Source organism: Cinclus cinclus, chromosome 3 (assembly GCF_963662255.1).
Source record: "Cinclus cinclus chromosome 3, bCinCin1.1, whole genome shotgun sequence".
Lineage (NCBI taxonomy): Eukaryota > Metazoa > Chordata > Aves > Passeriformes > Cinclidae > Cinclus > Cinclus cinclus.
In genome coordinates, this window is record NC_085048.1 from 112,644,517 (window position 1) to 112,788,329 (window position 143,813).

Sequence of the window (143,813 nt, forward strand, 5' to 3'; positions counted from 1 at the left end):
TCAGCTATCTATTCTTCTTGTTGTTGTTATTGATATTATTATTATTATATTTAAGTTTGCTTCCATTATTAAACTGTTCTTATGTCGACCCACTAGGGTTTTTTATTTTCTTTCTGATTCTTCTCCCCATCCCTCTGAGAGGGTGCAGGCAGTAAGCAAGTGTCTGCATGGGGCTTTGTTGCCAGCTGGGGTTAAACCATTACATTCCCAACGCTGAGAGATGTCAGTTTGGGCTGAACAGCTCATTCCTCCTGAGCCAGATTTGTGGCACTGTGTCATAGCTCCTCTACAGGACATCTTTTAACAAGATCACAATTAATGGGATCTGATTTCCAAAGGGCAATCCCCTTAGAGTTTTGGTCTCTACCAAATAGAAACTATTTATAAGTAGACCCCTTAGAAAAGGCTGGGACTTAGCATGCATTTTATTCCTTAAGAACTTGCAGTTCTGGAACTGAGGGATATGCATTCCCACAGAGCTGTAGCCTATTACCTCTAATTTGTCCACAGCATTTCTAAATATTCCTGAAAAAGCAGCACCATTGTTTTGAACCAAGAGGTGCTAAGATGTTGTGATCTCAGTAAGCAAGGTACTCAAACTTTGTAGGTTATCACCTAAAATACCTTTTATTACAGCTAATATGACAAAAACAAGAGCATGGATAATCTTACCTGAGTCAGGTGGGACCAATGAGCTGTACCTTATTCAATGGGTTTCCAAGTACACCATCCTGATGGACATCCATAGAAAGGTTTCCCCACTTCGGTGTTTTGAGCTTTGACAGGATTTTCTCAAATCCTACGCATCAGTCCTACTACCAAACAAAAAGGATTTTCACACAAGAACATGTGGCTGCACAAGAAACATGGAGGTATAATTGTTTGATGATTGCAACCACCAGCAGAGAGGAGGGAGGGTTTTCCTCCTCACCACTACCAAATGTTAAGGGATTCCTTTCACAGCGTAGGGGCTTTGTCATTCCTGCCCCAAAGTATTTAGCTCAGTCCATGTATCACACCAGAAGGAAGATGCTGAGCCCCTGGCTCTGACATCCATGCCCCTGAGCTGTCCCTTTCAGACAAACCAGCAGCTGGCTCCTTTTGACCGTAATAAACCTGTATTCCACAGAGCCCTGAACAAGAGCCTGTTCTGCCAGCCACACGGTCAGCAGTCAACCCTGGAGTGCCTGGGGGGGTCACACACTCCATCTCAAAATATGGATGGACATCTTCTGGCATGGATTTGCTTCATCTCCACCTGGTTTGGAGAGCATGGACATGCCTTTCATCTGCTGTCCCTTCTACACTGCTAGACTCAGACTTCAAACAGAGGAGGAGAAGGAAGCTGATGAAGCCCTGCACTTTTGACACCATATCAGAAGTACCACAAGGCCTTTTTCATGTGAGAAATGAGGTGACACCAGCTTTTCATGACTCATCCTGACACCTAGATTGTGTTTTCATGCTCTGAGTAGCTTCAAATGAAACCACCATTAAGCATTATTCTGTTGAATTCAAGAAAAGCTTGGAACCGTGTGGTGAAATACCAAATTGTCAGTGACAAATAGCAATGGTAAGCCCACCACAATATTCCAAAGGGGAGATGTGAAGGAGCAGGATTCTGTCTGCAGTAAACGAACAGAAAGTAATGATCACTGAATACAAAGAACAGAATCAAGAAGATGATGAGGTGGTTATAATGCAAATCACATGGCTTTGTTAATAGAGAAAAGCAATGGCAAAGGAAAGTGCTGACAACTGAGCTTAAATTTGAGACTGTAGCTCAAATGGAATGGATAAGATTTAATTTTTTTAAATTATTGCAGCATCCAATTTTTCTTACTTAGACCACCAAAGAAGTCGGCAGGTTTTTGGAAGCATATATCTTCTATTGAGACACTTCAATTAAAAAGCTGCTTCATTTCCAAAAACATTCCACAGGTCAAAGCACCCACTGAAAGAGAAAATGAATCAAGTGTTTCTTTGAGTAAAATCCAAAGTCAACAAGACTGTCTCTGAAAGTCCAAGGGAGTGACAAGACTGAATGAGATATAGGATATATTAAGCTCCTTTTGGATGTTTCTAAATTCAGAGGCTTTTGAATGGAATCTTTATAAACCTGTATAAAACTTGAGGTAAAGGCCAAATGCAGACTTCAGATCTGGATCAGAGATAGTGAAATAAGGAATTTTAAATAAGACCACTAGAGTTCTATCTGGTACAGCTAAGAAACATTTATAGTTTAATATAGAAGATATGAGCTCTACATTAAAAATTTATTTACCATCAGGCCAAGAAAGCATTTTTCACAAATTATTTGTTGTTTTGGTTTGAAAGATGGAGCAAGCAGCGCTGGGGAAATTGAGGGGTCACTGCCCACTCCACACTCCATCCAACCATGGTTTGCAGCCTCTTCTTATACTATGATCTCTCACTGTAATCAATAATTTTTGGGTTTTTTGCCATCATAACTTTGCCAGGTAAGCGGGGTGGTCAAATAAACATCCATAAAGTCTCTGGGAGATATTCAATCTCAGATAACCTGCAAAAGTTGGCAACTCTGGTCTTTGTAGATAGGCAACAAGGATCAAATGAAGGCAGGAAATCTGATTTTGCAAAATCTATTGGAAAGCCTGATTTTAGAAACTTATTTAGAAAACATAACATTCATAACAGGGGGATTTAAACAGAATGATTTAATAATATATTTTCCTCTATCTAGTGTCCATGCTTCACTTCAGACCTTAGTATTCTGGTTTACACAAACCCCAGTACTTTTCTGATGAACACGAATCTTTTATCAATTACCACACCAGGATTTCCCTTGAGGCACCCTGGTGCATGTGAAGGGTCCTTTGCTCGGTGAGGTTGGGTGTTGATAAGGTCCCAGCACAGCGGCCGCTCTTACGGCAGAGCTCCACTAATGGCAGAAGGTAGAACCCTGCAGTGGTGCTGAGCTTTCCCCACAGCAACTGCAGCCTCCTTCCCCTTCCAATGCCGAGGGAGCAAGAAGGAATGCCCCCTACCAGCTGCCCCAGCCACTTTTTTGCCCAGCCCAATTCTTTGGTATCTCTGCCCCTCCAAGAGAAATCCTCAGATAAGAGGAGTGCAGCCAAGTGCCCTCCTCCCCTAAGCTTGGCAATTTCTTTTGTCTCTCCTAAGTCCCTTAGGAGGCTGTTATTTTCTCCTAGCAGCACATATTGGGAAAAGTTCCCTGAGAGAAAGAAACAAAAGGAAGATTCCTAAACCCCAACATTTGTGTATATGTAACACAGCCCAGGAACAGATAAGACAATAATCCTGAGATTTCTTAACATTTACCTTGAGCCTTCTGCTCAAGAGAAGGGTTTGTGCTAACAGACATTTCCTCTAAGGTAGGCTGATTAAAAAAAAAACCAAAAAAAACCAAACACACAAAGCCTAGAAGATACATCCAGAAAACCCAAAGGAATAGTTAATAATTAAACAAAAAGCTGAATGTTTAAAGACTGAAACGTTTTTCTTGTGGTCATTCATGTCATGCACTGTGGCATCAAGACTCATGCACACTTCCTGGGCTGGTCCTTGCTTCCTACCCTGCCCCAAATACTGTTATTTTTGCTTCTCTAGAGAGGGTGACAAGTGACAGTCAGAAGATCAGCTTCCTAGAGCTATTTCTGTGTATTTCATACATTGTTGTTGAGGGCAGGGGGGCTTCTTACAAAATGCCATGCTAAGATGAAGCGAGCAAAATAAATGCCATTTTTTTACACAATCACAAAAGGATGAACAAAGATGAAGGAAGTGGGAAATAGACACTGTCAGAGAATTATAAAGTAGAGGAAAAAAACCCAGACAAGTAAAAACAAAGGAACTTCTACTTGGAAAAGAGCTGCTGATTGCCACTTCATCACCTTGCACCTGAAGTGAGCTCTGAGCTGCTCAGCTAAATCTTGTGTCCTTAAGCTGTGGGAGCCACCTGAATGGCCTTGTCCACAGAAACCTGTGCTGCTCTGAAAGGAAAAGACCTTTCGGACCAAAGTGCCACCTCTGCTGTTCCAGTAGTTCTCACAGCCATCTTGGCAGGGTCACTGTGGTTGTTGTTGACAATCTGCTATATGTTTCCTTCACGTGCTTCATGCCTTTTCTCGAGCCCTTTCCAGGGATATTTCCACATCCCAGGTTACCACTGGAGCAGTTGAGTAGAGCAGCATTCCTTCGGTGTGCCAAATATTTTTGCCAAACTCTATCCAAAATCCACTTTCCTCTTGTGCCACAAGGCACATTTCCATATATTAAAATATATATATATACACCTAATTTTCTGCAGGCAAATGTAGTGTTCATTGACATCAGTTAGAGGCTCTCAGACTGAGTAAAGCCCCTGAGCCAAATGGTGGAAATACAGAGCAAAAATACACATGGTTGTAATCCATGTGTGCCTGCACCATCTGTTTGCTTGTTTCCCCCTGAAAACCCCAAGTCTGGTGCTTTGTCCCACTTCACTCCCTGATTTATATTAGCAACCTTAGGAAAACCCCACCTGTACATGATGCAAAGCTTAGGTAAGATTTATTACCTCACTGAGAGTGTAATGTAGGTAGCAATTAGGAAAAATTAGACAGCTAGTGAGTTTGCTGTTTTGAAACAAAGAGCGAGAGCCCTCACGTCTGTCCCCAGGCTAAATGCTGGGCTTAGAACTTCATTATTTCCAAGTATCCAAATACGTACTTTACCCTGCAATTGTTTATGCATCATTCAGCCTCCAAATAATCTCCCTGTTCAACTTGTGAGTACACTAATGATCAAAACAAATAAACAGGAATGTGAATCTTTGTCATGGTTTGATGCTGGCCAAATGCCAGGCACCCACAAAAGTCACTCACTTACCCTCCCCTGCCACAGCTAGGCAGAGGAAAGAGAAAAATTAACAAAGGGTTCATGAATTAACAGCAAAACAGGGTCAGCCTAGAGGTACAAAGTGCGTTTATTACTAACAAAATCAGAGTATAATGAGAAGCAAAAGAAGCCCTTAAAACACCTTTCCTTCCCCCAGCTCCTCCCTCATTCCCACTGACAATGCAGTGAGACATGGCGTGGGGGTTTTAGTCAGTTCATCACTGGGATTTTCTTCTGCTGCTCCAGAAGAGGAATCCTTCCCCTGTGAGACCATGGGGTCCTTCCCACAGCAGACAGTTCTCCATGAACTTCCCTGGCGTGGCTCCACTCTCATGAGCAGCAGCCAAACTGCACCTGCTGCAAACGTGAGTCCCTCCCACGGGCACACAGCCCTCCCAAAACTGATGGGACTTGGGGCTCTCTTTTCCAGGGGGTGCAGCCCTCCAGGGACAGGCTGCTCCAGCCTGGAAGCAGGGACCCTCTCCCTCCCCCTGGGTCTCCCACTGGATCACAGCCTCCTCCAGGCATCCACCTGTTCTGGCATGGGCAGCTTCCCATGGGCTGGATCTCTGCATCCTCCATGGATCTCCATGGGCTGCAGGGTCACAGCTGTATCACCATGGTCTCACCACAGACTGCAGAGTAATCTCTGCCTGGGGCAGCTCCTCCCCTCCTTCTCCACTGACCTTGGTGTCTCCATGTTTTCCCCCTCACATGTTCTCACCTCCTCCTCTTCTCTGATTAGAAAAAAGAAAACCCTGTGATCCCCAGTTGCTTTGATTTTCTTCTTAAATATGTTATCACAGAGGCATTACCAACATCTCTGATTGGCCCAGGCTTGGCCAGCAGCATGTCCATCTTCACATCCATCAGGGATTGGCTCTGCTGGACATGGTGGAAGCTTCTCGCAGCTTCTCACAGGAGCCACCTCTGTGGTCCCCCTGCTACCAAAAACCAGGCTCTACAAAATCTATGTAGTATTTTCCATTATAGTTTTCAATAGCAACTTCTCTTTCTCAGCCTGAATTTCACAGTGGTAACACTGGTCCCAGGAAATGCCTTGTGATGCTGTATAGAATGTTGTGACACCACTGGGGAATCATCAATTAATGTTATTAACCTTGTCATCTGCAGAAATTGTACACCCGAATCATATGTACACACTTGCTGCATATACCCCATGGCTTTAAAGACCCTAGACAGCTGCACTAGTCCTTGCTGCAGTGGGGCAGGGCACTAGGACAGTCACTGGGGCTCTAGACCCACCCCTGAACTTCCACTCTGCCCAAGGACAGCTCCCAGCACCACTGGTTTTGTTCTCTATCCAGTGACTCCCAGTTAACAGCTACAAAGAGCTGCCTTGCACAGCAGGTGTAAATTACACTGTTCTACAATGCTACTGGTGTTTTCTGAGAAACAGCTTGATACATACAGCACAGTTCCTTGGGGCACAGGAGATGAAATACTGCTGCACAGAAGCCCACACCAAGCTGGAGTAATCAAGGTTCTGATGCCAGCTTGCCTTGAGTCAATGGGGAGAGACAGTTCTGCAGCAGATGAAGTTTTGGCCTAAAGGAATATAAATATCTGGATATCATACTGCTTGATTAGGTCACTAGATAACTTCATGTGAGACAGCTGAACAAAGTCTTAAAGAGATCATGAACAATGCAAAGCTCCCTTAAGTGTAGCAGCTTTTCTTTGGGGGCATTTAAAGTTTTTGTGGCCCATTTTAGGAATCATTTTAACATGGCTCTGATGCACAGAGTTTCCTTTACCTCTCTCTCCATACTTACTATATTTACTTTTTTTGTGATAGAATTTAACAGGTGGACTGGATCTCATTTCCTCATTGTTCATCTGGTTGCACTCTTTCAGGACATTAAAAATATCTTTGTGTATTTTCAAATAATAGGCTGGCTGTTCAAAACAAAGCCATGTGAAGTATTTGTTGTGAAATTCTTAATGCTCTCTGCTGTCTGCAGACATTAGGGACTTTCTGATCTTCTTCAAGTTTTCTTGAAAGAATACCACAGTCATGGCTTATTTACTCTGAACATATTTTGCATTCACAGGTTTCTTTCCTTATCTTTTTTTTTCCTGAGCTAAGTGCCCACTAGCTCACAAGAGCCCAGCCTTGTGAATGTGCATCGGGGACACACAGTCTAAGTTTTCTGCAAACCTCTTACACTCTTCATGACCTTTGACAGCCTCTGATGGTCTCATCTGCTGGGGATTATGTAATGTGTCCCACTATGCACCTTGGAAAATGTCAGCTAAGTGAATAAGTCTGGAGGTGAAGAAGACAAGGTGATGTGCCACACCTTTCCTTCTGGAGAACTGGAAAGCAAAAGAACGACTCCTTCAGGTGTGAAAGCTTTAAAGCAGTGAGGAGGCAGCATTAGCAAAGGACACCAAGTCTTTAAGGATTCACTGCTGGTTTTCCTGCTCTGAATAATTCCCTGAGAGGGTAAAGAAAGCTGTCAGGGGTCCTCTGATTTACGGCTATTCACTGTGAGTTCTCCTGCTGGAGCTGCTGCAGCTGCAGTCCAAAAGACAATAGCCGGAGAGAGACACACAGAGAAAGGTTCCTGGGAAAGCACATCACCCTCCTTCCTCCCCCTCCTTTCCGGGGGGGGTTGTATTTTTCTTCTGTGGCACATCAGGTGCAGGCTGCTGCTGCTCAGCACGGACAAAACCCCAAGAACAAGGGCAGACCGGGGTATGTGTGTTCCCTGCTCAGGCTTGCTAAGGAAGCCACTCTGCCAGTTGCATGCATTCAGGGGGTTTAAGGCAGAGGAACCCCAAAAGCACTGTGTTCTATCGTCTCCAGATCATGCTGCCTCTTTAAAATCAGAAGTGCACGGACAGCTTCAAGGTGCCTCCCACTGAGCAAAGGCTTTAGATGCAGGCACAGAGGCAGAGGAGCCATCCTCCCCTGAGCAGAGGGCTAACCTAATGGGAGAGAAAGGAGCGCTCAGCAGAGTCCTTGGGCTATTTCCAGGGATCCTTCCTCCCCTCCAGTAACAGCAGCACGTGCAGACAAGAAACCTGGCGACTCTCCACAGGGTGCCTGAGACCTCCAAGAAGATGAGTACAACTGCAGGTACCCTTTGCTGATAGTGTTATGTCAGTTTGTGGATGTTTGTGTTGTCTGTATTTATTTTATAGCTCTTCTGGTGTTTAGCAGCAAAATCTGACTCAGATACTGCCCCTTGCTTTGGCCAACAGATTTTGCATCCAAATGTTTCTTTAGCACTCCTCTTAAATGAATTCTTACCTTTCCAGGCAGCTGTGGAGATGTCTCCTAAAGCAGTCCCTTGTCAGAACTGTTTCTTTTCAGGCTTTGGCTTTCTGTTATTCTGTTCTGCAATGCTCACTTTGAAAAACAATGTGGTGGCCAAAGTTGTAAAAGAGAGTTTCTGACAGATATTTGTTAAGTGTTGGTACATCAGGGTCCGAGAAAAGAAGGGAAAGAAGGGAGCAATAGCTTCATTGGGCAGATTATCCTTTGTAGCCGTGACTGCTATTGTTCAGCAGGGTTAGACACCCTGAGGACTATACTGCTTGAGGGCAGAAAAAGAAGTAATGCTCCCTGATCCTCTGCTGGGATGAGGTGAGACTGCCCTGACAGCTAGGTGTCTGGTGTGAAATTTCCTAGATGGACCATGGGAAGAAGATACAAGAGGATGCTCTCTCAGCATTTTAACACAGAGAGGCAAAAATAAGATGAGATTGTTTTTTCCCCCTCTGTGTGAGAAAAAAAAAAAAATTAAATATTTGGTACAACTGGCAGTACAAAGAGAGGAGCCTGGTTCTTCCCAGCATCAAAAATGCAAGGCACTCTGTCTTGCTTACAGAAGATTTTCCCTTTCACCTTTCACTCTCTGTGGAAACACTTCCCCCGTGAATGGCAGATTTGCCTTCGCAGCTAAACTCTACAAGCTGGTTCATGGGACAAAATTCTTGTCTCTGCAAATTGGCAGAGCTTCACCTGTTTGACAAAGCGATAATGGATTATGCTGGCAGAAAATTTTGTCCTGTACTCAATTAATGGCTGCCAAAAGGGAAGTGATGGATTTAGTATTTTCTTGGGTCTTTGCAACAGTTCCTTCATTAAGAAATGTATTTAGAAGCAAGGACATCAGTTCTTTTCATTATCCTCTACCACATCGCCCTGAAACAACCAGAATAAAGTATAAACTTTGTCCGAAAGGCACACCAAATGCTTTACAGCACACTGAGTTGTCATTTTAGTGTATCTTACCTTGCACAAAGATGACAGCACCAGGGACTTGTGGGCCGGTGAAGGTTTAAACTAGATTTTACATTCCTCCTATACTGTCATTTCACTGCCTGATGAAAATTTCATTGCTAGCAAATAAAACTGCTGCTGTAACAAACAGTGCAGGAAGCAATTGTTTTATGAGAACAGAAGTGTCCCTTCACAGGGTATTTCTTCCTTCTGTTCACATGCAGCAGCAGATCTGTGGGGCAATAACTTGGCTACTGCTTTCCTTCAAGATCAGTACTTTTGCTGTCATTTCATTTCAGGAAACATTCTCCTCTTTTTGTTCCTACAGAAGGAGATAAGTGAGGCTGTTGTCCTATAATCTTCTGGGGACAAAGACAAGGTTACTCACTGCTCAAAAGGAAGTTTTGGGTGAGGTCTCTCGCCTGCCACTCTTGTGCCCTGCCACACTGGGCTAACACAACACTGAGGGCCAGCCAAACTGCACATGCCAAAAGAAGTCAGATATGGCCACAGAGCAAACTGAACGCAACCTAAACGCTACCACCCGCCTCAACTTTGCTGCAATCTACAACATCCGTGATGGGGATTTCACCTCTTTGCAAAACTTCTCTTTCCCTTTCAATTTCACTTACAGCGATTATGACCTACCACTGGACAGTGAAGATGACGTGACCGAAAGCAGCACCTTCTTCACAGCCAAGATAGTGATCGGGGTTGCTCTGGTTGGCATCATGCTGGTCTGTGGCATCGGCAATTTCGTCTTCATTGCTGCTCTCGCCCGCTACAAGAAGCTGCGAAACCTGACCAACCTGCTGATTGCCAACCTGGCCATCTCAGACTTCATCGTGGCCATCGTGTGCTGCCCCTTTGAGATGGACTACTACGTGGTGCAGCAGCTGTCCTGGGAGCATGGCCATGTCCTCTGTGCCTCAGTCAACTACCTGAGAACCGCCTCCCTCTACGTTTCCACCAATGCTCTCCTGGCTATAGCTATTGACAGGTAAGTGGGATGCTATGACAGCACAAAGATGTGGCCACAGCTTCCGAGGTTCTAAACTATGTCCTCAAGTGCCACATCCATACTTTCTGTGAACTGTTCCCTGGGCAGCTTGTTTTGATGCCGAACCACACTTGCAGTGAAGAATTTTTTTCCAATTGCGTTGCAGTCCTGAGAGACTGCCTGCCTTTTACTCCAGGAATTTTAACAATTTAATTTAATTGTATCCTTTCTCAAGGCTCTTCTCTCAGCCTCATGCACCATGAACTCTGAGACCAAGGACCAAGACTCTGAGGATCAGACTTGTGCTGACATAAGTCTGACATGACTGACTCACAGCAAGAGACCTGCTCAGTAAACTCCTTGCAGAAAGGCCAGGATCACAAGACCTCTTTCATGTGCAAACACTATACACATCTCTGTAGACCCTTTGCACATTCATAGGTGATTCCCACCCCTCCTTCCTCTTCTTTCCTCCAGTTTCTCTCATGTGCCATTTCAGACTTTAGTATAGCATTGCACAGTTTTCAGTCCCTGAGGGAAAAGTCAGCTCAGGAGTAGTTAGCCTTGCTGAAGGTTGTACAGATACAGCTTGTGTATGGCTGATTCAGCTGCTCCTGACACCAACTCAAGCTGAAGTCTGTGAAAAGACTCTGGAGAAGTTCAGAGATGTTTTGCCTGGTGTGGGCAAGGGGATGATCAGCTCCTACAAAACAAGTCCTTAACAAGCATCTAACAGAATATCCTTTCAACAGCAGCTGAGGACTGGGGGTAAAGCTTGTAAACACTACCATGTATGCATTACCATTTTCTATCAGTTTTTCAGCTTCTACAAAGTTTTCTTGGAAGGCTCTGCTAGTGCATCCCAGGTTGATGAAGTAATATGGGTCATGGTGCCCTTATGTCTGCTAAGAAATCAGATTTATTGCATATCTTCCCACCCATCTTTAAAAACACGCCTGGCAAAGATTAATCACCAGAGCTTGTTGTAAGAACACGCTGTTTTGATTTCATTGCTTTTCTTTTTTCTTTCTTTTTTCAAGCTATTGACTTGGTAAACAGAGAGAAATCTCATTGTTTAACAACAACCCATTCCATGTTAATTATGTCATATGGATTGTTGCCTTCTGTTTCTAAAAAGAACAGGCTCCTAAGAAAACTCTTCCCATGTTTAGATCATTTTAAAGGCATTAGCTGTGTAAAGAGAGTTAAGTCTGTCCCACTGAGGATTTCCTTCAGGCAGGGCTCTCTTTCTTCTTCCTCCATGTCTATTCACATGAAAAAATAGGAATTTCACGTTTTTAAGGCCACATCTACACTAGAAAAAATACATCTGAAGAGGAAGAGCATGTGATAAGGGTCCAGTGTCCACGCGGCAAATATTTAGCTGGGTGTTCGGGACCAAATACCCATGGGCACTTATGCACACTTTTGGAGCACATCTTCCAGGACGGTTTCATCTGAATTCAGTTCATGAACTGCAGGAACACTCCACAGTAGCAGCCCAAGTGTGGTAAGCTATGACAATCAGGAAATCCACCACAAAAGCTTCCTCCTGACTCTGTTGGACAGACTGATCCCATCTAGCCAAATGTTCTGCTGAGCAGATATGAATATTTATGAATACATACACATACATCATGCCACAACATACTTCTCCAGGACCTGATCTAAAAATGTTAACCTATCTGCTCCACAATGAGGCTGACTCATTCTGCTGTCCCCTGACACCTACCCTGCACTATTAAGAACCATGAGCAGTTTATCTGCTTCCAAGATCTGGCTGATGAAAAGTGCTGCTGACTTTTCATTTTACTTTAGAATGAATATATCTTATGGATGCTATTCTATGTATTGATATATACTGATGGAATAGACTCAAAAGGAATGAGAAATTCCACTTTTTGAAACAATACTTAGGGTTAAATATGGTTGTGCTAAGACCTCTGATAAAAATCTCCTCCTAACAGGAATACCACAACCTTGTAGCTTTACACTCCTAAGCAGTGCAAACACCTAATTCAAGTTTTCTGCTTTGCCATATTACTTAATATTGTATATTTAAGATGAATTAGCAATAGTCACCTCCAGAACACACACAAAAAAGCTTTGCATGGGCAGAAAATAGATACACACTCCTCTAGAGTGTGTATATATAAAATAGATTCACGTTCTGTTGATGGCTTAAAATCGTGTTCACTTGTAACATACATTAGCATTGCCTTCAGGTCTTTGCACCCCACGAAATAACCACAGAAATAAGAAAAACACTGTGATGTATATTTCACCTCTTCATAAAAAGAGCTATTTAAGTAGCTCTCTAGGGAAAATTTTCCTGATTCTACATGTCTGCATTTTTCAAACTCTTGCTTCTGTTTAAAGGGAAAAGTTGTGATACAAAATTGTAACTCCACTCCAGGCTGCTACTTAACAAAATGTTCTTACAGATGATTATGTCCTTACAGACAAATATATTCAGGCTCTCCTCTCAGGAATGACAGCCACTTCCTCCTGCCCAGTTCTGTTTGCTTTTATTTTGAAGTGTGTTCTGATCAACAGTGTTTTCAGACTTCATTTTGAATATATTTTTCTGTTCTAGGTATCTGGCCATTGTTCACCCTCTGAAACCACGCATGAATTATCAAACAGCAACCTTCCTCATTGCCTTGGTCTGGATCGTCTCCATACTTGTAGCTATTCCATCTGCATACTTTGCTACTGAAACCGTGTTGTTTATAGTGAAAAATCAGAAGAAATTTTTCTGTGGCCAAATTTGGCCAGTTGACCAACAGATATATTACAAGTCATACTTTCTCTTCATCTTTGGCATTGAATTTGTAGCACCTGTGATTACAATGACCTTGTGTTATGCCAGGATCTCTCAGGAGCTTTGGTTTAAAACTGTCCCAGGATTCCAGACGGAACAAATCAGAAAGAGGCTTCGGTGCAGAAGGAAAACTGTTATGGTACTAATGTGCATCCTGACTGCCTATGTTCTCTGCTGGGCACCTTTCTATGGCTTCACAATTGTCCGGGACTTCTTCCCCACCCTCCTGGTGAAAGAGAAACATTATCTTACTGCCTTTTACATAGTTAGGTGCATCGCCATGAGTAACAGCGTGATAAACACCATGTGTTTTGTAACCGTGAAAAACAACACCATGAAGTACTTCAAGAAGATCATGCTGCTCAGATGGAGGTCAGCGTATAAGGGAAGCAAATCTAGCACAGATTTGGACCTGAGAACAAGTGCAGTGCCAATCACAGAGGAAGTAGACTGCATAAAACTACAATAAATTTTCTGAGGTTCCAATCTCACCTCTTTTAGAGGGGGTAAAGAGGAAATAATACCTTCTCAGAAACTTCTTCCTTGTTTGTGGGAATACTCATCACCGGTGAGAGCCCTCAAAGAAGCAGCCTACTTTGCATTCCTACCAGAACTCTTCTCACTGGTCTGCTGGATAATCCTTAAGATTGAACAGATGCTGTGCTTCCGTTCACACATCTGTCAATTTGGGATGTACACACTCATTTTAGAGTTGTTTAATAAGAACAAAGAAGCCTATGAGTGCATTAGAGCGTATTACAATGATGGAAAAGTTGAGTGCTGATCCTAGCAATGATGCTTCTTTGTTTCTTAAGAGAAACCACTTAATCCCTTTGAGTTTATGACTTGTACATTTAAGCTATTTGGTGTCCTTTTCTTTCTGCTCAGAAGACAAAGGATGCCAAAAAAGACCATTTTGCTTCCTGTCACTCTTTAACCTCTCAGTTTACCCCTCCTTAAAGCTTCTTGAAGTCCACAGACCACCAGCTTTCTCGTGTCATTGGACAATATGCACAGCATGCTCTTATGAAAAGCACATGCTCTGAAAGCTAAAATATGCTAAAATATGCTTCCCAGTCAAGTGAAAACCTCAAGTCTCTTCTTGTTACAACTTGTTTAAGAATGCTTTATTGATATTCCACTCTTTAGTTTTATGGAGAGTGTTACTCTGTCTGTTACGTATTTGGAAATGCCACAGATACATATGAAAAGGATCTCTTTCCTCACCTCCAGGAACCCTATGGCCAGCTTCTGCTGCCTTGAGATGCCGAGTTCCTCACAGAATCAATCGCAAAATTGTAGAATTTGGGAATAACATGTCCACATTGTCTAGCCTACTCTGCACACGTTGGCCAGGATTGTGTACAGCTAGGCTTTGACTGACTCCAGGGAATGCTGACAGTCACCCTGGATCACCAGTGTCAGTGGTCAGCAGCTCTCACTCAGTGAAAATCTGTTATCCTATATTCAGATGGAATTTCATGTATTTTGCCTTGCTTGTTAGTGGGATCTATATAAAACTACAGCACGGTGGTGGGAAAAATCCAGCCAGACCTCTTACCAAGTACGTGCACCTTCATGATAAAGGGTAAGCGAAGCCAAAATACCAAGGAGAACCCGAGATGATCCATCTTTCTGGAAGCAAGGCAGGCTTAGGCTTCAGTGAGCCAGCCTCTAGTTGAGTTGAGTAGCTTATTTTCTGCTCAGATATGAGGCAACAACTCTAGATGAATTCTGCATTTCCTTCTGCAGTGCTACTGTTCTGATTTAGTGCAACTCCAGTTTGAATGTTTCTTAACTGGTAATCGTGACAAAGCAGGTGACAGTAATACCTACTCATTTCAACTACATGTAAGATATCATGGATTTCTGTGTATGGAAATAATATCTTTTCTGTCGTCATGATAAATGCTTCCTGTTTTAAAGTATGTGGTTGTGTGCACTTTTGCAGTAAATGGTTTTGGTAAATAACTTGTCTATTTGTGAATTTAAAGTGAGAAGCAAATCCTGCAAATAAAACATGGCCTCAGTATCAGCATTCTGAATTATTTTTTGTCTTTTTCCCTTAGCCATCACTTTTTTACATTCAATAATGTGAATGATCCCATTCCTGCTGAAGAAAAAATGATCAATTAAATTTAAGGGCAAAAGGATATTCAAATGCATTAAAATGTTCAAAGCCTTCCATCATTAGCTGCTCTTAAATATATGTTGAAGAGTATTTCATCATTTGCTGTTAGCCAAGAAAAAGACTGAAATCATCCTTCAAAATGTCAGTTTTGAAGAACAGGGGTAAGTACTAAATCCATTTGTTTTCTGGCCTGCCACAGAAATTTAAAGGACCAGAAAGTCGAAGTATTTCACTATCAGAAGGCTTAATCTTAGTCTAATCTCACCTGAAATCTCATGGCTCCTTCTGAAACTGTGCTCCCACATTTATCTCCTGAAACCTGCCCTATTTGTTGGGGATTAGCTGGCATTGCTACTTGTTACTAGAGTGTGTTGATACTCTTTCCACCTATTTTCCCTACATGGCTTCGGTGCAACAAAGTCAACTGACAACTGCCACATTACAGAAATCCATCTAAGGCTGAGTTAATAAAAAAACCACAAAAAACTTAAACTTCCACCGAGAAATATAGTACTAAACAAAATCTGGGGCAAAGAATTGCTTTAAAACTCTGGAAATCACTCAGAGTTCAAAGAGAGCTCTTGTGGTCTGGCCTAACCACTGTTCTGATCCCTGTGCCTGCCAAGGGTATCAAAGCAGCATCCTCCACAGCCTCTAGTGAGGGTTTAGGTTTTTGGGACTGCTGTATTTTTGACATTCTGAGGTCCTCCTAGCAGCAAAGCAGTGCTGCTGCCTGAAACTCTGGATAGGGCAGGAGAAGTCACTCTTTGCCCCCAGCTGCATTTGTTGTGAGCAGCATCCACAGAGAGAAGGGGATTCCCACTGAGGAAGGGTGACAGTTCTGCTCCCTGATCCAAGCACGAAGCAGGCACATTAGTCTTAGCCTGTGTCAGCACCGACTCCAAACAGCCCTAAAACAGGGCACTTTCAGAGACAGTGTTTGCTCCCAAACTGAGTTCCAGCAAGCAGAGGCCCAGGGCCTTGCATGGGGACAAAAAGTCACTTTAACACTACTGTGACTGCTCCTGAAGTGTGCAGGCAGTGGGAGCAGACCATGACCCAAATGGCTCCCTCAGGTAGGGATGAGCAGGCAGGGCAGGTCTGAGGGAGAGGATCAGACCCCACATTCCCTAGGGCTTAGGTGAGCTGTGCGGGGAAGAAAAGAACAAAAAGGCTTTTTTTGTACCCACACAACTTATTAAAGGACAACATTTAGAGTGGCACTGAGAAAACAAAGGCTGTGTAATTAAAGCAATTGTCCCTCTACAAAAGGGGGATGAACTGCAAGATCCCAGGCCAGCTACATCAAAATAGCCAGCACAGAAAATTTCCCTGAAGACTGACTGACTCATTCAGGAGCTAGGACTTTGCTGTGATCCTTCTTTGAGCATCTCCTGTGGCAACAGCACCTCCAGCTGCTGCCTCTGCAGCACAGCATCACCACGAGCTGCATCAGCTCACGTCTAACACTTTGGGAGTGGCGTCCTGCAGCTATTCCCAGGATTCCCATGACTCCAACTAGTAGCAACAGATGCTTCAGCTTTTGACAGCTGGCTACCGAGGAACTTATCCAATGTGTGTCGTGTTTGCATTCTCTCTCTCCCTGTGTCGGCTGGGCTGTGGTGCAAGCTGGGTGCTTGAGTTGTCCCCTTCCTGAATCCTCTGTATCAACTGTGCAGAAAAACACACACCACTGAGCAGAAAAAAAGCAGAATCGGGGCAAGACAGACACTTGTCCCTCAGAATCACATAGATCTTGCTCTGTTATCATACACTGGATCATACACTGATAGGATCCTATAGACTGCACCGTAACACACGTTGCCAGGAAAAGCCTTAAATCACAGACTCAATTAGGTTGGAAAAGACCTCTGAGATCCTTGAGTCCAGCCTTTGGCCAAACACCACCATATCAACTAGACCATGGCACTGAGTAGCAGTCTTTCCTTAAACACCCCAGAGACAGTGACTCCACCACCTCCATTCCAGTGTCTAACTACCCTTTCTGTGAAGGAAATTCCTCTCAATGTCCTGAACCTGAACCTCCCCTGGTGCAGCTTAAGACTATGTTCTCTTGTCCTATTCCCTGGGAGAAGAGACTAATTCCCACCTGGCTACAACCTCCTTTCAGGTAATTGTAGAGAGGGATAACATCACCCCTGAGCCCCATCTTCTCCTGGCTAAACACACCCAGCTCCCTCAGCTGTTCCTCATCAAAACCACTGGCGAGGCAGGATTTCCTGCAGCTTCAAAACTGACCTTTCTAACACCAACCAGAACAAAAGAATGTGGAACAAATCCCAGTATAAAAAACACCAAATAATCACAGATAGTAAGAAACACCACTGGGCACAAAGTTGCTCCAAGTGTAAAGTCACCTTCTTCAAAACCAAGGCTAAGTGACAGAAGAGAAAACACTGAGATGATATCACTTCCTGGAAAAAGGCATCCCTGAACTAAAAAGCAACATCAAAATTCCATGAAAACTCTACCTGCTCATCTGCGGATCCCAGAAGAAAAAACGTGGAAGGTAACTCATGTAAAGCAATCACAGGAAGCAGGCCAAGGCAAAGCAATAGATCTGGGCACACAGCACTCTGAAAGAGCCAGGATGGCTCTGTGAAGTGCTCCAAGATATGCCAGGCACTGTAGAAATAAAGAAAAAAGCCACAGGGTGAAATGCCCCCAAGACAGGCAGAAGCTTCTGAAAAAGCCAAATGGAAAAACACTCCAAAAAACACCAAAAAAGGTGTGAAGAACCCTTCCAGGGCCATGTGGTGACACTTGGTGAAAAATACCAAGTGAGGAGGAAACTAGAAGAGTCAGTAAGCAATACCCAGTCAAGGACTCCTCTGTCAGGCTGGGATTAGCAACTCCAATAAGAGTTAGGCAGCAGTGTGGTGAAGGAATCCAAGATAATTCGATCTAAGATTCCAAAAAGAGCTGGGCCTCATGGCAAAGGGATCCTCAGGGTCAACAAGAAGGGCTCCTGAGAGATGGCACTGTGAAGAACTGTGGGGCTGCACCGTGAATGACTCCTGAGGGCTGACAAGGGAAAGAGGCTCCTAAGGGCTGGCATGGGGAAGACCTTCTGTAGAGCAGCATTAAAGGGCTCCTGTGGTGTGGCAAAGAACTGGCTCCTCCACAAGAACACAAGGCAACAAAACCCTGCAATGGATATAATGCAAAACACAGTACAATGCTGTATCATATCCTACAACAGCTACATAAGAAACCATGACGCAGTGCAGTACACTCTCTGCAATATATTCACAATATGTAAACTACAATAAACATGAATGACAGCACACAGCACATGTAGCACCAGAATGAAAGAATGAGAGGGACGTGTCTCTACAAACTGTGGGTCTGCTTGCAGATAAAGCCACATATTGATAGGTGACAGAAGCAATAGAAGGAACCATAAATTCCAGAGGAATTCCACTAATTGACACAGACTGTTGGTCACCCAAGACCTCACTAAATTCCTGGGCTTAGAGAAAAAGAACAGATATACAAAGAAAAAGGGGGTCTGTATCAGGTGATTCGGGAAGTCTGTACTTCTCAAGTACGTCAGCCAAGGGGGAAAGAGAGGAAAATGCAGTCGGGAAATTCAGTCCTCCAGAAATTTGAGAGACCCCATGGGAAATGCCCCATGGCCTCTCCCTTTTATCTGAATAAAGTTACAGGATTCCTCTGTCTCCTTTTTGGACATAAACCTCTGGTATTGTGCATTAATTTTCCTAACAACAAAATACAGTAAATACCACATGGTACAGTACACACTGTAATACACAACCCACTTCTTAGCCTTTGAAGAAACCTGCTACTCACACAAGGTTCTCTGTGGCCAAGATACAAGGTGTCTCCCAAAACAATCTCCTCAGCCCCTTCAAATGACCTGGAGAGTTCCTATTTCACTCAGGAGCTGTATCTGTGCTCCCCTGGTCACTCCCACCTCCCTGGGCAGGTGACACACAAGCACCACAAGCACCACAAATCCCATGGCAGCTTTTGCCCAATGCCAGATGCCAGCACAAGGCTCAGACGTGGCACTGTACCCAAGAGACAGGTGAAAATCCCTCCATTCTACTGAGTGAATTCAGCTCATGGGAATGCCCTCCCTTGGCAGAGGGAAGGGGACCTGAAAGGGACCAATCTGACTTTTCCTCATGTCTCAACATATGGTATACATGGGGTGAAAAATTACTATAGGGGTTGTTACACATGCTGGGAACCTTAACACAGACTGTGTGTTAAGGAGGCAGAAAATGGAGGTGTCAGGAAAATTAATCCACAGTGTCAGAAGTTCATGTTCTAAAAGGAGAGAGAGGGCTCCTGCAACTTCATTCAAAAAAAAGAGAGGCGATGGGACATTTCCTATGGGGGTCTCTCAAACTGCTGGAGGACTCAGCCTCCTTTTTATCCTTATTTCCCTGCTGCATTTCTCTCCCTCTTTCCCTCTTGGCTGAGGTACTTGAGAGGTACAGACTTCCTGAATTGCCTTATACAAGACCCCCTTTTTTCTTTGTATCTGTGTTCTTTTTCTCTAAGCCCAGGAATTTAGTAAGGTCTTGGGTGAACAACAGTCTGTCAGTTAGTGGAATGCCTCTGGAATTTACGGTTCCTTCCATTGCTTCTTTCACCTATCAGTATGGGGCTTTATCTGCAAGCAGGCCCACAGTTTGCTTGTAAAGACACATCCCTCTCATTCCTTTCAGAGGAAAGCTCTGTCTGTGGCAGGACTTTGCCCGACGGCCGATCAGGAACCTCAGGCTCTACAGCACCATCTTGCAAACCATAGCCTGGAGCACACCTCTCCTGTGCCCCAGAGGGAAGTGGCTTCTCCCGTGCCAACACTTTGGCACGAGGCTGGCTCCCTTCTCCTCCTCTTCCTCCAGAGAGCGCCGCTCCAGCCTGTGGCAGCTGCGTGCACCTGCTTGTGGAGGTGCCTCCTGGCCAGGGCTTGCTGACACAGTTCCTCTTTGACACAGGCCAGCTCCAGACAGGTCTTGGCTCTCTTGCCTGCTTAGCCATGAGGGCAGCTTCCCCTGAGGCCAGCAGCTTCCTTCACAGGGCAATTTCCCTGCCCAAGGCAGCCCTAGCATGAAGGGAGCAGATCTCAGGTCTGCTGAGAGAGCTGAGCCTTCACACAGCTCAATGCAGCAGTGGCAAGGCCCAGGCAATGCTTGGTTTTTCCTTGGCAGTTTTTCCTCTAAGAGGAGCCTCTTCACAAGACAAACACACAAGCTTAGTCAAAAACCAAGGCATTGGTGTTGTAGAGGGCACATCCACAAAGTCCTCCTGAAAAGTCCATAAAACCAGCTGGAGAATATCTGGATGCCTCCTTGAAGCCATACAAGAATGTTCCCCTGCTGGACTTCAGGACTTTGACCAAAAAAGGTGTCAAATTCACAGTCATCTGTCCCAAAATAGAGTAAAACCTTTTAACTTGCTTTCTAGGAAGCTCAGGGGAGTGAGGAACACACTGAAGGCAAGATCTTCCAACAATGTCTTTAAAAATCACAGACACAGTTACACACTTTTCCCACTGTATGTTACAAGTTTAATTATGCAAAAATATAGTCATCAAGACTTTGCTGAGAATTGCACACAATTCCAGTGATGTACACAGAACGAGGTACTGTTGTAATTAGAGCAAATAACACTATAATTGTTGTTGAGCCAATTAAGTGGCTCAATACACTGAGATCCTGTTCTCAAGTGATTTAGACAATCTGTATTTAACTACTATACCTGAACAGAACCACAAAATCAACACCTGGGAAAGATGGCGGCAGAATAATGAAGTTTAAAACTTCACTAACTCAACAATAGAAATGGCTTAGGCATTCCTACCACCAATATTTCTTTCAAGCACAGGAAGATGAAGTTTTAACAACATTTAAACCTGTATTTCAAAATATGAGATACCAATGGCTTTTCAAGGGAAAAAAAAAAAAAGAGAGAGAAAAAAAGAAAAAACAACCAAAAATTTTCAGGGCTCTATCCTCTGGGTCCACAACTTAATAAAACAAACAACATACCAGCCCCAAAATAATATATATGGATAAGAAAGACATTGCAGAATTCCCTCACCTCCATTATTACCTCCCTGTAGTGCCTACGTCATGAAGAAAAAAAAAAATCAAACAATTCCTCTCCTTTGTGCAACCATGTTTTAACACAACTACACTAGACATTCATAAGGCTGTTCTGAGCAGCTATTTTTTGATCCTAACAAATCTACACGTTTCTTGCACAGGTGTCTCAGCATCTTCGTTATCCTTTTCTTCTGAACTCGGTTCCCAGTCTGAATCTTCATCAGTAGGTTCGCACTCCTCCTCCTCGTCATCTGTAAAGCTGTCATTGAGGTCATATTCCTTTGCTTTACCAACATTGACACCATCTGTTTCCACAGCCCTTTTTCCTGTAGGGACAAAAATGTCATGTATTCATGACTAATAAATGGAGAGCTCAAGATCCCTCCCAGAGCCCACACAGTTAAGCATCCCTCCTCAAAAGAAAGGATCACCTAAACAACACATCTATCTTCTACTTAAGCCACTAAATACTGCTAGATGCCTACTCTGACCCTAGATTTTCTGCCTCCATCCATCCATCCATCCATCCATCCATCCATCCATCCATCCATCCATCCATCACAGTCTTAGGAAGCTGATATGACTTAATTCCTACTCACTTCTTTCCTGAGCTTCACATGACAGAAGGAAATCTTCTAGATCACTCACCTCCTATGTTCTCCACTTGCCTTCATGCTGTATGGTCTGTGTTTCCCTTCTGAAGGTCATTTCCTTCAGAAATGCATTTTGGCAGATGTGTTTGAGCCTCACTCTCAACATCTGTGACACCTCTTTTCTTAGATGTCCAAAATTCCTAATTAGCCATGGCCTGTTAATATTCCAATCATGTTTTATTCCGTCCTTAAGTCACATATCTGAGTAAAATCATGTTCATTCCTCTTCCTCCCATGCTCCCATTTTTTCATTCTTACCTTATCTAGAAATAACCATTTAATTATGTCAGTTTAGCTAACTTATCTGTTGAGCAGCTGTCACCAGCTTTCATATGAAATGATGAATACGTATATTTTTCTTTAGCTACAGACCACAGCCCAGATCCTAACTCTTTAAATTAACCATAAGCACTTCTCAGCAAACTCTTGAAACCTCAGGTAAGAGCTCCAGGTACAAACACCACCACCAGTACCTCACGTAGCCAGACTACAGCCACTATCAGTCACACTTTTCTATGAGTGGGAATGCTCCTGTTCCAGAATTACCTTCCTTTATATACTTGCTGGCTTATTGTTTAACAGACTTCAGAGGAAATTAATCATGCCATAATTGGGAGGACACGTTCATTTCAGGATGTTTCCTCCCAATTTGTCTCAAACCAAGACACCATGTTAGCTCATAACCAGCAGAATTTCTAAACAGAATCACAGACTATAGTCCTTGCAGAATTAATTATGTCTTACAGGGGAGGGGCCAAAATGAAGATGCTGAATAAAGTAAGAACAAAATGCCCCTTCTCACACTGAGGTTATGAGAGTAGTAAGCCCAAAAGCTGCTTATCAAAGAAAAGCCTTTTGTCACTTTCACAGCACTGTGAGTGGTATTTTACAACAGAAACAGGAATTCTGGAAAATACTGACAACTTTCGTATTCTTCCTGTAAGTACAGGAAGCGCATACTATGTTCTCCCTCCCCATACATCAATGCTTTGATTTTAGCAGTGAGTGATGCACTTCCTTTTATGCCTTCCCTCTCCACTTCTTTCCACAGTAGTTTAATTCAGCCCAACAGCCCCTAAAGCTGATGATTAAGTTCAATTTTGCCTTTTCTCTAGTACATATCTATAAAGATGACCTTGAAACTTTCTATGGAAGTATCTCTTTGATGTGGGGGAAAAAAAGCTTCCTGACTGCTCCTTCCAAAATGTTCTATTTTGAAGTGAGCTGATCAGCTTGCTAGAAAACCTACACAAAAGTGTGTAGGAGAATCCTGTCTATTCCATAGTTACAGGGTGTTATTTATCTCAGTAGCAACAACCTAGAGAAGTCACTCAGTAGTGACATTTTAATGACAGCATAATTCTGATTTTTTTTTTTTTTCAATTCCCTCCCTACAACTATTCCCCAGTAATTCGCCTCAGATTATTTTTCAGAACACTCTCTACAAGCAATTCTGGCAGCAATTAGACTTAAAAGCTAAACATGTTAACTGTCATATAGAGGACTCCCCTCTTCCCTTGGCTGGTGGTATTTAAATAAACTTATAGGGAATTTAATCTTGCTGTGTCTAACGGTGCAGTTGTGCCAAATACGACCAAATAAGGTTAACAGAGCCCTTACTGTCTGTCTGACCCTGCAGGACATGGTATGCCAGCCTCAGGTGTGAACTTGCTGAGCACCACATTTTATAAGTTTTGCCTTCCACAGAGTTAAGTAAGCCAGTCAACAACACATTAAAAATTTTAAATAGTAAGTATAAACATAATAAATTAATTCCCATCTTTCCCATGTGTGCAGAATATCAATTCTTCCCCAGTTTGTTCTTAGTAAGAAAAGTTGAATTTGACAGACTGAATTTCATTTTTGTGTGCAAGTTTTACATGCTACAAGAGCAGCACTTCTTCCTTCAGAGTCTCACCCCTGCCTGACCATCAGCTGCACACACAGGGCCTATTATTTGGGTAAGGATCATGCTCCTATGAGAGGCACAGCTACAATTTAAAACCTTCAAGAATATATTTCGACTTTTAGATATGCACACAGCCCAGCCTTCTTCATTTTAAAATCTTCACCACTCAGTGCCTGCCTCAACGCTGTAACACTGATTTCTACCATGGACCTCTGACCAAGATGGGGCTGGTACATGTAACACAGGATGCACTAAAGCACACAGGTAATAAACATGCCTCAGAATATGCTGGTGCACAGATATAAGCATAGCAAATATTTGGTGATAGCCAAAGTGCACACAAACTTGAGAAGGAAATGGTATGGCAAAGAAATTTCTCAATGCTAAGTTTAAAACAACCTCCTGCATTTACCCACAACAGAAATGGAGGCCAAAACAATTTGCCTACCTAACTACAACTATCTGCACTTTTATTTATTTTCTGTAGAAAGCAGATATGTTTTGAAAATTTCTTTAGGACATTCCCAGCCACTCCTTGGTGATCTCAAAGAAGGCAAGCCCATTCCCATTCCCACTCAAAATGAAGCAGTTCCACAACCTCCTGCCTTACTCTGGCCACTGAAAGTGAAGACTGCGCAGCATCAGACCTTAAGACTGATCTTTAAAGTTCACTTTTAATTTTAGAAAGCATAGGAAGCTACACATTTGGAACATGAGACACAAAAGAATCCTGGAAGCAGACCTAAGCATGCTTAAAACTTGAGTCTAGGAGCTCACAACATACATAAACTTCGATTCTAACAAGCCCTGAAACATCAATACCTCACTGTAAGAGTAAACAAGCTCATCAGCACATGCACAGATTATCACCTGGAAGTTATTTAAAGGTCAATGCAATGACAGGGAGTATCTCCATGTTGCAGGGGCAATCACTCCTTATAAGGCAACCTTAACTAGCTGTGCATGAAATACTGGATTCCTCTCATCCTATTATAGCTGCTGTGTTACAAGTGAGGATGGAAGACACCATTTAGCCATATGTGTCTCTCCTTAAAATATGCTTGTTTTTTTTGTCTGCTTCTAGGGAAATACAGGTATGATTATCCAGGAAGACTGGCCCAAATTCAACTGAAGCGCTATTACTTGTAAAAATACAGGAAGGATTTTACTAAAATAATGACTACTTTCTCCTCAGCTGAGTATTATCAAGCATCTCTAGCACTGTTAAATGCCAAATGAGCCACAGCAGACCATCTGTGTCCCAGGCTGATGTGCCCACTCACAACTTTAGAGTACACTCACCATTGCTTGAAGTTCGTTGTCGTGTTCCTCTTCCAGTTACTAAAGAAAGGGAAGTTGTCAGTCAGACAACAGAGGGAACTTTGCCATAAGGGTTATTCTTAGAGCTGCTACAATAGAAAACTGACCTATTAAACAAATGGTGAAATGGTTGTGCTGTACTTAGAGGTATAAAAGCTACTCTGATATCCCAAAAATACCGTTTTTGTCTTGAATCATTCCCAAGAGATCACCCAGATAAACTAATCTTAAAATTATTATCTCTGCCATCTGTAGACAAATGTCATAAATTCTGACTAGGGATTTTTAAAATTGGAATATTTTGGGGCATTTAAATATTTTACTATTTCCATGAATGTTTTTCTTTCTTAATAATGTCATAGCCCTGAATCTTCAAAGTAAAATGCTTTATCATGATATTTTCATTAGTGTTCTGCTCTAAACTACTATTTTTTGCATTGGGATTTCGTGTAGAAAAACTCCAATCCAATAATCAAAAGAAAACACCCAAGAAAAATAAATCAAAGAAGTATCTCTTTCAATTCTTTAAGAGCAGACAAAACATCAACAACATATTTCCCTGTATTTTTTCCCCAAATCAAATTACTGGAATATATAAAGTACTGCAAAGTGTTAGATTAGGAACTCAAATTCAGTTTTAGTTATATTCCCTCCAGGCCTCAAGAAGGCCTCAAAAGAACATAAATGCAAAAACTAGGTATCACAGTAAGAAAATCATTGGTTAAAAAAAAAAAAAAAGACAAAAAGATGACAGATATGGTTGCAGTATTTTGTTTAGAGCATCAGAATACTTTAAAATTGTATCTTACCTGGGAATTTCTGACTTAAAAAAAAAAATCCCAAAAAAATAATCCTAATACATAGGGAGTTATAAATGCAACTTTATTCCCTAAAGGGAGATTAAAGCACTTTAGTGAGATGGACTTGATGGTCCTTGTGGATCCCTTCCAATTCAGAATTTTCTATGACTCTATAGTATTGATAAATTGGCCCACCTGGAGGTGCACTGTGCTTGTATTCCAGCTTGTGCTGGGGGTTCTTCCTGCAAAGAAAATAGTAAAACCTTGATTCCATCACCATGTTCCACATTTAGACAGCGCAGAATTCCCTGCTATTTTATGGATAATTTTCAAGGCGTAGCATTTAGATCAGTCAACTAATAGCCAACAGACAATGACAACAAAATTAACACAAAACCCCTTCAAATATCTGTTGCATCATCAAAAGAATGATCAATTGTTCATGGGTGACTCCTTTCTTCTATCCCCAAAGAATGAAACACAGATTAAGAAATTATTAACTAATGCAATACAGAGGTTGTCTCATCTGGAAGGAGAGGCAGTTTGGGGTTTAGATAAAGCATCCACTGCACTCCCAAAAAGTATGTTGGCAATTTCATTACTGATATAAGCCTGTATCACTCAGTTGGAGATGGGAAATTCATCTCATAGGTGTTTTTAAGAGAACCACTTTTTCTCCATTAGTGAGTACCACCAAGGTCTTTTCTTAAGAGCTGTCCTCATTTTGTTACATTTCATGGAGACCATGCTTTTTAGGACAACCACACTTTCCAGGAGAAAATGTTTCTGGGTGGAAGCAATCTTTAACAGCAGCCAGTTTCAATACCAGTTTCAATATGCTCCCATAGAAATGCTATTGCCACAAAATGTATCTTCTTGTTCATTGTGATGATTATACAGTCTCCTAAATATGTAAAACCAAAATACTGAAAAACAAATCGAATACAGCAATATTTTGAAGAAAATCAACAGTGCTTAAAAGAAACAGCAGTCAGTCATAAACTGGATTTTATTGCTATTACCTCAACTAAGCTTTGAAACAAATCAATTACAGATTAAAATAGATTTTGTACAAAATCCCAACAAATACATTATCAAATTTTAAACTAAAAGTTACAGATGAAGAACAACATGTAACAATTATATAAAAAAAAACAATTTACTGAATATTGAAAAGAGATACAGTGGTGATCTCCAGACCACTGAATGGGCTCTTTGAATAGCCAAGTTTTCATCTCTGACAGCTGATATCATTACCAAAATAGTGATTTTTACTGTGTCCAGGTTAAAAATATGCACAGACTTGGGTGCTGTAAGGGTAGCAGTCTGACTGCAGTAGATTTCAGAAGGCTACAGTCACAGTTAACATCAAGAATTAGTCATTATTCTACTGTCATTCTGCAACTGCAGGGGAGAACATTCTTCATCTGTGAACAAAAAAAGCCATTTTGCACAGTGTTTCTCACCTATAACAAGCTGTTCCATATGGACACTCCGGCCAGCTGTCATTGTCATCCTTAGCCACCATCTCTATGTCATGATAGTCATCATCATTAGGATGACTGAACTGCTGGAAGTGAATGGGATTCTTCCTGCAAAAGACAAACATACACCAAAACTGACTCTTCAGCACAAGAAGAGGACATATAAAATGTGTTACTGAATCATTGACAGCTCATTTTTCTGTGGTTACATGAAGAGGAGCTTTTAATGTTTAACTTGATACAGAATGTATGACCTACTTTCAGGATAACAGAAGAAATTTTGTCTTAGCACCTGCTGCAACAGAATTAAACCAGGAATTTTCCTATTTCCCATCAGCTTTAAATTTCAGACCTCTAACACATACACAAAAGGTTTTATTTGAATTACAAATTAGCATGTTGACATTACGTTGTACCATAAGACATTAACAACTCCATGTGTAGCTGAGTCACACCAGTGTTAGTGAGGACAGCACAAGACCCTAATCCACAACTTCTTGCTCTACAGCACTTCAAACTGAGGTAAACAAGTAGGGAACACAAATTTATGCATCACTGAAAACGCACTTCTACCACTTCTAGGCAAGAGCTTTCTGCAAGAGCAAAACACCACTCACTAGTCATAAACATCATTTAAAGAAGAGTCTTCTTCTTTCTAGAACTGTTTTAAGTGGAGTTTAAAAGAATACAGAAAATCAAGTTCTGACTTCAGGAGAAATTCATGTGACAGATCAAAACATGTTACAAAAATTACACCAAAATTAACATACTAGTAGCAAAAGCAAATCTACTTTTCCCCTATAATTTCTCAGAGACTTTTCCCCCAAGCATAATATTGAGAAGCAAGAAATGTGAGACTTTAAAATAAATTAGTTTCCAAAAGACATCTACAAAATACGTTAGTGGTTACCTCAATTATTCCCAAAGTACATAACCTCTAGTGTGTTTCTGCAAATTATATAAGTGAGCTACCTGCCTCAAGCAGGGGGAATAACAACTTTCAGCTACAGAGCATTTACTGCTTTAACTAAGACTAGCTGCAGCTGCATTTAGAAGCAAGTATGGAACACACCAAGGACGTGTGCAGCCACCTCCATACACTCACTGATCAGAGAAACTCCTTTACATTCACAAGTACCTCTTATGAACGTCATAGAGCAGAGCCAATATTCATTTTAGCATTTCAACTACCACCATAACAAAAAGAGCATTTGTACAGCTTTTACAAAATCATGACTTAAACACTGTGAGCTCCGCTGGCCATTCAGGCCTCCTTTTAGCATTTGAAAAATACCAGGTATTTAGTATTAATTCTTCAAATCTACATTTGCTGTGTATCTTTCACTCAGAAAACTCCACAAGCAAGCTACAGATAAACTCTCCTATAAGCCACCTATGAAAGACCCTGTATCCCTTGGATCCATTTACATAGGTGATAGGTTTCTTGTCCTGGTCTTTTGTTACTGCTGCAAACTGCAGGATAATCAAATAATGTTTCACTAGAAACTATTGCAAGGTTGCAGTCTTTTATTCTGTAACAAATTCTCTTGAAACATCATTTGTGACAAATTCAGATTGGCTGCCTACTTCTTTCCCCATTCAAAATAAATGGGATGAAACCAAATCATTTAGAGGCCATTTGCTTTGTTTTCTTAATGCACAGAGCTAAAATACTTGCAGTAACAGCAAGAATTCTCAGTCACGTGAAATACAATTGGTCTTCTGAGAGGGATACAGCAGCAACTGATGTTCTTTGAAGTAATTTTAGTCCTTATTCCTACATGAAGATACATCATAGCTGCCAAGGAAAGATGGACTAACAGCTGTCAATTAGCAGATTTATTGTATTTTAGGAGATATACATTTCCTTTTAAAACATTGCTTCAAGACCTATTTGGACAACACCAAACAGCCATTATTGAAGGAGCGAGGAAGAAAAAAAAAGGAAAATAAGTACGAGAGAAAAGAGGAAGAGCAACAAAAGAGTTGTGATGTACAAGTCCTTGTCACTAGGCTTCAAAAGTCTTTTGGCCAGTAGATGATGCTCCTCAAATTATACATTACCTGTGAAGCACCTCAAACATGTCCTGTCTCTTGAGCATGTCCTACCTCAGATGCTCAGCAGAAACATCCTATTTGATCTTAGCTTTACCTGGCTAATTTATACTTATTCTGTGTAGTGCAACAATACCCCACAAAATAAAAGGAAGCAGAGAAGTGCATAGCTAATAAGCACATGTCCTCCTTTTTTCAGAAAAACCCTAAGGCTTCTTCCTTAAAGGTTTCGTTTGGGGTTTTTAATATTTATTTGTAGACATAAGATATTTGAGTTACAGGAGCACATCTATCACACTGTATGTAGCACTCCAAAGTTAACTGTTTGACAACAAAGCCTCAGTGCCAAGGAATGTGTTAATTCATTTGATCAAAACAAAATCATTAGGCTTTACTTGCGTGAAAAGTAAACAATTAAAAGCTTATTTTAATAAGAAGGTTTTATGACTGTTAGCTTCATATAAACATACCAAAACAGTTACTGCAGCTTTGCCTTCACAGAAGCTCTAAATCTGTGTACTCATCACTTTATGATGCAGGAAACTATGTGAACAAAAACTGTGCAAATAAAACTTTAAAACTTCTTCAGAATCTATGCAACCATTCTCAAGCAAAAGTTGACTATTGCTCAATGAAATATTTAGGACAGTTATTCATCTGTAGCTGTCAAAAGCAACTTTAAAAACTTTTTATAAAGCAAATTTTACTGACCAGTTCAGAATCCCTGCTTCCTCATAATCTCATGCAGAAGACTCCTTGCCATCTCATGGGCTTATTTCTTCAGCTACTTGAAAGAACTTCCTAGTGAAAATGTAATTAATTACCAGCACTGCTTATAAAGCGATAGAATTCAAGCCTGAAGTTATGCCATGACTTCATGTAATATGTTTTTAAAGTTCTATACTTTAATTCTTAATTAAAATATAGGAGACAGGACTAAAAAGAAAGATAGATGCAGGTCTTTAGCTGCTTGATTTACTAGCTTAGACTGAAGAGAAAAATAGTCATTTTCATATACACAGACAAACAAACAAACAAACAGCAAAGTATTCAGAAGAACCCACAAACAAATCCAAATGTTTTCTAAGCATCCCCTGCTCTGACAGTTCTGGGAGAGATTTTCACACACCCAGTCAGCAGAGAACTGCACTCCAGGCTATGGCAAAAGGATTCAATTGTGGAAGAAAGATTGTGAGATCCAGTTTCAGAGATGAGAGTTCAGGTCTACTATACCCCTTCTATAGTGACCCTTAAAAAGGGTGGTGGAGGTAGATTTATTTCAATTCCCTATTCTGCTAACTTCAGAAAAGCAAGCAGCAGACAAGAAGGTGACAAACAGGTGACAGTATTCAGAGGGAGAGCTCCTCAACAACAAATGCAGGCAGCTACGACATACACAGAGCACTTTGTCTAATAATAATAGCAGCTCCTTTGAATTTGGCCACCTCAAAAAGTGACACTGAATGAAGGTGGCAAAAAGACTCCTTTGGGCAAGAGGTGTGCATCAAGTTTGACTCTTCCAAAAGCAGTGTTTTCAAACTCATAAATGAAGAAAGTGAAGTACAGGTTACAAATTTACATCCTAAATGTTTACGACAGGCTAATAGAAATGTAGTCAAGTAACAAGAACTAACATTTGATATTTGCTCTAACACACTTTCACCACCATGTAGAAACAACTACTTAGGGGCCTTGAATTTTAAAAGCAAATACAAACTACAAAGCACATTCCTTTTGCTGCAAGCAAACAAGGTTGAGTTTCATATTTCCTGAAGATCAAAGCTGACATTTTTGATTCTCCCTATTTACAAATTTCTCTGACAAAGTAAGACTGCTATTTGTTATTTCAGAACATTCTTTGATTTTTATAAAGCAATACTTTCCAAAAGTGTTGCTGCCAAATGTTTCATAATCAAGAGACCCAGGAAGAAATGTGCACATTCAGACTCCTGCTCCCTGTTACCAGTACCCAAGATTTGCCTTCCTAAAGATAAGGAATATTTCATCATATCAGAACATTAAATCTCCTTAATACCCACACAGGGCAAAACTTTTTTCAGCAAAATTCAAAGTAGCCGGAGCAAATCTAAAGCTGCATTTGTGCTAGGATCAACATAACTGTCTAATAACACATGCTTTTGTCATAATCATTAAGGGAGAAAAAATGAGATAAGTCAAAGTTGCAAGAAAACCAACATGTGATGTACTCATGAATGTAACAGCTTTACAATTTTGATATACACAGTTTTCTCAGCATCAGGCCCACCAAACATACAGGAACTTGCACTTCTGCTCGTTTGGTTCCTAATGAAACTCACTGTTTTTATTATTGCTGAAGCCTCTTGGGGGAAGATAAAAAAAAAGTCACAGGATCTGCTGTTTCCTGGATTAGTCTTGTCTTCTGTATTTACAAAGTGCATGGAATTTATCTAGAGCTCAAAACCTCCTCCTAAATGTAGCTCACAGGTCACTGGGCATTTTCTAGACTCAAAAGCACCTCTAGATTTCAACCTTCCTTTCGATACATAACACCACAGGACACCACAGATCTTTTCTGGGCAGAAAGAACTAGCAGGAAGTCAGGCACCCAGCATGGTACTTTGGAACTTCTCTGGAACATTTGCATGACAAATCTTCTACCACCTCCATCTTGAAAGGATATGAGCAGGGAGAAAAAGAAGAGGAAAAATTCCAGTTACTCCTCACTTACAGTATTTCCAAAGACTGTCCAGATGAGGGTTAACCATGAGTTCTAAGTATGCTTTGTTCTGCTTTTAGGGGTGACTTAAAGCTTAAAAAGAATTGCAGAAACACCAAGTTACAATAAAAGATATTCTTGATTATTTACAGATGACAAATAGTAAGTATTTTAAACATTCAGATCACAAAGCAGGCAGTAACTTCAATAAATATAATAATCTTTCATGTAAGTCTCACTTTCTAATAAAAGAAGCCTACAGGGTCTGCATTGGGCATTTGAACCTTTTACATCGCTCCTCCCTGCTAGTACCTCATACCATACACACAGGTCTTTTATTTCTTTTCCTTATATAATGGACTTTTATTTCCTGCAACATTTAATCTTCTAATTTGATCAAGTACTTCACCCCTTGTTTGGGTTGTATTAGGAGTTAGCAAGACATCCTGGCTCCTCCCTTCATCCTTCTAAAGTTAGTGTTCTGCTATTTGTTTCTCATCAGTCCCCTGTTCACCAAAAGATTTTTTCCCAAATCTAAGCTTGTAACTTTGAAAACTTTACAGTTTTCTCTTCCATAGCTAATACATTACTTCTGAATAACAAGATAGCCCAAGCGAGTTTTAATTTTACTTTACCTGTAACAGGCACTTCCATACATGCAAGGAGTCCTCTTATGCTGCATCAGTTCGGAGCTTTCTGAAGCACATGCACTTCTGGCTGAATCAGAAACCTTAGCATTGTAGTCCAGATTTGCATCAGGCTCAAGAATCCCTTCCTGGGCACGAAAATATTGGGAAGTCCTGCCCCAGTGAGCTGGTTGGCTTGTAGAACCAGGAATCTGCCCTCTGTTTTCTGTTTCCTCAATTCTATTGTCTTTACTGGAGATCTGACCAACTCTTTTAGACCATTTGTTATGCAGCTGCCTATCATTTTTTTCCAGAGAACTTGCAGGGTTTTTTGTTCCAGTCTTGTCACTTCCTTCCATATCCCTCATGGTAGTCTCAAGAGGAAATCCAGATGTATTCTGTGGAACAAGGTTACAATTTGAATAACCTAGAAATTTACACTCCTCAGAACTAAAAACTTTGAAGAAAACCTGTGTCTCATCATCTCTGCTTTCAAAATCAGTTATAGAACAGCCCAGGCTAGAAAGGACCTTGAAAGATTGTCTGGGCCAGACCTTAAAAATCTTCTACTCCCCAAACTCAGGTTCACTACTAAACACAGCTGCTGAATGAAAACCTCAAGTTCAGAAAACACACAGAGAGCACACACTCTGAAAAGAAAAACTTATCCAACTGCTTCCTTCCTCAGCCTCAGTTCCCTCACAACATGACCTCTTCTCTCACCACCTCAGTTTGTAAACAGCCCAGGGACTAGTTTAAATTAACTTACAATTAAAAGCACTGCTCCTGAAAAATTATTGGGGATTATACAGGTGAAGATGTAGTAGACTGTAGAGGAATGTAGACTCCTACCTAAGAATCAATTTAAATTATTAAGGAATTACTTACTAATTTAATGAATTTCTTAATAATTTAAGCACCAAGATATACAGAGCATATGTGTATTTATCTATATAGAAGATATATGGGAACTCAGGATACATACCCTGATGCTAATCCCACACTGATACATCTTAAATGCTTCAGCTCATGACTCTAAATCATAACAGTCTGTCATAGACACCATTAAGCAAACATTTCCATTTTGACACAAACTGCATTTTAAATTTTGGAAAAAAATGTACTCCTAAAATAAGAAATATGTTCTTTAGAAAAAGAATATGAGATGCACAACTGAGGAAAGAACACTGTCCTGACAACTGAGACATTACCTGAAAGCCTATCTATATTCAAGGTTCAGCTACTTTGGTATATCCTAGAACTATTCAAAGGTCTCTGCTTTCTAAAGATTATAATCTGTGTTCCCCCTCCAGTAAATTCATACTTAGTTTACACAGGTGTGTTCGGCAGAGCTTGAAAAACAGCCAGTGATTTCCCATTTGATTTAGTTCCTTTCAATGCAAGTCTCATAAAATGTTATCCAAAACCAGAGACAATTACATTTGAGCAGTAAGGTGATTAAGAAAGGGCAAAGTCAGCATTAGTATCAGTTGATCCTGGCACAAGCACATTTAGTGACTCAACTAGGTAACAAAGACAACTCCCAAAACACAGCTCTGCCATCAACTGCAACTTAAGAAATAAGCCTTCCTTTGCAAAAGAAGGCATAAATTACTGTTACATGCCACTACCACTTGTGAGTTCTCTACCATGTAGTTCAACCCACTGTCTATATTGTACCTAAGGAGACAGAAGGCTTGCAATGATTAGGATCAGCCACACTCCAGGCTGTGACCCAGGGTCAACATAAGCCACCAGTGCTCAACGCTGGGACAGCATGCACAGGGCCTTGGCACCTTCTGGTGGCTGCTGTCAACTACAACAATTCAGACAGTTCTGCTTTCTTCCCTGCAGAACATTTTCTCAATTGACACGAGATTCAATTTTCTCAATTAAACATGACAGCAGGACCATGGTTTAGGCTCTGATATCCAAAGTACAGTCTTTCAGAGTTCTCTATGGCTATTACTCTTGCTTGCCCTAATGCACCAGTTTTTCTGCAGTCTTGAAAGCAATTTCTTAAACTGTTCTTGGGATTAAAACAATTTATGAAATTATTAGGTGAAAATAAGTAAGGCTTCCAAATTGCAAAATGGAATAATTCATTAGGTACTCACTCATTTTATAACCTGGTGAAGAGAAAACAATTCAGCAGCTGTTATTAGTGCACCTAGTGGACCACTGTTATACCAAAATTACTACTACTACTACTACTACTACTACTACTACTCCTTGCTCTGAATGCACAGGTTGTTTCAATTAACCTTAAAATCAAAACCCCAAAAATTTTCAGTGTCAGAAGCATTTTAAGTATTTTATCAGATCTTAGAACATACCCAAGCAATTTTAATGCCAGACATTAAAAACACCTCCTCAAGTGGCTCACTTAAAGGAAACAAGTCAGTGAAAACCTCAGTTTGCTCTCACCAGAATATGCTTTGTTTGTCTTTAGCAATGATCCTTCTCTTTTCACCACTTGCAGAGTGTCAATAGCAAGGATTTAACTGCCTGTAAATGCAGCTGTACTGTGAGATCACAGAGACACTGGACAAGCTGGACTAAAGGGTCTGTTCTCTCCATTCTTCACTCACAAATCGTTTTGGGTTTCAGGCTACCTTTTTCCCCTTTCCTTTTTTGACTCAGATTTCGAGATGGTGGCATAAGCACACTCCATGCTACTTCCCTTTGAAACATAGCAGTTGCTGAGCCACACACCATCCTTATCTGACCATAAACCCTAACCTACTAGAATGGCAATAGCTTGGGCAAAGCCCAGTGTCATATTTTATCAGTATCACACCATCACCTAGCCCCAGAGGTTCCTGAAAAACAAACCACACGTACCAGCCACTCCTAGAAGCAGTGCTCTGGGCCCACATGTTCTTACCCCTTGCTGCAAAGCTCAAAGTCTGGTACCTCTGTGGGACATTTGGGGCCCAAGTCCCAGATCCTTTGAAGGAAATGCAGAAAAGCAAATCTTTGAGGATTCCATGATCCTTGCTACAGAGCAAACCAATGGACTGGTATTTCAAAACAACAAATTGTGAGCAGAACACATAGAACAAAAAGCTGTGTTGTAGTCCCACCCTTCAACATGACATTGCCAACCACATTCTCATTTTTTGTCATATCATGGTTCTGCCCTGAGCCAAAAAGTTACCTGAGATGAAGGAACAGGGATTGAAAAGCAGTTCCTTTTCCCTTGATCTTGCTCTCCACCTTCAAAATCCTCTCTGGTTTCTTCTGAAGCTGATCTTTTTTTCTGCTGTACACGTACTTCTGATTTTAATGACTCTGTATGACCTTCTCCCCATCCTTGGTCCTTTTTCTTCCTACTACCTTAAAAAAAGGAAAAGAGTACTTTTGGAATGCAACATTTTCAGTGAAATGCTGACACCAGAAATCATTAAAGCAGAACACTGGGCACATGTCATGAGAAAAGCCAACAGCTGTGAAAAAGACTTTTTAAACAATTCCAATAATGTTTGTGTGTACCCCCAGTTCCCTCAAGGTCAGGCCTTCAGATACAGCTCACCAACACAGCTCCTAATCTCAATACCGACACAATCAAAGCATTCAGTCTTTGAAAGAAACATTATATTCATACATATAACAAACGTTATAGTTCTGGCAGAGAAACAAATAAACAAACAAACCCCACTCCCCCAAAAACGCAAAACAAAAGCACAAACATAAGAAAAGCATCACACCAGTACAGGACTCAGCCAGCTGAAGTCCATGCGATTTTTATAGAAATAAGGCAGGAAGGAACAGTCTAGATTTAAAAGGGGGATGAAAGAAAAAAATACTGAAACACAGATTTTCTTTGGCACCTTATAATCTTCTCCAAACTAGCTTCTGAGGAAAAGAATAGGCAGTGTGGTGGATGGCACATCAGTGAGGTGTTTAAAACCACAGTTGCCCTCATCAGTGCACACAGACACCTGTATTTTCAACAGGAGTGAAGAAGCAGCTAGCCAGACACTGCGTAACATTCTCCTGTGGGGCTGCTTGGCATTAAGAGCCAAATTCATCACAGCATCTCAGCAGAAACAGCAGCTGGAGAGAAGAGTCACTGAAGCAGAGCTGCTGCACACTGGGGAGTAGACACGCTCACCAGCCACAGTTCATACGCTTGGATTGATCAGCAAAGGAAACTCAACAGTTTGCACCCAAACCACTTCACACGTCCCCAGAGAAGGGCAAACAGGGTGGGGTGTGCTTCGTTCAGCACAGAGAATGACAGAAAGTCTCATCCTCTCACTTCTTTAGCCTTCCTGTTCCATCAATACAAGTCACAAGGGCAATAAATGCCATGTAGAAAGATTGTCTAATGTCAGTTTTAGAAGCTCCCAGGACCAAAGTCAGACATGTTGGTAAGTCTTCTTGAGCTTGTGCCAATGCACAGGCACCTTATGTGTCCCACTGACAGTGACTGAACACAGCCTCCTGCTGCTGTCACTGCTGACATGCAGCAACAACAATACATGACATGTCTAGCAATTTCTTTTCCCACAAGAACAGGAGGAAATACAGCACTATTTTAGCCTCGTGTTGGTAAGAAACTATCAGGCTATAATGAACTGCTCCTCCTAGGAATAAACGTTCAAATAACCAAAGAAATAACTTTCTAAATAACCAAGTTTGATTCAGGAATGATTAAAAAACTAACATGCAACACCACCCGAACCCTTCTACCTTTAAAACCTGTGTAATTAAGAACCAAAATTTAGAAGGGCAAAACATCAGTGACTTCAGTGTGGAGAAGGCTAGGAATTAAAGAGACAGAAACCACCTAGAATTTGCATACAAAATAGGCAAGTTTATAGGAAAGGGCTCCAGGATTGCCAATGCTCAGCTGTACAAACAGGGTTTATAATCTGGCACTAAAAAACGAAAAGAACAGAAAGAAAAATAACCATTGAAAAAGAGATCTATCACACTCCCAGGACTGATGACAAAGGAAACAACAGAAGTCAGTCTTTGTCAACTGCCCCACACAGAGCATGGAAAGAGAAGTAGCAACGTCATACTTCCTATCACCACCATTATAATTTTAAAAAATTATATCAAAGCACAAAAACGCATATTGGAATGCAATTGTTATCACACTGCAAACCTACCTCCTGTCATTACAGGCTTGCAAACCTTCTGCACCAGGAGATCTCTTTCCAGCATCCAAGATGGAAGCACTCTCTTTCTTTGAATAGATTTTGACTGTTTGCTTTCATTATCATCAGGAAGAGGAATCTGAAACAACATTTACTGTTTAGTAGTTTATCCAGAAGAGTGGAGGCAAGCTAGACCACAGTGTTTACTCTGTTATGCCCTTCAAAAGCAGTCTGGGTAACCACCTACTTTTTGTATGGGAACCATTGCTCAAATATTTTACTTTTTTTTTTTCAGTTTCCACCCACTCAGGAAAACAACATCTATAGGAACATTCATGCAGACAAAACAAAACAAAACAAAACAAAACTTCTTAGATCTTTGGAATAAATATCTAAAAGGCTACAAACTGAAAGATTCATAGAAGAGCTTTACCACCACCTTGCTCCAGAGTTTTCACACAAAGACATAACAGAAAGAGCACTTTTAACAAAAGCCTATTTGTCAAAGAAAAAAACCCAAAAACTAAACCCCACAAGCAGAAAAGTCTTTCTTGCACTCCTGAAATTCATTTCTCCGAAAACAACCAAACTCCAAATCTCTAACAATGCAAATACACCAAAGTCACACTCATTATTTACTGGAAACAGCACTATCACTTTGCATTTCCTGAACCAGTCCACCCCAGAAATCTCAACTACAGCAAAGGTTGACATTTAATTGGTAAAGAAACACAACACCTCCTTAGCTTCCAACACATGGTTACAAATAATAAACTTCATTAAAAACTTAAGCACCCACCAAAAGTCTGGAGGCAGCATCATTATTCCTCATTTTTTTGGCTCCCTGGACCTCAGAGCTGGAGCATGCTGGTTCCATTAACAATGGAATACAGGACATCTCAACAGCATGAACAGTTGGTGCTTCTTCTGTATCAGCCTCCTGATTTTTTTCTGATGAAACAAAACCAATTTTAGCTACTCACACACAATTTCTATACATTTATATACAGATATACATTTTATATACATTTATATACAAATATAAACATACACCTTTGACTCAAACACAAAAGCTGGACTGAATGTTTGCCATTAACAAATGCAGTTTGAAACTGACCATCAACATCCTCTTACATCAACTTACAGAGGAAATAAATGCACCTTCCTTTTACTTCACACCTAAAGGGTTTTGAACAAAAGACCCTCCAATAACTGCTGACCACAACTGTGGTGTTTTGGGGTTTAAGTACATAATTTACACTGGTTGCTGCCATGACAAAACTTCTAGAAAGCTGAAATTGCACCTTAGAATTTACTTTATGGTAAACCTGCACAACTCCCCAAAATCAGATCCTATCCCAAAAGTCAGGCACCAGTTTTAAGATGAAGTTTTCAGGATCAGTTACCCAATGAATCAATCACTTCCCAGCAAGTTCTCACTACAGTCTACAAGCTTGCAGCACTTTGGTGACACTAATACTCAGGTGCTAGTTTCAAAAGCCTGAAAAAAAAAGTTCTGAGCCACTACACCCAAAAAGCTTTTTAGGTTATGGGAGCACACCCAAACTGCAACTATTTTTTCTTTAAACACATTGCTTTTGTACTACTCAATTCACCAGCACAAATAATTACGGGGGGGGGGGGGGAAGGTCTAATTGCTGTAGCATTCCCTGCACAGAAGCACTGGGGAGTCAGCACAGTGACCACCTGAACTCCCTCTCTGTCACCCTATGAAGAGAAACACCAAGGGCTAAGCTCTGCCCTCACCCCTCCAGCTCTGCAGGGACTTACAGAAACCCCACGATGGGTGAGGTTCAACGGGACCACAGTGAGTCACCTGGCCCCACTCCCCTGCTCAAGAAGGGTCATCCCAGAACACATGGCACGGGATTGCATCCAGATGGTTCTGGAATGCCTCCACTGAGGGACACTCCACAACCTCCCTGGGCAATCTGTTCCACGTGCAGCCACTGTGCACAGCAGAGAAGTTCTTCCTTATATTCAGGTCGAACGTCTGTGCATCAGTTTCTGCCCATTGCCTCTCGTCCTACTCCATGCTCTTGGCACTCTTGGATCTTTACACTGACGAATGAGGTCCCCTCTCAGCCGCCTCTTCTCGAAGCTGAAGAGGCCCTGTTCCCCCAGCCTTTCCTCCTACGGGAGATGCTCCACTCTCCATAATCACCCTCGCTGCCCTCCGCTGGAGCCGAGCTTTCCCCGCCCCTTCCCCCGCGGCAGAGCCGGCTCGGGGCTGCAGCGCTGCCCTTCAAACCCCGCGGCTGCGGACACGAACCACTCCGGCCCCGGGAGCGGGCGTCTCTACCTCGGGCCCGCGGCTCTGCGGGGCCGGGCCGGGCCGGCCTCAGTTCGGGGGTGCCGGAGCCGGCGGGACGGGAACGGAGGTGGTGCCGAGCCCGGCGGGAGGAGCCGCCGCCGCCGCCTGATGACGCGCGGCCGCCCCGTGACGCGGCAGCGCCTCCGTGCTCCCGAAACTGCGGAGATTCGCCCCGAAAGCAGCGCCCCAGGTGCGCGCCCGCAGCGGGCGGGCGCCGGCGCCATGGCGGCAGGCGGGCAGCCGGCCCGGAGCGCTGCCGGCGGCCCCTGCCCGCACACGGAGGCCGCGGTGACGCCTCCCCACCCCGAGGCCGCGGCGGGGGACGCGGAGCGCGCTGCCGGCCGGGACAGCGCCGAAGGAAGAAGAGGACTGGGTGACTTCGTGTCTGCGCTTCCTCCCGAGATCAGCTCCCGGATTTTCAGCGGGCTGGATGTGGATAGCTTGTGTCACGCGTCCGTGACGTGCAAGGGCTGGCACCGCGTCATCGAGAGCAACGAGCGGCTGTGGCGGCACCACTGCCTGGCCGTGCGCGCCGTCTGCCAGCGGGAGATCGACTGCGACCGAGGGAACGGGTATTCCTGGAAGGTAAATCCACCTCCAGCGGCGGAACACCGGTAATGACATTAACGAGGCTGCTAGGAGGGCCGATAGAAATGTGTAAGGAAGCGACATCAGCGCGTCGCAGCCGTCCTAGGGCTGTGGGGGGACCAGCTGCGGTGACAGCGTGTTTCGGTAGCGCATCCCGGCAGACGGACATCTGGTGAAATACCCTGAGAGGTAAAGCAAGGCTGTCTCCTTTCCTACCCAGGACGCAGCCTGTCCGGCTCGGCATTAGTCCTCCTGCTGCCCCGCACAGCCTCAGCGCTGACCGTCATCCTGCACAAGCTCTAACATGGTACGAGGCCCACGTTCCCGCAGATAGAGCTGGCAGGGAGGAGATGACAGAGCCCCGATAGGCAGCGGGTGCTCTCTGCTTGTGTTTTGTGGAAATAGAGCTGCTGGTCAGGAATCGCTTCCTGAAAAGTCATCCTTTGATGAAAAGTCATCAGGGTAGTGCTGTCTCAGTATACCTCAGGTGACACATTTGGGAGGGGAAAAAAAAAGGGACTAGAAAAGGAAATGAGCAGGAGCTTGTGTAAACTGTTTAGAAAATCTCCCCACACACGGACTGCTCTGAGGAGTTTGCAGCAGGTTCAGTTCCAGAACATGCTGAATGATTTGTCACTGTTGAATCCAGCCTGGAAGCTGAGGTAGATCAGGTAGACCAGATAGCTGGTTCCACGGATTACTCTGGGCCAGCCAGAGGGTAATCTCCAACTTTACTTCAGCTGGTGTGTTTAAGAGCAGGGGACACTGGAGGGGTGAAAAGAGAGAAGCAGCAGCAAAAGAAACAAAAGCAGCCTCAGGACTCTGACGTTTCAGTAAAGTTACTGCAGTGTGAGGCACAGCCATGAGCAGATAGTGGTTACCCTTCCAGTGTAGACATCTTGCTACCCTTGCACAGCAGTTTCCAGAACTCCCTGCACTCTCTGTTTTCTCTGGAGGGCACTTGAAATAGAAGCAACAAACACAACGAGTCTACGTTTTCTTGCCCTAAAAGACTGGCAGAAGAGAAGAATCCAGCCAGCCTCCAAACAAAAGATAAAGGTCCCAAGTTAAACAGAAAGTGAAAGGTGCCTTTTTTAAGGAGTAAGATGAATTCCTGGTTTGGGGTTTTCATCTCAACCACTAAAAAAATTAAGGCAGAAACAGAAAATTCTGTTTCTGAAGAAACAGAAGAAGTGAAGCACGTTCTGCTTCTCAGCAGCATTGCAAATTACTAGGCTTGATGTCTAGATATCCAAAGGCACATTCCAAATCCTTTTTCTAGCACTACTCTTCTAGTGCTAAACTTAGTTCAATTGAATGCAGTTTAAATTGGTTCCTTTCCAAGATCTGACTGTATGTTTTTTCCACCAGATTACATTGTTGAGAAACTACTGGAAAAGCAAAGTGAAGCAAGAATGGCTTAGTGGGAAATACAGCAACATTCCTTCACAATTCAGCTTGCCAGAGAAAAGCATGTATCCAATGGACGTTGACACGTGGGGAGAAATCTTGGAAGCAGAACTTGAGAGATGAGAAAAGAAGTGCTGATTTCTTGCAACTCAAACAACTTTTGCCAATAGCACACACACTGTTTGGCAGTTGTGAAAATGACTGAATTATTTTGGACTGATTATAAATTTATGATGAAAGCTCAAAAAAAGAAGTTAATGTGTGTCTTTTTTATTTTGCAGTTTACTGTATTAATTTTATGTAAAATTCTAAAGACAACTAACTCTCCAGTTGTGTTTTATATTTATAAATCTAATTGCACTGTCAAAAATATGCTGATTATAATTTCAGTTTGCACTTTTTGTTTTGGAAGAGATGATTTTTATATTAAAAAAAAAAAGCAACCCCCCCCAAAAACCCCCAAGGTGCGTTTGACTTCTTGACATGAAGTTTATTTTATCAGCAGCACAGGAGAGCCCATAAAGGAAGGCTGGGGAAGGGACAAATCCAGACACCAGAAAGAAGAGGACAAGGTGGCCACCCCAGAATCAGCTGAACATTCCCAGTACCCATTTCAAGGGACAGAGTCCTCACAAGGACCTCACACTTGCACAAGGATCTGAACTTGTACTCACAGAAGTGTTGGTGCTTGGCAGTTCTGAATTGCTGCTACCTAGCTGTGAAATTTTTGGATTAGGACTCTCAGATCCAGGACAGGGTGGAAGCAGATGGGTAACTGACAGTTTCAACCATTAGCCGTGCACATTAGTAGTTTGTGTGATAAGGAGTAGAGCAAAATTTAACTATTTTAAACAAAGTAAGTCAGCCCTATGACGTAACACAACTTGATATATTTTCATAGTCACGTTAAAACACATTGAGAAACTTAGTTTTTTCCTATCTGCTGACCTTCCATCACATGGGCCTTGCTTTACTAGCACTGATTTTTGGCACCAACTTTAAAAACTGATGCTGGTAAAACAGGAGCTGCCTGTCATATTACTCAATATCAAAGTGATTATAAAATCAGTTTACTACTGTTACGAATATCACATTTCCATACCTCCTTTACACTAAAGAATAAAATCAGTGAGAAAATGCTGGGAAGATCCCGGTTGCTTGAGGCATTCCTGCAAAATTCAGTCAGCAATCTGGCACCAATTTTCTATGGAAAGACTACTACCATGCTTATGAAAACTTGGTTAGATTTTAAATCCCTTTACTCAAGTACTGCAAACATTGGCAGAATACATTCTGAATACCTTCTGACAGTGTAAGGGTAGAAGTGTCCTGTCATGAGCATGAGGTTCAATGGCACTAGGTCAGACTCCTATTAGATGCCAAGTTTACCCAAAATGGGTCCAGCCCTTACCTTTATTAGGACCCAGTAACAGTAGATTAAGCAGAGCAGTTTTGCTCTGAAAATACAGACTGTGGTCGTCTGGGCTAAGATCCAGTAACTTTACTTTTTTTTTTTTTCCAGTGATGCTGATGTTTAAGCAAACCATTAGTTTAAACTTGCTTTCCATTTACACTTTATTTTCTTACACTTACTTAACCATTGAAGAATATCTGGTGAAAATATCTAGTATTTCTTACTCCCCTTTATTGCAGGTGTCTAGGCTCACAGGCTTTATCTTGTAGGTGCCCACATCTACAAGTGAAGGAAGAAACAGATCAGCCAGGTGAAATGGGCAACTCTAAAGTGCTTTCAAGAACAGAATGTTACGAATGCTACCTGACCCTTTTTCTGGTTTAGAGTATTCAACAGACTCCCTCAAAACTAGTCCACTTTCCTCATACCATGCCTTCCATTTGAACAGGTTTTCATGCAATAACCACTGGTACCTTGTCTGAATCATGAGTAGCATATCTAATTTAGACACCTTTCTCATCATCATGATGCAATGACTGGATTATCTTTATCACACATCTTTTGTAATTTATTCCTTGTAGGTAAGTCTTAGTTACAGGATCTAGGCCCCATTGCACTAGGTTTTAAAAATCTCCCTTTGCCCGCTGTTCTTGTGGGCCAACTACTATATTATCAAAAACATATGTAGTACCCAACATTCACTGAAGCTTCTGCTGTCAACCTGCTGCCAAACATGACTGAAGTATGGCCTGGCTTTAAGGACATATATCTGCCAAGGAAGGCAGCAACCTCCCTTGGAATGGAAAATATGATTCCCCTCCCTCCAAATTATTATAACTTTGAAATTAAGGGGCTTTAAGGCAAAGATACAGTCCTTTACTAGAATATCTATAACAAGGCACACGAGCAACGACACCGGCGGTGTCAGCAAAGAGAAGCACAAACCCAGTCCCAGGCTCTCCCCCTTGGGTGCAGTTCCCACCGCAGCCAGCGGGGGCGCTGCCGGCTCCCGGCCGGGCAGGGCGCAGCGGTGATTCCCCCGCGCCTGCAGGGGGCGCTGTGGCGCGGGCCCGGCTGCGTCCCCCTCACGCGGTGATGGCGGCCGGGGCCGAATGGCCAAAGAGATGGAAAGGGTGATTCCTCTGCAAGCAGGAGCTGTGAGGGGTTGGGCGGACGTGGGGCGATGGGTTAACGTGTAGTAAAAAAGGCTGAGGCAGCTGCAGAAAACAGCAAAGCCCGGCAGAGGCAGCCGTTTCTGCAAGCAAGCCGGGAGAGGCTCCCTTGAGGGGCTCAGGCTCCTGGGTTTCCACCTGAGGGACACCCGAGTGGATGGTGAGGGCCCTTTCCAGTGAGGTCAAGCGTTAGTTAATGAGGTTGCAGTTTAACAGCTGCTCTTAAAAGCAGAGCTTCGCACATGGTGGGAGAAGCAGTGAGAGGACAGAAGCTCAGCAGGGGCAGTGAGTCCTCCGGGCAGCAACCTCTGGTCCATTCCCCTCTGAGCCGAGAGCAAGGAGCTGAGCCCAGCCCCTCACCGCCCTGCCAAAATCTCATGGTATCTCTTCCCTTTCCCAAGGGAAAAAAAATCCCTCTCCTATGAGAGCACAGCCAGCTGCACCCGCTCTCCCTTGGCTAAGTATTTTGTCTCTCTTAAGTGCCCTTGTTGTCATCTCTTAGGCAACAGATGGGAGAAAACTCCCCGGTTAAAAAAAAAAAAAAAAAAAGGAAAAAAAAAAAAAGAAAAATTCTAACCTCCAACAAGTGCAGCTCAGAGTAAAGAGCATTCCTAAATATAGAGGATGTTGCATAAAGATCAATGAACTGCAAACACTGCTTCCCCTGTTGTTAGCTATTGTACTCCAAGATTATATCTAGTTAGCTCAAATTACCAAAAAAAAAAAGCCAAAAGCCACACCCAAGTACATTGAAGGTAGTGCTTCACTCCCTGCTCACAACATGTGTTACCCTGACTTAAGAGAGCTAGAAGTGCAAAAAGTGCATCTAAATTTATCAAGAAGAAAACAATACTAGCAGTACATTCCCATCACCTCAAAACTGCCCAATTTTTAAAATCATAACAGAGAAACTGTACAATAATGGATCTAGTCCCTCACCTTTCTCATCCAGCCTCCTCTGTTACCTCCAGTCTGTAACTCCCTGGCATTTATCCCCTATTCCTGCTCCTTTCATGCCCCTATGCTGTAAGTTCTCATGTATTTGTCCCAGGATAGAGTTTGTAAACAGAATAATATTCAGGTATGAATCCTAAAACAGTTACTTCACTGTGCACTTAGGTGTAGCTTTTCCCTATTATTGAATGAGCACTAAGAATCCCCAGTATCTGCTGTGTCTCTGCTCTGTTCAGATCAGGTGGCTGTGCCTCTATAAACAAAAGGAATTAAACATGCAGTTATGCAATTACACAAGGCTTGGATCTTTAAAGCTGAAGTAACAGTGGTGTAAATTTCCTGTGAAAAATCTATTACTAAGAAAAAAAAAGTATTTACAAATTCTCATAAAAACAATGTTTTATTCCTCCCCCTACTCTGAGTTCTTCCTTTAAGGGTTTTAATTCCCTCTGGAGATTTCATTATGTCAATTCTGGTAATCTATTCTACTCCTCTCTGCCCCTGCACCACCTACTCAGCCTCCCATCTCTGCTGCAGGATGGGTATGTTCTCTTCCCTCTAAAGAGACCCCAGCAGCATCCAGTGGTGCACTCCACCTGGTGGGGACACATCTCTTGCCCCTTCTACCTGCTAACAAAAGACACTGAAATGCCAGAAACAGAGGGATTGTACTAATGCCTAAATTAGCACTCATATGCGGGTATCCTTCCCCAGAGCGTATCCTCAGCAGCTAAGACCACACATGTAAAGCCCACACCACCTGGGGCACATTAGCTATCCTCACACCTTGGTGACTGATGAAACCCTTTTTCCACTCCAGTGCTTACCTCCTAACACGTTTTTGCTGAAGTGCAAAGTTCTACTTTTGCAAGCCCCACTGACCTTCCCACTACATTCCCATGCCGTTTTTATGCCCCTGACAATTGGAATGCGTCAGCTGCAGAAACTTGCTGGAGGTGTCCCTCACCCAGGCTTCCCATTAGCCACCTGGCCTTCTTGCCGTTCACATTCCTACCCACCTGGCTTTGCTAGGATACAGAGCCCTTTGGAGAAAGCACGTGAAGTTTTTGCAGAGCTGTTTGCAAATGTTTTCTGCCCACACAACTCCACTATGCAACAAGGCCTTAAAACAGCCAGGCTTCTGTGAGGAAAAAAGGCTTCCCTCCTGCACAAAACCCTGTGAGCTGCTGCACAGCTGGATATCAAAAAGACCAGCACTAAAGCTCAGCTGGAGGGCCCCCCAGGCCAGCATTTTATTTCTGCATCTCCTAAACCACCTGTGGTGTTTTTAATAACACCTATTGGTGTTAGAACCCTCCTTGCAGCTATTCAATGTTGTCGTGCTCCATTTTTGAAGTGACTAGCTACCAGTGTGGCTTTATTTCATCACAGTGCAGGATGTGGCTTTGGGCCATTGCCATTAATAGACTAAACGAAAAAGCATGCATGAGATATTTAATCACCACAGACTTTTAATCAGACCACTCAAATTTCAAGGATAATTTTGTCAAGTGTTTCTGCCAATAGGCAGAAACATGCAGATAGTCATGTCTTTATCCTGTCCATCTTTGGAAGGTATCAAGTGACAAAGTTATCCCAACTGAAGACAGAACAGTTGAGCTCAGGACTGGGATCTGTTTTTTCTGCCCACCAGAGCTGACAGGAAGACAACAAAAGCATACAGCTGTGAGGACTTAGGTAGAGGTGTTGTTGTTTTTTTTTTACTGTCCCTCCAGATGAACCTGGGATGACGTATATTGGGTTCCCAAGAGCATGTGTACACTTGGCAGTTGCTTCTCACCATATTCCTTGTTCAGAAAAGTCCATCTCCAAAACCATTGAAGAAATCACCTGCTGCATTTAACACCTTAAGTCAGCAGCAGCTTCTCATCAGCACAATCCTAATAATTGTGTCTTGGGGGCCAGGAGGGGTTCAGGCTTCAGTTTTAAGTGCCAGACCCACTTCTGCTATTCTGGTAAAACAAAAAAAACCTTGAAGATATGACTGTGGGTTGAAAGTCATGAAGGAGGGAGGTGATGGACTGCAAACTCGGAGATCCTTGAGGACCTACCAAGATGAAATCCAAGAGGATAATTCTGTATACTGGCACAGTTTGCTGCAGTCTCCCCCAACTCCTCAGAATCACCAGCACTGCTAGTCCATGCCCAGCAACTATGGATTTACAAAGCCAGAGGGGAATAAAACCCACCCTGCTAGAGCATGAAAATTAGGTAAACATTAGCTGGTTTTGTCTCCCATTTAAAAATGTTAAAATTGCATGTGTTTGCTTTAATGCACAATCCTTAAAAACCTTAAGAAGGAAAGGAGCTGCTGTTTACCACTCCAGGGGTGCTGACTGCACGGGCTGTTTTGTTGCTGAGATACCAGACACTTGCAGCGATACACAAAAGTTTCTCCAGACGCCACAGGACACCAGTGGCCATGAGATAATGTATCAGCCCTAGCACCAACTACTGCTTTTAAACATTTCCGTTGTCTCAGAATGCCAAAACTAAAATATGCTGCCAGCTCTCTAGTGGAAGATTCAGCTTGAAGACTTGAACTGAAGGTATAGGTTGAGCAAGCTGGGAATACAGAGAGAAAACTTCAATCAAACAAACCAGCCACCTTAAGCCTTTAATCCTTATCTGGGAAAAAGGAAAGTTGAGAAAGACAAAGTTTGTTTTCTTTGGGGTTTTTTTGCAGCAGTATAGCAACTAATAAATGAAATATTACAGTACCCCATAAGAGCTTTACTTGTCTGTTCCATTGAAGGAATATTTTTAATAGTTTCCACTACTTTTCCAACACATTGCTAAAGAACAAGAGCACTGAACAAATATACCTGGGATATCCTAACACCTAGGCTTCTCCAGGTAGCTGTTTAACAGCAGAGCCAATGAGAAAAACGTGCCTAAAGTCACCTAGCGTGGCTAACCAAATTAAATTGGCTTTTCTAATGCACCTTTATTTTTGATCATCACCAGTCTGTAGACAATTTGTTTCACTGAGTTATACTGCTCTTTAAAGTAACTTTAACACACAGCTCATCAACATGTGTACTTAGAGATAGCAACACTAGGGACCTGCTCAAACAGGGACCCAATACCCATAGAGCAATTGCATACATATGTACAGCTCACAAGCATGAGGAGATGAGAGGAAGTTTTTACTGTTTTAAGGGGGTGACTAAAGAACACATGCTATGTTGTAACAATTCTAAAATGACACCAGGCATTTATGTTTTTTCATCTAAGATCCACTCTATGATGTCTAAAAGCAGAAACACAAGCTGTCTTTTAGGATGCTTAGGTCAAAATAGTTATAAGAAGAAGGATGTGGGGGAGGGCAGAAGAGAAAAAAGGGAAAATTGAAGATATAACTTGGGAAAGAAACTGTTCCTTTAAGAAAAAAATTAAGAGAAACCCAAACTGACCTTATTTTACCAGCTGTATACCAGAATCATGAAATACTTCCTTTTAGGAAAAAAAAAAAACCTACATAAGAGTGTTAAAAGCCTGTTCTAAAGAACTCTCCTAATATTCAAAAATATCTCAAATGTGCATTGATTTTATTATTGTACTTTAACCATCATGTACTTGGGAAATGCAGCAACTTAAGTTTTCAAAAGCAGGATACCTACATACAGATATAGGAGAAGCAATGGAGGACACAAGAGATGGTTTCTTGATTTTCTTTTGATATACTTTGGTGATTAAGAAATTATTTTCAGACTTTTCCTTATGATATGGAAGCAGGCACATGAAAATACTCATCATACACTGATTTACATAATTGATACTCTATTAGTCTGCAACAGGCTGTTCTAGTATAATTTATAAAGAGAGAGTGGCTAATGGGAATACTCAGAGTTCTCAATGTCCTTTTTTATTAGTTTGAGGGTGTAGGAAGATTATGGTGTCTAGTTGTTTGGGACTTTTTAATTAAACTAGTCAGGTCTGTTTCCTCTCCCTTGATCACTCCATTTTATTAATATTCAAAATTTTGGTGAAAGACATACTGAAGTCAAATTTTTAAAAATACTAACATCATCTTTCTCCTTTTCAAGTGCTGGAAGCAAAATTCCATTAGTTTTTTCAGCATTTCCTTTTGATTATTTTCCTCCCTCCTGCTCAGTCATCTTTTAATGAGTTGAAGAAAAGGAGGAAAACACATTGCCATCTTAAAAGAAAGGCAGAGTCCATGCAGGAAAGTGAAAAGTTTTAGTGTAGTCCATTATATTTAACATGAAAGGCAAATGAAGCATGAAAAGCAACATTTTGCCCACTTTTCATACAGTCTCTAGTCTCCATTTCACCACACGGAAGGAAAAAAAAATAAAATTAAGCAGTCTACTAGAACGAGAAGCAAAGTATGGAAAGCCACAGTTTTGGTTCTAAATGCAAAGCAGGAAGTGCTATGTTCTAATCAAAACCCCCCTCCCAACCTTATTTTTAAGCCAAATGAGAAGTTCTATTTCAAGAAGTCTGATGAGTAACAACAAAACAAGAATTCTGCTTTCAGTGAGAGTTCACCTTCAGCACAGAAAAATCTCTATACAACAATGAGAAGATCACAATTCACAAACAAAAAAATATGTGCACTTTTCAGAACACAAACTGAAGGCACCCACAGAAATACCAACAACCTGCAGAGGACTCTTACCTACTCATTGTGCATTTTCAAGCTCCTCCTATAGTTTCCTACAGTTTTAAAAGGCACAAACTGAAAAAAACCAACCAAAAACCCCAACCCATTCCCTCTCCGCTGCCCTCCCCCAAAAACTCTCACCCTACTTAAATGTTTCTGGCCCCTACCAAAAAGATTATTTGAATAAATTTTTTTCTGGATTTCACTGTTGCCCAAGCATGAACTCAAAACAAATGGAGGAACACTTCAAACAGCGAAAAGCACTAATCAAAAGCCCTGCGGAGCAAGTAGTTTAAACTTAAAATAACTTCTCAAATATTTGAGAACAAATTAGGGGGTAAAAATAGGTGTTTAACATTTGTAGTAAAGTGAATTCTAAGACAAAGACAGAAGAGGTACTACTGCATTGAAGAATTATATGCAATATTGTGAAAAGAAATGAAAATAAAAACTTCACTAAAACAGAGGTTTGACAGTAAATTTTTGATACCTCATAGGTTTTAATGAGCTTTTTCATCTTTATGAACAAGCTTTGATTAAATATTACTAAGTAAATTATTCTATTAGTAAAACACATTTTCAGTAGACCTTTCACACATTCTGTTAACCACTCTTTCAAATAAAAAGCAAAGACAGTACACTGCAAGGAAAAGCACCACAATAACTACACTTAGCAACAGTTATATCACCTTACCCTTCAGAAGAAAGTTGTTGGGCAGGGAAAGCAAACAGCTCTTTGAAAAAAATGCTAGAGACATTTTGAGTCCAAACTATCTCCTTATGTGTTGTCTGTTGGATTATCAGAAATAGTAACACCTGTAGCCAAAGGCTTGTTGGGCTGGGGTTATTATGTTTTCAGCATCTGTGTTTGTGGTTTGCTTCATACTGTTTTCTTTTAAACTTCATTTTAAATTGGAAGTAGGAGTGCTGTGTCTATGTGGGTGTTTTTATGGGTGCATGGCTAGTCAACATTCCCAAAAATCTGACCCTGACTCTAGTAAGCACGTAGGTAGTGTTCCAGGGGAGGAAAAATTGCTCAGTGCAAGCTGTGGCAAGATGAACATGAATTTAGGAAGATGTTTAAATGAGATTATATTATACAAGTCTTTCAATAACTGAGGATTATAAATACAATCCTTATCAACAATGGTTTATTTTGCTGTCCTTTGGACCAGTTGTTTTTTAGAAGCAAAAAAGAACTGATGTTAATGTAGTAATTGCTGAAATTGTACTACAAGTGGGATTTAAATAGAGGGTGAAAGTTAGAGGAAGCATGACACATGTAGGTCTGCTCTTCTGTTTTCTCCCTTTTGTTTAGTAGTTCCTTGCATAAAGCTCTCTTCTTTGTGCCAGTATTCAGGATCTGTGCCTCTTGCATGCCTTCTGAGTTACTGGGCTGGCCTCATCATCTCTGATAGACATGCAGTTGCTTTTTAATAAATTCCCTCGGACAAGATCTTCTCGTTGCTGCCAAGAAGCAAAGGCACCTACAAACCCTTGAAATGTGTGTTCTGTAACACTACCTTTGAGATTACAGACCCTGTCAATAGAGGATGGTACAAACATAAGAGCTCTTCCATAAATACACTTACTATCATCCTCTGCCTGAGAAAACACCATTTATAGGTGGACAGCCATACCTTGGACTGGGCACAAGTTAAAATTATAAGGTCATAGACTGGTAAAACGTTTTAGTTTTATTAAATTGTGGCAGTCACGTCCCTCCTTTGGTAAGCTGGTAAGTTTCTGTTGTTTGGTTGTGTGCGGTGGTTTTTTTCTCTTTTCTTGTACCATTGGGTATTTTGGGGTTAGTGAGTTCTGAAAGCAAAAATAAGAAGCAACAAGCAGCAATTATCAAGAAAGCAGGCTGGACAAACAGTGGGTCTTTCTACCATGAGTCTTCCTTCCTTAGAATGACACATCAGACTTCAACAATCCAGTTAGCTTGCATGAGAGAAGGAAATGCCTGCCACGAGCTGATTTCTGCTGGCCGGCTTAAGTGGACATGATGATGCAGTGTCTCAGCCTGCTGCTCCTTCAAGGCTGTTTCCTTTGGGATAAGTAATGCAAGTCAACAGGGATTCAGGCTCATTAGCTCAGCTACAGGTATAATTAAGTACAACTGAAGAGAAGCTTTAGCTCTGCATTTATTTTTAGATGGAACAGATCCCAGTAAAAATTCTTAAGGATAAGGTACCTTATTAGATCTATGAACAGAGTTTTAAAGGTTTTCAAGTTTCCTTGACTAAAACATCAGTCTGTACCAGGAATAGCCTACATGCACAATCTGACATTACCTTGGTTTTCAACTCCTCCTGAGATTTTAAGACTTAGAAGTTTGTTTGATATACACTCAGACAAAAATACAAGAATTAATCAGTGAACTGACCCTATCAAATAAAAACATTTATTTCGGTTACCAGTACAAGGCACAGAATCTAGGATTGAGGATGTTGCTGGAGGTTAAAAAAGAGAACCTAATTGAAACCACTTCAATCAATAGTTCAAGTAATCAACCCATGCATCCTTTCCCTTCTCCTGCAAGATTCTTAATTCAAATAGAATACAGTATCTGACAACCCAGCATCTGCTTTGTAGACCTAAATAAAGGGAAACAATGGTCCCAGAGCAGATTCTTGTGGAGAAATTTGGCAAGTTTTAAAATTGGGTGATATGGAGTTTGAAGTGAGATTGCTTTGTGTTTGAAATACTGTGGGAAGACTTTTCCTCATACTGCTGTCATGGAGTTATACTTGGTTCCACATGGTGTTTCCATAGTTGTCTGCATTCTTCCCCTCCTTTAATGCTGGCAGATTATAAAGGAGTGGATCAGATTTCCAAATGAGCTGACTTCTTTTCCTTATATCTATGGCATTATTTGTATACGTGAACAAGCAGCAACAAGATCAAGTAAAGAAGAAAGTGTAAAAAATGTCTAGAGAAGACAAAAATGCATTGAAATCCTGAAACACATCACAGGCTGAAAAGGGTGATTAATTAAGGTCCTCTCTGTCAGTGACATGACTCTGTCCCCTGTTAATGGTGAGATCCCCACTATCAGCTGTGACAACAGGTACAACCTTCTCAAGGTAGACTGATTAAGCAACACACACTAATATGGCATGTTCTATGTTATAATTTAGTAAAAAATTATCATAATACAAGTGGAAAAATGTTAGTTTGTTAGTGCCCACTATAGAATTTAAACTTCCACTTGGTCCTGAACCCCAACCCACAAGCCCTTTGGGATGATACTGCTTTATCTTGGTGAAATGCTAAATTCTGTTTTGAGTAACTAATTTAATTTAAATCTGTCTTCTTGTTGGCAGATCGTCTTCATTTACCAGTCCTAGCAACTGACTGGATTGCTTTGATCCACTCTGTACGCTCTGTGGATGAGGCTGCTTGCAAGTAATAGTGGATTTCATTTGCTGTGATGATTTCGAAGAGGATGTTGTCAACATCATACTTCTTGGCTACAGAGAAAAAATAAGAAAGTCAGCTATGAGACAAAAAAAGTCTTGTACTTTCAATATTTCCTCCTTTACACACTCTAAGAGGATCTCCTTTCTTTCTGCAGCTGAGCCTGACCAGGCCTTCACCAAGACTGGGTCCAAGAGATGAGTCTCTCTCTCTCTCAGAGGAACCACTCATTAATTCTGCAAGTTTCACCTTCAGGAGTCTCTGGTCTTCTGGTCTCAAATCATGGAAGGATCTGCAATCCTTCAAACAGATCATATTCCCCAAACCCTCCCATGCCTTGCCAGCTATGAAAATAAGATGTTTGAGTTTATGACACATCCGTTTCTTTTCTGAGATGCCAAAAAACTTTCTTGCTGGATATGATAGCCACCTCTCCTGTGGAGAGGAGAATGCATGAAATTAATGTTTCGTAGTCCTTGCAGCAACACCATTTCTGTTCCCATCACTTTTAGCTTTGGGAGGGAAGAGAAGGTGGACAGTAACAATTTGTCAGTATAACCATTTCTAACATGAAGCTTCCCTCACAAATTCATTAACTAAAGAGATCAAACTCAGCTTACTTTGCCTAAAGGCCAATTATCCTAATACAGGGTTTGTGTCATCCTTTTGACCAGCCTTCCCTGAAGTACTGACAATACACAAGATTCCTTATTGCTACACAATAAAGAATACACTTACCACAGTACCCTTCCCCAGTAATTCAGACAACAAGAAAGAGACCAGTAACTAGAATTACTGGATCATTGTACACAGATTCTTTGGAATAAAAAACCCTTGTGATTTTAGGCAGATTGAAAGGGGGGGTTGTACCAAAAACTTACTAGAGAGCTCATTCAATATGTTACTTACTGTCTGGCATATCTTCCACTGCTGTCACCACACAGCCTCTCAAGTGAATTGCTCCCAGTGGTTCTTCTCCCTGGGGAGGACATGAAATCAAAATGAAATGCAACACTTCTGAAACCAGTAGCATGTTAATGTATGGCTACATTTCCAGAATGGAGACAAAACAATTTGATTACTTAGTATGTCTCACCTGAGAGAACAGGGGATTCTCAGTCTGTGTGTGATAGGGAGGGTTGGGGGTGTGGTAAGAGAAAGGCTTGTAAATAAATAGGGAATCTCTTGTGATTTAGCATGCAGGATCTGCAGAGTATTTAGAATGGGAATGGGCCCATTAGAAATACACAAGAAGTAGGATGCCATGTCTCAGCCTGGCACGTCAAATGCCTCAAATATGAACTGCAAAAATACTGTATTGTGTTCATTTGCACTAATTTGTTTTGATCAAGTCAGAGTACATATTAATTCTAATTAATCACAGGTAAGAGGTGAAAATACAGTTCACTGTTACTTGTTTCCAGGTCTGGGTGGCACTTGCCACCCTGACTTGACAGCCCCAGAAACTATCCTTTACTCTGTTTTTCCAGAGGATGGCTGGGCCAAGTAAGAACAAACAGTCCCACTGTCCTGCCTGATCTTCTCTGTCACATTTTCATGCAAATACTCCATTCAGGTACTTCTATAAGGCATTGGATTGAAAACAAACAGGGAAATAAACCAAATCTCTCTTACTCCAGCAGGATCATAATAGTGAAGATATGCAGGATCATCTCTTAAAACGAACTTTCTCACTTTCCAGTTCTTCCTCCGATGTCCCTAGGAAAATTCAAAACCAGGAATGTCACAGAGCTGCTTTGCCTGCCTGCAAATCTTACCCACACATGAGAGGACAGGCAAATACAAAAGGGAAAAAAGTCTGAATATGCTGAACAGGAAGTTCTTGAGTAGGACTTGAATCTGCCTTCTCTATATTCCAATCTTTTGCATAAGAACTGGACTATCAAACTAAACTGCTTTTTCTCTTCTCTTCTCTTCTCTTCTCTTCTCTTCTCTTCTCTTCTCTTCTCTTCTCTTCTCTTCTCTTCTCTTCTCTTCTCTTCTCTTCTCTTCTCTTCTCTTCTCTTCTCAGCAGAGGAGCTTCAACATGGGAGATTCCCCTAAACATATCACACAGTCTGGCAGTTAGGACATTCATGTGAGATCTGTGGGAGCTGGGTTTAACTGCTTGCTAAAAAACATAGCTGCAAAGTGCCTTGTAGGAAGGCACCTTAATTATTGGCAAGGATGAGCTGAAAGTCTTTCTGTCCCTGCAAAGATAACAAGAAAAAAAAAGCTTATCTAGCTTAAACACCCTAGAGAGCTCATGGCTGAGAAGCTCAGGCAGAGATATGGATGTAAGTGCCTCGTGGCCTGTTTTCATAACTGAAAAAGATGGGTGTGGAAGGTTTAGAGACACTGAAAGCATTTTCAGCCAAAGCAGTGACCTTTCCAAGCAATGACCCACAACTCACTGAGGGTGACCAAGTGCAGACTAACACTGGTGGAAGATTCTCATGAATCACTTCCTCTGACATTTCAAAATAAAAGTTTCTCAATTAGCTGCTGTTTGCACAGAAGCTCTTACTACCTAGGTTGATATGAACATGACAGAGTAAAAGAGCAGCAAGGCGTGGGTCTAATTTCTCTCATTGCTTTTGAGTAAACTGATCAAACAAAAGAGATACATGCGAGCACTTCCAAAAAGTTCTTAGGCCCTCAAGGACTATTATAACAGTGCAGGTTCAGACTCAATGTTAGAAAACATTTCTTTAGAGAGGGTCGTCCAACACTGCAACAGGCTACCTAGAGAGGTGGTCAGTGCAACATGTCTGCAAATGTGTAAGAAGCTTTTGGACAACAAAACCCTTGGTCAGCCCTGAAGTGGTCAGGCTGTTGGACCAGAGGATTGCTGCAGGTCCCTTCCACCTGACCCATTTTATTAATTGAAGAATCCTGATTTTGTCTTCAGTTCACTAATACCTCCTTACAATGGCCTTGGAAATATGACATTCACTGTATTTCCTAAAGTTTTGCTGGAAAGGAGGGTGTCCAGTTATCTTCTGTCTTACACATCAAACATTAGTGACCGAAACAACTCCTTTGCTCAAGCATGTTGAAAGAGTCCATGAAAACTGGCAACAGAATCCAGTTGTGTATCCAGAGGGACACTAGAGTGGAAGCTTTTTTACATGAGTTCAGTTATGTATTGTACCAATGACTTGTCACATCTTCTGTGTTAGGACTCTTTCCTAATTAAAGCTATCAACTCTTCCATTTTGTGCTAAAAGAAATAAAACTTGCAGTATTTGTCCAGAGTTCTGCTGCCATGATGGAGCAAGTGCTCCTTTTGCAAAGGCAAGAGGGACAGAGATGAAACCTGCCAAGTGTGGAGATGACATTGGGTAGCTTCTCTCTTACCTTAAGTTTTTAAGTGTAAAAGAATAATCTTGCACCCACGTAACATCAGCCTAGTGACAGGATGGAACATAGGCAATACTGACCTGTTTCAACAAACATCCTTGTTTGACAATTGTGCCTCTGAATTCTTCTTTTAGGACCACATCATCATCACTAGAATACCCCTCACAGAAAAATCCACTGTCTGGCTGCAAGGCCACAAGAGAAATGTTGCAGAAGTTACACAGTTGCTGCATGTTTATGTACATATAACATGTAACAATCTGGCTTCTTTTGGCTTCCCTCCACCCTGTTTTTTACCACCCCAAAGGAAATGTTATTGTTATTGTTATTGTTATTGTTATTGTTATTGTTATTGTTCTTGTTATTATGGTTATGGTTATGGTTATTGTTAAATAATCTAACCTTTTACTGGAAAAGCCTCCCTCTTTTACTTTTTCACTGAAAAGCAGTGAAATTGAGGACCTTTCCAAATCACCATGGACACATTTCAGTGTGAGGTGGGACTAGACTTCTATGATACCAAGTCAGACATTGACTTGCTGTGGCCTCCTCACACCACATTGGTATTGAGTCAAACTAGAAATAACCTGAAAACAAGCAGGGCACGCATGGGCTGCTACAAAAGCATCCCAGGAGACCACAAGGTTGCTTTTACCAGCAGTGTCTCTGCTGAACAGGTGAAGTCCCCCTAGCACAAACACATTTAGGAAAACAAATGAGTAGTGGGAAAGCCATTTTGCTAAAGCCAAGCGATTCCATGTGGGAAATATAAACAGAATTGTAATACAAATTTACTTGGTTTCACTTCATAGAAGGCATACTTTTTTGTTAGTGTACGTCCATAAGCCAAATATCTTTCAAACAGTATTCAAATGTGATACTTCAAGTTCTTCAAATCAGTCCACAGAATATGAACTAATAAATGGAGAAGGCTGAGTATGACATGCAGGACAGGTTACTGGGGGATATTAAAAACTTTTATTTCTTTGCTCACAGGCAAGCTGTGTGTGTACACACTCACACTGAGTCAGATCTGATGGCTCTGCACAAAAATGGGTTTGTACCTTCTGCCGCTCTGTGAAGCCCTGTGATAATGAATTATTCTCATCTTCCATTGACTCAAAAGGGAAACAGATGGTCATCAGTACAATTAGCAGGGACAAAGTCTTAGTTAAAAAGAACCCAACTTGGTCTCAGCACACCATTCACACTTAGACAGGTGCCAGAAAAAAAGCCTGTCCTGGTTACAACTATTAAAGTGAGCAGGCTCATTCTGAGTATCACAGGAAAAAGACAACTAAGATAGATTTCTCCATTTATGTACAATCTTTCCTCCAGAATTTAAGAAGCCCAAGAATTTAGGGAGCATGAGAAAAGCAGAGCACATATAAGTCCGAGACAATAAAAAGAAAAGAATACAATGCTTACAAAGTAATAGTAGGCATCACTGAGATCTAGGAACGGGGTGTCTGACAGTCCCTCAGCAGCTGCCTTGGATGTATCCCCAGCAGGCTGTAGGTAGCCTTCACTCAAGAGGGAAGAGGCAAGCAGGAGACCTTCTTTGCGATTTCGGACGGAGCTGCTGGACACCAGCCAGTCAATCACACAGGTGCCTGGTGGCAAACAAACAAAGTATCAGCCACAAACCAGGACAGACATGAAGAAGCCGAGAAGTACACAGGAAACAATCCTACTTCGTGTATTCATCAGTCTGAAAAATGTTCTTAGCAACTACATGGTGAGCTAATCATGGCCATCCAGTAAGGCACAGCCTTTCTAGCTGATGGCAGGGGCCAAGACATCTCTCAAACACCATTCCTGAAGGAGAACAGAGCTGGGAGGGGATGCAGGGCTGAGCTGAGAAGCCTCCAAGAGAGGATTGGGAATGTATGAAGAATAGTCAAGCCTGGAAAAGGCAGCCTTCCAGGCTGCTATGCTACTAACATGATGCTGTTAGAAACACCCTGACCTTCACAGAATCACAGAATCACTAAGGTTGGAAAAGACCTCCAAAGTCATCAGTCCAACCATTAACCCAACACTTATCATGTCCACCACTAAACAATGTCCCAAAGTGCTATATCTGTGTGATTTTTGAGCATGAACACAGATTTGAATTGGAGAGAAACAGGAATTACAATGGGACACCATTCAGTGGTGAAAAATTCAGAATGGAATAATTCTTTTGTACTTAAGTGTTTCACACTACAATGTACTCAAAAGATTACTTAAATCTTTCTGACACTGGTAAAATTTCACCATCCTCCTTTGTCTACCATGGTCCTAACTGAACACTTTTCCAAGATACATCCTTTGAGTGTCTCCGGGGTTAGTCAAGAAAACATCAAACTTCTCTGTGCTCTACAGAGCTTAGAGCTGTTTCATCTCTTTAGTTTTATAACTCTGTGCCCCCATTACTGTATGGAATAGAGGGACAGGAGCTCCTTACCTGTAAAGCAGTGATTGAACACTCTCTTATCTTTTTCCAGCTTCAATTCCTTTATTCCCTTTTCAGGATCTTTCATTGAGAGGTACAAAGCACTGTGCATAAAAAGAACCACGGAGACTGTTAGAAAGTAAAAAGGTTTTGCCAGTTTGTACAATAATGTCTTTGTCATTCATGGGAGCCTCATGCTTTTGTTGGCACATGGCTCCCTGCAGACCTGTGACATGACTTAGTTTCATCTCCTGCATCTCCTGAAAAATTCAAGTTGCAAAGCCTGGAGGTCTCACTACATTACCTCACAGCTGTGGGAGCAGAGGGTGGAGGGCACAAAAGGCTCACCACATTTCTCTGGTTTGTGAATGCAACTATTTGTGGTGACTATAGTGTGAAGAGAGGGACACCCACTGCTGAGGCACCTTCACAGGGCCCCACAGCCCCAGCAGGAGGGTTCACTGCTGTGCTCTGTATTCACCTAAAGGTCCTGGGCTGAGCAGAAAACATTTCCCTAGCCCAAAGCCTGCATGCTCTCAGATGATCCTGGTCCTGTGCAATTCTACTATCTTATAAGAACACTGCAGGCTCATTTTTATCTTGGTATTTACGGCTCAGAGACAGAAAATAAGTAATCCTTGTTTTTTAAAAGTACTAACAGATTGCTTCCCTTTATCTCTTCTTCTCCCTTTGACAGTTTCATGTTCTTTGCCAGGTACGACAGACTCCTCACCATCCAAAAACTAGGCTAACATCAGCATTTCTTCTTTGGGGAGCAAACAAAAGGCCTAAAATATTTTTGTAATAACTGATTTATAGTATAAAATGCTTCTCCTGGAAGAGTCACACTTTGGTATCATCTTGCACTGAAGTATGCCCAGAAATCTTTTTATCAGCAAAACCCTTTGATAAATAAACAAACATGTTTTGGTAAACGATAGTATATTTAAAAAGAGCTTCCCAGTTCTGATTGCTAGCTCATTTCTGACACATTGTACAAACTGAAATTTTTAGTCATTCAGAAAGGGCTGTGAGAGAATCCATGGACAGACAGGCACATTGTTCTTCCTGACCAAGGTTACATCTACAGTGACTGCAGATAGAAGTAAATGAGGAGCAGAGCTATGAGAACAAACCTCAGATTGATTGTTTCAGGCAATCTGATAGACTTTCTTGTGGATTTTCTGGCAAACCTTTGGCCTCCATCTATGTGATGAATTGCTTTCTTGATATCCCTCACCCAGGCATCTCTCTCCTCCAGGTAGGCAGCTTGAAAAAAGTGGTCCTGCTGCTTGGCCACAGTGAGCTTGAAGACAAACTGGAATGATAAATTATGGGAGGGTTTTTTTTTTTTTAAGTTACTTTGGTATAGCCAGTTGGGCTCAATTGATTTAGTACCACAACATACAGCCTACCTATGCCCAGGGACTATGGAAAGTGCCTCAGAAACACAGTAAAATAATAGAAACTCTGAAGAAAATAATTTACAAGCACTGCACATAACTGAATCCTTTTGTTATTTCATTGTGACTGATACTGACATTGTCAGCACATCCAGTGTGTGTAGCCCCAATATAGCTGCTGATTCTAACTTCTGCTGGGAAGTTCAGCACAATTGAAAGGCTGAAGTCATTCCTTGGAGTGGCTACCTGGAACAGAGGCTAGACAAGGTTAAGAGAATAAAAGTGGGTATTTATTTAGGGCCTTAACTTGGTACACCTTGGGCAGTCAGAAGTCTCTGAGGGTCTACACCCAAGATGGACAATGGTCACAAGTTTTTCAGACAGATATAAGTTTGGTCCATTTACGTATCAGGGGTTAATCTTTCAATTACAGCTTCAGATAATGAAGTTGTGTACCCCCAGTGTGCTTCACCTACCCAAATCACTTTTTTTTTATACTTTCAGGGTCTGAGAGAGTGAGGTGTCCTTGAGCTTCAGGTCTAGAGGAATCATTTTGTCTGACCAAAATGTGAAGAGAGTAGCTAGCACTCTATATGAAGTTTTAGAGTTACACACTAAAGCAGTACAGGATTTGAAAAATACAAGAGTTAAAATCCTAAGGCATGAGAAGCATCCAGCCCCTGCAGGCTTACAATGGATGTAAATTTGTTTTAATGTTCAGTTACACGTGAACAGTCTGAAGGAGGAAAAACACCCCACATTCAATACATCATATTCAATTTGTAGCCCATATTCAATACATAATTTTCAGCTACTGACTTACAAGGGGGAAAAAGGATCATACACTGGAGAGCAGCCGAGTATATTTGCAGCCTAGTAAACCTTTAATGGCTTAGTAGAGATGATGATACATGCAACCCTTGGCGACACCTTAGGATCAACTATCTAAACACACTAGCAACAATGGAAAGACTGTATTTCCCAAAAATGAGAATAGATCCTCTAGAGGTAGTTGTAAACAGAAAAAATAACATCAACCGGAAAAATAATACAAAACAAAACAAAGCAACAAACCCCCAAAACCATCCAACAAAGTTCATACTGTTTGAACTCATTTCCATCCAGTGATCTTCTGGATGGAAATCTGGATGTAATTACTCAGGCTTCCACTTCCTCTAAAATACAGTTCCCCATGAGTGACACTAATTTGTTCTGTAGTTGTGTTATAATAAATATCACAGGTTCTGACTCAGCAGATGTCTAAAAATGCCAAGCTAAGCCACAAGCCAACAGCATGACTTGATGAGGGCAAGGAAAGCAAAGGCTACTGTCAAAGAGCAGAAAATTTACATCAGTGAAATCAACACACTGAATGAGTCTGCTGAAGCCCACATTTGTAAATAATACATTTCTGAACATCCCTCGCAGGAATTTTCCAAACTATGGTCAAGAGAAAAAATTCTGACACCCTGAAATTGTGCAGAAGTCCAACTGAATTACATAGAATATATATCTGAATCTTATAAAGCAATGAGCCCTCAAAAATTCATCTCAGACAGAAAAGTAACCTTTTTTATCTGATACTGTTCATATTTCCAGCAATACTCACCTTTTCTGTTATTCAACAGTCAAGCTAACACTCCAGATTGACAGAATGAAATATCAAAGCATTGACAAGATTTATTACCAAAGGAAAAAAATAGCCTTCTCAAAGAGCTGAGAAGGAACATACAGTGAAATGCTAAAGAAGAATTTTCATTTTCAGCATGCAGAGAAGACTGTCAAAGCCCTTTCTTTTTAGCATTTATAAAGTTAGCCAGTAAGCTAGATAGACTTCCAGGCTTCCTCTGAAATTGGTAAAGAGGTTGAGTCTCCAGTCCTAGATGTGACCCAGCCTTCCTCTGATGATGTATATCTTGTTGTGGTTTTGAGAAAATTAGACCATTAAATTAAATTAATACCAACATTTTAGATAGTTTAAACTGGGAGAGATTAATCTAACTATGAGCAACCAAACATGATAATGCTATCCACAAGAAAACCATGGGGAAAATGGAAAAAGCTGAAGCATATCAGAATTTATGTTACATTAAACAATGATCAAACATCAAAGCACGGACAGTGAAGAGTGGTGAATGCATTCTGAAATATAACTTCAAAAATACAGTTGCAGTCCCTTCTGAACAGCCTTTATCTGTGCTTAACTAATCCAAGATTGCTTCTTTCCCCTCAGCACCTGCATTTTGCAATTGATGTAGTAAACAAAGCATGTTGGTGATATGCTCTGAGCTTTCAAACAAAGTCCTGGTGCAGATGCACAAGGTGATTCAAAAATTCAACCAGAGAAATATAGAGGTTTTGTTTGTAGCCCAATAATCCCTGCTCCAAATTGGGCCCAGACAAATGAAGCTATACTTAAAACTGACCCAATGAGAATTATCCCACTATTCACCATACAGAATTTCTGCCATAAAAATGTACTTTCATTTCTAGCCCTATTAATTTAGCAACCAGAATAATTACCATAAGAGGTATAACTGTATGCTTTGACACATAACCAGTTATAAGCCAGAACAGAATGTGGAGAAATTGAATTCAGCAGTACAGTAAAGCTGTAAAATGTAAGATGCAAAAATGAAGACACTATGTTTTCAAGGAATACATGTAGAAACAATCCTGATGATAGTTTTGTTCATATGAATGGTCAATTTTTGACTATTAGAACAATGAAAGTTTTAAGTGAAAATCCATCTCCAGGGCTACTGGTTTATGGACTTGCAGAACAATCTCACCCCCTCAATATGAAGGATCTGCTCCAATGTCTGCTGAAGTAGTTTAGATTGTTTCCACTGACTTCAGCAAACCCTGCAGCAAATCTCATGTATGAAAAGCTGTTTTGGATGCCTCAACCCCTGGGTCTCTCTTCGTTTTTATTATTCCTCAGAAAAGACCCCAGGAACTAAAACGAAACATAATGTAAAGCTCATTAAGTAAACACCTAATGTAAAATGAAGCATAACATAACACTCAATGCAGCCAAAGGAATGATCTTCAGCAACTATCACCTTTCCATACAGATACAATGCTCCTTCTGGAAACTGGTACATCCCAAAGGAACCCTTTGGGCAGGTGAGGATCTCTCCCACTCTGCCTTCAGCAGACATCAGATACTTCAGACCTCCATGCCTACTTTGTTGAATGCACATATGCCAGTGAATTATTTTTCCTTTATTGTAAATATGTTACTGACATTATCAAGCAACTACTATGAAACAATATTGATGGCAATGCCTTTCTAGGAGTTACAGGAAAAAAAACAAAACCCAACACAAATCTGTTTGGAAAAGAATGCTTTGTGAGAAAAACTTAATTTTGACCATTATAATGTAGGTCTGTTATACTCTTGAACACAGTGAACTATGAACACCCTTCATACCTCATGTGTAGAGTAAGGAGTGTTGTGCTGAATCTTGTTAATAAGATAATCAGCACAGGATTAACAGCAATCTTTATTCTCTCTCCCATCCTTTTTCTATACTTTCTCAAAGAGAGCTTTGGAAGCTAACAGGCCCTTTCTCTTGACAGATGTAAATCTAAAAAGACTTAGTAAGAATCAAGGAGGGGTTTTTTTCATATAAATATGGGTTCCACAAAAAAAATTCCTCAACACCACCACCCCCTTGCTCGCCACCCCCTCTACAAAAAAAAAATAAAACAAATCAAAGAAAGGAAAGAAAGAAAAGAAGTAAAAAGCAAAGCCAGCAAGTCCAAATCTGAAACAAGGGGTCCTGATTCCACTTACCACAAAGCCCAAGGACAGGTTTAGTTACTCTCCCTTTAAAAGTTCACTGTCTCAGCAGTTTCTCACAGTTTCTATTTTTCTAATATTCTCACAGAGACTTCTATCTTTAGTCAGGCATCCCTGTGGTAAATTTCTTTAAACTGTGGTGGGATAACATTCCAGATTCTGGGGGACCCCTTTCTTAGAGGAATTCCTGGGGATGTGATGCCTATTTGATGAAACTGAGTTGACAAAACAGTAAATGACGAATGATATGATTCTTTGCTCATATGAAAAATCCTACTTTTACCAATTTTAACAATTATTTTTCAGGAACACTGCAACAAAATATGTGTGTCACAACATTTATCTCCTTCCTGTCTGGGCAAGCCAGTTGTACCTTGTTGTACCTTGACAATAAATAAATGCTTCTCCTGCTCACAAAATATTTTCCCACAGCTTTATGCTGTGGCAATTAAATTTATATTTAATACAGGAGTTGTTGCCATTCAGCTGCAAAATGTCTTCACACCAATAAAACTTAGTTCTGCTCTTTGAGAGACTCAGAAGTTTAATAAAAACCGACTAACCAATCCCCCAAATGCTTTCTGAATTAGTCCTCTTGAATTGTCCTGAATTCAAATAGTACACAGCTCCAAGCCTGCTTGTGACCTCCTGAGGCAAGTGAGAATCACCACTAGGATGAATGCAAGGAATTTGCAGCCATCAACCTTTTGCCTTTTCAGTGCTTCCAGAAGTATAATTTCAATTCTTTTTATAAAAAAGTACTTACCATTCTTTTGCCAAAATCTTGGCATGGGCTGTGAATAGAGCTTCCCTTTAGTGGGATCATCCCTTTGGGGCTGTTATCAGCCTTCCGCTTGTAGAATTCAATTCCATCTTCTAAGAGCACAACCCACATTGGCTTCCAGGTATTAAACATGCTGCCCTGCATCAATAAAATCATGTATTTTGTTCAATGAATCACTCTTCACATGATACCCAAGGAAGAGATGAGCTTCCATGGAATGTCTGACTGATGCTAAAATAACTACAGTTTGTGTTTCAAGGGGAACATACCACAACCACACACATCCTACTATGCAGTTAAACATTATTTTTCTGACCACCATTTATTTCCCCTTGTAATTGCTCTGCCAATGGAAGCCACTGTGGATTGAAATAAAAGTAAAGGCTTTATCCTATGGGCTCTGCCACAAAAGACTCCAGAGCAGAGTCCACAGCACTCTGTTCCACAGCAACCACCTTCCCAAAGAATGGATGTGCCTATGGCCCCACACACTGTCTTAAGGCTAAGGTGATGTGACCTCTTTAATCTCACTATTCTTCCTTGATGTTTAACCCAATTAAGTGCAACTGAGTAGGATGTGGTTATTTCCCGCTACCTCTTTGCCAAGATTTCACGATATGTTTCCCTACATCTTCCCAACCTGTTCAGAGTTATTTTTCTCTTCCACTCAGTCCAAAGCTACCCCCTTACCTTCTTAACCAAGTAGCCCTCCCTTATGCGCATTGGCTCTCGCTCCATAGCTTGGGCAGTCCTGTTCTCGGGTCTGTCACTGCTGGCTGTTGCGTTCCTCTGGCAGCAAAGGCTGTGGTGATGGTGTTTTTACAGCACAGCTGTGTCATTTCACAAGTTCCTCTGAATGCTAATCACAAGCCCATTTCCTCTTGCAAGACAGAGATGGGGAAATGCAGAAGCACATGTGTATTTATAGCCTGTCTCTGACAGCACAGGCAACAGCCTGACAAAACACTCCAGAGTATCAAATGCAGCCAGACTTGATGACAGAATCCTGGGAAATTAAATAAGCACTTTAGTGCTCAGTCACAAGAAATTGGGACTGCTCTGCAAATACATTAACTCTACCAGAACAACAAACATGGAACGGTGCTGCTGCCTGGTGCGTGCCAAATGATTTCAGAGACAGGTTTCCAAAGCATCGGTGCTTTCACTTCACCCTGTCTTCCAAATCTGGCTCACAAAGTATGTGGAGTCTGGCAGGAAGGTGGAGGACCCTCACTTGGTCAACGAGGATGCGCCCTCTGCTGACGTAAGAAATTTGTTTATCAGACTTGATCAGGTTTTGGATTTTGATGCTGAGGCCTCCCAAAGATGTCAGCTGTCAAATAGGCACAAACGGATTAGATCTCTGCATTCCTTAATGCACTGACCACAGAATGCTTTCTACAAGCATCTTTTACTTGCTGCAGAGCTTGTTTGGATTTATTTGGGAAAAGAAAAGGCAAACACATAGTTTTTTGTAAATACCAGAGTCACAATCCCTCTTCCCCACATAGAATAAAGTGGGCATATATGGGAGGTAATAAGAGGCTGCTTCATGGTATCTTGAAGCAGTCTCTTGTGTTCTTCCAAGCACAAGATTCCAGGTCACTTTTGCAGCTAAGCTCATTCAGATAAGTGTTGACTTATCCCAGGGTGACTCCATCTGTCACTTCTGCCAAGTGTAAAGGTCCCAAAACAGGGACTGTTTTTACAGACAGCAATTCCTATTCTCCATATGACTCTCTGTCTCAGCCTTCACACTGAAGGAAACCTTACTCAGAAGTCTGACAGGGTCTTGATAGAAGACCAGAGGGTGAGCAGAGCCCTCGGAGACCTTTTCTTGACATTCCTCACTGATCCCTATTTAGTGGTATTCCCACAGATGAGACTCCACTCCTTCCTTGCTTATCTGTATCAGTGCTTCAGTATCCCAACTGCTGGGTGTATCTCCTCACTGCCTGAATGGAGATTTTTCCTTTTCCAGGTCTTTCTCAGCTAGTTGCTGCTCAAATGACACATCCAGTCTCTCTGCAGGCAGAGCACCTGCCTGTACCATGTGTTTCAGGTTAAACACTGCATCCTGTCCAAAGCATACCTTTTTGTGATGATTTCATCTAAGTTGTTTGGGGTTTCTAAAACCTGCAGTGCCAGTACATGGTTCCTTTGCTTCTGTTGTAAGGATCTTATTGCTGTTCAAGGCACTACTTGCTGATGAAGCTAATCATCCATCAGTTTGCAAATCAAAGACTCCATACATTCTCTGGCTAGACAATATATGACTAGAATGCAACAGTTTTAAAAATAATTAGAAAGAGAAACACAGAGCTAAAAAAACTTTATGGTCCTTGGAACTAAAAGTAAAAATTTACCACTAAAAACTGATCAAAAACCTTGTTTAACATTTACAGTAGAAAATTTGCCTATTAGGTCCAGGACTTGGAATGAACTGAAGATGATCTGCATTCCTGGTGCAGAGATGATCTAACTGGATTTCTGAGTTATATTTCTGTGAAGCTTCCCTTCATCCCCCATAAGTCTTGAAATTATGTTTGATGGACTGAGTAGCTTGTAGAATGCTGCTGTATAATGTCTTTTTTGGTCACTAATTCTTTTTGCTTTAAGAGCAATTTAAGAATTGCTTCCTTCTCTTCCCTTTCATTTCAGTGGTTCCATCTTCAGGAAAAGATACCCTGTTTTTTTTTTCCTCCAATTAGATAAACCAAAAATACAGGTCACAGACAACAGTAACTCATGAAGCATAATTTGGAAGTGAAGTTATCCCTCTGTTATCTGCCTTGAGGACATAATTCTTCAGAGCTTGAAGCTATGATTAAAGACCGAGAACAGGACCACACTTAGCTCTTCCTTCTGTCTCTACTCTGCTTCCCCCACCTCGGGTCTGAGGAAAGGAAGCCCCATCCCCAGCTGGAAGGCCTTATGTGGAGCAAAGACAAAAGGACCTGCCAGTATTGCCTCCCTGCAGGCATCCTTTCTACAGGTTTTCCTGCTTGCCTGCTCCTGCTGACACAGTGGTTGTGCTGAATGAGGATGACAGGGCCCTGCATGATAAATTGATGATATGAGATGACCAGGGACTCTTCAATAGAATATCTATATATCCCTATACTAAAAAGTGGTTTAATGAAAACAGAAAAGGATGCTGATTCCACAAAAGCTCCTTTTTCTCACTTACCTTCATGAAAAGCATTTGGAGGTATGAAATGTAAATCTAAACACACTGGCACCTAGCCAAAGGCTCTAGAATTTATCTTTACTGCTTATGCTACTCAGTGTCAAAACACAAAATCACTTCCATCTAATGTTACCTGAAGACAACCACTTTTATAACACTTCCCTATATTGTTTATGTTTCATCTTCAAAGCTCATCTGGTCCTTTTGCCCTTCCACTGTACAAGTCTGGTACAATCCTTTTCTTTAACGCTGAGGTTTGGTTTCATTTACCACACACCACCACAGGGAAATCAACACCTCATCTCCCCCCAGACAGAAACATGCTGATACAGCTGAGTCATTCATGTGAAGCAAAATGGTCCTGGAACACACAGTGTCTGTGGCAGGTGCAAGGGAGTGTGGACTGTGGATGTGGATCTTCTTTGTCCAGCCATCCCTAAAGAGCAACACCAGGCGTAAGAGATAGGAAGAGCTGTATTTCTTTTACCTCTTCACGAAGGGGAGGAAGAGTTTTGTCAGAAAGAGAAGATAACCTGCAATCTGGAAATATAAAAAAAAAAATGAAGTGATCAACCACATTTATCTGAGCAAGAGATCAACCCGAGGGACTAAGAAATGCTTATACCAAGAACTGGAGCCATATAGCAGCTGCAAGGAAGGCAAGATTCTCAGTTACACCAGCTTCATTGCTCCACAGGCCCTTGAAGAGATGGTTCTAACATGTTTGCTGCACTGTAAATGCCATAAGCCCACCTCATCTGCAACAAAACACATGATCTCTCCATAAATATATGTAACTACAGCAAATCAAGCTGCACTTGCAGGGGAAATTATAACAAATGTTATGGGGAAAATGATACACACAAGTGGTTTCCAAACAAGATAAAGACAGCTGATATTTCAGTAATAAACATTTCTCATTTCTGCACAGAGGCAGACGGCTCAAAAGAATCAAAATATTAAATCGAGAGCTGGCAGGTACAAGCCTTAGCACAATTCCCTCCATACAGAGTCAAACATATGGCTATTTTTAGTGCTTGAGAGATTGTGGCTTTGCATGTCCTTCTTGAAAAGACACCCCAAACCATACCATTTCCAAATTTAGCACTGTTTTAAGAAATTAATCAAAGAGGGGCAAGCATAAAAAGGCTAATACAGGCATTACGTGTCACCTTAGAATCTGAATGCTGTGGTTTGAAGCACCTCGTTCTGCCTCAAGGTACATTTTACATATTTAATGATTGTTGAGCTTTGCAGCAGGATTAATGCATTAGTGAGAAGGTCTGTATAAATACTTGCAAGCTTATGCAGTTGACACATTATCATGCCTAGAGAGATCATCTTGAGTGGATGCAATCAAGAGATCAAACACATTTCTCCAGAACTTTTTCTAGATAATTTAGACCAGCATAAAGCATAGGTCATGATTCATCTGCATGTTACCTCTTAGCTTTCATTGAACACATCCACCCTCACCTGTCCCCTGCAGTAGTTCCCCATTGGTGATACATGCAGGTTATGTTGATGAAGCAGGGAAGGTCTATGCACAAGAAAGTGGTCTTGGAGGATGTAGCTTGTATGTAGCTCACACATCTTGAAGGATGTGTGAGGCTTTCATAGTCTTAGGAAGAAAAAGAGATATAGAACTGCTGGCCACAACTCACTCATCACCCCCTTCGAAAGCACTGAGTCATTTGCCAGGGCATAGGTGAGTGCTCCAATCTTCCTACCCCAAGGGAAGGGAATTAGCTTAATGTACCTTGCTGACTCCACACAACAGACTGGGAAGCCTCAGCTGCCAGGGGAATGAAAAGTAGACATGAATGACTGAAAAAAACCAAACCAAAACACAGACAGACAGACAAATAAAACCAAACACCCCCACACACACCTCCCCCCAAAACAAACAAAAAACAGAAAAACAGTTTTTCAGTTTACAAAGACATTAAATATTGTAGTTCCTCCTCTAAAATATAGGTGTAGAGAATGGAGGAATTGACACAACTTTTTGTTTCCAGAAGCAAATTGCTGCTGTGGCATAGGAGAAATAGGACTTTGTCCTAAGTCTATGCTGATTTATTTAGCTTTGAATCTTGTAAATGTCAGCATGTTTACTCTGTGCTCCTGGAAAAACCATAGCAACTCCTTCTTCCTTCAGGTATTTTGCTCCCTACAGAATATCAAGTGATTAACATCAGGTAATGTAGCAGCCTGCGACCTGGGACCCAAAGAAAATCCACATGGGGACTGGAAAGTCCTGGGTTTCCCTAGCCATGGCCCATTCCACAGCATTAAGCACCTCCATCCAGATGGGCTAAGGTCAAGCCAGGTATTCAACATGCAGGGTGAGGTCAAGGACATCCATTGCTGGGTATGTCTGTGGTGGAGCTGGAGAACAGCTGTCCTAAGCATGATTCAGGAAGGACATGAAAAACACGACTGAGCTGAAACTGGGCCCATGGGCAGCCTCAGCTGAGGCTGGTCAGGGCCATTAAGGTGGGCAGCAACAAAACTAATCTCCCAGAAGGACTTAGCAAGGGCAACCCCTTCCCTTGATCTATACTGATAAAGGGCATCTAGTGGGATAAGATAAATAAATGTATTAATACAAATGAAACTATTACATCAAAAAAAAAGAAGGTCATGGCCTAAATTAAGAATTTCTTCTTCATAAATGTTCTCTCTCACCATGTTCCACTTGCATATGGTAAGACAGTTACTATGCATACACATTCCATAATACGATGCTTTTTTTAGTTTCCCCTCATGTTTGCCCAATAGTGGTCAGGGATAAAGTCCCAGTCTGAGCTGAGTCCATAGAAAGATAATCATTGAGGCAGAAATAATAAGGGAAAAAAACCCCTGGTTATGGATCTGACCTCTCATGTACTTGGGAAGCTAATTGCAATCAATGTCTTCAGCTACACACAATTTACTGCAACATGATATGTCTGGCCCATGAAGCAAGTAAAACTGATCTCTGGCAGTGGCCATTACTCTTCACACACAACCTTAAGTGATAGTATCAGATTCCCCAGAGGTTAGGGCTCTGTGATTTCACGCTGAATTGCATTTTAACTTAAAGAAGGGGGATTTACTGTGGGCAAAACTTCCAACAAGCCACACAGCACAGCAGTTTCTGCAGAATGCAATGCAAAATGAGATTTCTCTTGCAGTGAGGGAAAGAGATAAGGAGAAATGCACTGGGGGTGGGTGTTGTTTGTTTATTTTTGGTTTGTTTGTTTACTATTTTTGCAGAGATACACAATTCTGAGAGGCAGGGATCATATCCTGCCCCTATATTTGTGGAAGCCTGAATGGCTGAACACTTTATGAAGCTTGTATTTAGCTGGAACCCTAAGCAAGGGATATCCAGTAGGATTTTGAGGGGTTTTGTTGTTTTGGTTTTTTTTTTTCCAGAGGTTTTCAGCAGAATGTATTATTTTGCTTGAAGTTCATAACAAAATTAAATCACTGAATAACTTGCATGAAGAAAGAAATGCAGCTGGGCAATGTTGTATCCACCATTTCACTTAGTTTACATTACACCACCACATGTACATCCCAGCCTTAGAAAAACAAAGAACAGGTTAGGTCCAGTGCAACGTGGACCTATGAAATTCTCCTAATAAAAACATTCACTCTGCCATAATGTCCAAGCAAAAAATATATTCGTGGCCCAAAGCTTGTGTCAGACATAAGGATGCTACAGTTCTAACAGCAAACAAAAACAAAAAGGAATGGAGAACAGGCACAAACCTTCCTAGGTTAAAAGGGATCTCTTTTGGAGGGGAATGAGACAGGCTGAGAGTTGAATTTTGCTGCATTGTTCAGTTTCAAAGACCTTTGCTCTCGAACAAACAGCACCAGCCATATATAAAGAGTAGTATTAGACTTAAAAATGCGAGATTCTGATTTTGTAGTGCAATTACAGTGTATTTTTTTTTCCTTTCCTATTTAAATAAGAGGATTGCAATGACCCGATTAAAATAATCCCAAGAGAAACCGTGGCCTGGTGATGTTGACTGTTGACCTCAAGGAGCAAGACGGTGACCCTCAGCCCAGGCACGGTGACCGAACAGAACCTTTTGCTGCAGTCACTGGGAGAGAGAAGAGCCAGAAAACCACATCCTCGCCCTCCGCCCTCCCCTCCCTCTCCCTCCCTCTCCCTCCCTCTCTCTCTCCCCCCCTCCCTCCCGGGCAGACTTGGCTCCTCCGTGCCGCCGCACAGATGTTTCGGCCCACCCCAGGGGGCTCGGTCAGCCCTCGGAAGGCGTTTCCCGGGTGGGGGATCGGGGGGTGGTTTGGTTTCGGGGATGATTCGGGATGCTCGCCCCGGCCGGGACCCCGCGGAGGAGCGCGCCGCTGTCCGCGCCCGTGGTGCTGAACGGGCCCGGCCCGGGCCCCTCTCGCCGCCTCCGGGACGAGCCGCGGGATTAAGGCTGCAGTAATCGGGGCCGGATTAACTCCCTGGAAACCGGCTGCAATCTGAGCATCTGCAAACGTCCCGTTCCCCCCCCTTCCCCCCCCAAACCGGGATATGGGGCTGGGTGATGAAGTGGAGCGGGGCGGGCAGCGGCGGAAAGAGGGAGGAAAGCCATCAGCCGCCCCGATGCTACGGCGCGATTAGTGGGACGGAAAATAAATAATCAAGCGTCTCATGCGATGCTTTTGGGAAGGGCTGGGCTGGCTGGGATCCGGCAGCCCCTCCTCTTCCTTCTCCCTCCTCCTCTTCCTCTCCCTCGCTCCCGACCAGCCGCCTTTCCTCGGAGGGGGCGAGACGCGCGCAGAGCCCGCGGGCCCCCCCGGCCACCGAGCGATGGGCGACATCCCTGGCCTCGTGAAAATCAGCGTCTCCCTCAAAATCCAGCCCAACGACGGGGCCGTGTATTTCAAGGTGGACGGGCAGCGCTTCGGCCAGAACCGCACCATCAAGCTGCTGACCGGGGCCAAATACAAGATCGAGGTGTCCCTCCGGCCCGGCACCGTGCAGGCCACGTAAGTGCGGCCCCAGCCCTGCCCTCCCTCCCTCCCCGCTGCTTTTTTTTTTTTTTATTTTATTTATTTTTTTTTTCATGTTTTTTCCTGGCCGGCTGACAGCGCGGGGTTTCCGTGATTTCTCCCTCCCCGCCCTTTCACGTCGGTGGCCTCGTTTCTGGGTGCCTGGCCAGCTGTTTGCAGTGCTCCTCCGCGTTTGGGAATCGCTGCCTTCCCTCTCCCTCCCCGCCTTCTCCCGGAGCTTTTTCCAGCCCGGCTCCTTTCCTCCCTCCTTCCCCGCGGTTTTCGCTGGAGGAAGAAGCCCCTCCTAGACAATGCCCAAGCCTCGCTGCGGCATGGCAGAGCAGAGACAGGGGCCAGCTGGGGAACCGGCTCTGGGTGGAGGGGCAGCCTCGCAGGATGGATTCGACTGACCTCTCCCTATCCACTCGAAATCAGATCCCGCCTGCCTCTCTCCTCGCTGCTCCTTCCCCGGGTGACTGCAGAGCCCTGGCATATTTCAGGAGCCCCAGTGAGTCAGCAGCACATGCAGGTCTGCTTAAGTCCCTGAAGCTTTTCCTCAGCACAGAGGCTACCGGGCTGCAAACCCGTGTGCGGGCTCCAAACTGCCAAGGAAGGGGGAATTCAGGGCTCAAAGGCTGGATCCTGTCTTTTTGTAGAACCATGGGCATCGGCGGCGTCAATGTCCCACTCGAAGAAAAATCACGGGATGCACAAGTGGCCTCTTACACGGGGATCTATGACACAGAAGGGGTGCCCCATACCAAAAGTGGGGAGAGACAGCCCATCCAAGTCAACATGCAGGTACGTGGTTCTCCAAGCCTGGTATGAGAGGACAAGGGAGGGCAGCAGGGGGTTGACTCGCAGAGAGAGTGTGGTGAAATATTCCAGGACAAAGTCTGATCACAGCTGCTGCCTTCCTCTTTGCTTTGTGTCAGTACAGTTGCTGGCCAGAACATAGCTGGAAAATACAAGTCCTGGTGCTGCCTTCTGTCCCAGGAAAATAGCAAGGGCCAGGAAGAAGTAGGTTTTCTAGAGACCTGCAAAACCCTTTGGGGTGTTGCAGCAGAAAGAATTGTGAGCTGAACCTCCCACCCCTTCTATAGGACATACTGTATATATCAGGAAGCTCCCACCGAGGTTCTTGGCTAGAAATCCAATCCCTTGGCATACAGGGACCCCTCTTTTGCCTGGCCGTGCTATTTTTTTGTTTTTTTTTTTTTTGGTGCAGAGCATGCCCCAAGCACAAGGGGTGACTGCTCTTCCCTTCCATCTGTTACCTTCAGCATGCCTGAGGACCTGCCAGAGACTAAAAGCATGCATGAGAGCAACACCCAAGGCTGTCTTCTCTCTTTTCCCATATGTTTCCATTTTTTGCATCCACAAATGTAAGTTCTTATTTAAGTGGCTCCTCACCCCAGTCTTAAAGAGAGGCTCCATGACCCCCAAGTGAGATGACAAAAGCTCCAGCCCACAAGACAGCAGAGCTGACAGAAGACATGAAGAGCAGCAAGCAGATTTCCACAGCACTCATTGGGTGGTATGCTCAGTTTTGGCAGTTTGTTTTTTTCTTCTCCTGATTATAGTTGTGACGGATTCCTGCTATTTATTCCATGTCTTCTGTACCAAAAAAAGGGATCAGGGCAGTAAGACATCTTCATCTGAAGCTCTCTTAAGAGTCTCTTAAGAGTTATACAAGCCCACCAGATTTCAGCATTTTATGACATTTGCTTACTGCACGCAAGATTTCATATTGCTCTTCAGTTTTTATTTTCTTTTTTTTTTTTCTGGAATCATAGTTTAGCATAATCCCTTCTGAATAAGAACTGTAGCATCTCCATTTGGTGTTTCTAATAACTACAGTGTGCCTAACTTGATTTCAGAGACCCACATCACATTACTATTTCATAATCTTAGTTTTTTAAGACTAATATGGAGTATTACGTTAATCACTTTTTAATACAGCCACCTCCTTTTAACACCCAGGAAAAGCAAACACAGTATTACTTCACAACAAGCTGAACATAGCTTCTGGATACCACTGTTGATCATTGTAGTTGTATTTCACCTTGTACCAGGAGGAGAAAGGACAGTGTTCCCAAAAAAACATCTGCTTTGACTATTTTGCTGGTCACCTTTACCCTTAAGTGCAGCACTGATGTGAACCCTGAAAATTTAGAAGTTTAACTTTTCTCTTTTGGAGAAAACTAATTCATTGAATCATGAATGAAATGTAAGGAGGGTCTGATTTTCAGTTACAAGCTCTGACATGGTTTGTTGCAGCATGAGAATGAGTAGCCACAATATTTGCCCAAAGAGTTGCTTTTACAGATCAGATCCTGGGATATTAACCATGAAGCTAATAGGGTTTTCAAGCATTAAGCAGGTCCTCAATTCCTTTTAGGAACTGATCTTGATAGATAGGTTCATCTGTACAGACTTAGATACCACATGCTTTTAAGTATTAAACATAGGCAACTCAACAAGGATCTACATGTTTAACTCATAATTTAGCTGCTTAGCTAAACAAAGCTGTAACAGATTTAGGGAACAAGCCTCAGATACCCCAGTATGAAAACTGCTTTGAATACCCACTTCCTGAATCTTCAAAACTGAGCTTACTGCAAAAACCTTTAAATTTTCCTGTTTCCTTCAACTATGAGGAACTTCTGCCTCCACTTCCTTTTCTAGAACACACAGAATTCCGATGCATCCTGTTGTAGTAAGGACACTATTTAAGGCATAAAAACTGAATTCACATTAGAAATAGATTGTGACATCAGTCCTGCAGTCAAAAACTAGTCTGATACTGCCCATCTAGTATCTGAATGACTTAAGATCCATAAAGATCCATAAGAACTTCTTTCCTATCTGCTTTGAAACTTTAAACAAACAATTCTTTGTGTTGCTGCTTTAATTGGCTAGTAGACATCTGACCCATGACAGCCAGAGTTCATACATGTTAAACAGCAATCCTGTTTCTGAATTCCAGAATCTGATTATTTGTTTCTGATTGGTCAATCATGCACACTATCCAGAAACTGCTAAACTGTCTGGCAAATGGTGTAAACTAAGTTAGAAGCCTGTCTTTGGGCCTCATGTTATTCTTGATTAGACTAGTCTAAGATTGGAATAAAGAAGCTAGAACTCTGTTTGCAGTAATAGCTATCAAATCACCTCAGCATGCAAATGTAGAGGGAGTGATTAAATAACTATTTGCTCCTACAGTGCCAGATGATAGAGAAGAGCAGACAAGGAAATGCACTTCACCTGAAGCCTGACCTGCAAAGAGTAGAGCTGTTTTTCCTCCCTGGGAATGCCCACGTACAAGCTCAGTGGAGTTGCCAGGATTCAGGTGCAAGAGCCATGGGAATTCAGGGTTGCTCTGAAGATGCAGAATGTTCATTATGCCACGGAGCTTCTGCATGTGCTAAGTACTAGGCTGGCAGAGGCACGTGGTGGTAGAAAAGGTCTGGAATTAATTTTTTCCTTCTTCTGGAAACCCACAGTAGTCATACTGCTCAGGGTAGCTCAGCAAACTGGGTCATTGAAGGAAAATTAAATTTGCTTTCTTCATCTGACTTTTTGAAATTCAGATCCTTCATACATTAATGAAATGAAATGCTGCTCTTGTGTCATATCACCTTCTACAAATGTTATTAGAAATGCCTCTTCTTCTTTAGTTTCTGCACTGAGGGTGGCTGATGCTCCTCTCTGACAAGTTTTGTGGACTGTGCACAGTAATATCCAGTGTGCTTAACTTTTATTATCTTACATTATGAGTGCATCAGAACTGCTATCAAAGATGATGGATTAAAAAAAGTCCTTAATTAAGATTTTAGTTGCTGGAGAGATAAAATAGCCTGTACATCTGATTCTTTCTTAGTCAAAGGAAGTGGCAGAAATATTTTGGTTACTCCTTTAAGGTAACACGTGTAACTGGAGCCGAATAAAACCCATCCACTTACAGCACACAGCAACTTCTGCTATTGTCAAGGCTAAATTTAACTTACTTGGGTGAGTGGAGGGAAGATTTTAAGTAATGTCTGTTACACAGCAACAAATGTGTCCTTAAAAATCTGGATGCAGAAGACTCTGCTTGTAAATCAGGAACAATTTCTCTGAAAAAGGGCTTTCATACTGACTTTGGAAGTGTGATTATAGCAGGCAGATGATCAAAGATCAGCTACCAGGCACACGATAGAAATGGAAAACAGTCAAGTGAAGAAGCAGTCATTAAAGCGAATGATGGAAATACTTAAAGGGAAAAAACACTGAAAAATAGTGCCATTCAGTAGCACTAAGTTCACTATCTTCAAACAAGGTAACACCATCAACAAGCCATACTGGCTTGGGACCAGTGGCATTACATACAGGCTTCACACCCACACTTGAGATTCTCTCCAATGTCTCAAGGTTTAGAACTCAAATTTAGAACTCAAATTTTCCATTACCATTAAAACTGAAATAATAATTTATGCTTGAACACCTCACTGAGGTGTTTCTAATGTTGTACAGGTGTCTAGCAGTGGCTTAAAGAAGAAAAAAACCACCTTTGTTTTACAGAACTTACTATAGCCATAGTCTTATTCATTTCAAAGCTACATGCACAGACAATTTTAAAGTCAATGTCTCAGTACTTCACTGTATTAGACTTTTATCTGGTAAACACACTGATGATCTCTTTATTAGCTCCTATTACTCAGCTGCACTATCCCAGTCCAACTAGCAGTTACAGATATGCACACACAACTTCTCATGCTTAAGTCTAATTTAAAATGTGGAATAGAATGCCAGGAAAGTAGTAAGTTGTGCAAGAGCAGCACATCTCAGTCAAGACACTGCAAACACAAGACTCCAAAATGCAGATATATTAAAGGTTTCAGACTGAGCAAAAGAGGAATCTTCCCAATCCCAACTGCAGCCTCTAGGTATGGTATAAAGTGATGGTCTGTATCACTGCAGATCACTGGTACCTGATGTACAGTATATGAAATCTGTGTCATCTTAGGAAAGATTACAGCTTTGATTCTTGTTGTTAGTAACATTTATCCATATGGCAACTTGAATATTTTTACTCCCTTGCCTATCCCAGATGTGAGTGCAAGAGGACAGTACATGCAGAATCTGATCCTTCATGTTTTACATATGGCTACACATAAAAGACTTTCTGATTGCTAGAGCAGGTTTTATAGGTCTTTGATTCATTGATCTGAGGAACAGTAATCCTTATACCAGGTGTTTTATGTTCTGCAGTTTCACAAGTGTTATTTCTCAGGATGAGAAAGAAAACTACAAAATAATCACCTCACTAACACCGGTATTCCCTCTTCCTCACAGTTTAATGACATTGGCGTTTTTGAGACAGTCTGGCAAGTCAAATTCTACAACTACCACAAACGGGATCATTGCCAATGGGGAAACAGCTTTGGCAGTATTGAGTACGAATGCAAACCAAATGAAACACGCAGTCTCATGTGGATCAATAAAGAGACCTTCCACTGAAGAGATGGGAACCCAATACTGCTGGACAATCTCCCTAAAGAAAAATCTACCTTTTTAAACCAGCAAGCAGCCTTAACAAAGGCATACTGTAACACTGCTTCGTCCATAAGGTTCCAACAACTACATTGTATATACAGGTGGTGCCACTAAAATATCTGCCTATTACTGCATTTTAAGTTTACCATGGCATCTGCAACATTCTTTATCTGTCACCCTGGGAATACTGAAAGGTTCATAGTAAAGCATATCTGATAGATGGGTAGGGAGTCATAATACTGTTGTAAGTATTTGAATTATTCTGACTAGATGTAACAACTTTTGTGAAGTGTTTTGCTTCATTTCTTAGAATTTGGATTAACATCACATTGGTGATTTCCATATTTACATTTGTGTTTGCTCCAAAATTGGTGTGTTCCTTCAAGCATTTTGCCGTACTGTCTTCCCAGTTGACACCAAAAATTAAAAATATGGTTATTTGTAGGTTTAGCTAAATGGCAGCTAATGCACTGTTGGTATTGTGCTTTCATACCAAGGGATTTGGGAACTCATTCTCCCTTTTGTTAAGTGCTGTAAGATATTCTGTAAAGCTTGCTAATTTACCAAATCTCTCAAGGAGGATTATTTTTTGTTAAGTTTCCCAGTGTTTGAAATAGCATTAGGAAATGGTATAAAACATGACGAAGGAAGAGCAATAAATCAGTTGTGCTATCCAAGATATCTAACAACATTGCTAAGACCTATCTTAAGATCATATAGCATCCTTGAGAGATACGACAGCCATATTTAATTTAGTTTTTAGAGTAAAAGTTCTGGTATTAAACTCAATTCTTATTTTAATGCCACATTGCTGAAACCAGTTAAATCTTACAAATCAACGTTTTCAAGCCTGACCACTGTATTAATTGACAAGATTTCTGACCAACAAACACTCAGTAGTGTGAAGGGCAGAGATCCCAGTGCATGCTTATACATGCACTGCACTCTTTCACATAAAGATAAGCTTTTAAGCATTTGCACAGTTATAACTAAAGGTGCTTCATAAACACTAGATCAGTGTTTAACACAGACAACACAAAACAGATTTATCTTTTAATCCAGTGAAGACAGGGGAGCAAGGAAACAACTACACTTGTCCCGTCCCCAGCTTGGGTTGAAGTAAGCTGTCAGATCCTGCGTTATCTATTATTCCCTTTGTGAATAATTTGTAAATTGTGTATGTAAATGGTAAACATGACTTTTGATCTTTATAATAAAGGACCTAACCAATTTCTTCTCTACTATGGCCATCTAAATGAGCTGAAAACACTGTGTAAAGAAAGGCAGTGGTTTTTTGAGAATCACACAGCAGGGTGTATGTAACCAGTGCTTTCTGAGAATGCAGTCCAAAGTACTGTATGTTCTTCACCCAAAGATACTGCTTCTTGGAAATACAGATCCAGTGTGCTAAAATGCAGATGTGATAACACTCAGTAGAACCTATTAATATGCAGTTAGTTCCAGTAATATAGTGTGAAAAGTAAAGATTTAGGACAAAATTGAATTAGCAGAGAAATATTTTCTTCCACTGAATTATTAATCAAAAGGCTTTACTAGCTGCAATTTCTACAGCCAAAAGAACTGACAGTGGGACTGATGTAATGCACCCCCAGAATGGTGAGCTAGCCAGCTGTATCTCCACCTCAAGGCAACATTATGGCAAATTTTACCAAATTGAAATCTAGAACTAATCTTCTCCATTAACTTCTTTCCTAGACCTTTCCTAGCAATAATTCTTCAAAATGAAAAAACTGACCAAAATGAAATCTGCACTTCAGAGAGAAGTGCTATTGCCAGCATTTTAGCAGAAGCTCCCAGATAACATGCTTTAATGATTCTAGACTTTCAGCTGTGGATCAATTCTGTCTCTACATTACTAGAAAAGTGATTTTATTCTGAAATAATTTGCATACTTTGGTTTCTTTTGCTTGTACAAATGAACACTGGCACATTGGCAAGAAACACATGTGACACTAAATTCACAAACTTCTGTCCTAGTAAAAAACATGTAAGGCCCACAGTGTCCTAGCTCTCCAGCATTTAAGAAATGCTGCAATGAATAAATCCAGCTGATCCTGGCACAGGAGGATTGTTATTCTCAGTCAGCTGGAAGTATACCTTTCCAAAGGCAAATTCTTATGCCCACATTAATGCCAAATAGAGCATCTCTTCACTTAAAACCTAGCAGGTCCTGTAGCAATTCAGTTCAGAGGATGCTCAAGAAAAAGGCTGCAGATGGAGTGAGTTGCTTTTAAAAGGAAGGAGAGAATAGCAAGAGCAACTGCATTGTACAGGTCCCATATCCTAAGATTGAACACTGCTGCCCAGGATTGCAGCACCCCTTTCATAGACAGCAGCAGGGATAGAAAGGATGAGAATTAATCACTTCTCTGGGGAAGGTGTAAATGGCATTTATCAGCTCTTATATCCTTCTCCCCCGGGTGGTTTAAACATACAGAAATGTGATTTGCATTATTATTAAGTAGAAGATTATTCACATGATGTTGGTTGAGTATCCATACCACCACCTCCGATACTCCACACACATAAAGCAAAATAGTCCCATCAAATTCCTCTTGCTCATCAAGTCCTTTGCTAACAAAGTAAACATTTTCTCCTAGTAAAGGAGACCTAAGACCTCAGCAGTTCCCTGGGAACTAATGTTTTGAATTTCTTTCATCCAGGACAAGTCTGTTGAATAGTCACAGAATTTGAGTCACTACAAAACTGTTGCTGTGACAGTTTGATGCATTATTCAATCAGCAGCATTTAAATCTCCACACAAGTTTGTTCTTTACACAGGTTTTTCTAATTAATACTTCCATTTTTATACACAACTCCAAAATTTAGGACACAAATACACTGGGATTAAATATATATACATCAGAAAATGCTGACAATGTGTCAATCCAGCTGAAACCACAAAGCACTCATAGCCAGAGGTTTTATAAATTAAGGACTTCAAGATTTTGTCATGAAGTGTCTAGCTGTCATTTTCATAAGAAAAATGAAATGAACATTCCAAATCTTTGTGTCACTTTTGCATCTATATTTAGAGGTAGCAGGTAGCTCTTTGATACTGCTGAGTAACAGGATTCAAAATAAGTAATTAGTCTTATTACAGTTGTGATCCTGCATAGAGCTTGTATTAGATCTTTAGATTTTGCACAGTGCTTTGTGTTTAGTGTAGCTACTACAGGCTTTGGTATCTCCTACTATCTGACTGTATATGAAACAGAAATAATACACCTCAAGTTTCCATGCTCTACTTTCATATGGTTAAGAGGTTTTGCTGGCTTCAGCTGAAGCTCTGTCCACTGGTTTGCAAATGCAGTGACCCTTACTGATCCCAGACTAGCAAAGAATCAGAAAACCTAATTTATAAAATTATTCGTATGAAAGATGTGAACAGAACTTCTGTACAATAAAGGTGTAAGTTTTGTAATACAAGGCTTTTGCATGCCAGCAGAGGCTCTTTTTCACCTGCTTAACAGCACTGCCCTCACTTGCTGTGTAAAATGTTGATGTATGTGCTTGTGTTCCACTCTTCTAAAGCCTCATGCAAAACTTTGATTAAATAAGGATGTGGCACATTGTAAATGCTAACCTCTTTCTGAGATCTGAAACAAATGCTACGACTTTCAAAATTCAAAACAATGGGCATTGCCTTAATAGCTATGTCAAAGCACAAAGCAGCAGTATAACAAATCTTAAAACATTCATGTTTTCCCTTAACTCTGCAAAGCTTACAAGCAATGACTTGCAAAGTCCCCTTTAGTGTAGCTAATCTGGACCTTTGGCCAGGAGAGACACACTCCTGCTCATAGGCCTTCCCTGCTGCATGCTTGGCAGCTTTCACCAGCATTCCTTGGACTGCTTCCTTTTCCCCCTCTCCCAGATACCAGGATTTAAGGCTTCAAATCCCTATAAGCCTTGGCTTTCAGCATTAAGAAGACAAGGTGGCATCAAGCTAGGAAGAGACAAACCAGTTCTGTCTGCATTGTTTCTCTGTCTCTACTGTAAGGTGTTCTGAGTTCTCCCACTACAGTCATTGGAGTTTGTAATCTTTTGATCCACAGTGAATTGCACTGCGAGCACATAGACACAAACAGATCTACATTAGAGACACGGTTTAAAAGCAATGACAGACAGCCTCTCTGTCAATTTTTATGCTAAAAAAATATTTTTTAAGAAAAAGTTCATAGCAGCATGTCTGCATTGACCAAGTATAAGGCTCTGATATTCTGTTTGTCCTTCTTCAGACAAACTTGAGTCTTGATGCTGCCATCCATGTACAAGTGCTTTGCATGCTCTCTGTAACACCTTTGTTTCCCTCCCCCAGAGAACAGGCACTCCTACTTCCTTTATCCTAGTAGTGAGGAACAGCCTGGTATCCCATCTAGGATCTGCAGCTTTTGAACAATCCTGAGAGAAGAAATTACAAACTATCAGTGGATGATGACAAAGACAAGAAGTACACAACTGTGCTGGTGGTTAACTGGACCTTCTGCTCATTCCCAGCACAGGAAAGACAAGGTTAGGATCCTGCTGTTTGTTACAGGAGTGACTGTGACAACACTGTCAGTAATATCGACATGAAACTACAGTGTATGTGACACAGGGACCAAATGTTCTCAGAAGTTTGAACTGAATCTTTATGAGTTTAATATGGACCCTAGAGGGTCTGCAAACAAGTGGCAGTAGTGCAATATCACAACATATACTCTTTTCTGACTGGGAGGGATGGCAGTCTCCTGCTCACTAAGTTGCTAGACCAACAGACTCACCTAAGGACTTCCTCATTTCAGACTTATTGGAGAGAACAACCTGTGTCAAATTCTGTGCATAGAATACACAGTCTGAGTTGGTGCTTTTCTATTTGTTAGTTGTTGTAGGGTTTTTTTTAATTAACTCTGTATTTTCATTTCTGGCTTCTGAGACGTGTCTGACTAAATACTATGCTACATGTAAACTGAACAAATGTAGTAAACTCCAGGATATGAAAATACAACTGCAGTCATCCCTATTCTGTATGGAAACTATATGGCTACCTTCCAAAGATTTTAAAACAAACAACCAAACAAGGAAAAAAAAAAAAAAAGGTATAATGCATCTACTCTGTTCAAGTCAGGCAACATTTTGGGTATCTGGACAAGGTAATAGCCAGATATAAATGCACTGGTCACCTCATTTTTAAATTCACAATGTTTACACAGAACTTCAGTGGTGTTTACACCTACCTTAAGGTGGGTAGGAGATACATGGTTAAGAAAACAAAAGTCCCAATACAAAGTTCCACCAAAACATATAAACATGAAAGATAAATTTGCCCTAATATGCTAAAATGTCAATGAATTGCTCTTGCTTAAAACAGAACTGTAAGAATTTAGACCTAAGCATTTTATATATTAAGTATATAATAAGTATAACTTAAAGAAGTATAACAACTCCCAGGGAGGTTGTTTGTTATAAATACAGTGAAAATATTTCCTCTTACAGAGCATTTACCCTATCTTAGAAAATACATTTATTTTTCCCCAGAGAGCAAGAAGTACCATTTTGCACCTGGAAACAGGTACAGAATCAGTTGTACAATGAACTTACAGAGCAGAACATTTTCTTGCAGGGTTGTTTTCGTTTTTTTTTGTAATAAAAGCAGCTATCAATTTTGACTTCTTTCTGCTTCAGCCCTGCAATGCCAGCAGCAGCCCTCAAACACAAATAAGCAAGCAAAGAAGGAATGCTGCCATAAACTTTACTCCAGAACTGAGAGATGATCCAAACAGCACAAGAAAGAGAGATTATTTTCCACCCTGCAGTCTGCCTATAGCCTTTATTCTTGGAGAACAATGACTAGGACAGCTTAGTGCACAATTTTTTCCTTATACTCCATTCTACAAATCCATGAGGATCCATGCCTTAATCTGAGACACAAGGCTCTGTCCAAGTAACTAAGAGAAAACATTGGAGGGGCATGGGCTTGGAGTCATGGTACAAGAAGGAGACAGGAGAATCTCAGAGTGTGCTTTTGACCCACAGGCACTGGGGGAAACAGTCACTAGGATTCTCCATATGAAAGTATAACAACAGCAGAGAACTCCCAAAAAATCTCTTTTGTTAGTCTCCATCGCAGTCACCTTTAATACTCCTCAGTTCTGCTAGACAGACCATTCCTAACCACAAAAATCTCCTGCTGAACTCCCTGTGATTTTTATTGGTAAGTAGCTTTAAACTTCTGGCTCACCAAGTTCGTGTCAGTAACTTTCCACAGATTTCATACTAATCTCAAAATTCTCAGGTTTCACATCCTGTCATTGCTTATCTACATCCCCTCTCCCTCATCTTTTGTCTGTAATGGAGAGATAGAAAAGCTCTTCTCTTCTCTTCTCTTCTCTTCTCTTCTCTTCTCTTCTCTTCTCTTCTCTTCTCTTCTCTTCTCTTCTCTTCTCTTCTCTTCTCTTCTCTTAGCATTTGCTGTTCAATCTATTACTCATTTTCCTTGAAGGCTCTGGAGTAAGTGGCACTTTACAAAATACTAGACCCCCCCAGTCATTCAGTAACTTTTAATATACTAAACCAAGGAGGGGGGGAGAAGCAGCACTGCATACATTCCATAGCATGGAATGAGCAAGGAAGCCCTTATACCTCCAACACAGAGGGTATAGCAACTGAGTACATCAGTACTCTGTGGAGCAGCACTCCTCAAGACATGAGAGGAAGTACTCCAAGGAGAAGTTGGCACAGTTCAGCCAAGCCAAGCCTGTTGCTTATGTTGCTGAACAACATTCAAGCAACTTTTATACTACATAACAAAGAATTTCAATCGAGGAGAAAAAAAGAGTGGGATCAGTTTTAGCACATCTCCTTCTTACCTCCTGGGCTTCTATTAAAATCTCATAGAAATGAGAAATTAAATGAGACAGTGATCTTTAGGATGCAGTGAAAAAAAGTAGGCTGACTGTCAAATCTGAGCCCCTTTAATGCAGAATTCCTGGAAGGAGGACAAGGCTTTAGTGCAATCTGCAATAGGTGATACAAACCAGCGCATTAAATTACTTCAAAAACACCAGGACATATATCTGAAACTGTTTCAACAAGTTTTCAAACAAGACTTCATTTAAAGTGAGCAGGTACAAAGTATTAGTCATTCCAGTCAAGAATAAATGTCCAGCTCTGGTAAATTTTCTCCTCATATTTTTATCATTATTTCAATCCCCACAGCTCCAGTTAAAGAAAATTAGCTGTGAGGATTCAGATATTTAAAGCCATTTCTTCCAGGTCACAGTTGCTTTGCAGAAATCACTGCCATGTGAATACTAAAACCAGTAAAATACTTATTTTACTTTTGTTCTCTTAGTGTATCATGATGAACCATGAGACTTACAGAGACTAATTTCCTGTCCTGTGGATTCCCTGGTGTTAGAACATTACAGTTCAACTCATGATGCAGCCCCTCTATCATTATGGACACTAACTTCATCCAGTGTACTGTGTTCAGATTTGCAATTTCATAAAACCAAATCAACTCAGTAGGGGGCCTCTACCCAAAAACTTTTAATATTGAGGGTGGAGGGGTGCAGAGGAAGGAGAAGACAAGACAAAGTGCTCGACACAAGCTTCAATTTCTTAAGAAACCAGATAAAAATTGCCATAGGGAAAAAAGCAGCAATAGGAAATATTCCAGCCGATCAGTAGATGGAGCTACTAACAGGAAATACAGAACCACAGAATTGGTTGGGTTGTAAAAAACCTTTAAGATCATCGAGTCCAATTGTTAACTCTGCCAAGTGCACCGCTGAACCATGTCTCCATGGGCCACATCCACAGATCTTAATCCCTCCAGGCATGGTGACTCATGTACCAGGAAGGAACTTTCAACCCTAGGAGCCATTAATGACCTGTAAACCACAGGTAAAAGCCTCCCCACCCCCATTTGAGCGGCACAGACCACTTCTCCTCCCACACAAACACACCACTCTTGCAGAACCCAACTACTTATACTTACATGCACTTCTGCGTATAAGTGCAAGTACTTATATGCAAAAGGGACTCCCCTCAGCTATTGTTGATTTTCTTTTAAACCAAACTGGCACCTGAATAGCAGCAGCAGAAGATCACAGAGGTCCAAGGGAGCTCACACAGCTCTGAGCCTCACTGATAAGGCACTTCTGCCAACATCTCTCATGACCCTGATTTGAACCTTTGTTGCATGCAGCCTCCCGAGAATTTCTGCTTGCCTAAAGTTTTGGAGCTTGAATTTTTTGATATGCACAATCATTAGGACTGTTCACCCAAACTATAACACCTTCACAGTTCTCAGAAATGAGGATAATACTACCTTAACAGAGCAACCATTCCCTACTTCAAAGATGACTCCAAACCCCCAAAATAAGCAGGTACACCAAAACATTTCTAAAGAGAGAACCAAATCTCACTTCACCATTACACAGATTGCTAATCTCATGCTTTTGTAACCAAAATTATGGTGCTGTGTGCCACAAGGCAGAACCCAGCTAGCTCTGAATAAGATGACAACTTGCCATTTGGCAAATGGACAGAATCCCAATACCCAGTCTCAACATAGCATTATTTTGCAGTGAGTCAGAGATCTGTCTCAGTCCTCTTTAGTTGGCAATGAACTGGAATTGGTAAAATTAGAACTCCACTGTAATACTAAAGATTCATCTGCCCCCTCCCCAAAAGTGCTTCATTCTCAGGGGAATAACATTAGCATTTATGGAAGTAAATGCCTCAGGGTTTTGTTAATCTGCTAATCAGCTAGAGCCTTCCACCTTCAGATCACAAGCATGAATCATATTCAGCTCAAAGGTAAAAATATTGTTTCTAGCAGGAACTTGATATCAAGTTCTAGTTCCAGCCCCTCCATGACAATTTTATCTTTATGCTTTCTGTGCACATTTATTTTCCAAGTCACACAGGGCTTTGAGCTCAGCAGAGCCTTCTACCAAGGACCACCAATCACAGCAAGATTCAAAATAATTTTAATACAAATCTCCAAGATATACAGATTATCAAACTTTTTAAAAAGAGGAAAAAGATTTTTTTTTAAAGTAAGCTCTACAAACTCGAATTCAGAGAAATGTCCAAAATACTAAGCTTTTTCAGCAAAGAGCTACAGAAAGCAAAAAACTGTAAAAATAAGTTGCTTTAGATCCCTTTAACACTATAGAGTCCACTGTGGTCACATTATACTATTTAAACAATCCAGTTTTACTTACGTACACCAAACAGTTATAACTGAGATACAATTACAGAAATAAGTCATACTAAATATGAAAAATTCACTTCGAGAAAAAAGTAACAGGGAGTAGGGTCTTGCATTCCAGTATTTGCCAAGTCACACAGTGCTTGTAATCCTTTTTCCCACTAATTTAAAATCACGGTGTGACGCCCTTACGGTTGCTCCTTGTCACAGCAGAGGTTCATCTCTTCCACAGGAGGGAGCTTTTCTCTTGCTAAGATGACACTCTCTCGCAGTTCTCAATTTGGAAATGTGTAGGAGCTCTAAACATGCTGGAGTGCCCCACGCCTGACAACTTCCACCCAAGATTACCAAAGATTCAAAAGCTGGGAAAAAAAAAAAAAAGAAAAAGAAGCCCATAAAGTGAATAATCAAGAATTTATAAGCTAAACCATTCTTGCACCCTTATTTCACACTGTCACACTATTACTATCCCTTAATGCAATTACTTATACAGTGGAAACACCTGAGCACATCAAGTTCAACACCATTTATGTCCAGATATCTCTGATGTATATAAATATGACTTATGTGGCTAAAGGTTATCCAGATAGTAGGAGAAGAGGAACACTACATTGCAATAATATGGAGAATTTAACATCTGGCCTAACAACTGAACGTAATATTTGAATACTTGAAAATATATCTTATATAACACAAAAAGAAGGAATCCTCTCTTTGGTCAACTATTTATTAAACCAGTAAGTGACAGCTTTTACCAGGATCAACCTTAATGGCTACTTTTTCCAGAAAAACAGCTCCCTTCCATCATTCAAGATTCCATGCCACACTTGACCTACAGCTCTGAGCTGCAATTTCCATCAAGGTAACACTGTGCTATCATCACATTTCCCAGCTGCTATTTCCATAACTTTTTCCTTAGGGGGAAAAAAAAAAAAATCACAAAATGCAGAGGTAAGAGTGGTGCTTAAACTGTCCAGTTTTAGAGAAGGGAGAATTTCATACTCCCTGCTGTCCAAGTTTAGTCCAATGGGTAAATCCAACTCCTGATGTGTATAGCTAACTCCTGTCATTGACAGTGGGAATAACATGCACACAAAGGGGACAAGGAGTCCTTGAGGCCTGTTGTAGTAGTGACTTCAAAATATCAGGGGAAACATATTTTGCATGTGATAGGAAATAAGCCTGGGCATCATTTTCTGTTGAAGGGTGTATTATGGATTTGCACACTCAGAGAACTAGACACCCTGTTTCCAGGTTTGCAGGAACTTAAAGAAACTATTCTGCCATGAACAAGCAATTGCTATATATATATACACACAGATCTGTACACACAGATCTGATCCCAGATCAAAGCCCCGTGGAGCAAAATGAGGTAGAAAGGATTAGACAAAACATAACTTCTGCTCCAAAGGTCTTCCATGCTCCTCAGAACCCCTTCCTCCTATTAAAGTCATAAGTGGAAAAAATATCACAAATCTTCCCTGGGTTCAAATCCTTGCTACTGTTTCAAAGCCAACTATGGTGCTATCATCCAGGCTGTGTTTTGGCTTACACATAATCAACACCTTGTAAAAAGAGATTCAGCTTCAAGCCACAGAAGCTTCACAGAAGGCGAAATGTCGAATCAGAAAAGCCAGCTCTGATTGAGAACTTTGTAGTGTTAAATTTTTATTAATCAAAGCCTTATCTAAAATATCTGCAATCTCCAGACCACATCAGATCACATTCTATGCTCGGGGTAATTTTTCAGAATAAAACTTTTCCTACTCACAAGTAATTAACCCAGCAAAATTATCATGCTATATGGTAAATGTAAATCTAAAAAAAGAAAAAACCAAAACACAAACCAAAACAAAAAAACAAACAAAAAACCTCCAAAAAAACAACAACAAAAACAATAAAAACAATTAAACAATACAGGCCAGATAGCATGGGTTGAAAAAAGACTGCAAGGCAACCAGAATCTTGTTTGTTTAACATTAATAAGTCCCAGAGGGAAAAGGGACAGCTGAGTAAAGCCACCTCAGCAGTCCCTTTTTTTATACTGTAATTACATCTGTTGCTGATGTTTCATACAATGAAATGTCCAAAGAGTCTTTTCAAAGTTCAGAGTGAACACAGGTAAAGCCTGGACATAGAAAGCAGATTAAAAAACATCCTCGGTGATACATTTTGAAATGTAGCCAAGATCATCTTGGAAAATCTCCTTAGGTCCAGTAAAAAATCTTTACTGAAGGACACTGCTTATCAGCACTCACTTGACTTACTGCATGTGCAAGGACTTCAAGTGAACTTGACATCAAGTTTCCCAGTATGACTGTGAGTCACTTAAAACAACATCATGTCTATAATTACATTCATTCTATGACTTCTGTTTTATTTCTGTAAGTAGGGGGTTTTGATTTTTTTTTTTTGCTTTTTTTTTTTTGCTGCATTTGAAAAGTAATGGTGGAGTTTTTAAAGATTCTGAAAACAATCACTGTTTTACAACTTGAAACTGCAACTGAGAAACACAAAATGCTGGAGCCAGCTTTAAGATAAAAAGGTAAAGGACACAATATAAGGTAGCTAAGTAGAACTTGTGTGGGAAACAAGAACTACTTGGTTTCACTTCAGTTTCAATATTATAAATTGATCCACAATGTTTTAGCCAAAGCTAGATACCAAGATATATAGTTTGAATTTCAGAGTTGCTAAGCATCTACCTACTTTACTTGACTTGAAAGAAAAAAGAACATTAGAAGCTGCAAGAAACAGAAAAATTTTGGAGCATTCTGGAGAAGGAAAACTGTCTCTTGTTATTAAAAGCATTACCTTATACTAAAGATCCTTCAAAAATTACTTTTCAAATAAAGACAGGAAAAACATATGCCAACTAAAGCCCTAACCAAAAAAATGTTTTCATTTTCAAGCATATCTAGTGAAAATGGAATATATACACATAAAGAGTTAACTGGAATTTTGGGATGCTTAATTTGTTTGATCTAGAAGGCAGAAATTTTGTAATTTTTTTTTTTTTTTTGCAAAAACCTGTTTTGATTTAAAGAGCTATGTAAGTAGCATTTAATAACTAAGACTGTATATAACTAAGTAACATTATATAAACTGCTTACCTCTATCACACCTGTAAAATCACTATGGCTCATAGATGCAAGTGATAAACATCAAGTGTGATTTCTTTTTTTCATTCAAAGTATTACTTCCTAACAAGACGAGGGGTTAAAATAATAATTTGGCTCTCTAAGGTTTTATTTGCCTCAACCCTTTCTTATTCCAAATTAGTGAAAATAAACTGTAAGGTACAATCCTTCCTAAACTACATAACTAATTAAACCTGAGCATTAACGGGTCCCAGATCTTTTATCCCAATATGGTTTCTTTTTGTGCTACTCTTGCATAGGAGGTATATCAGGATTTTGACTGGAGAGCTGAACCACAGTCTCCAGAGGACATGAGTGCCTGGCAAAACAAATACAAGAAGCAAGCACAGAAAAGCAGAGCAGTTATGATGACTCTTCTGCTTCAGTTAGATTTCTCTGAAGGTGAAACCTGAACTTGGGCAACTACAGTGCCTCCAGCTCAGAAACAAAGTCAACACATTGTTTTTGGAAGCTCCCTTCCATGGAATATGAAATACTCATATCATCCTGGATATTACTGCAACATACATTCAGCTTTACTGAAGTCATTAAATAATTTTAAGTTTTACAATCCAAAATGGCTTTCCTTAAGGTAAAAGAGACTTACAACAGTCTAGGTGATGCACTGCCATTTCTGAGTAATTTGTATCTGTGAAATAGCAATGGACACAAAAGTGTTCTTACTTTCAATACTTGGAGTACAACAAATAAGAGCAGGAGACTGCAAAAGAGCCTGCATCTTAGGAATTTGTGAGTGAAGTTAAGCCTGGAAAAAGACAGTGTGTGTAGGAAGGTGTTTTAAGATTTTATTTCTCATCATCCTACTCTGATTTAATTGCAAATAAATTAAATTGGTTTCCCCAAGTTGAGTCTTTTCCCCCATGGCAGTAACTGGTGAGTGATCTCTTTCTGCCCTTATCTCAACCTATGAGCCTTTGGTTATATTTTTCTCTCCCCTGTCCAGTTGAGGAGGACTGTGATAGAACTTTGGTGTTCAGCCAGGGTAAACCCACCACAATGAGAATTATTTCAAATTAGTTCTCATCATGTCTATAAAGAGAACTAATACTAAAACCAAAACAGATCAGCAAAAATAGACAGTAGAAAAAAAAGAACTGACTCCAGGTGTGAGAAAAATGTTTCAGACCCCACCCAGGTTCACTGAGATTTGAAAGCACACAACCTGTAATGAGTCAGGCCAAAACTCAATTACATCACCAATTCTAATAGTGCTCTGTGGACTTCTGAACGTGTATTTTCAATACCTCACAAAGCTAGTATGATCATACCCCAAATACCAGTTTCAAAATCAACTTTTCAGGAAAAAAAAAAGTTTCTAGTACTGGAAATAAAGAAATTTGGTTTTCTGCACAGTAGTACTCTATATTTGGTTGACTGGTCTTTAAAAAATTGAGAATTCTAGCTGAAGCTTTTATACAAGTGGGACAATAAGATGTTGGTCCTCTATGGATTTTTGGTGTTTAACAAAAGATATAAACCTATCTCTCTCCTCATGTAAGGATAATACAAAAATCCTTCTCCTCTGCTCTGTGGTCTGTTTTCACACAGAAAACTTGGTATTGTGGAGAAATTTGCTCGTCAAATGCCGCTGATCATCACTGCATACACCTCATTACTTAAAGCTAGCTAAAAAAGGCTTGTCAAAATGTCAGTGGCAGGAACAGTCCTTCCCCAGCCATGACTTGAAGGTTTTGGGGTTTTTTAAGCTCATAGTGTAACTGGCATTCAAACAGTAAAAATGCATCGATCTATGAGATTTTAAAACAAAAAAGGGGGATGTCCAGAACAGTTATCCAGAACACTTAAGTCATAACAGAAGCTCCACTGCAGCTTATTTGTAGTATACTTTAACCTTCATCTGGCATGACCACATTTAGCCTTTGTAGCCATTCCCTGGAAAAATAACAGGTCCTCAAGTGTTCCAACAGCATTCTTTTCATGAGCAGTGCCAAAAATTTAATGTGCATGAGGAGGCTCCTCACTCTGGCTAAGAGATGAAAACCTTGCACCATTCCAACACCACATAAGGAGTGCTGCAGACTCCAGTTTTCTTACATCTGTGTTCTTTTTAAACAGTACTCAGAACATGCACAAGTTGTTTTTATTAGAGCTGCAGTCGAGAACACACCAGCTATAATGAAACAGTAAAATTTAAATGCTGCCAAAAATATTCTGCTTTTGTCTACCATCAATTTGAGCTTTTGTCCAACATCCACTTGCTCTCGAATCCCATAGAGAGCTGCTTCTCAAATAGTCTTAAGTTTATTTTGCTTTTACTGCAACTCTTCACTATGCAGCTGCGCAGTAGTAAACATGACCTTAACACTGAGTGGAAGTTTGGCAACAACTTGATTGCAAATGTAATCTACAACAGCCATGGAAGTTAGCCAAGCCAAAAGCAGAGCTACAGCTCTTAAAAACTCAGGCTATAAATGGCTATACAATATCACACTTCACACTGCAGTTTGCAAGTATGATTAACTGCCGTGTTGTGCTATACCTGCAAATCATTTCTCTGTTTGCAAATACTGCAGAATTAATGCTGAAGCCTCAATATTTGTCTTCAAATCAGGTAACAGTAAATGAAGAGTAATAAATCAGTCCTATTGTTTGAAACATGCATTGTTAAACAAGTGTGCAAATCCCCATGGGATCAGGACCTTGGATGGTGAAGTGATGATCTAAACTGCACTGGAAAAGAAAATGGCAGTGTAACTTTAAAGGCTCAAAATGATGGCCTAGTTAATGCAGCAGATAAAAATTAAAAGCCTTAATCAAGTTTCTAGGATAAGTGTTTTAAAGTCTGAGTTTCAGAGTCTGAGATTCTAAAGCTTTGTAGTTATAAAACACGTACTATTGCAATGTTTTATAAGATAGAGGGAGCAGATGAAACATGAATACATCTGAGATTTACTTACAAACAGGCTACAGAAATAGCTAGTGCTACCCTTGCTGCTGTCAAAATGAAAGCTGAAGTACAAAGATGAGGTTTCTCTGGCGGCAATTTTCTAGGTACAGATAAAAAGAAGATGCAAATAAAGAGATGCAATTAGGTTAATTGCAACAGAATCTCTGAAGTGAACACTGATCAAACTCGGTGGCCAGTTGTCAGAGGTCAGCATATGGGAAAAAGTCAATCCCGATAGCATTGTCCGTTCTCAAAACAGCACCAAGTGGATACTTGGCTCAGGGATATACTTCCAAAGTCACAAAAAGCAATTCAAAATTAATATTGGTTAGATAGTTTCCTCACTTAAACTGGCTTAATTCCCAACCCAACAATTTTTCAACAATTTCAGCTACAGCATAGTCAGGCCCTAAACAAGTGGCTTCCAGAGCAGCTTTGTTGTCAGCTTAATTTGTAGCTGTCTCTCCACACTTATCACAATCACACGTTCCTGACTCTGCCCAGTGCCTCACTAGTGGCTGCACAATCACATGCTTGAGCAGATCAGAAGGATAATTTGGTGCACACTAATTTTCAGGGAGGTTAATTTTCAGACACACTAAATCCCAGGTTTCTGCCATGCTTGCAGCCCTGGGAATACAAATAATGGCACAAGGTCAGAAAGGTGCAGCGGGGATTTGCTGTGCCTCAACGAAATGTGAAACTGTATTTTCATACAGAACTTCAGGCCTTGGCTCAGTACAGCATTTGCAACCCTGCTCAGCAAAGCACACTGACTGACTTGAGGCCTCAGTTACTATGGTGATAAGCATGGAATAAATGTTTATATATAATTAGTTCAATTATCCCTTCAAGAAAGCAGTAGTCCTTCTCACAGGCAGCTACTCCTATTTTTTTAATTAAATAGATGTAAAAAAACTAAAAATTTAAAGCTTAAGAATCACTACGATTCATCTACAAGTTAATGATAATTTAATTCTATAGCAAGAATAAAAAAAAAGACAAGAAAAATTAGTCAATGAGAAACCCATCTCTTCTGATATCTATGCTGCAAACGCCCAACAAAATAAGCTAATGCTTGGTTTTAAACATTTTATGGTTTTGCTTAAGAAAAACAGGCTAGCTTTATAAAACTATCCTCTTGTTTAACAAAACCTATAAATACTTCCTGAATGAAAAAACTAATGCATGAGTCCTGTGCAATCACTAAATTAAGTCAAGCCTACTTGTAAATTACAAGCAGTATTTTCTAACTCTAAGCTTACTGCAAAAGAAATATGCTGATATGAACAAGTTACTTTAGCCAGAATGCTTAGTGCATAAACTCAGGAGTATCTTACTTCCTGTTTCAAAAGACAATGAATCAGCAGTTACTGTAGAACCATCTGCCACAAGGATGAATCTTCTGCTCAGGGTTTTGGGGAGCTCTTTGCCCCAATATTTACGTGTAACTTGTTTTTTTTTTTTTTACTAAGAAGATACAGTCCTAAAATATGAAATGTGAGCACTAATCATATTACTTATGATATTAAATGGCCTTAAATTAAAGGAATACCAAGTTCAGAGTAGAAAAGATTATTTCCTAGGATCAATAACTATAAAACCTGACAACAAAACTTAACCAAACACTGAGTTCTCCCGTGAAGAAAAACAAATAATTGACAAAATGCAATAGAAACATTGCCAGCTGATGAGCTGTCTCCTCTTCCCACTGTGATACCTGTTGATACCTATGATCTGTTGCCAGCTCTTGCCTATCCACATGCACTACACTCCTCTCTCAGCCTGACCCACATCCAGTCCTGGTCTCAAGTGTGATAATACAATCAAGTTTTATCCACCCATGGGGCATCAAGGACTGACTGGTGGCTAGAAATGGTGTTCTGGTGAGAGTGGTCAACTAAAGAGGCTTCTAGTTCCAGCCACCTAATACAGCTCTTCTCTTTGAAATGTTTATTAATTTTCCAGACTGTCAACATAACTACACGTGTATTCGCTCCCCAGCCCAACTGCTTGATAAATAAACTTTAGAAAAACTTTAGCTACATGAAGTGTTTAAGCTAACAGGGATAATTTAAGAACTGGGTTAGGAAGCAGACACATGCAGGTTCATACAAGCAGATGTTATGTGACAAATTTCCAGTAAGGGCAAAACCAAGGCTGTATTCCCTTTTCCTGCAGCATGGCAGGAGCCAATGCACACACCTGCTATCTACCCACAAACTACAACCTACTGGTAAGGAATAGCGACTTCCTAACCCTAATAAACTCACAGAATAACATCTAGTTATCCTTTACATGTAGGCTGTAAGTTCATGCAAGACAAAGCTTCTTCAGTGTTGTTTTAGGTTTCAATACAGGCTGTGACCAGAAGTATGTATTATATCACCATCTGTTGAAACCAGGTGGGGCAGTGATCCTTCACTCCGTGGGAGATAGTCTCTGCTAATGGGCCATCTGTTAAACGGGCCATCAGGTGGGGCAGTATTTTCATCTTTTCTACAACCCATCATTCCTCCAGGAAGATATCTTCTGTTAATGGGCCTTTGAGTCCCACTGAGTGGCTGATAAAATTACATCATCCCATTGGGAGATCCTCCACCCAGGGGGATAGAGCCAAGCCTTTCCTACCTAGAAAAAGACTGAGATTTGGAACACCAAGGCAGTCTTTTTCCACTGGATTCCAGAGGAAAACTGGACCTTTTCACATCATCACTGGGCTTTGGCAAGGAGAAGGCACCCTTCTCCAGGAGCACTGCTTCAACAGAACCACTCGTGTCACTGCAGGAGGATGCAGCCACTGTTTAATGGCACTGCTACCAACACCCTGAGTGACTGACAGTGTGTCAGGTTGTATTCTGACTCTGTCAGTGTCTTGGGTCTTTATAACACTGTATTTCTATTTTAATTTTTCCTAGTAAAGAACTGTTATTCCTATTCCCATATCTTTGCCTAAGAGCCCTTTAATTTCAAAATTATAATAATTTGGAGGGAAGGGATTTACATTTTCCATTTCAAGAGGGGCTCCTGCCTTTCTTAGCAGACACCTGTCTTTCAAACTAGACGAATGCCCTGCACTTGTTGACACACAAGATATAAAGGGAAGATGTACAGCTGATCATGAAGAAACAGAATGTAATTTTGACTTGCTCTAAGAATAGGCCAAATGCCTTCCTCCAGTTTGCATGCAAATTTATAACTGAAGACAATGCAGGTATTTGAGGGAAGAAACTCTGCTTAGAATCTGATTATCCCTTCAGAAACCCTCTATATTTTAAAATACCTTCTCAAACACCAAGGTTTACAGCTTTAGTATCTTCTGTCAAGGGAATTTTAAGGGATAAACAGTTAAATACTTCTATAAGCTGTCTTTGTTTCAACTGAATGTTTAGCTGCAGGAAGCAGTATGTTATTGCAAAAGGCAGTAGCTAGATAATCAAGTCAAACTAAATGTCCTTTTATCATTAGAAACATGTGTTACTTTTAATCCACATAACAGTAATTTACATTTATAAAATAATCCATAGCAAGGAACCAGACAACCCCAAACACAGACACTAGAACTACTGGTTGTGCTAGGAGCCAGATAAATTGACTATTATGCAGCAAAGAAATTTCAAAGTGGGGTTTTTTTTAATCAATACCTTTAGTATTTTGAGTTGTTTCTAACTCTTATGGTACACAGTCTTAGGGATCTTGTTTTCATTTAAACATAAAATAGTAAAGACAGTAGAGTTTAGCTGAATACCTTTACTAGAACAACTGTCAACTTAGGCTGCTGTTTATCTCTTCTATGCAGATACAAAAGTGTATCTAACATGGCTGACATTGCATTTTAAAACCTTTATAAGTCATTAAGGATACTTCTGTTCTTTCCATTTTTTCCTCTACAAAAAAGGCATGTAGGCTGGATATGTCCAACAAGGTTGAATTTACCATATTTAATATAATGTAATTTTCAGTAAGTTAAATATGGATTATACTACATAAATAACAATGGACATATAAATACACTACACATTTGTATAAGAAGTTCTGAATCCTCCTGCAACTGAATTTCAAAGACGACATTTCAAGAGAGTTCAAAAGTCCACATGTCTATCTGATACACTTACTGTGTAAGGTCACATAGAAAGTCAATGACAAATCTGTTGTTAAAAATCCTCTATTTCAGCTCACTGGTGTAAACTGAGTATTAGTGGAGGTGACACAAAATGACATCCAGAAAAGCATGTGCTCTAGAACATTTGCCTTAGACATCAGGATTATCACTGTGGTCATGATCAAGATTTGGCATCCCAAGCCCCACAAGAAACTTAATACTCAAGTACATAGTGATCCCATAAACGAGAAGAGAAACAACAGGGTGCAAGCTAAACCTTGTGCAGATAACAATGTCTGGACCTGTTTTCTGGTCTTCATCACAACAGCAGTAGGCCAGAGCACTTTACCACAGTTGAGGACACATTTGACCAAGGTGTGATTCCTGAACAGATCACACACCACCTGGGGACAATTAAGGAGAGCCTACAGATTAGCTCAAAGGGAGGGAGCAAGAGGGGCTGCCCACAGCAACAGCTTTTCACTCGCAGCATGCTTCCAGCTCAGCGAAACTAGACTCACTCACAGTGAAATTCATGGGAAACTGGTTTTATATCTCGACTCTAAGTTATCTGCAGAGTTACACCAGTCCAAAATCTCTCAAATATATAAGTATCCCAATATCATGAGACACGCAGGAGAAGCCTCAAAGCTGGCTACTCATGAATGTAGATCTTGAGCAAATACTTAAACTGGTTACTATGATGCCAAGAGCTGAGTACTTTAAACTTTCATCATATTCTACAACATACATCTCTACACATTTATGCATTCAGTCAGAATGAATTCCTGCATGTTCAGAACAAGAGAACCATCAACACTAACAAATTAACCATTTGAGTAGTAAAATATATAGTCTGTTACCAAAATACCAATAAACTAAAGGATTTAGACTGTGAGGCTAGTTCTTCCTTAATGATTATACAAACTAGATGCATAATTGAACACTGCAAAAACAAGATATACTCTTACAAGGGGAGTCCTGACTGTTTCAATGATGGATGTTTTTTATCTTAATACCACAAGCTTTAGATGTTCACTGCTCTTTTTTAGCACATTCAGGGACCTTGATCTTGTAGCAACATTTCCTCTTTAAAAAGTCTGTTTGCAGGGTCACTCAGATTTGCAGGAACTGGAAGGCTCTGAGAGTAACAGCTCACATCTGGGGAAGTTTTTTGGTTTGTTTTTAAAACACTACTTATTCCACACAGCTATTTCAAAGGCTCTTACCTCCCAGAGTTTGCAACAGCTTTAGAGTATATCCAAAGGATTTTGAGTGTTGAAAACCAGGTTAAACTTAAAATTATTTCCCTGAAGAATTAATCTAAAATATGCTCTATTGATCGCACTCAGAACAGCAGTGCTTTAAAAAAAGCTAACAGCCCACACAAGAAGGCTGCAGGTTGTTCAACATTAAATGTAGATCTTCATTTACATGCATGAGAAAAAGTGGAATCCTTCATACATGCCCAAGAAATTCTCTCACTGTACCAGATGTGGGCATATCTGGTGTGCTGCCTATACAGAATGACCTGATCAGGAGAGGCAGACTGGGTTTCACCACCAAGAGGATTACAGATTACCCCTTCACCTTAACAGCATCCCTTCTCTCTTCCCCAACCTTAAACCTTAAAAAACCCAGTGCTAACTGCAGCTGCATTTGATCAGCAAAAGACTGGGTATGTATTCCCTGGTATTCAGGCATTAATTAGTCCTTTCCATCCCAGAGTACCATTACAGCATGCACACACAGAGAATGAAAGCTTTCAGCTGCTTGCTCCTGAGGTTTTAGTTTAAGTACTGCTAGAGCTGGAGAGGTCATACCCAGCAGCACAAGAGAGCATTGATAACCTGTGTTTATTCTTTGCTAGGGATGTCAGAATTGGGAAGTAGCACGTTGCCTCACTGTGCTATGATGGCATTGCTCAGAATGGTTTCTCTTTGCAAGAGGGACATAACATAAACATTTCCCAGTCACAGCCTACACTTATTGCTCTGGGGAGGTATCAAAATACTCCTGTGAGCACAAGTCAGACAGAAAACTGCAAATTATGTTGACCAAAAAGCCACTACAGTGCTGTTTCTTCTAGTCCAAAATTGGTGTGAGCTATAAGGGGAAAAAGACAGTGACTGCAATTCCTCTGAGAAGGTTTGTCAGAACGGCAGTAGTGCGTCATCCACAGGCTGCACTTACCCTGGGAACACTAGGTCCCAGTGGGTCCAGCAGAACTGGATACACTTCAGTAAACCCTTCTCAGTTCTAACCCATGGAGTTATAGCATTAGAAACATGCTCATTACAACACTGAATGAGTTTCCATATTTTTTTAAGTGCCGAGATTTACACGCAAAGGTCTCATGGCATTGGGAGGTTCAAGTGCATACCTTACTTTCCTGGGCATTAACTCCCCTCTGCAAATTTACCAGCTGTTCCTAAATCTGCCTAAGTCATATGACAACTTCAACACAATGGGAAGACAAAGCTGAAGTTGTTGAAAAGATAATACAATTTTTTCTCATTAGCACTATCCTGATAACCATTAATCGACATGATTTTTTTTTTTTTCTGACGTTGTTCTCTTAAGATGCTTTTTGGTTATTTATCCATAAGCATATGATGCAAAGTCACAAAATGTTCTGTTGCACTCCCCAACAGCTGAAAAGCATTAGAATCATTACTGGTCTTATTGTTCCTGCCACAGACAAGGCTTACAGAAGTGGGTTTTTTTGAAACTAGATTTCATGCTGAGGACAGCCTGGAGTATCTCTTGTTGTATAATACATGCTGCATAAACTAGGGACACTACATTTAAGGATATTATCATCCAGTGGAAAATTGTTTGGGCTTCAGCAAAATTCCAGCAGTGTACTTTACAGTACAAAATCTGAAATTGTTTTCAGTGTGCAAAGCAGGCTGCAAAATAAAATGCACAATTTTCAGAAAGCAGTTTTCTTCCCTATTGGCAGAGGAAAGAAAAACAGCACTGTATGACTAAGACACCCAAAATTTCATGGTATTTACTTAGGAACCTCACTGCCATTATGCATACATTTTGTCTGCAGGGAGACAGAACTGGGGGGAATTTTGATAGGAAAATAAGAGAAAATGTCTTTATTCTGACTTTTGAAATCTCCTCTGGAAACACTGCAGGTTCTTTCATAAAAGGAAAATTTCTATTTTTTTCTTGTGGGAGGGTTCAGAAATAGCATGATGGATCAGAAGCTGATATTAAATCTACTGAAGTTATAAATCCATTCCTCACCAGAAACTTGATGGTACTTTGCCAAATAAGTTGAAGGCAGAAGCACCGTGACTTAAGACTGTACCAGGGTAACAAGCTGTACACCATCCCTGGCAAGTGCATCCCCTTTTAATTAGACAATCTTCTGCAAGATGAAGGCCCAAAGACTTAAATCACTCAAAATCTTCAGATTAACAGCAAGTCCAGCCAATTTTTAATTCCTGTAACAGATTCTCTAACTTCAGTGAAAAGCAAGACCACCCAGCAGCTTCAGTCACACACACACACACACTGCAAAAACATTGCAGTCTGTTGTCTGCAGTCTATTACCTATCTCTAAGTACAAAGAGGATGCTAGGAAGCTAAACCTACTTATGATTCCTTGAGTAACCACACTATGTTACAAGTGCAAAGAGCAAGCATAAAACCTAGGAAGTCTAAATGCTCGGGATTCAGGATGTGGACCTGCTTTATGTGAGCAAAACACAGAATCCCCATCCAGCAGCTTGAGTGTAATTTCGCTTTCTACTGAAACTTCCACACACCACTCAAGAGCTGAGGTGATTTTCTAGTCCTGTAGTGCAGGTGCAAAATACCTGAATACTACCATAAAAAGAAAAAGGTGGTATCCAGTAATGATTCAAACACTGACAGACAGGCACGGTTGACAGGCCAGGTGGTTTGTACCTTGAGAGAAGAGTATCACCTTCTGAATTCCTTGGGAAAGAAAAAAATCCCATCCTGTGGCAAACATATCTTATTGGCATATGGGGTTATACTCCCTTTATGACAAACCATGCAGTCCTCAATCTGCACTCCCAAGAGTCCCTGCATGGAAGAGCAGCCCTGAGCAGAGAATTCTACACACAAGTGGCTCCCTTAGTGTGGTCTCATAGTCTTGGCTAAAGGACTCTGAACATTTTCATTAATATATGTGATCATGTTACATCATCTTTTCCTTGAAAGCTCTAACACACAACTTAATTTTTCATACTGCTGACTGCACTGCAAATGAAAACAGATTACATGAGCACAGAGATTGTGGCAGTAAAAGATGTAGAATAAATGCACAATTAAGTTAGAAGCAAGTTAAGGTATCACACCATAGACAGCATTTGTTAATGCCCTTGTTTTTGTCTTCCATGAGGTTAATAGACACAGAACCTTGCACAAATTAACACAAACTGACGTGCTAAAAGGCAGTTCACAGGGAAACATGTGCGCTGATTAGTTTTGAAAGAGACTACTAAGTGATATTAAAAATTTGTCCCCAGCTCAAACTGTTAAGAGGATCAGCAACAAAGCAGTTCCCTACTTTTCTCTCTGCTACAAGAAAGACAATCAACAAATAAAGACCTTTTGGCATAGTTTCAGTTGAGACTGTTGTTCTGCCATTAAATCATTGGTCTAGCTTACTGCCTGAGTCATCACCTTCACACTTTGCACTGGTCAAAACCTGAACCAGTCAGCCAATGTATGACCAGTAATAAAACATTAATTCAAGATATTGTTCCTACAGTATTGGAGATGCGTACGTTAACAACTCATTAACAACCTGTGCAGACCAGTCCCTACAGCCTTAATCAGTTACTGCAGGAAGACAAGAACTTCACAACTCAGACTGATACACATGTATCTCTAGCAGAATTAAGCAAAATAAGTAAAACTTTGCAAAGTTTGTAAATAAGCACGTAAGTGAAGAAAAACAAAACAAACAGTACTCCAGCACTTTGCTTCCATTTGTTGCAAGGTCTTGGAGCAGTCAGCCCATAACAGCTCCCCAGAACAAATGTCTTCAAAAAATAAGCAGCCAATTACACCAACCCCAGCTACACCTGGATGCCATCAGGAATTCTTAAAAACTGCTAGGCAAACAAGATCACTACATGAAAGTATTATGCTAACAGCAGTCTCTAGAAAAATGCCACCTTTCAGTCTCAATCTTTCTTGCAAATTGTTTCCATGTTTTTAGGCAGAGAGTTATCTGGTAATGTGATTATTACAGGCACAAAGAAAACATTTTTATCCGCAGTTCGTCCCAGCCAGAACTGGCAGTAAATTTCAGAAATCAGAAGGCCACTTTTCATAATGCAGTTAAGAAAACAACAAAAAGTTTATTGTAATGGTTTTGAATCTGTGGCTTCAAGTCCTTGGGGACTGTTAATGACAAACAAGAGCTGAAAAGAAATAATCTTACAATCAGGTAATTTAATTCACAGCACCTTGGGCAGCCAGATCTACAGATCAGAAGCATTAGCAAACACTGTTTCAGTAAATGCACATATGCAAGAGACAACTGTACATCTGCACCTCTTCCAGCAATTTGAAATCCAGCAGCCCACAGTGACACAAAATAAACCAATGGGTAACTAAAACTCACCTCATTAGCCACAGCTTCACAAAGCTTCTGTGCCCCACAGCATTCTTCTGGTCTTTCATTAGATCAGTTTTTTCAGCTGTGTCTTACTGGATCTGAAAAGTATCATCTCCCTTTCCTCCCAAGTCTTGGTACTTTATACATGCTCTCACAAATACGTGTGAGAAAATAAGGACAGGATCCCTTTGATTTCTTTCAACTGAAAAAACAAGAGAGATGTAGGAGTAAGACAGGTACAACGAGAGGCACATTATCCTTCCAACCATTTGTCACTTCTAGTCAGTATTGTACCTTCAGATTTGCTTATTATTTTATTACAATTGAAACGATTAATCAATATGGTGCATTGGTTTTACAATATTAAGAGTTCAGGACCTGCACTAACAGGGGAATTCAAACATTCTGAGAAAAGACAGTTTTCACTTCTATCTGAAAAGGCTTCCTCTTCTGTTGCTTCCCTTGCCCACTATAACTAAAAGCCAGGTCATAAAAGGTTGCTTTCCTTCCTTCCTTTTACAGAATTACAGAAGCATAAGAGCTTCTTGATTTTTATAAAATGCTACTACATACAAACACACAAACATGCTTAAAAACAGTGTATTTTCAAGCTTTATTGCATTGTCCCAAGAGTTTACCTGCCTTGCTGGGAAAAGCTGCTTACAGCCTGCTAAGGGTCAGGACAGAAGATTATTTAATTACGTGTCAGCCCTAACCCTTGGTTACAGAGAGGGGAATGCTTCTTACAAGTTGCATCCAGCAAGGTTTGCGAGTCAGGAATGCTTATGTGAAGACTAATGCAAGGCAAGACAAAGAAGGATATGCTCAGGACACCGAAGACACATGCTATATTAAAAAAAACCTCAAAACTCTGTGACAATTAAGGCATCACAAACAGCACCTTCAAAGAAACATGCTATGAAATGAGCAAGAGCCCAGACACATAAGCAGCAGCATGGAAACTGTTTTCCAGGTCAAGCACTGTGCAAGCCAGATCATAATGGTTAATGACACTGAAGATCCCAAATGGGTACTCTCAAAACAGAGTTTACATATTTACTTATCTGTAATCAGTTAAGATGAATCAGTTTCCATTTACATGGAGACAGATGTTTTTTACAGTGGTAAAATCCTGGGGTAGGTGGCCCAGAGGGGTGGTGGAAGGGCCATCCCTGGGAATATTCAGTCAGATTCCACCAGGCCCTGAACAACCTAATCTAGTTGGAGATGTCCCTGCTTATGGTGGACATAGGTGGCCCCACGGCTGGACTAAGTGGCCCTTAAAGGTCCCTTCCAATCCAAATGATTCCATGATGTTATTATCTTAGTTTGAATGGTTGCAATTATGCTGCAGATGAGCTTTACTAACAGCAGAAAATGACAAAACGATGTCTGAAACTTACTCTTAAAAAACAAAAATCACACATCAATATTTGTAAAAATATTAGTCAGAAATACAGGTAACATAATGCAAAGGGTTAAATGCAAGTCATGGTTTTCCACAGATTTCATCTTTAACTTCTTTTAGAAGTCAGATATAGAAGAAAAGCAATCAAGCAAAATAAGGGAGTTAAAAGTGCACTAGACCTTCTGTGTACTGTATCAAGAGGCTCAAAACTATTAGCAGTGACATAACTGCTTTACAAGATTAAAACAGTATTTTCCTAAGTTCTTGGCTCTGTCTACTTGGAACTCAAAAAGGCAACAAATAAGCTATTATGTTCTTCACTTCTGTTTATTTTACTCTCATTACATTATTCAGTAGAAATTCTAGCCTTCTTCAATTTAATTTATCTGATTTTACTCCAGATTTACATCTGCTAGATACAGCTGGAATGACAGAGATGCAAGTAGCAAGACTGTTTTACATCAGAATTTCTTTTTCACTTGGAGATCTCAAGTTGTTATTTTTTGGCTAGAGGCCAGTCAGTTTTAATGCTAGCTTTTAGTGAAATCTAGGAATATTTTATTCCTCTGTATCCTATCAATTAGGATTTTTTTCCCCTCAAAAGAAGAGACATCCTAACCATCTGTATCTGTTAATAAAAACAGGCAGAAAATTCCTTCTCTGGATCAGACCACTTTCTGATGTAAAACCTCCCACTGCGGCTAGGCCCAGCTTCTTTACCAGCCTGTTTTGTTGATCTGTTATTAACTCAAATCTTACACTTTCGTTTTAGTGCTTATTTTGTTTCCTTCTGGTGCAAATTACCACCATTCAGTTTCACTCACCACCACCACCTTTGCTCAGTTACTTTTGCCAGATTTGTGTATGCGATCTCCCTGACCCACTCTTGGTTCTTCCTGCTCAAGCTTCTCCCTTGCTGCATTTCAGTTTGGGAACAGAACATTCGTCAGTCATTAACACTTTCTAAGAACTCCACATGCATTGTTCTGCTTTGCTCCAAGTCTTCTAGAACAGAACAACTTTTGATCTATTACTGAATTCCACAGCCACCCTTCATTTATGTAGGTCCCCGAGAAGACTTCCCTAGAGGAGATTCCCATTCCTCTGAGCATTTGTGCATTTAATTTCAAGGTTCCAGGTTTCTCCATGCACTCTAAAGGTAACCTTTGCTAATCTTAGATCAGCTCAGACTCCCACTAATAGGTCAACAGCGATGAGGCAGTTCCCCTTCCAGAAGGATCCGAAGGGAGAGGATATTACCATTTAAGACTGGAAAGCTCATGCTCTCAGCTGTGGTCCTAAAAAATTAGCCTGGTTTTAAAGCATTAATGCAGTTTTCCCTTCCCCTGTGAATTAGCTCACCAGTCACCTTGAACTTGGCAGAATTAATTTGCATTTCCCTGGCAAAGTGTCTAGCTATTGTGAGCTAAGTAATAAATGCCTGAAAAACAACATCAACATGGTACCGAATCTTCTCTTTGGCAGTATTAACACAATGATACCTAATTATTATTATTTTCACATCACCACCTAATTTGTTACAGTGGAATGTGCTGTGTCAAGGTGTTCCAAAATAAACCCATTTAGCAGAGAAAGGACAGAAAGGTAAAAACACCAAAGGAAATGTGGAATCACATCCTCTTTATTAACTGTTTTATTTTACCCTTTACAGAGGTTTTTAAAGGTGTCATCTGGCCTACTTAAAGCTTCACAATATATAGAATCCCTGACGGCCAGCCTTACTTATGCAAGCAGTTGCATTGCCCTAAATCTTGCCTCAAAGGGGTTACTGAGACTACATCTTTCATCTGAGTCTGCATTCAGCTCAGTAATTTTATTTTGTAGACTACACGGGGTACCAAGCTGGCATGAAACAACAAAGATACATGTATACAGTTTTAAGGATTATCTCATCACTGCACAATTCCTTTAGTTTTGTATCATTAACTATTAACAGTACTGAAACACCATACCCTAAAAATCTGTTAAGTATGGGAATTGGACTAGATGATCTCTGGAGGTTCCTTCCAACACTACTCTGTGATTCTTTACCAAGCAGCTTCAAGCCTGGATAGCCTCTTGCAGTACAACATTAAAAACCTGAGGAAAGTAACAGCCAGAACACAGGGAGAGCAGCCACCTCTCAAAGGAGCCCTTCTAAATGCCTCCTTGCACGGAGCTTTCTCCTTGTGTGGATTTTTTTTCCACCCCCTTTTGCAGAACACAGAAGTCACACGAGGAACCCGAAGCAGCAAGGGCTCCAGCAGCACAGCTCATAAAAATATATACACACACATATATACATACATATATATATATGTAATAATTACGTATATAAAAATATATACACAGATTATAGCTGAGGGAGACCAACCTAGGCAGAAGGTGTTTGGGAGAACAAGGATGATTGGCAATTTACCTGAGGTAATCTTTCCCTGGGCAGAGCTCAGAAGGAGCAAAAACAACCATTGCTAGCACCAGTAGCTGTAGTAGCAATAAACCTTGGGTTTATTAGAGTATTTTTGTACTTACATCTGCTGTACAGGTCAGGAAATCTGCATCCTTAGAGTCCTTTTCAAGGCATTTTAAGCCTTTCACTGTGGTTCCACAGTCACAGTTAGCCAGGCCCAGCACTGAAAATGATCGGATATTCATCTGCCAAATCATACAAGGTGGGGAAAAGTAAAATAAAATAAAAAAGTGTATGTCATCACCCTGAATCAGTCCTGGTTTAGTAGCAAATACAAACAAACAAACAAACAAAAAAAACCAGCTGTGTTTTGTAGTTAACATTCAACACAAAAGGTCTACTGAAAGGAGACTTCTGGCAGCCCCAAAAATCGCCTTCTCCCCATACACTTGTGAGGAGCGGCTGAGGGACCTGGGGTAGTTTAGCCTGGAGGAAGGGGGAACCTCGTGGTTCAACTTCTGGAGTCCGGCCTCTTCTACCCTGCCTGCAGTGAGAGGATCTGAGAAAACAGCCCCAAAATGAGACAGGGGAGATTGGGATTAGACAGTAGGGGGAAAAAAAAAAAAAAAAGTTTCTTCACTGGTCTGGTGGTCAGACATCGAAATGGACTGCTGAGGGAGGTGGTGGATTCACTAACCCTGGAGGTGTTCAAGAGACGCCTGGATTTGGCGCTGGGCAATGTAGATTAGGGCTTCAGGAGCTTAGAGGTTTCAAGGTTAAAGTTACAGCGACAAAGATCTCAAAGATCTCAAAAAAAAAAAAAAAAATCCCTTCCGCCCCCAACAACTCCACAACCACCGCGCCGCCATTTTGCGCTGCCACCTCCCCCCGCAGATGACGTCACTGCCAGGTCCCGCCCCCCGGCTCAGCGGAGTACCCGGATGTGAGAGCCCCGCCCCCTCCGCCCCGCGCCAGCGTCGCTCGTGCCCCCCCCCCTCTCTCTCCCTCCCTCCCTCCCTCCTTCGCTCGCTCCGTGCGCGGGTCAGCGGAGCCTTTGCCGCAGTGACGGGATCGGGATCGGGAGCGGACCGGGAGCGGCAACGGCGGCGGCGACGCCGGACAACGCACAGCGAGGCCGGGGTCGGCGGATTCATCTGCGGGAGAGACGCCTGACGCCCACCCGCCGCCATGGTGAGGACCCTCCCTCGCTTCCCTCCCTAGCTCTTCCCACCTCCCCGCTCCCGCCCCGCCGGAATATTCCAGACCGGGCCGGGTCCCCCACCGCCACGGCCCCACCGCCGCTCCGCCTCGGCGCTGCCCTGCCCCTGACCCGGCTCCTCCCGCCCCCGGGCCATCAGCGTCCTCCCGCGGGCGAGCGCCTCTCCGGGCTTCGTTCCCGGCTATTCCCGGCGGCGGGCGCATCCCCCGCTCTCCTCCGCCGCCCACGGAACCCCGCTGGCTCTCCGCCTCCTCCCTTTCACCGCCTTGGCAGCGCTCGTCGGGCTCGGCCCTCCGCTTCCCCGGCACCCTCTCACCTCACCCCCGCCCGGCCCTCTCCGCGGTCCGGGGATTCGCCTCGCCCGGGCTGCGTCTCGTCTGTTCCACGGAGGCACCATCGTCCCCCGGAGACGTTTCCAATCAAAATTCCGGCAATTTCGGCGGCGCTGCCGTGCGGGGGCTGTTTCGCAGCTCCGCGGGGCTCTCCCCCCGCCCCCGGTGCAGCAGCGGCAGCGCTGTGCTGTCGGTGTGCGGACCGGAAAGCTGTAATGCACGTAGCCCGGTGGGCTGGATAATGTGCGCTCTAGCCGGGCTGGGGCGGAAAGCTGACCCTGGACATAGCCGGGGGTGCTCGGGCTTTGAGGTGGCGGGAGGGCGATGTGTCCGGGTGTGTGTGCGAGCGAGAGTCGCTCTGCTTTTTCAGTCGTGACGGGCTTAAATTTCCCTTTTTCTGCCGTAAAGTTAACCCGGAGTCCAGTATGGAGTCCTGTAATATTTTACATCGACACTAGGGGTGTCTCCTGCTTTTCACCGCTGCCAAGGAATCAACGCCCTTTTTATTTAATAAACATTTATTTTAGTCTAAATTATCCAGTACCCTGGCTACAGGAAGATCTGGCAATATTTTGGCTTTACAGCTGGAGAAATACAAGTAGTTTATTTTTTTTTTTTTTTAATTTTTTTTTTTTTAGCACTTTCAGAGCCAGGCCAGCTGGTTAACATATTGCACGTTAGACCTCACAGGGCCTGGAAGTCAAAAATGGATTTCCCTTTGTTTTAAAGCAGGCATTGCAGTCTTTCCTTTAAAAAATAAAGTTGTGACAGACACCATGCTCAGGCTGGTTTTGGGTTTTGACTGTACAGTTTAATAATGTGCGTTTGGAGAAGTGCTTTGAAATGTATGAAGCCTTGGTTTTGGTTGGGAGCACATCAAGACTGTGAGGGGAAAAAAATAGTTCATATTTTGAGAACAAGGTGTTAATGAATTTAAGGCTTAAAAAAAGTTATTGTCTCTTATGCCGTGGTTGCAGTACTGCTAATTACTTTGAACGTATAGATCATCATGAACAGTGATCATTTTTCACACAACAGTTATACTCATCCTGCCAGTAGTTGGATCTACTGTGAAAATTTTGTTCTCAAAGACCTGTCAGATGAGATAGACTAACATACATAAAAGGAAAGAAATACTATTGAACTGCGATGTCCATGTGTATGTCAGTGACCTTTAACTTAATACATAAACCTTAATACGTGAACGTAACTTTGATGTGTTATTACCTCTTGATTATTTTTTTCCTCCATTCTGTTGTAACTAAAGCTTTCCTATAGTATTTTGATGGTATAATCATTTTGATCATTACTTCATTGCTTCCTGAATAGTATTTGTATATGATGCATTACAATGTGGAAATGCATATACTGGGGGAAAAAAGGTGTGCTGAATGTTACCTCTGCCAGTAAAGGTGCTTGTTTTCTCAAATAAGCAGAACACTGTAGCTGTATCCCTACACTGGTTCTGGTAACACCTGATCTTAGGTGCCTTCTAGTCTGAAAATCAGTATAAAACTATACATTAACAATGAATCGCCCCCAGCATTTCATAAAGTTGATGTTCTTTTTGTTAACATTAGTCAGGCATGTTTTAGTTGAAAGAGTTCAATTTTAATGGAGTACATCTTGATTCAAGCCTTATGGAGAAATTGGAGAAATTATTTTTTCACAGTTTAGAACAATATTTCTTTCATGTTCTTGCAGGACAAGAAAGCTGACAGTTATGGGGGAGAAAAGAGGTGAATGTATTGTTGTGTTTGTAGTAGGTAGCTTAAGATAAAACAAAATCATCTAGTGAGTCAAAGAATGTTTTTCTGGATGTTTAGGTAGAGCCGGTTCTAAAATAATCTGCCAGAGCATACCATGACAAGTCCATTACATAATGCTAGAAGTAATGTTGATAAGCTATTTTTGTCTGAGTTGACTTAGCAAGTTTTTCCTATGAGTGGTGTTTTCTAGGAAAAGGTAAACAGCACAGATAAAGTGATTAAGTTACCTTAGTTTAGGTAGATAAATTCTGTCTTCTTGGGATGGTCTTTGTTCAGGGTCATATTCAGTTCTTGCACTTTATAGATGTAGTACGGAAGCCCCAGAATTCTACAGGAATCACACAAAACATGTTACATCGTGCATCCATCTTAACCAGTCTCTTACTGAGTTGTTTTGACTCATGTCACTTGAATACTAGTGCCTCTGGTGCATTTTCTCCAGCTAGAACTGATCTAACACTGGTTCTAAATTACTGGAGTAAAGAACCTCCTAAACAGGTTTTTTTGTTTGTTTGTTTGTTTGTATTTTTCTTTTTCTGCAACAACAAGAACAAAAACACCAATAAAACCAAACAAAAAAACCTCATAAGACGGTCTTAAATAATTCTTTACTATTTAGAAGGGAGGTATATGGGTGCATATATATATGCTTTGGGTATTAGCTGAATAAAAAAGGAAGCTTGAGCCTGTTGGAAGCAAAGGAAAAAGACTTTAAAAAAAGTAATTGTATTTTTTCACCATTCCTGTGGTAGAATTCTGTTTTTATATGGTTAAAGTATTAATTTAACAATAGGGAGTAATGAAAGTTGAGTATTTGAGGGGAAAATAGTTTGTGGTGGGCATGCCTCAAGGAGCTCCAGTATATTCATCACCTAAGGCATCTGGCTTAGCAGGTTAAAGTAAAATTTGAAGAGACTGAGATTAATAACACCTAAATTGTGGGGTTTATTCATATCTTAAAAGTAGATGTGACTGTCTTCTGTCAGTCAATCAGTGCCAGAACAAGAGAATTCAGTAATTCTGGTATTTCTGAGGAAACAAGATGAGGGCAGTTTTTTATGCCAAACCATTTCTCTTCGTCTGCTTCTGCCTCCTCATAGAATGGGTCAGGTTGGAAGGTACCACAGTGCATCACCTGGTTCAACCTCCCTGCTCAAGAAGGGTCATCCTAGAGCACATGGAATAGGATTGTGTCCAGATTGTTCTGAAATACCTCAAGTTAGGGAGACTCCACACCCTCTCTGGGCAGTCTGTTCCATACTGTGTGGTCACTGCACAGTGAAGAAGTTCTTCCTCATGCTGAGGTGAAACTTCCTGTGCATCACTTTCTGCCCATTACCTCTTGTCCTGTTGCTCAGCACTACCACGCAGAGCCTGGTCCATACTTTTGGAACCCTCCCTTCAGATACTAATACACATTGATTAAGTCCTGGCTCCCTCAGCCTTTCCTTACAACAGAGATGCTCCAGTCCCTGGGTGCTGAATTGGTGTTTACCTGGCAGTGTTACAGAAGAAATAGCTTTTTTTCTTTTTTTTTTTTTTTTTTTTAATTCTAAGTATGCTTAGCAGGGTTCTTCTACTGTAATTCATAAATTATTCTTGCATAAGGTTTTTCAACATTATTTTGATTTTTTTTCTTCTAGTTTGAAGAATTGTTTTGCTTTTCCTCCCCATTTTTGCTGCCTGTATTTAGCTGTGTTTCACTAAAGAAAATTGTATTCTCTCCTAAAACATTTTAAATCTGAACGGTAGCTGAGCATAAAATTCTGTAGGTTGGACTTGGTGATCTTGGAGGTCCTTTCCAACCTAACTGATTCCATGATTCTAAAGACTTTGGTTTAACTATATGAAATGAAGACCAAAAATTGTTTTCATGGAAAAACATTTTTTTGTAATTTGAGCTAATATATTACTTCTTGAAAGGAATTTACTCTCGATTTCCTTGCCCTTCCTCTTCCTACCAAGCTTGTATTCTTTTCTCTGTGTAGTATCATTTGTCAAGTTGTAATTGAAAGAAAATTTACGCTGCACTGTTCTTTGTTCATTGGCAGCCAGTTCATGTAGTAACACGTTTCCCAGTTTTCCATCCTTGTTTTCTTTGGGACTGTATGTTTTTCTATTTTCCTGAGCTTGTTTATTCCTTTATGTTCCTTGCAGAAGGACCATGGAGGTAAAGGGGACTGGCTGTTCCCATACTTCCTACATGCTATTTCTTTGCCAGAATCAACAGAAACAGAGAAGGTGCTACTGTGTGATGTCCTTGTCATGATCCAACACTTCTGCTGCTGGAGGAGCAAGCACTGTGAGAATGGGGGAGTAAAACTTAAAGTGGTGGGGAAGGAATGATGACAGGCATATGTCAGCATAAAAAGAGGAGTAAAAAGTGCTTGTGCTTAGAGGTTATGCAGCTGGAACCTCTGAGCAGGATACCATTAGAAAATAAGCATCTTGTTTCCCTTGCAGGCCTGTGTTAATTAAAATATAGAAAAGTTGGAACTCCTGGAACAGTTAGAATTTTATTGGCTGACATGATTATATAAATGACTTAAATATGTTCTTTCTTTCCCAAGGACCAGAAGAATTTAACTTGCTGTGCTCTCATGAAGCTGGTAAATATTGCCCTTGTTCTGCAAATAGAACAGGTCGAGGTCATGGCAGGGTAATAAATTTGTCCAAGGTCCTGGCAGGGTAATAAATTTGTCCAAGGTCCTTGCTATTGTTTAGATGTTAGCATTAGTATGTGATATTGAGAATGTGTGTTTGCAGCTTTGACTATAATTATGTTTAAATCACATTAACTGGTACAAATTTAGTAGTCTTGAGACTTGGAATTAAAATGCAGCCACTAGAAAATATGCTGTGTATTGTCCATTTGGCTTATGTCATGTGATGGGGTGCAGTGGTCACTGGCTGCCTTCTTCCAACATTTTGTAACAGCATTTTAGCCACTTAAAGTGACTGCTTTTAGTGATTAAAGCTGGAGATGGGCCTTTAATATCCTGCAAAAGCTACTCTGTTTCTTAGTTGTCAGTGGCCCAATCTTCATGCCAGCAGTGTCAGAAAGATCAGCTACAGAGATTGCCTTAATGTGCTGAATGAAGTGGGAAAGTCTTGGACATGCACCAACATCTTTTAATCTGTAATAGGTAAATCTCTTGGTATACCAGTTCATATATAAGTATATACAAGTATTCTGGGAGAGTCCAGGACTAGAAACGTTATATTCTACTTGGTATATGATGTAGCTAGATATTTTTGGTCACTGGATGAAATGCTGTATTTAGTAATACTGAGATGAATTTAACCAGGGCTAAGCTTAAACTGTCTCTTTTCCTTCTATTCAGGTCTTACATATATAATTTGAGTGGCAAAAGTCTGTGGAGAGTTGGGATGTTTTTAAGTTTCAGGTGTGTCTAAGAATAAAATCCCTGTCTTTCAAGAGAAGTAATTTCTGGAGTGTTATTTCTTCTTAATTTTGACATTTTGTGTAACTTGAAAATTTCAATTTGGTAGCTGTACTTTATTAAGCTTTTTCCATAAAGACTGTGCTTTTTATGTTGCTACAAGCACTTTAACGGCTTCAGCAAAACTGTGTTGATGGTACAGAACAGGCTGGAGACTATATCTGACTTGCTTGTAACTTGACAGTCATTTGGCCCTGTTATTGATACTCCCTTCCACAATTAAGGAAAAAATCTAGTGATGTAAATAATCCTTAACTGCATTAAAGAAGTCTTGGAAACACATTAAATGTGTTGGATTAGAGGTGGCATTTCTTATGAACTACCAATAAAAATCTTGGCTTCCGAGCTGTAAACAGGTTGTGTCAGTTAGTGAATATTTGCAAAGTCTGTGTTGATGAACATTTTTAAGCAAACTTAAGGCAAAGAACTAAAGCTTGAGTCAGCTTAAGGTTAGAATAGTTTATAACATTGCCTAAGTTAGGTAAAGTAGGAATTAAAAAATGTAGTAAGACATTTATGGAAGCAATTCTGTCAGAGTTTGGGAGGGGCAGGAGGGGAAGGAATGGGACAACAGATAGGAAGCACAGATCTGAAGCCTGGGGTTGAGATGCTTCTGGGAAGAAACCAGGCTGCAGGAAAAGAGGATTCTCACTGCTGTGATTCTCACAAGAATACAATCCTAGGATAATCTTTAAATGCTGTGGAACTTTTTCTTCCTCTGATATATTTGTGACAAATACAGAGATTTTTTTTAGACTCTTTCTACCTCTTCTGTGTTGTTACCCTGTATCTTCTCTGTGTACATTTATCAGATGTTGAGGGTTTTTTGTCTTTTTGTTTTTGGTTTTTTTTTGTTTTGGTTTTTTTTTTGTTTTTTTTTAGTAAGTGGTAAAAGACAGCTATTGTTTGACTGCTGTGTAGGTTCTGAATAGCATCACTGAAGCTGAAAAATGTCATTTGAATTCCCTCTGCTGAAAAACACTATTGCTAGCAGAGAGGACTTTAAAAGGAGTTGTTTGATTTGTTGTTAGGTTTCTTTTTCAATAAACTCCATAGCTATGCTTCAGGCCTGAGCTTGTGAAGGAGAACTCATATACTTTGTAGACATGATGAGTGAACAGCTTTTCAGTCTTGTGTATATAAGATATTCCTGTAGGAAGTTTAATTTAGTATTGAGCCACTGCTAACAAGCTTAGCACTGTGGTTTCTGAGTAGTCATGGGTCAGTTTTGTTGATAATGCTGAAGTGATGCTTCACAGATTTTTTTAGATTAAAGCTTGATTGCATGTAGATCTGCTAACGAGTCTAGAAAAAGGCTGTGATAAATAGAACTTCTAAGTAGTGATAATAAAAATGTCAGATTAATAAATAGGCTTGATTTTTATATTTGACTCAAGTAGACTACCTTGGCACTCTAATACCTTCTCAGAGGTATCGAGTGAAACACCTGTTTGCTACAGTGATTCTTATAAAAGCAGTGTTCGTTTTCCTGAAATATTTTATTCAAAATGTGGTTTATTTTATTAATAAGACTAAAGCATTTGCAGTAGGTACCACTGGTGTTAGCTTTCTGTTTGTTTTGTCAGAGAATTCATTGAAAAAATCAGATAAATGTAATTTGTAAATGTAAAATATGGAAGGTTAGTAAGTTTGAATCTTGCATACTCTTGAATGTTATAGTGCAGTGTTTGTGCAGCTGAGGTTTTGCTGAAGGTCAATTCTGAAAAATTCTCTTTTGAGAGGTCTTAAAATTGGATGGTGAGTTAAAAGGTGGCCAAATGTCCTTTTGTGGTGAGAAAACAAGTTATGTGAGTAAAAGGGTCTAAAATGGAGCAGAATGAGAAGATGGTGGGTTTAGATGTAGGCATTTTTATGTAATGATGTAGTAATAGTGTACTACTCTACAGCAGGGGGCAGAACAACTACAGCTTCCAGAAAAGAATTGTTTTAGAGAAAGGATGGGTTTTACTTGTAGTTTTATCTGCTTTCTCTGAGGTATTGTGTAGGGTTTGTGCAGTGCCATAAATGTGTCAAGTTAATCCTTGTTACCCAGTGTTTCACAAAGAGCTGTTAGAACTCTTCATTTAAAATTGCAAGTGTTCTTTGATTTGCAGTTCGTATTACAGACTTCTGTGCAAATGTATGTGCATTATATACTGCCTCAATGATTGCAAACCATAAATTTTTGAAAGTATGGCACATGAAGAGGTAAGATGGTGAATAGCAGAAAGTTGGTGTCCTGTGGTTCTATGGATGGGTTGTGATTACTTGCACAATTGTCAGTCTTTGTATGGTGCCTTGGACTGGGTTCTTGATTGTGAGCAACTGGTGATTATCACTGGGAGTCCCTGGGATTCAGGGATGCATCAGTAGAGGTGCACTTACTAGACTTATTTTGGAACCTGTCAACCCTATAAATAGTGGTGTTTTTTTCTAGTGCTGCATTGTGTGTACTCGTATGCTTGTTTTCACATACATTTACAACTTTATGTACATTTACTACTTGAGAAAATTTATGGCTCTTCAGGACAGCTGTTTCTGGTAGTGTTGTCAGTTACAGCAATTAATAAGCTTTGATTTCTGTCAAGGTTAAGCAATCTTTAGCAAGTGCTGTGAATCTTTTATTTAGAGATACTAGAACTGTTCTGGTGATTAGATTTTGGCTAATTCTTCAAACATTTGATGTTTATAAGCTACTGAAATAGGTTTGGACTTCTAATTTAATCCTTTGAGTACCCATTATTACCTTGTAACAGTGACAGATGTCTCTGATACTCTATTTGCATTCCTGTATGTAAGAAATAGACCAGTTCCTGCCCTGAAGAGCTCAGCCTAAAATATTCTTCTAAATAGAAGCTGTTTGTTTCTAAAAAGAAAACTGTTTGAAAGTTTCAAATAGTCCGTAGCAGGGAAAACCTTAATTGAAAGCATTTGTGTTGTTGGTTTGTTGGGTTTTTTAGTTTGTGTTTTTTGTGTTTTATTATATTTCATTTTGCTTTCACTTTGCTTTAGTTTTATTAGGAAATCTGCGATAATTGAAAGACTTTGGAAATTTTAAATGCATCTTCAGAAAACCAATTTCTAATTTGTGGAAAATTCTTGAGTGATGGAAATTAAGTGTTGGCTTTAACATGGAAGCTGGTAATGCCAAGAAGACTTGTTTAATGTTTTGTAAATTTCTTGGTGATTACAATGGATTTGATCCCTCTGTTTTGGATCATAGTGTTGGTAGGTCCTGTTTTCAAGCCATATGATTAGTTTTTATTTTTTGTGAATCCTTGAATAGCATAAACTAAACCAGAACTCGTTATAATGTCTCCATTTATTAGCTGACAGTTGCAAGTTCTGATTAAGTTATTTTCCTTTAGTAAAAAAAGAAAAAGACAATCTAAGATTAGTGTTAACTGGCTGAGAATATAAACAATGTCCATATTTCAGATTCTGTTTTGTATGCAACAATTCCCCTTCAGCATAGCCTGCTTCTTCCTTTGATTAGCACATCTTGTCCAGTTCTGCATCTTCGCCTCCTTGAATGTTTTTCATTCATATCAGTTTGTGAAATCAAAGCCCCTTTTGAACTACCTTTTCTGTTTTGAGGTATATGTCATTTTCACAACTCTTCACAATTTTCTTCAGCCTCTTTTATGATGGATCCTGAATGACATTTTGCCTACTTTGTGATCTTTTTTTAAAATTGTGCTGTTTCCTCTTTCTCTGTTCGTGTTGGGCAGCTATAAGACACTTATCTCCCTTCAAACTCAGATTTCCCTTTTTGATTTCCTAAGTAGTATTGAACTGTTTATAAGTTTCTTATGTGGCAAGAAAGGCTGGTGACAGCATCTGCCTATGCAGCCTGTTTCTGTGCAGTGCTGTATGCTGAGCTGTGTGACTTTCCTGGCTGTTCTAACCCACTGTGGTAGAGCCTTTTTGAATTACTGATTCTTTCTGAATTGGTACTTACACTTCCCTGCTCAAGGACGTTTGTTAAAACTGGTACTAAACTGTTGTATGCAGTAGAGCTGCGTAGTCTTTTTCTTTTTTTTTGGCTCCAGACCTTTTCAGATTAATCTATAGTACCTGTGCAACTGTTCCTGAAGCCTTACCCTTTGCAGCTAACACATGACTGAATGCACTCTTGAAATCTAAAATCTTAGGAGAATTATTGGTATAAGAAGATGTGCAGGTCACGTTGTTCTTGACTGTTTCTAACCTACTTCTGTAAATAGGGAATTATGCTGAACTGCAGTAGAGTCTTCTACATTAAGTAGCATAATACTGTTATATGATGCAGTGTAATCTGGTAATATATTTTTGCTGCTTTATTTGCCCTCTGTAAGTACCACTTGCAGTGAATCTGCTGTCTAAACTCCCCTAAAAAAAGGCCACTTAAACTTACTTTGTAACTGATAGTGATCTTCCCTTCTTTCCTCCCTCAAGTTTGTTAACAGTTTGTGGCAAGGGACCTTTGCTAGCTACATGAGGAAGAAATACATTAATTACATAACACTAAAGAATATATGTGACTAGTTGTATAATTATGTATTAACACATAGAGTAATTTGTATGTTCATCACCTGTCAGAAGTTAACATGCTACGTTTCATTTCTAGCTTAATTCTTTTATATTTGTCTCAGACTAGTCAGGCACAAGGATCTGTAGCCATTTCTTGCAGAAATTAGGGAGGTGATTTGTTTTCTTAGCTTGGAGTTCTGTGACTGCTGTAACTCCCTTTCTGCTTTTTGGAAAAACCCTCTGCAAAGGGAAGTATTTTTACTCCTTTCTAAATCTCACAGCATTGCTGAAGTGTAGTAGTAGGAAAATGACTTAATGGTTATTGGGTTTTTTCCTGCCTGTGGAGTTCAGGCTTTTGGAGGTAAATGTCTTCTTGGTACAAGTCAATCCAGAAGTTCAGAAAGTTCAGAAGACTGAGCCATCCTTATATTTACTCATTTCTTGTATTTGGATTATCACAACTCATATTTTTAAGATGTAATTTTGGTTCTACAGATACTGATAGCCTTTGGGTTTTCAAAGATTACTCAAAAAAGTTTAAATTTGCAAACATGGTAACAAGTCTTATACCTTAAGTGACTGTGATTTCCACGATCTATTAAATGTGGTTGAAAAACAATGCAGAGAAAAGCCTATATTTCACACTCCTCATCAATTCTGTGGCAAGAGAGCTTGATGAGGAAGTATTACAGAGGATATAATTCTTTGACTGTTAATTTTGGAGATATATTGAAATACCACTTGGCAGAGTATTTACAGGGATTGGTCTATAGAGCTGTTTGCTGAAGCTCCCTAGTTTTGGTGGGGTTTTTTGTTTGGTTGGTTGGTTTTTTGTTTGGTTGGGTTTTTGCTTTTATTTTTGTTTGTTTATTTGTTTTTGTTCTGTAAGTGCTTGAAATGCTGAGAAATAAATTGGCCTAATTAAAAGCAGCCACATGAGAATATAGATAGCAAATTATACTTCAATATGGCTTTAAGTCAAGTTAGTATCTTCTTGTAAAGTAATTGTTCTGTTCCTATTTATAGGAAGGTCAGCCAGTGATGAAGTTGTTATTGCTTTGTGTTGGAGTGGAAGTTTGGAGCATTGTCTGTTTTCTAGGAAAAATTTGTTTTATCTTCAAGTTGTTGTGGAACAAGAGAGAAGCTGAAAGAGCTTTAATTACCTACTAGGTATTTTACTTGCAAAAAATGAATGTTTTGAATTTTCTGGGTAGTTTTGTCTTTCTTCATTTGTCAGAGTACGGTACGCTAAATAATCTTAATTTCTGGTGAAAACTGTGGGACTCTCTAGTTCCTCCAGGTTCTTGGTGATGCTTGCATATTTTGGTCTAATGTTTTGAATGAAGTTTTTTCCTTTGTTCTCTGTGTTACTTTACTTTTCCAAATCTGAAGTTGTTCTTTTGCATGAATATGACACAATTTAGTGTTTGCAGTTGCTTGTATTTTCTGTGTTCATATTCACCAACAAAGGGGGAAAAAAATCCTTCCTACTAATGAAGTGATTAAATTGGAGATCAAAAGTGTCTGATACCCAGTTTATATCCATCACTGTCCTGAAAAACAACATCTGTGTGGTATGCTTTGGTTTTTTGTTTCTCTTTAATATCTTGTTAAATGTAAGCTAATGTAATTTCTTGATTAAGATGTTGCCTCTTAACTCTGAGAATCCCAGGATACCTCAGTCACTTGAAAAAGTCTTCAGTTGCATTTTATGCTTTCTCTCATACTCTTTAGATAAGCTTTTGCACCATATACTTCCAAAGCTACTCTCTTTGAAATGCTCTCCAATGCTCTTCAGCTCCACTATTGTTATGCATAATGAGTTTTGGTTTGTTTCAGGTTTGTCATTGATGTGTCTATTCTCTTGCAATTGTTTGTATTTTCTACCTTGTTTTGTACTTGGATTACAAATGTTCTGGACAGTACGGTCTTGGTTTCATTTTTACTAGCATGGGGTTAGTCCATGTAACAGCGCAGTCATGGGGTGGATTGATTGAGGATCTACTGCAATGGTCTTTAAAGTTGCAAAGGACAGCTGCCATGGTCTCCTCTTTAGCTAAGGGAATGAATTGACTTCAGTTTGTATTGTAAACCTAGAAAGAAGTTTTGTTAAGTGAAACCAGTGTACTAATTTAAGTAGAACAAATAAATTATTATCTCGTAAATTTTTTGTGACTCCTCCAGAAGCAGTGGAGGAGCAACCCGTTAATCCCAAAGACTTCCCAGTGAACTCTTAATTGAATCGGATCTTCAATTTAGTGGTGGCAGAATTTTATTTTTCCCCTACTAAAGGTTGTGTTGCTTCAGAATCCTTATGGGAAACTCATTTCCTTGACTTTTAGAGAGTTCATTATTCATTTATGCATTTATAATCACAAGGTTCTGACAACTTTTAAGAATGATGCAAGCTTTAGAAATGTGAGCTTTGAAGTGGTTGGGTAAGCAGATTGGGTTGTTGCTGCTAAAAAGTAGCAGCCGGGAACTGCCAAAAATGAAATTGTGAACTGTACTTTAGCTCATAAAGTTAATGCTTTTGTTCCTGTCATTCTTTTCCCCTCAAGTTTTATTTACAGATTGCAGTGTTTTTGCAAGTTTTGACAATGAGAGGTCTTATTGTTTCCTGTGGTTTCTCATACATATGAGATTTTGATTTTCTCCTTCAAATAACAAGATTAATTAGTTAGCTTTCTAGATGTGGCACAATTTATTCTCTGCCTTACCTGGTTTTAAAACCTTGCTGTGTCTGTTTCTAGCGCTGTTTATTATCTGTCTGACATGCTGCAAGCTGTGTTAGGGAGATCATAAAACTGAACAGAAAATGTGAATAGTCTCACATATTACAGATGGAACAATTGAGTTAATAGTAATCTAGCTATCCTTTACATTTTTATTATGTATGCATCAAACTTGTGTGAGATAATTTGAGGGAATACATACATACCTAGTAAATGGTATTATCAGTGTACACTCTGACCTCATGGCTTCTTTTGTTCTCCAAATTCAGGAAAGGGACTTTGCAGTAAAACTGCTTTTATCTTTGGTCATTCTCTATTCTTAAGCATGTTAGCAAACTGCTCTTTGTTCTTTCTGCTGGGTCTGTATGTCTCATTCTGTCTTGGGTGACTTTTTTTTTCTGGGAGACACTGCAGGTGAGTAATTAGTGTTTGTGTCTGCATGTACAGATCTATGATTAAACCAAGTACTTAATCATACCTTCAAGATCATGCAAGCCTGGATTTTTGCTGGAAGCTGAGCAAGTGTAACTGAGTTCAGAGGGGGAATGCTATGGGATTGATGTATATGAATATATGGCATATAATTCCTGCTGGAAGTGGATGGACTTTATAGATTGCTTTTCAGTTCTGAACACTTGAATTTCAAAACATTAGAATTTAAACCAAGTGTTTTTATCCTATTTGAATAGATGCACTTTTTATTGTCATTTCCCTTAATAAAGCCAAGTGGTGTATTAAAGGCTGAATCCTCTTAAAACTTACACCCTTGATTCCTTTAGTTTTTCTGTCTGGTAGAGGCTTTGGCAACAGGAGCCATCTCTGATTTCAGGTTTGCTTTGTGCTTCACTGGTTTAGGGCTTCCCTGTGATATCCTAGAATAGTTACTTCACTGTGATGGCCTTAAGCCATTAATATCTCACATTGGAGGACACCCATGGACAGTGAAGGACTTAAATAAAGCATAGCAGAAGTTACTGGCCAACTGCCAGCCAGGGGACAAGTGGCTTCCCTTAAAATGACTGATAAAGCTTGAGCAGAGGCATGACTGGATTAGATGGTGACTAAGGAGTAAACTGTGGGCTTTTTCTAAGACTTGGACAGTCTTTCTTGCCTCCTGTATTCAGAAAGGGGATGTGGTAGAACCTGATGTACATGCAAGAGGGGAGAATCTTCTAAGAAATCATAACTTACTTTGTTATGAGCAAATGGAGTAAGTGTATCTGAAATAGGTTTGGTGGGGTTTTTTTGGTGTTTGTTTTTTTAAAATAAGATTTTCTCTTTTTTTAGTGCAGCAAAGGGAATTATCACACTCAGTGTACTTGACAGAAGCAATGCCAGAATGCTGTAACAGCTTTTACCTGACTTGATCTCTACTGTAATCCCAAATCCACCAATCCCCTTTGCCTTGGTTCATTATCTCTGATGTCTGCAATTTAAATATGTTGAAGAATTAGGTATTAATCTTTTTTTGAGTTCCTTCAGTACCGAAGGTCACAGAGTATTTTCTTTAGAGGCAGAATTAAAAGTTTAGGCTGCTTTGGGGGTAACACATTTAAAATTTGAAATCTTTCAAAGGTAAGTTAAAAGAAGCTTTGTTTGATTTTCTGGTTTTGTTTATGATTTATTTTCCCTGAAGTGCCCTGTTTTCTCTATATAAAATGCTTACAGCCTTCCTTGATGTTTGCTGTTGGTTAGTATTCAGGTGAGTTATTGAGTTAGAATATTAACAACTCTTAAGACCTGTCTTTTGTACTTTTATGGTTTCACCTTTAAGAGCATACATAAAACCTCAGCACTGATACAAGTTCAGTTGTTTATCTGATTTCTGGTAAACTTTACAAGAAATGTAACTGTAGGTGTCTGCAAAAAGTTACTATAAAATTTCAAGGGATGATGATTGACAGATGTAGAGAGCACATAGTTTTTTGCTGTAGTGTCTAAATGGCAGCTGTATCAAACATAAAAGTGGAATGGAAGAGTATATTGGCTGGCTTACATGACAGATTTTAAACTGCTGGGTGGAATTGTAACAGAGATGCTGGGGAGTTGTGGATGTATTATGCTGGATAGTTCTAGCCTCTTGAAAATTCTGCCTGCCAGAAAATGGAAAATGCCTCTACCTGTTTAAAGGAAACCTTAAATTGATTGGACAGCAATGCATGAACTAAATATAAGATCTCTTTTTAATTCCAAATGAAATGTGTATGTTTTTCCAGTTCTTCTGGATTATTTTTTTCAAAGCGAAAAGATTATTGGACTTCTAAAGTATGTGACACTTCTTTTATTACATTACCTGGGCCATTAAAAATGTGCTTCTTTGTTTTTCAACTTCTGTAGAACCAACATTGGAATAATACTTGTGTTTGCGAGTATGTGCCCTTTATATCTGTATGCTTAGGGAACTGTTAATAGCTCAAAGGAAGGTACAAAATAACCAAAGAATTATTAAGGTTGGAAAAGAACTCAGGGATCATCAAGTCCAACCTTGGAGTGGTTACTGTCATGCCCACTAAACTGGAAAAGTGGCATGTCCACTTGTGTTTTTGAGCACTTCCTGGGTTGGTAACCCCACCACAGCTTTGGGCAGCCTGTTTCAATATTTAACCACTCTTTTGATGAAGAAATTTTTCCAACATGAACCTCCCTGGTGCAGCTTGAGGCAGTTTCCCCTCATCCTTTTCCTAGTTGCCTGGGTGCAGAGCCTGAACCCCACCTGGCTACAGCCTCCTTTCAGGGAGTTGTAGTGAGATGAAGTCACCTCTGAACCTCCTGTTTCCTCCGCTAAACATCCCTAGCTCCCTCAGTTGCTCCTCATAGGACTTATGTTCCAAACCTTTTCTGGACGTGCTCCAGCACCTCAATGCCCTTTTTGAAGTGAGGGGCCCAGAACTAGATCCAGGTTTCGAGGTGTAACCAGGGCCAAGTACAGGGGCAGAATGGTGCTCCTGGTCCTCCTGGCCACACTATTCCTGATCCAGGCAGGGATGCCATTGGCCTTCTTGACCACCTGAGCACACACTGGCTTGTGTTCAGCTGCTGTCAGTCAACACCACTGTGGCCATTTTCCACTGGGCCACTTTCCAGCTATGTTTCCCCCAGCCTGTGGTGCTGCTTGGGTTGTGACCCAAGGGCAGGACCTGGCACTTCACCCTGTTGAAATCATAGCACTGGCCTTGGCCCATTGATCCAGCCTGTCCAGATCCCTCTTGCAGACGCTTCCTACCCTCCAGCAGATCAAAACTCCCATAGTGTCATCTGCAAAATGACAAGAGTACCTTCAACCCTTGTCCAGATCATTGACAGAGGTATTAAATATGACCTGCCCCAAAACTGAGCCCTGGAGAGCTGGTGACAGGCCTCCAGCTGAATGCAGCTCCATTCACCACCACTCTTGGCTTGGCCATCCAGGGAGTTTTCTTACCCAGTGAACTCCTGGCCCATCTGAACTGTGCACAGACAGTTCCTCCGGGGGAGTGCTTTGTGAGAGAAATGTCAAAGGCTTTCTTAAAGTGCAGGTAAATGACATCCACAGCCTTTCCTTCATCTGCTATGTGGGACACCTTGCCATAGAAGGAGATGTGGTTGGTCAAGCAGGGCCTGCCTTGCATGAACCCAGGCTGACTGGGATGATAGAGACAGATTGCTCTGGATGCACTGTGTGATTGCACCCAAGATAATCTAAATACCAACATTTAAGGTCAGTTCATAAATTTCATTGGTCGCTTTTGCATCTTTTGTATCTTCAGGGGTCCAGGAGAAAATAACTGTAATATATTGCTGCAATATGCATCTTGTTGCTGGCTGACTAAAGAATTAAAGAAACAAGTGATGGATACTCTTCCAAAAAAATACTGTTCATTCTTTTGCATATAGACCATTGAAAGGTTTATTTGGTAAAGAAATACCAAAACTGATTCTTTTCATGACTTGTGCCACTCTGCTAATTCAATGTATGTTGCTAGTTCTACCTGTTAGGGTTGTGTTCATAATAAAGAGTTACTGATTTTAATGGCAAGTTTTACTTGGAGAAGTGCAACTCTTACATACATACCAGTGGAATGCCCAAGTCCTTTACTGTCACACTTGACATCTGTGCTACTTACCCTGTACCATTATTGCTGCTTTTCTGTTTCCTTGTCTTTTCTTATTTATTTACTTGACTTTAATCCTTGATTTTTCTGTATAACTTGGAAGGATTTGTTGCTACTTTGTATCCTCTTTAATTCCTTCTGTTACACATGTGGATGACTGAATGCTTACACTAAAGGGTAGCATGATGCCCAGATTTGACAGTCCACTGTCAGAAAATACATTGGATTTTTGGATAGCCAAGGTAATGGCTATGAAATGTCATGGACTTTGATTACAAAAATAAATGGAACAAACGTAAGCAGAACTGAGGTGGTGAAAGTTGTGGTGTAGTCAAGAAGGCTCAATAAATTGTTATTTGAACTGGATTCAGCTTGGATGTCTTGGATGTTAAACCACTGTCATACTCTCCTAGCTTCAGGATAGGCTGGATTTGTTGGTGACCTGAAAACCTAATGCAGGATTGGCAAGTGTAGTCTAGCTTGCTGCTAGGAGATATTTAATTTTTGAACTTACTGAATGTGAGGTGGGCACCACCTCACATGAATTCTTACGTATTTAATTCCTTCTTTAGGACATGATCTTAGAAAACAGGCTGAGAATTTGGGGTCAACAGTGAAACTGTCACTGCTCTAAAGTTGCTTGAATTTCCACAAGCCTTCTTATTCAATGTCTTCTAACTTCCTGGCTTTGCTTCATTTTTGCATTGCAAAATCTAACTCAGCATTAGTATGAATGTAAGAACTTCAGAGGTAGATTTATTGTCTTTGAGTAGAAGTCTTGTGTTGGAGAGCTGCTAATAGGAAGAGGAAGCATTTAGGAGAGTTGCACTCTCTCTGCCTGGAATACTTTTAAGCAAAGCATGTACTTAATAGTTGCTTTGTATAAAACAATACAGAAGTCACCAAGTTGTTTTAAATGTTACTTTTTGAATTTTGGCAGCTGGTCTGTACTGTTACTAGTTCTTCAGTTAAGTCTTCTTTTCAGATAACTATGTTTAGATATTCAGATTTGTTTAATGTCTGCAATAAAAAGCCTAAAAGGTGACTTAAACATTCCAAGTCAAAACACAAATGCCAAATTCCCTGCTGGTCTTATCTATGACACTGCCTTTACAAGTTTCCTTTTGCAGTATGTAAATTGGATATTCCTGTTAAATAGAAGATAATCAGTGACATATTCTCCTTGATTCATAGACTCCTCTTGGACTGGCACAACCTTTCTGTGATGAGTAGTTTGTTCAAAGATTTTTGAGGTTTTTTCTTCTCATTGAACTTAACAAAAAAGACCAAGTAGAAGTATATTCATACTCTTTCTCAACAGGGTAGATTAAAGTATTTTTCTTTCTGCTCTTTTACACTGAAATCTTGTTCTTGCTTTTCTTGTTTTAAACCATATTTTTTGTGGTGCCTGCAGAAACTTTGTGTATGTCTTTCATCTGTGCTCTGGTAAACTCCTCTTACTGTTTAATTTTCTGGTAAGTTCCATAAAAAATGTCTAAATTACAGTAGGTGAGATCTTGCATATTTTTATGACCAACATTTAGTTCAGAAATTCAAATATTGAAGTGGCTTCAGGCTTCCTGGGCTTTGTGTGAAATTTATTTTAAAACACTGTAGATGTGTCTGTGTGGCGTGTTCTATTCATGCAGAAGTTTTTGGAGCCTTGAAAACATATACCATCACTTTTAGTTTGCCTACTTGCTTGCTGTTTTTTTTTATGAGGAATACCAACATCTGACAGCCAAAGCTCTAGTAATTTGTTAAACAATGATCATTAAGAAAGGAAACAAAAAAACCCAACCAAATCAAACTTCTTTCCACCAAGCAGTTCTTCGTTGTTAAAGCTTTATGGAAGTGACAATACACGGAAAACAAGCTTGAAGGAGGAGGAAGAATTCTCTGCAACAGGTAATTGTCATCAATCATTAATTCTGGTGTTATGGAGAAGAATGGGAAAAGACAGAGAAGCATTTTGTGTGTTTTTGAAACAGGGAGAAGGGTCTTATGTGTGGGCTCTTCTTAAATGCAAGCTGCCACTTGCTTCCATCTTTAATACTCCCATTCTTTTAAGTCGTAGTAGGGGATGATGGAAAACAGCATTTTGTGTAATTAAGAATTGAAGTTGGCTGTCTTGATAATACCTAATTCTGGTCCCCAGCTGACATGGCTTGGACTGTTTAAATTGCTTGCTGAAATTTCTTGCTTCTGCCAACAGTGGTAACTAGTAGCATAGAAGGTATAGAAGCAGATGCAAGAAGCACAATACACAGTGTGTTGCCAGCACCCCAAGAGGTGCCCTTGCATCAAAAACACAAATGCAGGAGCATCTGGTGCAGAGGTGGAACAGCCAGTGCTGTGACAAGGCAGTTTGCATTTTTAAGGCAATTTACAAGGATCAACATCTTGCATTGCCTTTGTATGCTGCTGCAGAAAGTAGTAAATCTTGGAAAACTACTCCTGTACATGTACCAAGCAGATCAGGAGACCACTCTAGCCCCTTGTTGAATTAACTGCCTGGCTGTGGAAACAAATTAGACTCCTTGAAAGATCAGGAATTAATTTTCTGATTAATTGTCTAGGAATTAATTTTCATTTGTAGTGACTCACACAACCCCCACCCCGTTTGGAGGACTAAATTTGAGATTACTCCGAAGGTGAAATTGTGGCCTGCTGGCATTTAAACACGTTTTCTGCTTTTATAAAAGCAGAAAACTAATTGAGGGCTTTAATTTAGCGCTCTGAACTATTTACAAGAAGATGCACACCATGCAGAAAAGTAATGCATAATCAGACCTAGAAACAGTGTTCTACTAATCCATGCTGAAGAACTGCTTTGCAGCATGATGTCTGTGCACAAAGCTGTTTTGTATAAACAACTGTAGCTAAGAAATGAAATTCTGTTGCTAATTTTGCTAATTGCTAATTTCCTTCTTTTCTATCCACAGATCTTCCTATCATTCACTGAGAGGAAACTTGTCAATGTAATTGCCTTAACTACTGTACATTGGAGCAGCATGTACAAAACTGATCTAAAGAAGAAAGAATGATTAGTATTTGAAATAACTGCAAAGGAAAAAATCAAGAGAGACTTGTATATATATATATATGTAAAAAATTTACAGAAGATATAATGACTAAAGTCCATTAAGAGGTTATTCTTACCTAGCAAAAAAGGCACAGCTTCTGAAAGGAGAAAAGAATACTTCGTAGAGAATTGACAAACCCACTTTTGTTTTTAAAGGAATACATGACATGTCATGTCAACTCCTTTAGGGATGCGTTTTGACTTCTCTCTAGGAAACTGGTAATTGTGCAGTTTTTCAGAATTCGGTCAACCTTCTGTTAGTAGATTTTGGACTTTGCCGTTATCTGTAATTACTTCTGTCAACAAGTCACCATTTTGTGGCTGCTTAACTGGGAATGAACTCACAGGCTTCTAACAGCATTTAAGAAAATGTCAAGACTAGTCTAAAAGGATAAGGGTATTTAAAGTATCTGTAGTATTTCAGCTTCTTTTTCTACTGGTGCAGCTTGAGAGAGAGTAGAGTTCCAGCAGTCTGGTAGCAATACCTAGATGCAGCTGAGGAAGGCATGTTTTACACAGTGCATAGGTGCCAAGTAAATCTCTTGTGGAGTGTTGACTCTATAAATGCTGCATTTCTTCAACAAACCATGTGTTAACTGGTTTCTGAATGTGCTGGTATAGTGTATATGAGCAGGTACTCTCACTTTTTGTTAGGTATGCTAAATGTATATGTGGCAGGAAACACTATTATTATAATGAGGTTTTGACAGTCTTATGCTGTGTCAGAATCTTGTTACTCTACAGGTGCATTTGTATAATGAACTTTTCTGTCAGAGATGAAATTACATCTTTGGAGTTTTACACTGGCTTTGGTCTTCATAGATTAGTATAATTTAAAACTATAAAATAAAGTGTAAATGCAGTGTTACTTTAATGAATCGCGTGTATAATTATAGTATTTTTTGCAGTAGCTCAAATTTTCTGTTAGTGCACTCAATCACAAATAATCTTTTTCAATGTTCTTTAGAATGCTTCCTCATCTGGTGTTAAAATTAGGCAATTCTTTGCATTAAAACTGTGTATGAAAATGTGTATCCAGTTTTCTTCCCCCTTTTTTAGAGAGTTTATTTGCTGCTTAATGATGTCTCATAGCTGTGCTTCCCTCCCTGCTTTTTTTTCTCATCACATGAATGTGCACGTAGCTCTAGCCCTTCCATTTTACTTATTCCCTGCCTATTCCTAAACAATCCTTGCTTCTTAAACGAGAAGAGTATTCATCCTACTTAGTGCCTGTGTTTCATGGTTTATCTCCTGTCTCATAGGGTGTTTACATATACTGAATGTATTTGGGGACAAGTAAGCAACCTTCTTGTACTATTACTTGTGGAGTATAATAAAAAAGGCCTGCTCCTGAGACCAAATCATTCCTCTTAGTCTGTGAAGATCAAGGCTTGGGTATAGAGCACCATCTTTGTGTTTGTCCAGGTCACAGCAGTGCAAACAGGAATTTTAGCATGAATAGCTCAGATGTTTATTTGTACCAACTCCCCTAGCCCCCAGCATCCTTTTAAATCTTATAAGAATTTCGGATTCTTCTGTGAAGATGAATATTCAACGTATCAATAGCAGGTAACTACTTTTTAAATTACTTTACTTAAATACTAGGTGGAAAATGTTGAATAATCTTTTTTTGCGTTGTTACATTGTCATTTACTGGATTTTTCTACCTTTTTAGATATCCAAGATCCAGTCCTGGATAGGTAAGTATTCTGAACACTTTTTTTTTTAGCAATAACTGTTTCAAAGAAAAGCTAAGCTGAAGTTTATTCACTTTTTTCTCTGAACTCCAAATATTTTTTATAGGCTACTCCATTTAGATAACTTGCTTATGACTTAGCATGTGCATCTAAATTCATAGTAAGGCTCCTTATAAACATTACAATTACTCAGTTCATGAACTGAAAACAGTCCAATTTTTTTGTTTTTGTCCTGCTCAGTTTTCAGAAGCATTTTATGTCTCTTTAGGCAGATTGATTTTGGTAGCCTGTACCAGAAGTTAATTTTCTCCCAAGATCTGAACAAGGATGTAAATGCCCAGAACGTTAGTAGTTAAGATTGTGTATTTGTGTGCATATGCATAAATGCACTGGTTTTAATTCAACTTTCTTCTTTAATTTGCAGCCTTCCAGTCTGGTGTTTTTCTTGCCTCTTCATGACTTCGTGTCTTGAGCAGCCTAGCTGGATCCCCTGGTTACTATTTCTTCTTGTCTGAAAATTCTGCTTTCTCCCATTTTAGATTCCCTACCCTTTTATATACATACACTAGCCTTTTGCTAACTGTTTTGGTCTTTGCTGTTGATTCTAAGACTTTGGATGGGTTCCATGCAATATTTTCCATATGGCACTGCTCTCCTGGATTCCCTGCCACAGGGCAAGTAGTACTAAGAAAATTCTTGATGTGCTTTTGAGGTTTTAGTGGCCTGATGGTTCTCATCTACATTTCTGTTCTCCTGCTTTGTCTTGCTCTAAGTGGACATTGGAGAAGACACTAAGGCTGTACCTTTTGCTGCCCTACTTAGAAAACAAATACATGAACATTTTTAAAAGAAGCAAGACAGGCTGTGGATTGTGGAGGATAAAGTGCGTTCTTGAGATTAAAAAATGCAAACAGCTCCCCTCAACAACACCACATCATCTCTTGGATATGTTTAGATTCATTAGATGTTTGTTCTGCACCTTTCTGCTGTAATTAAGAAATGCACTCACATTTTAGCTTCTATGCTAAATGTAGTTATTCCCTTTTTTTTCCCGGTTCTGTCAAGTGATCTCTCTATTTCTGTTCAATTTTGTATCATTTTGACAAGCCTTTCTTTGCAAACACTCAGCTGTGGAATCCCTTATGCTCCACACCATAAGAGAATTGCTGCTGAATTGAATGTTTTAGACTTATCTGAAATATGCTTTGTTTTCTTGTGTAACGCACTCCCTTAAAAACATTTGTTTTGAAAGTGTTTATGAGTCTCTTAAGTTCTCTGGCAGCTCCTTTGCTAATGGATTCAGAAAAGTCATTAAGCATGTGCATACTGTGATCTCTGGCTCAGAGTGAAGCATTTGGGGGAAAATACCAAGTTTTACTGGTTTTTGGTGTTCATATTGGAGTATTTCATGTTGATTACCATGTGTGCGAATTTAAAATGTTGATACCCTCAAAAGTTTTAAGATTTTTGTGCTATTACTGTATTGTTATGTAGCAAGGATTTAAAGTCTTAGTTTGACTTTCCATTCAATTACAAAGCAGGAACATATTAACAGAGTACATTACATATATATTTAAATGTAAAGCTGTTATGTCTGAGTTTCTGGTCATGTAAAACTCTTGTGTAATTCTTGCTGTGTGAATCCTTTTTGGGGAAATGGGCACATGGTTCAGGGAAGAAAACTTGATACAGTTTTCTTATGCAAATTGAATAAGATTTGTCATTGGAATTCATAAGGACATGTCTTTTTCTGCTTATGAAATAAAATGGTAAAGCCAGTTTTGTGAAGTATTGAAATTAAATATTTTTGTCTTGAAAAGTAGCATTTGCTCAATATATAAGTAGTGAGTTTGTTTTTCTGAGTTTAGAATATGGGATTGAAGTTCTTGTCATAATTATGTGAACTGACGTTTTCATGGGAATTCTTATTTAAGGAGGCTTCTTAATGGTTTTATATTTCTTTGTATGTTTTGGTAGCACAGATCTATCCAAATAAAGCACTCTTTGTGATTGTTGGGTCTGAAGTATATATTTTTAAATAACAATGTAACTAACTTGTATTGCCTGAGATTTTTTACAGGGCTGAAATTTAAATAGTTCCTCAAAGCAAATCTGGGAGTAATTGCAACTTTGTTCTTTTTTCTTGTTGTGTTTCAGGGAAATGAGGCAAGCTACCCTTTGGAAATGTGCTCACACTGTAAGTCTTTTTTAATTGCTACACTGTATTGTTACAGAAGTGAATTTTGTTTGGGGGTTGATATATACCATTTCCATGTATGTTATGCAGTTTATATACTAACCAAAACAGTAAAATTAAAAGGTTAACAGTTACCTTTGGAAATAATACAGCTTTTGCTGCTAGATTGTAAAATTAAAAAACAGTCCATCTTTAAAATTAAAATCACTTAAAGTTTTGAAGGTTTTCTTTGAGTCTTCCATTAGAATATAAAACAAACTTATGGTATGGTGATGCCTGTAGAGTGAAGTGTAGTTCAGCTGGTGGGACTTTCCCATCAGTCCTGGTGCCAGTTGCTCAGGGGTTTGGAGCATCATGGTGAAGTCTGTGCTGTGTTAGGAGTGAAGTAGATTGCTTAAAGTGGCTTTGTGGCCTCAGAGGATGGAGAGGTTGAGACTAAATGAGCTTTTTTTTTCCCCTGTGTATGCTTGCAGCCAAGCAGTTAGGTGAGAACCCACTTGGTGTAACTTGCTTTTGGCCACGTGAGAATAAAATTCATTGCTCCATCTCATGGGGTTAGTCTGACAAAGTATTTTTTGCTTTAAGCTGACCAAACAAAGGGTTGTCTTGTAAAATGTCCTTGTGATGTTGTGCTAAGTGTGCCTATTCTTAGTTGCTTTTTCTGTTGAATGGTTTTCTTCAATAGAAAATCAGCCCTAAAGTGTGTGTAGAGGTGTGTATGTGTCTTCTGAACCACTCGATAGATACTCGGGTGAATCAGATCTTGTTTTTAAACAGGGTAACTCTTCAAGAGAGGGACTGTTTTCTAGATTCTTTCAACAGTGCTTGTCATGTGCTTGTGCAGGCCTCTGGCTCTGTAACTCAAACTGTAATAGAAAATAAGTGGCCATAGAGAAATCTTCGTCTAAATATGTTTTTTCAGAGAAATGAGGCTTTAGCTGGTAATTTGCAAGTCCTCTGTGCCTAACATCTACATGGATTCTAATTTGAGTTATAAGCTTGCAAACAACTGAGAATATCATCCACAACAGTGCATAGCTGTGTAATGCTATCAGTGTATTTTGTTAAATGTGAATATATAGTTGGATTTTGTATTTGATGAAGAGTTCAGAAGTGTTTTCTGAATCATATGTATATATCAATCTTAAATTACTGCTCCATTGGTTGGTGTTTTGTTACAGACAAAATGGTTTCTGAATAATTTTTTTTTTTTTTGGGGCGAGTCATGTCAATGTCAGAGCTGTAAGCAGTGTGTTGCCATCCTTAACTTCTGATTCTAGGACAAGCTATATTCACTGGTGGCAACAGGCAGCCTGAAGGTTTATTATTGAGTTTGTTTACCCATTTTTATTGCAGAGAAAGTGAGGATTTTTGCATTATATTCTATGATTAAACTGTATGTTGAGGCTGTTGTTTAAATGTGAAGTTTTTCATGATTAAAGCTTCTGCTCTGATGGCCTTTCTCACAGCAGAAGGTTAGCTGTGTCCCTGGGCAGCATAACTGTACAGACCAGGAAAATGGAGTTATCACTGTCCCTTTGCTTGGATGGGCCCAGCCACTGCAGTGATAGTGCTGTGCTTAAAGATCCTGTGTGCCTCAATATTCTGTCCTTAAAGATCCTGTGTGCCTCAATATTCTGTCCTTAAAGATTCTGTGTGCCTCAATATTCTGTGCTTGAAGATCCTGTGTGCTTCAATATTCTGAAAGTCCAGGGTTTTGGATTTTGACTTTTTGAATTTTTTTGATATGGATTTTGAATTTTCACCTTTTGGAGATTGCCAGTTAGTAATAATGTATTGATGCTATTTGCATGGAGGCATTGGGTAATAACATCTGATTGGTGCTACAGTTGCTTCTTTGGTGTCACATAAGAATAATCTTGTATTAACGTTGGCAGTTATGCAGAGCAAATTCAGGGTATCACAGAGAGGTACACGCCATTGAATACTCAAGCATATTCTTTTAACCTTTCATTTTAGAACATTAGTTCTTCTCAGTGGGTGAATTAGTGTTGTTGGATTCCTTAAAGTGGTTTGGTTTTGTTTCTCAGCTGTGCTGGGCCAGAAATTACTGAAAACCTATCACTGCTTTCCTTGGTGAAAATTTGATGTCAGCCAAAATCTGTCAAATTATCCATAAGAAAATTTTATAATAGCAAAAAGATGTAGAGAAAACGGTTTTGTAATAGAGTTAAGAATAGTTTATAGTGTAACATTTTTAATATAAACACTCTTTAGTAGAGTGTTTGGATTTTAGGATAAGAAGACTAGTATCTCTTTTCTAACTTAGGAAATTATAATTGACATATCTGAAGTCATGAAAGGGATTAGGCCAGCTGTGTGTAAGCATATACAAGACAAGTGGTTGAATGTGTTCTCAAGGGCGTCATCTTTTTGAAATCTGATCTCCACAACTGAAATGGCTGACTTGGTTGCTGCTCTGAAACGTTATATTCGTGAATCAGATGAGACTGTAGGTAGAGGTGCGAGTTTTGCTGACCGTCTGTTTTATTTTGAGATCTCTGCAATACATTCTTCTGGGGGAAAATGAGTCTGGAAACATTTAAAATTCATTTCAGAACATGTTTGATTTACAAAATTTCTCCTAATACCTTTGAAATGTTCTTGTCTATAATGATTTCATGTTTAAGAAATTAGTGGAAATGGGGTTCTCTGTGACCATGCTCTGATCTGGCTTTTGTTAATTAAACCTTTGAGCCAGTATTCTAAGAGTATCTGAAAAGCCAGCCTTTTAAATACAGGGGTAAAGATTTCAATTTCAGAAGTGCTCAGCAGCTAATTGCTGAGAGATGTACAGCTTTCCTAAGGTCTGTACCCTTTGTAGATGCCTGTGTGTATATTGTGTGCTCTGCAGCAATGGTTGTACCATGCTTCTTAATACATAACCAGTTATCCTGTTAAAGCATCACTAAATGTAGTGGATTTCAGAAATCTGTAGTTTTAGGACATTCTTTACTTTTACTTTCCTCGCATTAATATAACGTTAGTTATGTACCTTTATTGTTACCTGGAAAAAATATAATTAAACTTTCTTCTGAAAGTACTGTTTTCAACATAGAGCACATTGAGATTGGCTTCTAATACAGCTTTTTGAGTTGCCACTTTAATAGTTTGTACAGTTGTATCTGTGCATCAGTTATCCTCAATTTGAAACAGAATTGTTTTAAAATTTAATGGATTATCCTCTAATATTGTACTGGGGGAAAGATGTGAGGAACTCAGTAATGTGGATCAGCATATTAGAAAGTGAGCGACTGGGAGATAAGACTCCTGCACTAAAATGGGAGTGAGGCAAAGCATTTGCATGTAGTTTCTTGGAAGCATTTTAATCTGGTTCATCATATTTTTAGATGTGTGCAAATGGATTCTAGAAATGAAGCAGGTGTCAGCCCTGAGAATTTTAATACTTGGATGGAAGTGGAATCTTTTGAATACTGATAGTTCTTTAACAATAAAATCCTTAGTAACTGAACTACTTAACACCTGCCTTATGTTAATTACAAGGGTAACAAAATTCAAAATGGATTATGAAATAAGCATAAATAATTCTAAGTGTTTTAGAACAGTGCAGAAGTTTACGTTTGTACAGGTTGTACAAAAAAGCAGTTATTATTTCCAGCCAGTCAGTAAGTTTGTGAGCTCAGGCATCAGTGCTGAGGTGATGGGATACTGTCAGATTCTGCTGAAAAGCATGGGAAGCACAGCACAAAAAAAGGCTAATTCATGTCTGAGGTAGAGGAATGCTCGAGGTTGCTCAGTGTGGTGATGAGTCACAGGCAAACTCTGCCTCAAACAGTGTAAACAAAGCTCAGTCTTCCTGATTTGACTGTGGTGGTATCACCCTTTTTGCACTACAGTGGACTTGGGCTTCCCAGGAGTTCCTAGTGTTTTTATCTCTCCTGGTCTCCTGAGCTGGTCTTCTTAAATTCTGTCTGCTACTGCCACCATCAGTCCTTTCAGCTCAGCTTTCCCTTGATCTGAATTATCTTGTGCTTTGCATTTCCACCAGGACTGAAGAGAGTTTGTGTGGGCACAAAGTCATATATTTTTTTTCAGACACTATGAATTTAATTCAGTGCTCTGTTCTTCAGTGGGAGCTATGTGGAATTTTAAGAAAGTCTGTTGATAAGACAAGGAAAAGAGAGGCCTTGTAAAAAAGGGGAGCATCCATCTTGGATGGGAAGTGTTGTATATGTGCATTCTGGGAGATAATGTCACCAAAAAATGAATAAGATATTATTGAAGTCTGCTGTTATACATAAATGTATACTGTTATCCTTTAAAAAATCCAAAGAAGAAACAAACATTAAGCCCCAGAAAGCCTGCATAGTTTTTAGGTAAATTCAGCATAAGAAGGGAGAGTCACAGGAAATGAAGCCTGAACTAAAGGATGAATAGACAGAAGGTATGCAAATCTAAGGCATATGATACTGTTGTGTATTCATCCCTTATTTTATATTTCTGTTCTTACTTCTTAAAGCTGTTCTATGAATATAAAGATGATACTGAAATAAACTTTTTTCCAAGTGTATATAAGCTTTTTAAAATTCAGCTTGTGCAAAGGATTTAATGGTAGGCGAGGTGCTGGCAATATATTCAAGGAAAAATAATAAAATTCTGATATGAAATTGTCATGCAGTCAGTTATGAACACAGTGATCTCATGTTTATCCACATACATTCATTAAGAACAGAGGTTTATATGCTCACGAACAATTCAGGAAAATTTTCTTAGCCCTGCATTTACTTTGCTTTTTCATTATTTCCTCCTCCAAGTCGTTCATGGTGTATCAATTGCCAGAAACAAAACACGGGAAGAGTTTTTCTATTTGGTCAGCTTTTGGCAGAGATGCTAATTTTTTCAGTACTGTTTTTTTTATTTTCTTTTCCCTTAATAAAAGAACGTCTCTCTCAGATCTCCAGTGCAGGCAAACCCTTTGCTTGAGTGTTGCAAGGTTTGGAATGAGAAATTTGTAATTCCATTTCTAGTAGAAACCACTGCTAGATATTTGTACCTAGACTGCACATTGAAGTTGAGCTGATACGAGCTATGACATGGGATGTGTGTATATGTGGAGTAATTAACATTTTTCAAGTATCCTTAATTTCATAATTGCAGTGGCTATTGCTTTGTTACAGTTCAGCAAAACACAAACATTCTTGAGAAATACTCTTACGTGCCTCTGCAACCTCCTCCTCTTCCTGTGATCTGATTCTTTATCTTTTTCATCCATAATCTTGACCTCCTTGCCTACAATCTTTAAACCAAAACAAAACAAAAAAATCCTTCTCTTACACTTGCTAGTTTTTGAATTTAAGGACCTTGTTAACTGCAAATGTGAGGCTAGTTAACCCAACAGTGGTTCTTGTGCCCAGCAGATGATGGCAGAGCAGTATTGCTTGTTAATACTGTGCCCAGTGGATCAGTTTCTGATTGCTGCAAGAAAATGTTCTTTTTATATTTCATATTGGTAGTTCCTGGTAGAGATGTATTAACTTGAGATAAAATACCTTTCTGACAACAGTTTGTTTTCTTAGCACGTCTCTCTGCAATGGCAGAGTTGGTCTCATGTGTCTTTTGTGCCAGCTTGTGCCAATTTAATCTATGTAGCAGTGTGTGAGTCACTTGTATATGTGGTAATTAGCTCCACTTCATAGCAGAACACTGATGGAACTCTGGGTGTCACTTTGTGTTTGCTCTTATATTTGTGAGAAAAAATGGCATGAACTTGAGCTCCCAAACCAGGAAATGGAACTGAAGTAATGAAAGAAGACTTCTTTAATGTGACCTTCGGCTTGTGAGAAAAATGATCAGAGGTCTGTAGTCCTGCTTCAGGCAGCTCCAGCTTTCCATCCTGACTTGTGAAAATGTCATTGCTGTCTTTTGGTACTTTGGAGTTTTTTACATGTTACTTAGAAATGTTACAGAACTTGCAGGTCATCAACTCATTAGCTTTTGTGGCAAGGGAGAAGAGATACAGCTGTCTTTAATTCTTTCATCATTTTTCTCCATTGTGATTTTGTGAAATTGCAGAACTATGAAATATTTCGCATTGCTTAGGAGGCTTTAGAACTGACCAAAATGGAAAGATTAGGTTTTCTGTTAATACTGGAGGTGAGATGCCACTGATCTGGTAAGAAACTGACAGTGCATTATAGACACCATAGCCAATACTTTCAGTTTGCTGGTCAGTTGTTTTAAAGGGGAGTAATAAGGGTATAAAATAGGTCTATTCATAAACTTATTTTACAAGGGGAAATGTGTTTACATAGGTAGTATGATAAGCCACACTCAATATTTTTATGTTTTTTCAAATGCATGTTCTGTGAGGATTTTTTTGAGCATATCAACTCCTTCTATGCAAGTTGCAAGTAGAGCTTGCACTAAAAATGAAGTTCCCACATTTGCCGCTTGCTACGGTGCTGTCTTTGCATTAAAATGGGGTGGGCCCAGTAATTGTCCAGTGGCAGGACTGGGAGTGAGGATGAGTGGAAGCAAAGGAGCTTCTGTGTACAGAAGCAAAAAGCTGGCAGGTACCTTCGGTGTATTGATGAGAAGCAAGAAGCAACATTTTGTGCTGATGGAACTCATAAAACTGCCTGTGGAGCTCTGTTTTACCATTCTTCTTTATTGCTGTGGTCTTTTAGTCACATGGTGATGTTCTATATCCAGGTTACTGTATGGTGCTCTGTATCCTTCTGTGTCACCTGGAGGGGTTCCTGGGTGGCTGTGCAATGTGCTGCTGCCACTGCCCTGGTGTTTACTGTTTAGGGCACACCTCCAGGCATGTTCAAGGCTTCTCCACAAACTGGGGTAAAAGGAATATTTCAATGCAGTCGAGAGGTTGTTTATGTGAAATATCACACTGCTTACTAGAAACCGAGGAAAGCAAATTACGTTTAGTCTTAATTTTGTAGCCCTAGAGGCAGAATCAGGTCTGTCACTTTCTGGCACACCAAGAAGATGATTATTCTGGAACTGTAGGCTGTGTTTTTTTGCCCTTTGCCTTTGCATTTGCAAGCAGTAACTGAGACTGAGTGCAGAATGTCAGAAAATCATCTTGTTCCTTTGGACTTCTGTCAGGTTCTCTTTAATCTGATACAGTGTAGTCCTGAGGACTCTGTATTTGTGTCTCATTGTTTTTTAGACAAGCATATCAAAGAATTGAAGTGGAAATTGTTTACTGTTGGTTCAGGTTCAGGTCTTTGAGCTGGCTACAATTTCAAAACATCAAGCTGCAGGTTGGCTGACCTTATGTATTGGAAGGACTCAGCCATTTGGTTTAAGCTGTACTTCTACAAAAGCCTAAGAAGGTACTAATGTGATGTTAAATGGATCAGGTGGATGTATATGCCTTGTGGAAGATAAGATACGATTTCTGTTACTATTGGAACAAACACACTACTAAATGGAGCTAATAAATATTGAGGGAACTGCTCATGTTTAAGGAGGAGGTTGGCAGGGGGAATTTGCAGCCTTAGGTTCTGCAAGGTGTCTTTGCTGTGGTTTGCTCTATGCTGGGCTCCTTCTAGGACTCCAAAGAACCTCAGTTCCTTCTTTGTAGCTAAAAATGATGAGCAACATGTGAACATACTTGGACCTCAAATTAAGCTGCTGGCAGAATATTTTCAGGCTGTTATGGGGAAATTTTTTCAAGCTTTTCAGCAGTAGCAAAGTGCAAGATTGCTTTTGATTGTTTTTATGGATTCACAGGTTTAGTCTATTCTTGGCATATTCAGATGTGTAAAATAGAGTACTAGGTGTGCGCTTTAATTAAGATTCTCTATAAATTTGAAGAGATTAGATGAAGAAGTGCTGCTGCAGAACCTGAACCTACTTTAATTTGTGGGACAAAAATAAAGCTGTATTCAGGTTGTGGCTGCAGGTGTGTCTGTTTCCTGTCTGAGATGGAGAGGAAAAATGATCTTAGGTCAGTCAGAGGAATGTTTTGAATAGGTCAGACATAACTTGTTTAACAGTAGAACTGTTAACTTGCTGAACTTGACACATATTCCAGGAGATCTCATGTTCGGTGTGCTGAAGAAGTTGAATATAATTGTCTTTCTAACATACTCTATTAGTCTAGTGTGAACATAATGCTAGTTCCTTCAGAGAACACTTGGTCTCTTTCTCAGTCTCTTCATACCTGGTATTTGTAAGAGCTGTCTGACTAAGAACTAACTAGCTAAGCATCCTCAATCCTTCAAAATGTTGTGTCAGCATGTGGTATTCAGTGAGTCACAAGCCTAATAACTGTATTATGGCAGGTGCAGGGAGAAAAAAAGGTAAGCCTTATTTGAAATAAAATTGTGTTTGTCTTCAGAACTTCATGTTATCTTTATATGTGTTTATTAGTTATAATAGAGAAAATCTTGCAGGAAAGCAATGAAATGTGCCATGTGTTAAACTGCAGAAGGTTTACTGAAGCCTTTCTGAGAATAAGTATGGGGTTGTTTCTCATTTCAGTTGATGCTGATGAGATAAAACGACTAGGAAAGAGATTTAAGAAGCTTGATTTGGACAACTCTGGTTCTCTGAGTGTGGAAGAGTTCATGTCTTTACCTGAATTGCAACAGAACCCATTAGTACAACGAGTAATAGATATATTTGACACGGATGGCAATGGAGAAGTGGATTTCAAAGGTAAGGCATAGTGTTCTGTGACAGGTGGTGGTACTAGATCTTTAGAATTGATGTTTTTCTTCATCTGAGAGAGGAGAGGTGAAGATGATTTGTTAAAATAAGGTGCTAAATCCTAGTGGAATTAAATACTGTGAAACTAGTTTCTCTGCATTAGGGCACTCCTGAGTGAAATGTTTAAAAGACCAGATTGTTTAGTAATTGTTAGCTTTTAAGGTCATGCTGACTGAGGACAGCTCATTACATATCTCTTAAAGTACACCAATTTAGACTCTTAATTTTGATGCTGAGGAGAGTCTGAAGAAAGTGTGGTAGGCTAAGTGCTGTGTTTCTGCATAAATAGTATTTATCCAAATACCCAAATGAAATCTGTCCTTTGGAGTATTTAGAAAACAGAAAGGAGCCCAGGTTTTTCTGTTGATACTTCTTTTATGGGATTCTTTTTAGGTAGATCTTAGATTGACACTTGTAGGAAAAAAAAATCCTAACAACCCAGAAGATTTGATTTAATACATTTCTCAAAATTTTAGACGTATTTTAGATATTAATGATTGAAAGGGCCAGCAGGCTATAATCTTCATCACTAGTTCATCTTAAAACAGTCTCTGACCCTGAGAAGTGAGAATGCTCATAACTTCTCTCCAAGGTAATACTTAGTATTTCTTGTTGCTTATGTCTAGAGAAGGTTATTCAGTCTTACGTTTTTTATTGGAGAAAGTATTTAAATCTTATTTATACTGGCAGACTGACATGTGAAATAAGATATTAGTACACAAAAGCTTGCTAACCTTTGCAAAACCTGTTAGATGTCTATAGGGATAGCTACAGGATAACCAGAATGTTGAGTTTTGATCAGAAGCAGTAATTGTTGCATGTAAATATTCAAAATTCTCTTGTAAAAAATAGTCATGAACAATGATGATCATGTTGTCTGTGACACTGAGCTGTGATTAATACAGTTATCAAGAGTTCTTCCTCTTGGGAGGGAACAAGAAGTTGGCAAAATCAATCTTCTTTTATAGAAAAACACTAGTTTAGTATTTCTTCAAAAGCAGCTTCCAGTTTCAATGTAATTCTTTGCATTGAGAAACCAGTATTGAGAGTTGTACAATTCGAGTCTCAACTGGAACAGCTTTAGAAAAGATCTTAGAGGAGTTCTCTGTCAGGTTCTTGTGAAGGTCCAGCAACAAATTTACTTAAATCCTAGTGTGACCAAGTCTGTTTAGTGAGTGCTGCATTGGGGTTCCTCCCACTGAAGAACATTAAAGATCAAGTGTCAAAGATTTAGGTGTCACAAAGGTAGACAATATTTTAAAGATTAAATTGTTTTTTACGGTTTCTAAAATTTTCTGAATGTTGACTTGTTTATTAAAAAATATGCTTTTTTATACATGTTTTCCCTGCATTATTTAGAATTTATAGAAGGAGTCTCCCAGTTCAGTGTCAAAGGAGATAAAGAACAGAAATTGAGGTGTAAGTATTTTGATTTTCTTTAACAAAATTTTTCTGATCCTCAAAAAAAAACCTATTGTAAGTTAAGATTAGGAAATTGGCAAATCAGAATTGTTGTAAAGAATGGCAAATCATGAAAGTAGATTGTAAGATTTTTGCACGTTTTGTCCTTTATTTGTGTGAAGATCAGTACTCTTTTCTGCAGGGAAGGTTGGAGGAGGTTGGTTGCTTTCTGAAGAATTTCAGTTGCTTTCTGTTTTTTAAAATAAGTAAATCAATTTAAGAACAGCTTGCCTGTATAGTTCTATGAACTTTAGAGGGCCTAAGAATAGCACTCAATTCTTTGCTACTGCAAGGAAAGTTAAATTCTTGTTTCAGAAACGCATCTCCAGACCCAGCGCTTAGAAAAGAGACACAGGTTCAGTTATGGATGTAGCTTCCAATAACTAAG

The 143,813-nt window shown here is 40.3% G+C and overlaps 6 protein-coding genes and 1 long non-coding RNA gene across 10 annotated transcripts in view; 4 read left to right on the forward strand and 3 right to left on the reverse strand.

Moving 5' to 3' along the window:
* The first annotated feature begins 9,633 nt into the window (after positions 1 to 9,633).
* PROKR1 (prokineticin receptor 1) lies at positions 9,634 to 13,443 on the forward strand. Its single transcript, XM_062489456.1, has 2 exons — positions 9,634 to 10,133; positions 12,730 to 13,443. The coding sequence occupies exons 1-2, from the start codon at positions 9,637 to 9,639 to the stop codon at positions 13,424 to 13,426; spliced, it is 1,194 nt and encodes a 397-aa protein (XP_062345440.1). The 5' UTR covers positions 9,634 to 9,636; the 3' UTR covers positions 13,427 to 13,443.
* A 7,426-nt stretch (positions 13,444 to 20,869) lies between these two features.
* APLF (aprataxin and PNKP like factor) lies at positions 20,870 to 39,677 on the reverse strand. 2 transcript variants are annotated; one of them, XM_062490632.1, is made up of 9 exons: positions 39,640 to 39,677; positions 38,648 to 38,799; positions 37,857 to 37,987; positions 35,898 to 36,072; positions 32,747 to 33,135; positions 27,341 to 27,466; positions 26,070 to 26,116; positions 25,057 to 25,095; positions 20,870 to 21,518 (listed from the first exon to the last, which is right to left on the reverse strand). In XM_062490632.1, exons 2-9 carry the CDS (start codon positions 38,744 to 38,746, stop codon positions 21,313 to 21,315), a joined length of 1,212 nt encoding a protein of 403 aa, XP_062346616.1. In that variant the 5' UTR covers positions 38,747 to 38,799; positions 39,640 to 39,677; the 3' UTR covers positions 20,870 to 21,312. The 2 variants fall into 2 exon arrangements, with proteins under 2 accessions (XP_062346616.1, XP_062346617.1); XM_062490633.1 differs by lacking the exon at positions 25,057 to 25,095 and having other exon boundaries at positions 35,898 to 36,076; positions 37,861 to 37,987.
* A 662-nt stretch (positions 39,678 to 40,339) lies between these two features.
* On the forward strand, positions 40,340 to 42,622 carry FBXO48 (F-box protein 48). Its single transcript, XM_062489457.1, has 2 exons — positions 40,340 to 40,768; positions 42,143 to 42,622. The coding sequence occupies exons 1-2, from the start codon at positions 40,406 to 40,408 to the stop codon at positions 42,302 to 42,304; spliced, it is 525 nt and encodes a 174-aa protein (XP_062345441.1). The 5' UTR covers positions 40,340 to 40,405; the 3' UTR covers positions 42,305 to 42,622.
* A 9,879-nt stretch (positions 42,623 to 52,501) lies between these two features.
* On the reverse strand, positions 52,502 to 66,427 carry PLEK (pleckstrin). Its single transcript, XM_062490634.1, has 9 exons — positions 66,281 to 66,427; positions 65,573 to 65,728; positions 60,732 to 60,913; positions 59,608 to 59,699; positions 58,587 to 58,771; positions 57,239 to 57,343; positions 55,431 to 55,514; positions 54,705 to 54,774; positions 52,502 to 53,848 (listed from the first exon to the last, which is right to left on the reverse strand). The coding sequence occupies exons 1-9, from the start codon at positions 66,326 to 66,328 to the stop codon at positions 53,709 to 53,711; spliced, it is 1,062 nt and encodes a 353-aa protein (XP_062346618.1). The 5' UTR covers positions 66,329 to 66,427; the 3' UTR covers positions 52,502 to 53,708.
* Positions 66,428 to 73,599: 7,172 nt separating this feature from the next.
* CNRIP1 (cannabinoid receptor interacting protein 1) lies at positions 73,600 to 79,283 on the forward strand. The gene is made up of 3 exons (XM_062489458.1): positions 73,600 to 73,778; positions 74,438 to 74,582; positions 79,119 to 79,283. The coding sequence occupies exons 1-3, from the start codon at positions 73,600 to 73,602 to the stop codon at positions 79,281 to 79,283; spliced, it is 489 nt and encodes a 162-aa protein (XP_062345442.1).
* A 9,020-nt stretch (positions 79,284 to 88,303) lies between these two features.
* On the reverse strand, positions 88,304 to 109,203 carry LOC134042769 (uncharacterized). The gene is made up of 3 exons (XR_009933092.1): positions 108,271 to 109,203; positions 104,337 to 104,532; positions 88,304 to 88,907 (listed from the first exon to the last, which is right to left on the reverse strand). It is a non-coding gene; the product is annotated as an uncharacterized LOC134042769 (long non-coding RNA).
* A 26-nt stretch (positions 109,204 to 109,229) lies between these two features.
* PPP3R1 (protein phosphatase 3 regulatory subunit B, alpha) overlaps positions 109,230 to 143,813 on the forward strand; it is a 38,620-nt gene continuing 4,036 nt past the window's right edge. The window contains exons 1-4 of one of the 3 annotated variants that reach the window (XM_062490635.1): positions 109,230 to 109,339; positions 133,210 to 133,249; positions 141,737 to 141,913; positions 143,324 to 143,383. In XM_062490635.1, coding sequence (XP_062346619.1) covers positions 109,337 to 109,339; positions 133,210 to 133,249; positions 141,737 to 141,913; positions 143,324 to 143,383 — 280 coding nt within the window. In that variant the 5' untranslated portion in view covers positions 109,230 to 109,336. Of the gene's footprint in view, positions 109,340 to 131,036; positions 131,056 to 133,209; positions 133,250 to 141,736; positions 141,914 to 143,323; positions 143,384 to 143,813 lie in introns of those variants that run through there. The other 2 variants (XM_062490636.1, XM_062490637.1) reach the window with 2 other exon arrangements.

What these genes read in the sequence shown, in the direction of transcription:
- PLEK (XM_062490634.1), bottom strand. Translation starts at nt 66,328, where the DNA reads ATGGAGCGAGAGCCAATGCGCATAAGGGAGGGCTACTTGGTTAAGAAG. An exon ending in AAGGATGTTTGTTGAAACAG is followed by an intron (nt 55,515 to 57,238) that starts GTCAGTATTGCC and finishes GAATTTTCCTAG; the next exon opens with GGACATCGGAGGAAGAACTG. An exon ending in AGTGGAAGATATGCCAGACA is followed by an intron (nt 53,849 to 54,704) that starts GTAAGTAACATA and finishes TTTTCTCTGTAG; the next exon opens with CCAAGAAGTATGATGTTGAC.
- APLF (XM_062490632.1), bottom strand. Translation starts at nt 38,746, where the DNA reads ATGTCCTGTATTCCATTGTTAATGGAACCAGCATGCTCCAGCTCTGAG. An exon ending in TCCCTGTTCCTTCATCTCAG is followed by an intron (nt 33,136 to 35,897) that starts GTAACTTTTTGG and finishes CTTGTTCCACAG; the next exon opens with AATACATCTGGATTTCCTCT. An exon ending in ACAACGAACTTCAAGCAATG is followed by an intron (nt 21,519 to 25,056) that starts GTGAGTGTACTC and finishes TTGTCCCTACAG; the next exon opens with GAAAAAGGGCTGTGGAAACA.
- PROKR1 (XM_062489456.1), top strand. Translation starts at nt 9,637, where the DNA reads ATGGCCACAGAGCAAACTGAACGCAACCTAAACGCTACCACCCGCCTC. An exon ending in CTGGCTATAGCTATTGACAG is followed by an intron (nt 10,134 to 12,729) that starts GTAAGTGGGATG and finishes TTTCTGTTCTAG; the next exon opens with GTATCTGGCCATTGTTCACC.
- CNRIP1 (XM_062489458.1), top strand. Translation starts at nt 73,600, where the DNA reads ATGGGCGACATCCCTGGCCTCGTGAAAATCAGCGTCTCCCTCAAAATC. An exon ending in CCCGGCACCGTGCAGGCCAC is followed by an intron (nt 73,779 to 74,437) that starts GTAAGTGCGGCC and finishes GTCTTTTTGTAG; the next exon opens with AACCATGGGCATCGGCGGCG. An exon ending in CCATCCAAGTCAACATGCAG is followed by an intron (nt 74,583 to 79,118) that starts GTACGTGGTTCT and finishes TCTTCCTCACAG; the next exon opens with TTTAATGACATTGGCGTTTT.
- FBXO48 (XM_062489457.1), top strand. Translation starts at nt 40,406, where the DNA reads ATGGCGGCAGGCGGGCAGCCGGCCCGGAGCGCTGCCGGCGGCCCCTGC. An exon ending in GGAACGGGTATTCCTGGAAG is followed by an intron (nt 40,769 to 42,142) that starts GTAAATCCACCT and finishes TTTTTCCACCAG; the next exon opens with ATTACATTGTTGAGAAACTA.